The sequence below is a fragment of the Podarcis muralis genome, chromosome 2 (assembly GCF_964188315.1).
Source record: "Podarcis muralis chromosome 2, rPodMur119.hap1.1, whole genome shotgun sequence".
NCBI classification, from domain to species: Eukaryota; Metazoa; Chordata; class Lepidosauria; order Squamata; family Lacertidae; genus Podarcis; species Podarcis muralis.
The window spans coordinates 13,612,116-13,753,822 of record NC_135656.1 but is presented as its reverse complement, the minus strand read 5'-3'; the positions used below and the strand labels follow the sequence as shown (position 1 = coordinate 13,753,822).

The window sequence follows — 141,707 nt, the reverse complement described above, 5'->3', positions numbered from 1 at the left end:
GTTGACACCTCAGTGCTTTCCCTGCCTGCTCACAGACACTCACAAAAAAATCCCAGGCTGCATAATGGCATTCAAGGAAGGGCTGAAGGTATCAGCTGCAGCCTCCCATTCAGAGACTCTACTTCAGCCACTCCTGTCTCGTTACCTGTTCTTGCGAGGGGATCTCTCCTGTCACCAGCAACCAGAACAGCCCTTCGGGCAGGGGCTCTGCACCTCCGGGGGCTTTGGGCAGCAGCTTCTGGCATTCGGGGATGCTGTAGCCACGGAAACGGATGCCCTGCAGATGTGGCAAAGGCAGATTAAGAGATATTCATACAACTCCATGGACAGGCTGCACGGCTAGACAGGTATTGTGACTACTACAACCTCAGGCCTCACTTACCTCATCTGGGTCCAGGACTGAGGTCTCGTATATTAGCCCTTTCATGCCTCTCATGCCCCCGTAGATCTAGGGACAAAAGATGCAAGCGGTAAAAAGTTAGGACAGACAAAAGGAAATACTTCTTTGCTAAGTGCATGAGCTATGGAATTTGCTGCTGCAAGGTGTGATAACTTAGGTTCTTCTTTCCCTTAAGCAATTTCACACTTCATATAGGAGGTATCAAGGTTATCAATGCTAAATACAACCCCCCTGTCCCCACTGGTGCTTTGCACATTTTCTTCCTTTGGTGGTGGTAATGGCACTAGTGAAAAATTGAGTTGGGGGGGGCACTGATAGGCCACCAGGGAAGGCTTATGGGCTAGCAGTTCACCACCCCTGGTTTAAGTTAACCCAAAGTTTCAGTACCACCCAAAGTTTGCAGCCAGAATAAATTGATACGTTGCACAAAGTCTGCATAATAGTCTCAGGTGTACCACGTGAGGATTCTGGTGCAGAATTGTTTCCAATGCCCTGTTTTGCCAAAATGATAGCTTTATTTCCCACTCCTTATCACCTCTGTAAGCTCTCGAGAGACCAGGAAGCATAGTGGCAAATCTCCTATAACCTTGGCTCTGGCTTAAATACTTCTTCCCCTTTTGTCAATGGCCTCAAAAACCAGACCGAAGAACAGAGTCCTTTTCAACAACCGTCAAGGCTCAGCTTTCCAGCTGGCACCCAGAAAACCTTGCTATTGTGCACCAAAGCTGGAGGAGGCACCACTTCGCAAACAATTAATTAAATGAACTTCAGATTCAGAAACAAAGCAGGAGATACTAATCAGCACTGCTTAGAGACTAGTATAATCAGGAAGCAGATTTGGCATCTAAACACTAGAGAAAGCCTTGGTACAGCAAACAATGAACTAGTAATGTGACCTCATTGCTTTAACAGCAGTTGGGCTCTCTTTGGCATTTCCTCTTAACGAAATGTTACCTTTATGTCAGCTACCTTGCAAGGGGCTAGGAATGAAGCCCTCCAGACTTGCTCACAAGGGCTGCATCATCTAGGACAGAGCTTTCCAAACTGTGTGTTGCAACAAGTTAGTGTGTTGGCTGAAGTGTGTAGGTGTGTCACACAATAGGTGTCCGTTATCTCTTATAAGGTTTGTTTAACCTCCAGTTTGCTAGTAAAACTAACTGTCGTGAAATGATGCACGTCTAAAAAGTCGGTCACCAACATGCAAAGTTTGAAAAGCTCTGATCTAGGAGATACCACAGCTTTGAGGCAGAGTTGCCAACCCTTCTGCCCAGTGATTTTTTTCTAGAATAGGTGCCGCTACTCACCATGAAGTTGTTACAGTAAGTGCCACCCTTTTTCTGCAGTGAGTATGTATATTCACAATTTGGACCACTGCACTAGAAGGCTCCATGCTCACTATGCCTCACTTCAAACTCAGAAGGTAATTATCACGATACAGACTTCAAACCCGTATTGGATGATATATCAATATATTCTCCAGGTTAGGACTGGGCAATATATTGATATATCATCCAATACTGGTTTGAAGTCTGTATCGTGATAATTCATAATTTTTGACCTGGCAATATATCATGAATCATGGTGTTTGTGAATGCACTATACAAAAATCACGATGCGGGGAAAACCGTGAAGCCAGCCAATGCCTCTACATAGCTCCATCCTTATTCCAGACATTGTGATATATCAGTATATCACAATGTTTAGCTGGTGATATTGAAAACCACATATTGCCCAGCCCCTACTCCAGACATTTTACCAGGGGACAAAATGCCTAAATGTAGCACAGCACAGGGGCTTCTTTGCAACTCACTCCTTTAGACTGGTAGCAGCCTGCAGGTAGAGATGGAATTTCCTGCAGGATACAATGACTCGGGTATTCTACTACAGTGATGACACCGGAAGAACTTACCATATCCACAGTGATCTGACCAATGACTGTGCTGCCATATTGTTGCCTGAAGCTTTTAAGTCTTGATTGCTCCTTAGGTATCATGTTTGCAAGAACATCTTTCAGGTTCTGGAAACAAAAAAGTGCAGCCAGATCTTACACACAAAGTTAAGAAAATGCCAGTAACCTAGTACTGCAAGAGACATGGGGTAGAATAAAGAGTGGGTGAGAATTAAGAAATCCAGCACGGATTGCATTCTCTCAAGTACAAATGACAAAGTGAGTCACTAGACAGGTAGTATGCTTTATGGACATTTTCCTGGGGCAAACACTAGAACAGGGGTCGGCAACCTAAGGCCCATGGGCCACAAGCGGCCCATGGGGGTCATTTAACCGGCCCATGGACCCCTGCCGCCCGCTCAGTTGGCTCCCATGCATCACACTAAACAGGTGTGGAGGAGAGCGGGGACCGCCTTCCGTGATGCTGGCCGGCTTCCCATTGGCTGCAGGAAGCTCCTGCAGCCAATGGGAAGAGGCGCCCGCCTCCTCAGCGCCAGAAGGAGTGCCGGAAATAGCGTTTGCGCATGCATGCACACTCCGGCCCACCGCGATGTCTGCGGGACTGTGAACCACCCCAAGCCACAAAAACTTTGCTGACCCCTGCACTAGAACATAGGAAAAGTCCTGCTGGATCAGGTCAAAGGTCCAACTAGACCAGAATCCTGTTCTCACAATGGCCAGTGAGATAAGGTCAAGGTAAAGGGACCCCTGACCATTAGGTCCAGTCGTGACCGACTCTGGGGTTGCGGCGCTCATCTCACTTTACTGGCAAAGGGAGCCGGCATACAGCTTCCGGGTCATGTGGCCAGCATGACTAAGCCGCTTCTGGCAAACCAGAACAGCGCACGGAAACGCCGTTTACCTTCCCGCTGGAGCGGTACCTATTTATCTACTTGCACTTTGACATGCTTTCGAATTGCTAGGTTGGCAGGAGCAGGGACCGAGCAACAGGAGCTCACCCCGTCGCGGGGATTCAAACCGCCGACCTTCTGATCGGCAAGCCCTAGGCTCTGTGGTTTAACCCACAGTGCCACCCGCGTCCCCGGCCAATGAGATACCAATGGGAAATTTGTAAGCGGGACCTGAGCACAGCAGCACTCTCTTCACCTGAGGTTCCCAGTAGTCCAGGATGTAGCCAAGGTCCAGAGCACCCAAACTCATCTCCCCCGAATAACCCACAAGCAATGAAAAAGAACTGCTTACCGTAGAAGCGCTGGCATGTCTGGCAGCAAAAATAATACATGATGAGTTCTGCAAGGGAGAAAGAGACAGCAACTGAAAACACTTTCTTTACAAGTGGGCAGACCACCAATAACCTCACTTGCATCCCAAGCAGATCCCCCCCCCAATGGCCTTTCACTCCCATTTAACACCTGACTTGCAAATACACCTCAGTCCCTTGGTTATAAAGAGACTCTCTTGACAACATAGGCGCCAACTCTAAGGGGTCCAGGTCCCTTCGGGTCCCCCGATAAAATATTTGAGAACAATCAGGGGATGGAGGAGGCTGAGAGTGGAGTGGCTTCAGTGGCTGGTAGCTCCACCTGCTGTTGCTGCCACGGATGGGAAGGATGAGGGGAAGCAGCTCCTGGCTGGTGGCGGCAGGAGGAGGAGGATGCTGTGTGCCAGAGAGGAGGAGCCATCAATCACTGAAGCCATGCTGCCACCACGTTCAGCTCCACCCCCCTGGCTCCTCCTGGAGTCCCTGCATCACGCCTATGTCATGTGTGTGTCATCGGCTCCCTTCCAATCTTCTGCTCAACTTGGCGCCTCTGCTTGACAACATCACACAAGTGAAGTCTGCCATCATAGGTCAGTATTTTCACTACAGCACATGGGAAGAACATTTTGAAATACTTAGGAGTTTCCTTATACAGTGGTGCCTCGCAAGACGAAATTAATTCGTTCCGCGAGTTTTGTCGCCTTGCGATTTTTTTCGTCTTGCGAAGCACGGTGTCGGGAAAGTTTTGGAAAAGCTTCAAAAATCACCAAAGTCTTTAAAAACCTCAAAAAAGGCTACCACACCGCGTTCTATGAGTTGCTCCTCGAAGTCAAGTCACAACTGTATTAATGGTGTTAAGAAAAAGGAAACAAACTTGCAAGACGTTTCCGTCTTGCGAAGCAAGCCCATAGGGAAAATCGTCTTGCAAAGCAGCTCAAAAAACAAAAAACCCTTTCGTCTAGCGAGTTTTTTGTCTTGCGAGGCATTCGTCTTGCGAAGTACCACTATAGCTCCTACCTCCAATACAGAAGTGCATTCTTTGCCGAGAATCAAACAAATGTGTTTTAGATTCTTTTTCTGTTGTTGTTGTTAGGTTCAGGAACCAAGTTTTTTATACTTCTGCTGAGTGATTATGCTAAAACCAAGGCAGGAGTCTTATCGCGAAGCAATACTGAAATTTCAAACACTAGGCTCTACTTTCTTTGTTGTTTTAATTGTATTCTCCCCACCCCCTCCTCTCCCACACACATTATGTCCCCATTCCTACAGCTTCCACTTTGTGCAATTTCCACTGTTTTTTGTATCCTGCAAACGTAGGATGCCTGGCATCAGCTGCCTAAGAGTTTTGGTCAGGACTCCATTCAGCAAGAGCTCATCATGAGTCATGTACACCAGGGAGGGTAAGCAAAAGTGTGCTACAGTTTCACAGTCCGGCAATCTTGCTGGTTTAGCAGCATTGGATACCTGCAAGTTGCTGAGTTTCCAACCTGTTAATATGTGCTAAGATGAGAATTACAGAGCCCAAAGGGTTGACACAGACAGTGTTAGACACAAGCACTGTCTGCATTTAACAGACCACCACGTGCGTTATAATAATATTGCCCAAAAGGACTTTGGTGAAGTGAAGAATCTAATTTCATCATTCAACAGCAGAACTTCGACTAAAAGTTAAATATTAACGCTTGGAAATGTTCACCAACACCCTTACCCCAAAATTGCTCACAGGTCACATGCCATATCCATAGTTGTGTTTTGTGGCACTATGAAGGCACAGAAACAAAATTATGCATACAAAAGAGACGGGTGAAAGTTGGTTGAATCAGTATCTGTTATACAGGAAACCAAATTCAGCTTCCCACCCCTTGCATAATTTTGGTCATTACAGTGGTACTGAAGGAGTTAAGTACTTAATTCGTTCCGGAGGTCCGTACTTAACCTGAAACTGTTCTTAACCTGAAGCACCACTTTAGCTAATGGGGCCTCCCGCTGCCGTCGCGCCGCCAGAGCACAATTTCTGTTCTCATCCTGAAGCAAAGTTCTTAACCTGAAGCACTATTTCTGGATTAGCGGAGTCTGTAACCTGAAGCGTATGTAACCTGAAGCGTATGTAACCCAAGGTACCACTGTATAGTCCTGTATTCAGATTTTTTTCTAGGGTTTTTTATTTTAAAGTATGCACAGCCCCAATCATAATCTTTCAATTTTTAAGATTAAGGCTCCCTTGCGAACAACCCGTTACAAGCAGTACTGCAGAAGGTTGCATATAATGAGCAACATAAAAAAGGACACCCCCCCCCCCAGCTATAGTCCACGTTTTTGGCCCAACACACTTAAACTTCATAAGCACTTGGATCCCAGGTATGCGTTACCCAAGGGGAGCACCTTCCAATCTCAGCTTCTCAAAAGCTACCAAACACAAACAAGGGTTGATAACTGAAGACAAGGAAGCTGCATGCTGGGGGTGGGGGTGGGCAGAGGAATTCAAGAAGCAGTTCCCTGCACAAGGAGTACCACACTGCGCCTTCCCACTGGTTGAGATCATCTGAGAAAGCATTGCTCTGCAAACCTTTTCCTTTGGAAAGCATGAAGAGCGTGCAGAGTAAGATCTTTTCTCAAATATCTTTTCTGTTTCTGTTGTGGCAACACCCTGTGGAACTCCCTCCCTTGAGTTGACGCTCTTTACGCCAGCAAGCAATGCCTGCTTTTGAAAACGTTCTCCAAGGTGCCTGAGGAACATGTTTGCTTTTCTGTTGTATTGCTGTTGCATTGCTTTTGTCATGTTCACAGTTACTCTCTTTTTTAAGTGCTTTAGAATATTTTGTATGTCGCCAACTTGAAAAGAAGTCCCAAATATCCATACTTTTGCTTGCCGTTTACGTCTAATCTTAGGAGAAAAGCTTTAGATGAGCAAAGGCACCCCTTCCAGTCACAAGCCATTTCCCCCTTCCCATTCTTGCAGCCCCATCTCCCACAATAACAGAAGATGCCGAGAAACAGGCAATGATATAGGAAGCAATGGCTGCAAGTGGCACTCAGGGGTGGAACAGCAAGAGAAACTAATTGCAAGGTAAGCATATGATATAGCTAACAGCTGACTTAACACATCTCAAGTGACAGAACACACACAGGAGCTGTCTCAGTACAGTTTGCCTTTGCAAGAAGGAATGCTTCTACTTACTTGCACTCAAATGCACTCAGCTTTCCCCCAGGTGGCCTGTAAAACTTGGGATAAAGTGTTCCAATACCCAGAACACCAACCTACCTGATGGGGCACCTAAGGGAAAGGTGCATGCTACTACGGACAAAGCCTGGGAAGGAGATTTCCACATGTGCATGGACAGGCACATGTCTGTTTAAAGTGCTAGGGCTAGGTTAAAAAAGGTAAAGGGACCCCTGACCATTAGGTCCAGTCATGGCTGACCCTGGGGTTGCGGCACTCATCTCGCTTTATTGGCCGAGGGAGCCGGGGTACAGCGGGTCATGTGGCCAGCATGACTAAGCCGCTTCTGGAGAACCAGAGCAGTACACAGAAACACCGTTTACCTTCCCGCCGGAGTGGTACCTATTTATCTACTTGCACTCTGACGTGCTTTCGAACTGCTAGGTTGGCAGGAGCAGGGACCGAGCAACAGGAGCTCACCCCATTGCAGGGATCGAACCGCCGACCTTCTGATCAGCAAGTCCTAGGCTCTGTGGTTTAACTCACAGCGCCACCTGCTAGGTTTACAACATGCCAGAAGCTAGAATTTGGCAAAAACCCTCTTTAGAGGGTGGGGAGTAGAATTAGGTTAATTATGCAAACATCCTTTCGACCTAATGCAGGGATAACTAACATGGTCCCTCCAGATGATGCTGGACTACAACTCCCATCAGCCCCAGACAGCATGACCATTGGTCAGGGATGATGGAAGTTACACTCCCATCTGGAGTGTACCATCTCAATGGATCAGATCTGAAGCTCTAGGTTGAGGACTCTTGTCTTCATTGCAAACCAGTCCCCGTAGCAGAGAGGAAGGAGGGGTGGGGGTTCATGGAATATGGCAGACAGGAAGCAGAAGAAAGAGAGCTGGCAAAGAAGGAGACCTTTTTTCCCCTTCTCACAGAAACCTTACACTAAAAAAAGTAATCCCACCATCCTCATATGATTACAGCCGGACTGGAAGCTTTATACTGTATAGTAAAACAAACAGTCCAGACCACTGATGATTCTTTTGTCCCTCTGTCATGAAGTATTTGGAATAAACAAATTCCAGCAAATTTGAGAGGCAGCCAAAAGCCAAGGGACAGGTCCTATCAGACACGGACAGGACACAAGCCAAAGGGATTTCTGAGAGCGCTTTCTGTATCGGAACTCGGGCAACCGATGCCTCAGCTGAGCACATTCTGCTGACAGGAAAAGTGTTTTCAGAGAGAAATCAGGAAGACTCAGCATGACTCTAAGACTACATCGAGATGGAGGTTTCTTAAAACCAATTAGCTTATCAATCAGGTCCGGTGGCATCAGTTCAATGCACATAAGCATGGAACCAGAGCCGCAGCAATACTGAAAGTACATTTAATAACTGGCAGCACTGCCAATTTGACAGAAAGCCTTTGGCCTGGAGAATATTGCATTAAGTGCCTTTTGCGTGTGTGTGTGTATTTCTAGATTTGCTTTTGGGGCAACACAGAACACCAAAAGTCCAAACACACGCATCCTACATCTGTAAAACCGATGGCACCTCCTGACTTTTGAGAGAGGTCAGGACTCTATGGCATAGGACTCTATGGGAAAGGACTATAGCTCAACGGCAGAGCACATGTTCTGCAAGCAGAAGGTCTCAGTTTCAATCCCTGCTATTTCCAGTTAGGGCTGGGAAAAGACTCCTGCCCAAAACCCTGGAGAGCCACTGACAGTCAGCGTGGACAATACTGAACTAGACAAACCAATGGTGTGATTCTATATAAGGAAGCTTTCTATGTTCGGAGCCCACTACTGAGTAGGAAAAATAAAGCAATGTAGTCTAGGAATTTAGCCAAGTTGCAAGCTGCCAGTTTCCAATGAACGGTCCCCTGGGCACTACTGACAAGACTTTCCCAACCCCCAGCTGACTTGCTCGTCACTTGTGAAAGTGTCCTCTGAGCATCCTTTGAACTCCTTTTTTGGCTCCCGGCTTACCTCTTCTATGCTTTTAATGCCTTCTGAGCAGCGCATACCTGCCTGCCTATCTTCCAGGACAGGCCACGCAGCAGCAAGCGAGTTCCTTGGCTCAACATGCGCTCCTTTGCGACGGATGACAGGTACTCCACCGCAGAGGCTGCTGGTGGCCAGGCCCATTGAACACAGTCCTGGCACATAAAGCCTCGTGGAACAGAAGGAGCGCTACCACAGCTCCACCAAGCAGTGTCACCACAGTTCTTCCAAAGTCACCCTACATAATCCAGGATAAACAAAGGCAGCAGCTTCCGGCAACACTATGTTCCTTTGGAGCGACATTCAGGATCCAGGCTACTGCCAAAAATCAGTACACTGAAAGCTTTAACTTGCAACAGCTTTACCCTCCACAGCAAATCAGCAAAAGCTTGGTCACTATTAAAAGTAAACAGCAGGATGCTTTGGGGCGAATGGTGTGGTTCCCAGAGCCGTATCTAAGCAACAAACATCCCTTCTCCACTCTGGACCTAGAGAACTATCTTGGGACAACTCTTGATTAGGAGGAGGCTGAGAAGGAGGGGGAAAAACATTCACATAAGACAAGCTGAAGATGGTAATTTCCTGCAACATTTACAGGGAGGAGGCCAAATCCTGCTATTTCAGGGATTAAGAGGACTGCATACAGTCACAGCTGTTCCTCAACAAGAGAGAAATTCATGTCCTGTGAAGAATGCAAGAGTACTGTAATGGGAGTTCGCAATGGGAATCTTATAAACCTGTATTTTGCTATACAACTCGTGCACTTGGATTCTCTAGTCTGTTGCTTATAATGTTTCAAATTACCGTATTTTTTGCTCTAGAAGTCTCACTTTTTCCCTCCTAAAAAGTAAGGGGAAGTGTGTGTGCGTCTTATGGAGCGAATGCAGGCTGCACAGCTATCCCAGAAGCCAGAACAGCAAGAGGGATTGCTGCTTTCACTGTGTAGCGATCCCTCTTGCTGTTCTGGCTTCTGAGATTCAGAATATTTTTTTCTTGTTTTCCTCCTCCAAAAACTAGGTGTGTCTTGTGGTCTGGTGTGTCTTATAGAGCGAAAAATACGGTAGTTTGTGAAGTTTTTAACCTTAGCTACACCCGCTCCCCTTTAACAGGAGCAGGCTTGCAAATAGCCACCAACATGGGAAAGTAAAAGCTGTGTCTCATATTTTGAAACACATGTGGTTAACGTAGTTACCTAGGCAAGTGGGCTGGCAAGGAAGTGGGTTATTATAATCTGCAGGCAACATTTTGCTTTTGCAAGATAAAGAAACGCTGCTAAATCTGACGGTGCTGATTTTCTGTGTATGTGTGTGAGAGAGAAGAACAGGACACTTTGAGGATATCACAACCCTTTGGAGCTCACTGTGTTCCTGATGAATCAAGAAGCCTGTCTAATAAACTTCTGGGAAAAATAAAGCAGCAACTTTTATTATAACCAACTTAAATCACTGTGGCTTTAGCTGCTTTAAATAAAAACACAAACCTGATATTTAATATGGGTTTTAATTTTTAAAAATCTATTATACCAAAGTCTTCTGAATGTAATGCACATTTGTATGAGTCTAAAACTATAGGCTTAAAAACAACAACAATCCACCAGGTATTTAAATAGCTGACAACGTGGCACATAACAATTGCCACTGCTTTTCTGCCACAACATATACAGTGTCTCCAATGACTGTCAGATTCGGATTTTGCAACAAGTTGTTTCTAGGAGAACTATACAGATCCATTGCACAATAAGGTTGAGAGAAAGGTGAAAATATTTAATAGTACATGCCTGCAGTAGATCAGGGATCACTGGCCCTCCAGATGTTGCTTTGACCACTGGCCGTGCTAGATGGGGCTGATAAGAGCTGGAATCCAACATCTGCAGGCAGGGTTTGAAATTAGCATTTTGTGCCTAAAGATTCTCCATTTGCAAGCACCTCAAAAAGTATGGGTGCAATTTTTTGCGCCTGGCTGACACTCAAGGATTACTGAAATGTATGTGCTTTGAATACTTGAAGTATATGTTAAGAATAGACATTATGTTAAGGAGTTTCATAATAAAAAGCAAAGCATTTTGAAAACTGAAGTATGGTACAGTGGTACCTCGGGTTAAGTACTTAATTCGTTCCGGAGGTCTGTACTTAACCTGAAACTGTTCTTAACCTGAAGCACCACTTTAGCTAATGGGGCCTCCTGCTGCTGCTGCGCCGCCAGAGAACAATTTCTGTTCTTATCCTGAAGCAAAGTTCTTAACCTGAAGCACTATTTCTGGGTTAGCGGAGTCTATAACCTGAAGCGTATGTAACCTGAAGCATATGTAACCTGAGGTACCACTGTACCAATATGTTTATTGTCAACACCAAATTAAACATGTATTAACGATTTCTGCTAAAAATGTGATATTAACAATGTGTCACTTAGGTGAATTGCATATTAATTCATGCTTATCAAAGCAAAAAATAAAGTGTTGCTGACCCCCCCAGCGGTGACTATACATTCTGTTTTCGCGCCCACAACCCAGGTCCCAGAAGCCATTTGGCTCCTAGCTTTTCTATCCCAGTTTCTAACACTGTCTGCAGGAACATGGTTCTATTCAAATCATGAGTGCACTTGCCTGTCAGCCACCAGTTAACAAAATACAGAATACAGTGGTGCCTCACAAGACAAAATTAATTCATTCTGCGAGTTTTTTCATCTTGCGATTTTTTCGTCTTGCGAAGCACGGTTTCGGAAAAGCTTTGGAAAAGCTTCAAAAATCACCAAAGATCTTAGGAGGGAAATCTTAAGTATAAAGGATTAAGGTATAATAAGTTAAAAGCTGATATGTAAATTGAATTAAAAATAATAAATAAATTAAGGTTAAAAAGTTAGGGATAAGAACTTGCTGGATAGATATCTGGATGTGGAATACAAGAAGGGGAGGTGAGGGGAAGTTCTGGAAAAAATGTTATTGAAAATTTGGAATTGTAAAGGGGGAAATTTTCTTTTTTGTTCTTTGTTTTTTTTCCTTTTTATCTTTTGTATTACTTGAAACTTTAATAAATATTATTTTAAAAAAACAACAACACCAAAGTCTTCAAAAACCTCAAAAAAGGCTACCACACCGCCTGCTACGAGTTGCTCCTCGAAGCCAAGTCGCAACTGTATTTAAGAAAAAGGAAACAAACTTGCAAGACGTTTTCGTCTTGTGAAGCAAGCCCATAGGGAAAATCGTCTTGCGAAGCAACTCAAAAAATCAAAAACCCTTTCGTCTTGCGAGTTTTCCGTCTTGCGAGGCATTCGTCTTGCGAGGTACCACTGTACAAAACTAATATAATAAATGTGACATGATCCTGTCAGACTTTAGAGTGAGCCAAGGAGCCTGCCATATTTGTAACCTCTCTCACAAAGTTAATAATAATAATAATTTATTATTTGTACCATACCCATCTGACTGGACTGCCCCAGCCACTAACTGAAGAGTTATAGTCTGTGTTGAGTTGCACCAGGAGAGGCTAGACATACATTGCTGTATGCACTCAGTCAGAAATGCTCTGGTAAACACTGCTGAATTCTGAGGATAAGCAATCCGAGAATAAGGAATGAGTTTCTTTCACGAGCTATTGTTTGCCTAGGAAAGAAACATCTAGTCAAAGTGCAAATGGAGAGCTGGAAAAGCACTCAAGTCTCTGGAGAACTTATAAATCCATGAGAACTCTGGTATTTACACATTTGAAAGGGGTGATGGTGAAAAAGCAGACACTCCACCTATCAGCAGAATAAGACATTTCTGGGGTTCAGGAAAACCACACAATATAGTGATGTGCCCATGTTAGTATCCACCTGACAGCACTGCACAGTCGGGTCTGGTATCACTACATGGAAGGACTGCATATACAGTGGTACCTCGGGTTAAGTACTTAATTCGTTTTGGAAATCCGTACTTAACCTGAAACTGTTCTTAACCTGAAGCGCCACTCTGGCTAATGGGGCCTCCTGCTGCTGCCGTGCCGCCGCCACACGATTTCTGTTCTCATCCTGAAGCAAAGTTCTTAACCCGAGGTACTATTTCTGGGTTAGCGGAGTCTGTAACCTGAAGCGTATGTAACCTGAAGTGTATGTAACCTGAGGTACCACTGTATTACAAGCAGTCCAGCAAAAGGAGAATTGTTTGTACCACAAGGTGTCATCTTAACTGCATTATGATATTTCCTGCATTATGATACTTTCCTTTGTCCAACTTGGGGCTGCAGTCTTTGGCTAGGGATTAATTTTCATGAATCATCTGAAAGCCATTGTGCAAGCCAACTGTATTATGTTAGTAAGGTACTACAGTTGCCATCTGATTATTTTTATCAATAAGACTTATCTTTGTTTTTTTTCCATTGTGTGGTTTCCAGCTCTTGTGCATGTTCTCTCTCTTTTAGTGTGCCAGCAGGAGCTGACATTGCTGAATTCAAGGATAAAGTATGCCAAAAAAAACAAAACCAACCAACCTCAAAAACCCTATCCTATTTTGCTCTCCCCATTTGTTCCCCTTTTCCTTGACTGAGGAAGCCTAAAATTTAAGTTGAAAGAGAAGGCAAAAAGCAGACTCAGGTCCCAGAGGCACTGCCCTGCTGGGGAAGGGCCTTCTCTCTTCAAAGCATGGGGAAGCTTCCTCGCCCCCAACAACCAGTACAGTGGTACCTTGAGTTAAGAACTTACCGTATTTTTTGCACCATAACACTCACTTTTTTCCTCCTAGAAAGTAAAGGGAAATGTCTGTGCGTGTTATGGAGGGAATGCCTACGGGTGGCATGCCTACGGATTTTCCTCTAAAAACTACGTGCGTGTTATGGTTGGGTGCGTGTTATAGAGCGAAAAATACGGTAATTTGTTCTGGAGGTCCGTTCTTAACCTGAAACTGTTCTTAACCTGAGATACCACTTTAACTTATCGGGCCTCCTGCTGCTGCCGCGTGATTTCTATTCTCATCATGAAGCAAAGTTCTTAACCCGAGGTACTATTTCTGGGTTAGTGGAGTCTATAACCTGAAGCGTCTGTAAGCTGAGGTACCACTGTATATCAGACTTTATTCCCACTGTTCTCAGTAGAACCAAGTACTCAGGACAGAATGTTGCCTTTTGATTGATGCAGGAGTCCAAGATCCCATTCCCCACCCTGTACATGTAACTCCTCCACAGGCAAGTCCCTTTCTCAATGTGATATACCTCTCAAAAACGAAAACAAATACTATGCATACCGAAAACCACCACACTCAAGAATTGGGAGGTAAGGTGGCAGATAAAAGACTCCAATTTCTGGGAGTCATCCAAGTGTTTAAATGCTCAATGTGTTTATAGTGCAGGATATGATTTATTTATAGTGCTGGATATTACTATTTGATTTATGGATTGATTACTGTGGAAGTGTGTTGAGCTTCTGAAGTTTGACACCAGTGAATCTTTGCTTAATTTCAGTTGAAGTTCTCCCTTCTAGGTGTTTGCATTATTTGGGTAACACCTGCAGGAAAGGTACAAAAGGAGTAAGCTGTCTCTAGGGAAAACTAAGAAACCAGTGTTATTCACCATGTCTTGGCAAATCAATTTAAGAACAAATGACCATCACAGCTTCCAGAGCAGGAAATTATGCCTAGGGAAATCTAGAGTACTCTTAAAAGCAAGACTGCAGCCATTTTTATTTATTTTTTTGTTCTACAAATGAAAGAAAACAAGAAAGCCTCAAGCAAGATTGCATTGTATTAAAAATAAATAAATAGACCTATTCTTTCCTAAATATCTAAAGCATCTGGTGCTTTAGAAATGAGAGTCATGAAAGCTCTGACTCAGAAGAAGGGAAGTACGTAAACAGAAAGCAAAGGAAGAGCCTTAGGTCCTAAATAATCTCTGCCTTCATAAGAGACCAATGTTTTTTTCAGAAAACTGAAATCTTTCTTATTCCAATTTTGAATGCCTTCACTACCTCTTTTCAAGTACTGTACTGTGGAATATTTATTGCAGTTGTGAGGAAATTTTGCAAAGTCATGGACAAAACCTGCTCACCTTGAACTTTAGAAACTGCAGTCGCTTTCCAGATGTAATATATGAAACGGGTTTATTTTACTTTTTAAAGCATCCTCAGAAAAGAATGAGCAAGAGGGCAGAGAAGCAAAGATAATGAGCCCCATGTGCTTTCACAGGCTGTCTTCTAGAGCAGTGTTCCCCAACCTTGGGCCTCCAGCTGTTTTTGGACTACAACTCCCATCATCCCTCACTAGCAAGACCAGTGGTCAAGGATGATGGGAATTGTAGTCCAAAAACAGCTGGAGGCCCAAGGTTGGGGAACACTGTATCTAGAGCTTCAGCAAACAGGCCACTGGAAGCATATGGAGTTGCTGGGTCAGAGGATTTACTAATAAACTACTCATGTAGAATCATAGAATTATGGAGTTGGAAGGGAGAAAGAGGGTCATCTAGTTCAACCCTATGCAATGCAGGAATCATTTGCCCAACATGGGGCTTAAATCCACAACCCAGAGATTAAGATTCTCATGCTCTACTGACTGAGCTACTCCAGTTAGGCTGAACACACTAGGGTTTGAAAAGGTTACTACTGACAAGTGGTTATGCTTTACTACTGCCAGGACAGCAGCCTTTTTCCTTGGGACATGTTTTTACACCGAGGAAACAGAAACCCTGCACTCAAATGTGTTATTACATAATAATGACAATACTAAACCTAACCATTTCAGGATTATTAATGGACAAGCAAGACATAAATAATGGGACGCGGGTGGCGCTGTGGGTAAAACCTCAGTGCCTAGGACTTGCCGATCGTATGGTCGGCGGTTCGAATCCCCGTGGCGGGGTGAGCTCCCGCCGTTCGGTCCCAGCTCCTGCCCACCTAGCAGTTTGAAAGCACCCCCAGGTGCAAGTAGATAAATAGGTACCGCTTTATAGCGGGAAGGTAACGGAGTTTCCGTGCGCTGCACTGGCTCGCCAGAGCAGCTTCGTCACGCTGGCCACGTGACCTGGAAGTGTCTACGGACAGCGCTGGCTCCCGGCCTCTTAAGCGAGATGAGCACGCAACCCCAGAGTCGGTCACGACTGGCCCGTATGGGCAGGGGTACCTTTACCTTTACCTAAGACATAAATATTATAAATGAAATAACCTGTTTTATTTTAATGGTCTAGTTCAGATTTCCCCTACCTAGTTCCCTCCAGATGTTTTGGACTACAACTCCCATAATCTCTTGGCCATCTGCCATGTTGGCTGGAGTCGATCAGAATTTGTACTCCATAGGGTACTTGTTGAGGAAGGCTGGTCTAATTTGATCAAAATGTTTGCTATACCTTTAGAGAGACCATCGCTTGCCGTTGACTGGTATGCTAAAGCAATAAAAGGAAGAACACTTAAAAGAACAGAATGGGAATGCAGTAAAAACGTCAAGATAGAACTAGAACTCTGGACAAAAAACTGGGTCCCCCCCATAGACCCTGGAAACTGTCCTTTTCCTGTGTCTTGTTTTAGGCTGAGCTTTCTAAAGTTTTGAAAGCGGTCCCTATGAAGCAAGGAGATCGAGGGAGTTTTTGCATACATGTTCTTTAAAACCAAGAAAACAAATTACATATAGATTCCACGACCAATGGACATATCACAGCTGAACGGCCTGAAGTGTATTATGTGCTTTTGCTGTGATATAAAAGCAATTTCCCACCTATAACTGAGAAGGAAAGGTTGCCCAGCCACAAGTTTGGCTCCTCAAAAGCATTTTAGCAGTGGTATGTTAAGTGGAGTGGGAATGCACAGACAGAAGACAGCCGCTAAGGCAGAAGGGTCTTCGGAAAGTCTATGTTCTTTGTTCTGGAAGGGAAGGAATCCTCACAGCTTAGATGCATCCCTACTAGGAAGGTAATGGAAAAGTTCAGAAGCTAAACTGTCACACCCCACCCTTGCAACGGGAATACAGACAGCAGATCAGAAGACCTCACTCCAGATAATGCTGTCTTTCTGCAGAGGGCAGTTTATATCTGCCAGCAGGAGTCCGAGCCAATTAAGGGATTCCTATATAAATCTGTTCAGGCACAGACTAGTGAACAAGCTGTGACCCAGAGAGAGCCGCATCCAACCTCTGCAACAACATTTTCTGTGCTTTCTTCTCTAAGCTAGGGAGGACAGCTATGCTGCTGGCCTGGATTTAGCCTGTTCTCTTGCGTGGATACTGAAGCTACATATAAAGAATATCCTAATAATGTTCCCGCGTTATTTGGAGGCACTGTCAGATGGCTCAGTGAATGCAACCTACTTTAAACAGGCCTGGATGTTTAGCTTGACTGCATGCACCCAACAATAAGGGCAATTAAGGTGGCAAGGCCAGCCAAGCACCTCCATGTCATTTTAACCTGGTTATCAGGATCTGGGTGATGCAATCCAGCCAACGGCCAGCTTGCCAGCAAAGTAGGACGATAACTCACCATGAAAGAAACATGAATCATGCCATCTGACTTGGGAGGTCCAAACCGTGCAAAGGTTTCTCAAAGCAGCACTTGCCTATAGTACTAGAAAAAAAATTTTTTCCTCTTACAGGTGTGCCAAATTAAACTGAGATACACATTCTCCTTCGGCCATCACTCAAGTCGATTTGACAGAAGCAGGAATACTGGCCCCTTCAGGGGACCCAAATTCTAACATAAGGGACTTGGGACGAAACTGTGACTATGGAATAGGAGTTATGAGAGGGACCTGCTGCATGTAGCAGACACACTGCCAATAGGCAGGGAGAGTTTCCTACAAGATACAAAACCCCAACAAGCACCTGTTTGTTTTGGCATCATCTTGTGCTTTTTACACACCTTAACTTGTTTAAAGTTAACATAACATGGCTGTGAATTCATTTACTTACTTATTTATTTACAGTACTAACTATATTTATATACTGTCTTTCTGCCCAAACACTCAAATATATGCAATGGATTTTCATGCACATACTTTCTGAAAGAGATCCTCTCAATTACTGATATGGGGTTGTTTGCTTTTATTATTTTTACCCTGTTTTTCTGTGTTTGGACACACAAAGTAGCTTACAGAATTAAACAGACAAAAACCACCACTAAAACTAATGTGGAAGGCTCTGGAGATCAGGGCTCTATTAGTTCCAGTGACGACAATGCAGGCTTCTTCCTCTTCGAGGGCTCCTTCTTAGGCCCAGTGCGGATATATCCTTAGTCTCCAACCAAGGTTATGTCTGTCATGGTTATCAGTCCTGATGCCCCTGCAGCTAGATTGCAAAAGCAAAGTTGCAGCCTTGGAACTGGTTTCATTTTGAGGCTTACTGTCCCTACTGCAGAGTTTGAGCTATCAAAGAGACCACTCTGAAACACTGCTCCTTGTAGCGACTCCCAAACTTATTTGATCACTCACTGTCCATTATCCAGCCTCAATAACTTTATGCTGCACATTAACCTGTTTGTCCTTCTGAATATCCACATATAGAGTTCCAAGGAACACCCAAAAAGAGAAAATGCTGCATAACACTTAGGAACAAAGAAAGGGGCTTCTTTCAAACAGTCAAGGCTGCCAAGAGTTGCAGTTCCACATTATACTTATTCAGGCATTTGTAATAGGGTCTAACTAAAATGAAAGTGCATGCACAAACACCCTAGCTCTTGCATCCTCCAGGTCTATCATTCTCCGTGTGTCCCAATACATCTGCCTGCAGCAAGGAAGGCTCCTGTACTCATGGAAGCTTCCCTTTGTTCTGGAACCCTGCTTTTCCAGTTTTCCAAAATGCATGGGAACTCAACAAGTACAAGTGGTTTCCCAAGTGCAGGCTGCTGCCCTAGAACACACAAGGGACAACAGGCTTGGGAATGCAGAGCTAGTGTGTTCATGTACACTTTCCCTTCCTAGCATATTTTGGTTAGTCATTTACAAACACCTGAACAGACTACTCTCAACTCAAAACCCCATTCTTTAAAAGAAGAGCAGTGGACTGAGTTGTTGATAGGCAGAGTATTTGGTGAAGAGTTTACAGGAACAGTAGCAGAGCTGAGATTATTACCAGCACACCATCTCTTTCCGAAACAAGAAAGGTGCACTTCTATATGGCACTGACTGAGGCTGGGTGGATCTCTGAATCTTATATACTTCTAATTGCACAAGAACAACCAAATTGCCCAAGCGCACCCAAAGTTTCTCCCACACTCTTAAAATACAAATCAGGACAAGATAAGGAAACCACTCTTAGGTAAACCTTATGCAAACAAGAGCTTACTTCCTCCATTAATGCTTCAGGGAATACAAGCTTACACCCCGCTAAAGCTCTTGCTTTCTTCACCTGTAAACCAGAAGAATCCTTGGGGGAAAACAGGTTCTGCCATCCCCATTACAGAATCCCAGCTCAGAGTACCTATTCAAACCTGAATGTAACATCTTATTGGCAAGTACAGACTTAACATGTGGGTGGAATTCGTTCAATGTACCGTATTTTTCGCCCCATAGGACGCACCTAGATTTGGGGGGGGGGGGGAATAAAGGGGGAAAATTATTTTCCCCCCCAGGCATGCCCCGTGCTTCGGGCTGCTGCCTGCAAGTCTTGGGAGCCCGGTGGGCACTCCCGCCGGGCTCCCAAGGCTTGTGGATAGCTTCCTGAAGCCTGGAGAGCGAGAGGGGTCGGTGCGCACCGACGCCTCTCGCTCTCCAGGCGTCAGCGAAAGCCTGCATTCGCCCCATAGGACGCACACACATTTCCCCTTCATTTTTGGAGGGGAAAAAGTGCGTCCTATAGGGCGAAAAATACGGTACCACTAAGTGGGGTATGTGTTTGAGGAATTAGGCCCACTCATGCAATGGGACTCCCCCCCTCAATGCACTTCTAAACCTGTTCTGGGGTTCCCCCAACAAGTTAGTTGTATCCCACCCAATGTTTTTGAGGCCATGGAATACATATCACTGGGACTAACACTATCAGCATATATGCTGTGACTTGACAATATATTAAGTATGTCCAGCCAAAGAGCACACTCAAGAACTTGGCACTTCCTTTACACAACTCAGATAAAGCAATACAAGAGCAGAAAATACAAAAGACCAGCCTCCCCTCTTTGCAGCTAGCAACTGATGTCACTTAGCTGCAACAGGGATCGCAGATGGAAAACTAAGATAAGGCAGCCCTTCTCCTGCTACTGGCAATTATTGTTTAAGAAGAGGCAGAAAAAGAGAACAACAATTAAAAAGGAAGAGGGGGAAAGGGGTGGGAGAAGAAATGATGGATTGGGAGCATAAAGATGAAGAGCTTATATCGCCAATGCAGGCAAGTGCCCACCTCAATCCCACCACATATTTTGTGCATACCTGCTTTCCCAAAGGTATGAATAGGACCAGAGACCTACAAAGGAAAGTTACCAAGGGAAGGGTGACACCTTTCTACAATGTACTGTGCAGTTGCCCCCAACACACTTTTTTCCACTACTAAAAAAGCACCTGTTTGAATTTTCAGGGAACAGTGATTGGAGCCAAGCTTTTATTACCTTTACCAGCAGAAGGCACAAATTTTGTTTTATTGCAGTGTTTTTTTAGATGAACATTTTATTATGTTAGGTTATTTGTATGCTTGCTCTGGGCTCCTTTGGGAGGAAATGAATGTAACAAAAAATAAATAAAACGTTAATTGCTCCTTTCTACAATGTACTGTGCAGTTGCCCCCCCAACACGTTATTTCCCCACCACTAAAAAAACACACACCTGTTTGAACTTTCAGGGAACAGTGATTGCAGCCAAGCTTTTATTACCTTTACCAGCAGAAGGCACAAATTTTGTTTTATTGCAGTATTTTTTTTAGATGAGCATTTTATTATGTTAGGTTATCTGTATGCTTGCTCTGGGTTCCTTTGGGAGGAAATCAATGTAACAAATAATAAATAAATAAAACATGAATTGCTCCTTTGTAGTTATAAACACTTGTGAAAAACATTCACATACTGTATATGGTTGAAACTGCAACCAGACACATCCCTGGAGACCCTTGCATATCCAGGGTGGTTCTCAACCACACCAGATTTGAGCAGATCCAAATACTACATCCCAATAATTACACTATAAGCAAGACAATACTCCACATGTAGGACTCACAATTTGCCTCCCCCTCCCCCCTGCTCAAATATCTACAATTTCAGCCCAGCATTGTAAGCATCACAGAGAAAGCTGACACCCACACAGACACTCCAGACACCCACATAATACAATTAAGAGTGCTGGAAATGCAATTACTCCCTGAAGAGAAAGAACAGGCAGCACACCAAGAAGCAAAATTTAAAAGAGAAATAAAAAGCCAGCAATCAAAAAAGGAAAAGGGGGATGGTATTTGGGAGAGGATTAGGAGCTGAGAGATGAAGAGCTTACTCGGGTCACTACAAGTCTGGCTCATCTGGCTTTTGTTTCAGACCCAAGTATGTCCTAATTTTAACTTCACTATCTACTTGTCCTGCTGCATATCTGTACTACACAGAAACGGAACAGATTTCCCCAGTCATCAAAATTTAGTCAAAGTACAGCAACAGAGCAGGCAAAAGTCAGGAATGGGGAAAAGGTAAATAAGCCCAAAATAAATGCTCTAGGATTAGCCATTTGCAATCGATTGGTTAGGGAATTTAGTGAGTCTGGAGTTCAAATAAAATTGTCAAGTGGCCCTTTATCCGAGGGAAAAAGCCACAGCCAGACTTTTCAGCAAGACAACAGCAAACAGCATATTGAACTTTCAGTAGAAGGCAGAAAATTAGACTGTAGCAAAGGAGAACACAGATCACGAAGAAAAAATGGGCACTTGGAAAATAGCCCAATAGAAAGAGACTGCTTTCAAGAAATGTCACTTGTTACAGGATGTGTGTGCATGGTGCGTTTGATGCCTCTAATACATCCCACAACTTTATCACTGCAATCTTGCAGCAAAAGAAAATGCTTACTAGGAAGCTGCACTACTTTCCAAATACATTAGACCAGAGGCCTACTTTGCCCTTCCAACATTCCACCATGCTGGGGTGTGAGCCAGGCAGCAAACATTAATTTATAGATTCATGCATTGTTTCCCTTCCATGAAACAATTGCTAGTATTTCTTCCACTTCAGGAAATACTAGCAACCAGCAGCATGACGTTGATTACTCATGTTAAGGGATACTCCATCCCAACTTCACCCTTTTGACAGCTGACCCTTTTGCCCTCTAAGCATCCTAGGAGAAGCTTAAAGGTGATCAAGTTGTTTAATAAGGGCTGGGGATCACACAAGAGGTGGGAAAGGAGGCACAGTTTCCTAGCTTAGCTACATTTCCACCAACATGCACCAGTTTAGCTGCTTCAATCCACCTGCTATAAAAAGGAACCAGAATATGCCTGCTGCACCTTTCCCCTAGATACCAAATTTAAGACTAGGGGAGGGAGCATACAACCGCCCCTGTCAGAGGGAATGAACAGTTTCCCATCCAGAGGTCACGTGAACAGGAAAAAGCCAAGTCTGCAATTGCCAAGGCCTGATATTCCCAAAACATATGATCATGGGAATCTCAAAATGAAGTCAACCCTCTTAATGGGAAGAGAGGAGAAAGGGATATATTACACAGCAACAGTTTCTTCTTTTACCTCTTACCCACCAACCAACCACCGCAGTTCACCATTTCGTTGTCTTTCTCCACCCCTCCCCCCGGGGGACGGACATAATAAGGATCCCTCTCCCTTTAAGATTTCATACGGGAGGAGAAGCAGCAACCTAACGGGGTAATAAAGTAGAGAACATCTTTCAACAAGCCTAGACCTAACGCAATGTCCTCTGAAAGAGAAACGTGGAAGTCGAGCGGTGGATAAGGCACTCCCACCCAAGGACACAGATGTACCCAGCACAGGCCCCACTCCCCACTGGCTTGGCTACAATCGCGTTACGAGACCCCGCGCCCTACGAGTCCCCCTAATCTTAGAGCTGGAAGGGGGTCCCCCCCCCAAGGGTCATCTAGCCCAACCCCCTGCAATGCAGGAATTTATTTTTATTTTTGCCCAGCGTAGGGCTCGAACCCACCACCCTGAGATTTTAAGAGCCCGACGGATCCGATGCGGGAACACCCAAGTTGCACAGAACCAGGGCAAGACGAACCCCCCCCTCCTGCAACGGCAGATCCCAAGGGATCCGGAAGATCCCGAGAAGATCCCAGCTGCTGCTCCTTAGCAAGAGTTGGGACGCAACCCCCCACCACTCCAACACGCGCTACACAGCCTCCCACCCCTCGCGAGGCCTCCGGGCAAGTCTCGTGGAGGGCGCGGCCCCTTTAAGGGCGGCCTGTCACAGGCCCCGGGAAGGGCGAAATGGCCGGCGGGGGGGGTGCGGAGGCGAGAAAGAGAATTTCACCTCACCTTGGCACCCAAGAGGCGCGCGGCCGCCCTGCTGCTGGCAGTCAACAAGGTCATGGCGAGCGAGGAGCGGCGAGAACCTGACGCGGCGGCGGCGGCGAAGGGGCGAAAACCAGCGGCCGCCTCGAGGAGAAGAGGGAAGTCCGGGGGTGGGCGGGGAGGAAAGAAGGGAAGCAGGCGAGACCAAGGTTGAAGAGCGGCAGCAGACGCCTGAGGAAAGGAGCGGCAGCGGCTGCGCCCGGCAGGGTCCTCACAACGCGGCGGCGGCGTCAGCAGCGGAGGGGCGGGGCCTTGCCCCGGCGGAGGACCCCGAGGCTATTAACATAAACGTCGCCGAGGCGCCATTGGGCGGCGCGGCGGGAGGGGCGGGGCTTGTCCGCGCGCGGGCGGGCAAGGGCGTGGTCCTGCCTGGGAGTGAGGCGCCCCAGTCAGGCGCCTGATTTGCGTGGCGACAGCGTCTGAAGTAGCCTCGTCTGCACACACACACATATATATATATATATAAATTAATGCGGCTTCAGCTGAGGGACTGGGAGTACTTGGTGTTGCCAGTCTTGTGGGCTTTCCGTAGGCGGCTTGGCTGGGCTAGATAGGCATTTGTCTGATACTGGAAGGCTCTTCTTTTAGGCTAACTTTATTCCTAACTTCTCCCCCATTGCTTAGTAAAGGGTAAAGGGACCCCTGACCATTAGGTCCAGTCGTGGCCAACTCTGGGGTTGCGGAGCTCATCTCACTTTATTGGCCGAGGGAGCCAGCGTACAGCTTCCGGATTATGTGGCCAGCATGACTAAGCCACTTCTGGCAAACCAGAGCAGCACACAGAAACGCTGTTTGCCTTACCGCCAGAACAGTACCTAGTTATCTATTTGCACTTTGATGTGCTTTCGAACTGCTAGGTTGGCAGGAGCAGGGACCGAGCAACGGGAGCTCACCCCATCAGGGGGATTCGAATCGCTGACCTTCTGATTGGCAAGCCCAAGGCTCAGTGGTTTACACCACAGCGCCACCCGCATCACTTCTTGTTGTTGTTTAGTCGTTTAGTCTTCGTGACCCCATGGATCAGAGCACACCAGGCCCTCCTGTCTTCCACTGCCTCCCGCAGTTTGGTCAAACTCATGCTGGTAGCATCGAGAACACTATCCAACCATCTTGTCCTCTGTCATCCCCTTCTTCTTGTGCCCTCCATCTTTCCCAGCATCAGGGTCTTTTCCAGGGAGTCTCCTCATGAGGTGGCCAAAGTATTGGAGCCTCAGCTTCACGATCTGTCCTTCCAGTGAGCACTCAGGGCTGATTTCCTTAAGAATGGAGAGGTTTGATCTTCTTGCAGTCCATGGGACTCTCAAGAGTCTCCTCCAGCACCATAATTCAAAAGCATCAATTCTTTGGTGATCAGCCTTCTTTATGGTCCAGCTCTCACTTCCATACATCACTACTGGGAAAACCATTGCTTTAACTATACAGACCTTTGTTGGCAAGGTGATGTCTCTGCTTTTTAAGATACCGCATCACTTACCGTGGAACTCATTGGGACTTGATTCAGAGTAGAAATGAGCTGTAAGGTTCGCCCTGCGCCAGGCAAGCAAGCAATTTTGTATACCGCCTTTCATCCGAAGATCCCAAGGCTGTCTAGGGATTCCTAGGAAAACCCTGAGGGGAGTAGCAGCACAAAGCCACTGTACCAGAGGAAAGCAGGGTGGTTTTATTTCTCCACCCAAGCTTTTCTCTGGTTCCTTGTGGACCCATAAAATCGAGACAAAATGAGAGGCAAGTAGGATTATAATGAGAATGTTTTACTGGTTGTTGTTGTTTTTTTAATTAAAAAGACCTGCTCCTCCAACATCATCTTGGCAGCAGACATTAAACGGGAAGGTTTCCTGTTGCATGAGTCCCTTGGGTAAAAATACACACGATTTCTGCCAAAAGCACAACACACCTGTGAATAACTAAACAAATTCGTAAATTTTGGGTTTCCAGTAATTGTTGTATATTCTTGTCCCTGTAGTATTCCACAGGATAGGAAAGTCATTACTGATGGCAGGATTCATTTGGATGACATAGAAGTCATAGTTGGGAATGTGGGGAAAGGAATTGGGTTGATGTCTTTTTTAATGCATTTTCCAGAATTTAATATACACAACTTCTTAGTTATCTCCTACCTTGAGACTTCCTTACCCATGCCACCATGGCTTCCTATTTGTTCCTTATTTTGCTGCATATCCTTTTACATCAACCATTTTCAATCTATACAATAACCGAATAGTTGTTGCTGCTGCTCATGTATCTAACCCTACTTGAAGATTTATTTGACTATACCATATATGTTTGTGTGGAGAAGTGTGTGTTGCTCCCCCTGCAACACACACTTCCCCACACAAACATATATGTTTCCTAGTCAGGCTGAGCCCTCTTAACCTAAACTGGACAAAAGTTGTGAAACTTAAAGCCCAAATTTGCATTCATGTGTTTTTGGCTAATTTTCCACATAATTAAGGGATTTTTATGGCGACTCACTGCACATGGTTAATATGGTTGATAATTTTAGGCTAAGTTACTTCATTTATTCACCCCAGGTGGTAATGATCATCCCATTTTTGACCCCTGCCCCATAGACTAATAGCATAGGGACATCACTCAAGCATCATGCTAGTTCTGACACAATTTTGGATTCTATAGAACCAGAGCGGGTGGTAAAGAGTGACACTGCATTCGATGTTGCAGAACAAAAGCCTAGCATTAGCCAGGCAAGCAACATCAGACCAGTGAACTCTGTCTAGGCCACTTGCTCTATTTGCTTCAAACACCACACTGCCAGAAGCTGCAAAGCCCAAAGCACACATCCTGCTATTATCATGGCCAGTCTGCCCCCTCATGCAGCAGATGTGTGACCAGAGTGCAGAGTCCTCATGCTGAACCAGGGCAAAAAGGTCACAGTAGTATTCTCTTTCCAGATTACAGCAGAGGCTATTTCAATTAGTCCTGCAAGGACTTCCAGTCATTCATGATATGAGTTACGTCCATTTGTCTATGTAGATGAACAATCCCTACATTTCAATTTTTAAATTGAAATTTTTAAATAAGGAAGGGAAGGGGTAGAGGAAGACACCCTATTTCAGTTTTGCTTCTACAAGTTTTTCTTCTTCACCATCTTATCCATGGATGCAACACACACAGGCTGTATTCATGACATAAGTCAGGAGGCTGTATCTCTCAGAAGCATAACAAACAAACTAAACAGCCAATTTAGTTCTCTTGTTGCCATAAAATAATAGGTAATGAAATTTATACTGATAGTTTTGTTTGAAGTACTACTCTGTTCTTTTTGGAGTAAAGCCCTAGTCTGAGGAATAAACGGGGGAGCAGATTTGGGAAGAAAGAGATTTAAGTTATTTGAGAATTGGCTTTCGAGAGAACTTTGGAAAACAGGGTCAAGAATAAAAATGTGAAGAAGAAAGGGGGCTTTCTAGGTGAAAACCTGGCTTTTGAATAAAGCTTTTGGTATTGGCTGATTTGACTCTACTCTTCTGCCTTACACAGTTGTATACTGCTTTTCTTTTTGTAGTTTCACCACTTGTAATTTTGGGCTACTTTGTGCACCTTTCTACATTGTTGGGAAGGTTGGGCATAAACCTGTTAATGAATCAGTTCTTTTTCAGCTGTGACCTCTGAGCAACTTCCCTGCGTGAATTGGAATTGTACGGAAGCGAAACAAGCATTTTATAGTAATACAGACTTTGCAGCAAAAATTAGCATAAGACTAATAGAATAATATTGAGCTTAATGTATAAAGATGAGGCTTAGCTTTCTTACCACTACAGCTTCACTTCACTTCCTTGACTAAATAGCATCTGGTTGGATTTCACTATCCCCTGGGTAAAATTATAGGACAGAATGGACTTAGCTAATAAAGTCATATTCACCCAGAGCCTCTAAAGTCAGCTGGCATGGCAGACCAAAGTTTCCATCACATTCATCTGCCCAAGTCCTAAGACTCTTGACTAGTTACTACAAACATATACAGTGGTACCTCGGGTTAAGTACTTAATTCGTTCCGGAGGTCTGTTCTTAACCTGAAACTGTTCTTAACCTGAAGCACCACTTTAGCTAATGGGGCCTCCTGCTGCCACCGGAGCACAATTTCTGTTCTCATCCTGAAGCAAAGTTCTTAACCTGAGGTACTATTTCTGGGTTAGCGGAGTCTGTAACCTGAAGCGTATGTAACCTGAAGCGTATGTAACCCGAGGTACCACTGTAATCACTCATCTCAGTGTCCAGGGTCCAAACCAATTCATAACCTTTCGGGGACAGCTGCTCATTACATGGTAATAATAATCTGCATCTGAGCGAATTTGTGGCAGAGGTTAAGATTTAGACCAGAGAATAAGTTCACTCCCAAGCTTGGAGGCAATACTGGCTCAAGTTCTATGATTTCCAAATAGTTGCTAGCAGCTGTCAGAAGAAACAGAAACTTCTCCCTCAATTCTTCCCACAGCCTGATTTTTCTTTATGTCTTGACTGAGCACAGAAGGGGAGTACAGTTCCACTGTTGCCCTTTCAACAATGCAGCATGGCAAACTTGCCTCTCCTTCTTGTGCTGATAGATAGCATTACAATACAGTAGGATAATCTCCTCCCTCCATACTTAAGCTCCTTCCTCATTATCTTTAAATCACTAAAATCCACTAATTTTCCTTTAGTTTTGATCCTCCAACCCCTATGCCCAGTGGAAAGAGCCAGCTAGTCTAGGTTAATTATCTGCTAAATAAAAATCTTTCAACCAGCATTTTACATTATCAATACAGTGCTACCTCGGGTTAAGTACTTACCGTATTTTTTGCTCTATAAGACTCATTTTTCCCTCCTAAAAAGTAAGGGGAAATGTGTGTGCGTCTTATGGAGCAAATGCAGGCTGCGCAGCTATCCCAGAAGCCAGAACAGCAAGAGGGATTTCTGCTTTCACTGCGCAGCGATCCCTCTTGCTGTTCTGGCTTCTGAGATTCAGAATATCTTTTTTTCTTGTTTTCCTCCTCCAAAAACTAGGTGCGTCTTGTGGTCTGGTGCGTCTTATAGAGCGAAAAATACGGTAATTCATTCTGGAGGTCCGTCTTAACCTGAAATTGTTCTTAACCTAAAGCACCACTTTAGCTAATGGGGCCTTCTGCTGCCGCTGCCGCCCGATTTCTGTTCTCATCCTGAAGCAAAGTTCTTAACCCAAGGTACTATTTCTGGGTTAGCGGAGTCTGTAACCTGTAGCGTATGTAACCTGAAGTGTATGTAACACGAGGTACCACTGTACACACATGCTACCACGCACAACTAAAGGAAACAAATTGTAAGGAATTCCTTGTTGATCATCTCAGTCACAGCACGATTTATTTTCTTGCCATCACTGGCCCATTTGTTTTTAAACAGGTATTAAAAGCCCTTTGAAGAGTAGAACAACCCCTCCCCCAATTCCAGGTGCTCAATATCAGCACCCTTGTGCATTTTGCAAGCCAGATACTGGCTTTCACCAGGAGCCAGTCTATACATGTGGAGGCTGGTAAAACAGCTGCAAGGCACAGGCAACCGCTCCAGAGGCATAATATATAAATTGGCTTGCTCCTCCCTCTTGGTACAGGTTAGAAGGATGGATGTTCATACTCCCCCACTCTTTGCACTCAAAGCACGGATTGCACAGACAAATTAAATGACTTGCCCGGTGTCATTATAAGGTGGTAGCAGAGCCACAATGGAGCACAACAAGTTCTTCTATTCAAGTTTGGATGAACTCTGCCTCTGAGAGCTGGAAATGAACCCAGGAGCTGTGTTGTTGGTCTCTTGACTCCAACCTACAGATCAATGCACCTGCACATAGCCACTAAGTATTAAAACACACACACACACACACAGAGGAATGGGCTACGCAGTAGAAAAAAACAAGACTTGGATCCACATATGGAAGTGTCTCTTGTTCCCTTTAAAAATAGCAAACAGAAAAGGCCTGATAACGGTGGGTTTCTAAAAAGTCAGGTGAGTGATACTGCATCACTTATTCACTTAAAAAATTTGATAAAGAAGCTTTGTTTGTGTTTTCTTTTAGAGATACAATGTTGTATACAGATTGTAAGGTGTGTGTCCCCCCAAAAGGCTGCTGGGACAATAATTATTGGAGCTAGGAAGAGGGAGGTGGTCTACAAGGACTTTGCCAACTCATCCACCAGACCAGGCAGGCCTTTGCGCTTCATAGTTCATCATGTGGGAGATGCAAGGCGTGGTCACACAGATCTACAACGGAAACACAGACAATTCAATTCATTACAAGAACTGGAACTTCCAGATAGACAACAGAGCTGATTCAAACTTGCCCAATATTATATCATAGCAGCAGTCCCCACAAGAAGGTGCAATGGTTGTACTTCTTCACTCTACACAAAAAACCAATAGTTCTCAGTCTGAATTACTCCCCTACAAAATGAGGCTTTATCCAAAATTATAGTAAATCTAAATGTTGTAATGTAAAAAAAAAAAAAAGAATTTTCATAACACAACCTTTTCTTTTTTAAAATCTCAGCAATTGTTTTCAGATTTATTTTCTGAAGCTGAACTCGAGATTTGGTGCTGATATTTGACTGATGATATGTGGACAAAGTGGAACTCATTTTAACAAAATGTGGTGATCACGGGGCAACATTTTATTGGGAGAGGTCTTCTGCACTCTAGCCTGCTCCTTTTCACTGCTCCAACCCTACCAACTTTCATTTCTGTCATGCATACTAACAGCTCCTGATAAAAAAGCCCGTTTTAAAACACTCCCCTTGTAAAAAGGTATTCCACTGTGCAGAGCTTACTGCAGAGTTTGTTCTCACAGAATTGCTAGTGAATGGACAAAAAAGGATGGACTCCTCATCCAAGGGTTAAAAATTTGTTCCTCAATCCCACATCTGCACAGCACATGGGTCATCAATTCAAATGCTGTCTGCCAGCCATATTATCCACCTGTGAGTTGTTCCACATACACAAATACATTTCTGAAGACCCCAGCAGTTCTGAGCTTTTGATAAAAAGGGTAGCGTTCACCTTGGTGCATCACGAGTTGCAAATATATTAAAGACCTATCCTAAATTGTCATTTGCCGAAATATCTCTGTCAGCCTCTGCTCTTTTTCTCACAGCCAGGTCTTGCCCAAGAAACTTTTCACCACAAACAAAATTCACAGTTCGAATCACCCTTTTCTCTTCGGTAAAGGTAAAGGTAAAGGTACCCCTGCCCGTACGGGCCAGTCTTGACAGACTCTAGGGTTGTGCGCTCATCTCACTCTATAGGCCAGGAGCCAGCGCTGTCCGCAGACACTTCCGGGTCACGTGGCCAGCGTGACGAAGCTGCTCTGGCGAGCCAGAGCCGCACACGGAAACGCCGTTTACCTTCCCGCTAGTGAGCGATCCCTATTTATCTACTTGCACTTTGACGTGCTTTCGAACTGCTAGGTTGGCAGGCGCTGGGACCGAGCAACGGGAGCTCACCTCATCGCAGGGATTCGAACTGCCGACCATGCGATCGGCAAGTCCTAGGTGCTGAGGTTTTACCCACAGCGCCACCCGCGTTCTCTTCTGCAGGGAAGATTAAATCAATAATGACTCAGCAATTGCTTTCGGGCCACAGGATCAAACAGGGTTAGCTTATCTTCCTAATCATCATGAACATCATGAGACTAGCCACGCAATCCCAAGGACTCTGGCGAAGTGGTAGTATGAACAGATCAGGTGAATATGCAATTGATTTGGGTGACAGCCAGTTATTAAGCCACTTCTCCAGGTCTACAGCAGCTGTGATCCTCACCTTGCTGATCTGTAAAAGTAATATGTGGTCATAAAGAATCAACTTTGGCTAAACTTCCTTGTTCAACTTGGCTTTGAGCCTAAAATCAGGTGGATTTGTGTGTTAATTATTTGGCTGGGTACTACAAATAGCCTGTTACGACCTGGTGGTCAGAAATAGGCGCTGCATTTTGGCTGTGCCAACGTGGCATGCCTCCAACCCTCAAACACTGGAGGGTAAAGGTCAGGTGAAAACAACACAGTCAGGTTCGTAGTCCAAAAATAGCTCAGTGCTACAGGAAGAGGCAGTTTCCTAAACGGACCCCTGGCAACAGGCTGCTTGTCATTCCTCTGAGAGCCAGTGAAAATCCAGCAGGAAAGTGAAGGCAAGAAGAGACTTTTCATTTGTCGGTTTTATCGGCTCCAAGGAGTTTCCTAAACTGACCAAGAAATTAACAGGAAAAAAGAAACTACAGAGAATGCAACTCTCAGCATACTTTCACATGCCCAGGTAATTTGAGTTTCTAGGACAGCTAAAACATTCTGTAGATATCTAATAAGGCGTTGCTTAGCCCAAACCCAAGATGCAGGTAAATCTAGGACAAAGACAATTCTGTAGGAGCAATGTATTTTTTTACTTATTTTGCATATCAGTATGCCAACCTTCAATCAGTTTCATTTAGCTACACTGTGCCCAAACAGGCTCAATTCAAGCCATGGAAGGTTACAGTTCAGTGTGAATTGACAAACCATAAAAAGGAAAAGGACCCCTGACAGTCCAGCCCCGAACGACTCTGGGGTTGCAGTGCTCATCTCGCTTTACTGGCCAAGGGAGCTGATGTTTGTCTGCAGAAAGTTTATCCGGGTCATGTGGCCAGCATGACTAAGCCGCTTCTGGCGAAACCAGAGCAGCGCACGGAAATGCTGTTTACCTTCCCACCAGAGTGGTACCTATTTATCTACTTGCACTTTGACGTGCTTTCGAACTGCTAGGTTGGCAGGAGCAGGGACTGAGCAACGGGAGCTCACCCCATCAGGGGGATTCGAATCGCCGACCTTCTGATCGGCAAGCCCAAGGCTCAGTGGTTTACACCACAGCGCCACCCACGTCCACCATAGCCAATGGTCATTCCTTTGCATCCAGATAATTGGGAGTGAACTTCTGACGCCAAGTGCAGAAAAAGTGGAAAACAAATGTGTGCCTCTGTTGGCTTCATCTCACTTATTTGTATCCTACCCTTCCTCCAAGTTTATCCATTAAGTTTAATCAGTGAGCAGAGATTTGAACCTGGGTTTCCCCACTCTAAACCACTATACCACCCTGGTACTCACTGTTTTAAATTTGCAAGCTGAAATCATGGTTTGGTGCAGTGTCTGAACTGAGACACAGAAACAAAGCACATGGAAAAGCTGAAACTGGTCAACAACCTGCGGTTTCCTATCTGCTAGATAACAACGTATTGTTCAATCTTATCCATTCATTTCTTGTGGAAAAGAACCCTATGCAAAACAGTGGTGGCCAAACTTGGCCCTCCAGCTGTTTTGGGACTGCAATTCCCATCATCCCTGACCACTGGTCCTGTTAGCTAGGGATGATAGGAGTTGTAGTCCCAAAACAGCTGGAGGGCCAAGCTTGGCCACCACCGACTAAGGCTTTCTCCAGTTAAAGGAATCTCAGTCTGAACTCCTTGCCCCTGCTGCACCCCTGATCAAATTCACCCTACCCTTCTGGAGTCTTTCCTCCTACTGCAAATAGCAAGCGGTGGGGAGGAAGACCGCATTGACTCCAGGTGAATAAAGGCCTCCCTTCTTCTATATTGCCTGCTCTGCCTCAGAGACACTGAGGTGGGAAAGACAGACCAGGTGAATCACTTGCCATGAGTGACAGCCCTGAAGCAAAAAAAGGCAGGGATACGAGGCAAGGCCACAGAGAACCCTTTAGGTTTACTATTTATAGCACCTGCACTGTTCTCTCGGCATCTGTGAGCTCCAGTTACTGCAGGACGCCATTCTATGGATGTTGTGAGGCACTACAGAACGCTATGGGGTATTGGCAAGCAATGCCAAGGACAGGTCGCGGTGGGAGAGCAGCAACTTTGCCTCGTTGCCAGGAGGTAAGAAAAGATGTTCCGCTCAACAGCACCAGCCTGTTTCAGTTCAGCTGCCTTTACTGTTTCTAAGCGTGGAGAGAGGAAGCCAAGCACAGGAAGCTGTGCCAAGAGAAGAAGGTCATCTGTCTCTTAGGAACATTCTCCAAGGTCAAAGCGCAGCCAAAATCCTACCTGAAGTTTCTCTTCCTAGAAACTTAGTACAGCAACTGTTCAGAAGAGGGCAAAGTCAGAGCTTGTTAATCAGGCAGTATTTAGCTGGGAACTGAACTAAAGCTTCTCCCCTTCTGAGACAAGCTGAAGCTCGATGGAATGAGATGCCTGCTCCCTGAAGTTTGAGGGAGAGAAGTCCCTTTTATTTTTAGAGATATCAAGGTCCTTCAACCAATTTGAATGGTATTCGTCAACTGGAAAATTAATTCAGTGCTCCAAACCCCTGCTGAGCACCAATTTTATCCAGCAGAACGAACTTTGGGTGAAAGAACTTAACACCAGTCAACAAGAGCAGAAATCGAAAGCAGGTTCATAGGAAGGCAAGATGGCCCTGATTACTGTATTTTCTACATTGAAATACCGTGGTACCTCGGGTTACACACGCTTCAAGTTACATACGCTTCAGGTTACAGACTCCGCTAACACAGAAATAGTACCTTGGGTTAAGAACTTTGCTTCAGGATGAGAACAGAAATCGTGCCCTGGTGGCGCGGCAGCAGCAGGAGGCCCCATTAGCTAAAGTGGTGCTTCAGGTTAAGAACAGTTTCAGGTTAAGAACGGACCTCCGGAACGAATTAACATACGTATTCATAAATGGCACCGTTATAGAAAATAACAGCGTAAAACATAAAAACGCAGGCGCAACAGTAAAAACACCAGTTGCTATTTCAGGTTTTCAATAAATAATAGTGTTTGTTTGTTTTTTAAATCATGTCCCAAAAGCTGTCTGAACAATGCTGCTTTTAAAAGATGCTTGAAAGGAAGCCGGGATGACTCCTGCTTAACAATGTCTGCCATTTTGTACTTGTGACTAATTGTCTACTGCCCAAAATGGAAGCTAGTGGCTCCACTGGCATTTTCTCCATGTTGGAAAACTGGCTTCACTGCAAGATAAAGGAAGGTACTTCTTGCCTGGAATGCAGAGCTCTGCCTCCTTGTCAGAAGAATGGCCTACATCCTTGACTACTGGGCTTGCTAGCGAGGCATGATGGGAGTTGTAGTCCAAAAACAGCTGGAGGCCCAAGGTTGGGGAACACTGGCCTATGCCATGGGCTGGTTGGACACTGAGGAAAAGGGGGAGGAGCAAGTTGGGGAACCACCAAGGGAAGAAGGCTCAGAGCCCAGGAAGTAGTGGTGGTGGGGCAACAATGAGTGCTCAGAGGGAGAAGACTGGGAAGAGAAGGGGTCAGAAGTTGAAAGAGTGACAGGGCTCAGTGAGTTGAGAAGAGTCTGTGGCAGAGAGAAGTCGGGTATCAGAGGCTGAAGTTGAAGATGAAGCAGGCGAGTTGGGAGGACGGAGGTCAAAAGGCAGTCAGGTTAATAAAGAGTCAATAGTGTCTCGTCTCCCCATGACTCCCAGAATCGGGAGAGGTATGAAACAGGAGAAGCAAAGGCAGGCTGCCCCCGCAGGTGCAGTCTCTGATTGCTTGCAAGAACCCCAGGAGAGGAGGAGACATAGAAGGGAGATGGGGACTTTTAATCTCAGCAACATACCAGTGGTACCTCGGGTTAAGTACTTAATTCGTTCCGGAGGTCCGTTCTTAACCTGAAACTGTTCTTGACCTGAAGCACCACTTTAGCTAATGTGGCCTCCTGCTGCTGCCGCGCCGCCGGAGCATGATTTCTGTTCTCATCCTGAAGCAAAGTTCTTAACCCGAGGTACTATTTCTGGGCTAGCGGAGTCTGTAACCTGAAGCGTATGTAACCTGAAACGTATGTAACCCGAGTTACCACTGTATTTATATAGCGCCCTCCCCGGCCAAGACTGGGCTCAGGGCGGCTATCATCAAATATGGTATAAAACAATGGTAACAAATATGGTATATTAACAATGGTATAAAATCGAACACATTACCTCCTAAAAACAAGTCAGGATCAAATTGAAATCTAATTACAGTGGTACCTCGGGTTAAGTACTTAATTCGTTCCGGAGGTCCTTTCTTAACCTGAAACTGTTCTTAATCTGAAGCCCCATTTTAGCTAATGGGGCCTCCCGCTGCCACCATGCCCCCGGAGCACGATTTCTGTTCTCATCCTGAAGCAAAGTTCTTAACCCGAGGTACTCTTTCTGGGCTAGCGGAGTCTGTAACCTGAAGCGTATGTAACCTGAAGCATATGTAACCCGAGGTACCACTGTATTTTATGGAGTAGGGCCTACAGGGCAAGAGCTGCTGTGCTTCTAAGGCCTGGAATTCAGCCAAATCTGCAAAGATTACGTTTCGCTAATAAAGAGTTGACTCCAGCTTTCGACGGAGTGAATTACTGACCGGCTTGATCTGCAAACAGCCTAGTCCTTTGCTTACCTGTTCGTTTGCTGCATAGTCGGTCCTTGACATTTTCTGCCTCATGGGAGAAGAATTCTATGAACTCATCTTCATATTCTTCAGCTATACTCTCACACTGCAAAGGGGAACCAAGGAAGTCAGCCGTGCTATACATCGTGACTGCAACGTACGTTCTTTGATGTAGGCACCAGCTACCTGTTCCACTTCCCTAATACGTACTGCAAAGCGTGGAGCTGGTCCAGAGTCGTGGCTGCAATTATATCATCACAACTGCAGCATCGACTGTCTGTCACCATAACCAGCTGAAAGTATTAAGATAGAATTTGGAAGGAAAAGAGGCTACAGGTTGCAGCCAGGAGGTTCCACTGGAGTCTCCTTTTCTCCAGCAGCCAAGTAGTCTCACACCCAGCTTCACTCTCTGCATCACTCACCGCAAACTTCAGGCTCGATGTCATATCGGTATCAAATTTGGTTTGAGAAAGGTCCATCTTGGTCTCATCGCGGGAAATCACCCTCACATAGCTTTTCCGGTGGGTGGAAGGATCTTCCTTTTCGCCATACTCTTTCATCTTGTCACAGATGCGCTCCAACAATTCCGTCAGGTGAGCTTCCGACCTGGCATAGGGCACCTGTGGAGGAATGGCAGCTTGCTAGGAAGGTGGGAAAAGCCTCCCCCACCTTTACCTTTATCAGATCCTATTGTAACCTAATTTTCCTCGGGCACCATGCACGTCTTACAACCTATCACTGAGGAGCAGTCAATCATTTGGCCATTTTACCAAAAGGAGGACACTGTAATGATTGCCTTAGTTTTCATCTTTCTGTGACAACCTAAGTCGCCAAACAGAAGGACCAACGGCAGCCACTAAGATCTGGAACTTGGGATAAAGAAATTATGTGGAACTATTGTTGAGCTCTATATTCCCCCGCTCACGGGCTCCATGTTCCTCACCAGTCCCTTCTTAGCTGCACCTCTAGAATTTGAAATTTCTGTTTTAGGTGTGGAGAACTTTTGGCTCTCCATGAACTACAACTCCCATCGGCGCCAGAAAGCATGGCCCATTGCAAGGGATGATGGGAGCTGTCGTTCAGCAACATCTGGAGGTCCAGAAGTTCCCCACACCTAATATAAATAATTACTGATTTCTGTTTATTGTTGGGGGCTGCTTTGAGAGATGTAAAAGGATAAAAATGCAGGGATGTAGCCAGTGCTCCACGAGCTTAATTCTCTTGGCACAACCAGATTCATGTTTCTTCTCCTTCCCTTGCACAAAGCCAAAATTTGCTCCAGAGGATCCGTCAACCCCCCAGAGCAGTTTTTGAGGGTGCACAGTGTGCTAGAGGGGACAGGAGAGGAACAGGAAGTTCCATTTTGCACACAGAAGTCCACTGTGCCAGAAAAGGTGAAGAATTGGGTGCCGCCCATAAAAAATAAATTCCCTTTCACCAGGAGTTTAAAATCTCAGCACAAGGGTTTTCCCCACACATTTCTTCAGGGTGCTAACCATCTCCCTGACTTCCTATTTGTCAGATCACCACAAAAGTCTCCAGGGATTCAGCCAATCAAGGGCAAGCATGAAACATGTTACCTCCACGACGGACTGGCTTCCATCTGGGTTGATGCGGAAGGAACCTATCTGGATCATTTTCTTGGGATCTACCTGAGATATTTCCCACTCCAGCTCATCCACCAGTGCCCTGCATGCTAAAACCAATGAAAAAAAAAAAGAAAGAAAAACTAGCTCCAAGAAGCAGTACTGATCATAGCACTCAGGAAGACAGCTATATTAACTTCATGATCGACTGCTTGATGCCAGGAACATTCTCAAGATTTGGCAGCTGAACAAATGCATTCTTCAGAACCCAGCATACTGCAAATGAAAATATGCCTTGCCTATGTCTTGTAACAACAATTTATTTGCAGCACTTGATAGAACTTATCATTTACGTTAGGCAAGTCGTGCATGCAGGGGAGTGAGGGCAACAAAACAACTGCACTCTCTATTCCCCTATTCTTCTTTCTCCTCTGGCGTAGCATCAGCAAGCAAGACTACCAAAGCAACAGTTGCTGCTTCTGGGACTTGTGCTTGCAACCCAAGAAAAAGGGAAAATTCAATAGCAGGGGATGGGTAGTTATGCTAACACTCCCATAAGGCTTTTCTGAAGACACAGGTCCAGTGACCTCCTCTCCCATGTGGACACTGCCAAGCAATGCTTCTGTGTGACAGTGTTCCACATGGTGAGGGATGTGTGGGGCTGGAGCCGTCGAATCTCACACATTTGGGCTGACTTGCATGGACACGTAACGGCTCAAAGGGTTATGCCATTTCAACGTCACTTTTCAGCAGCCTCTACGTAGGCCAGACAGTTCTGTTATTGTGAGTGGAAGGATGTTGCTTCAGGCATGCAGGGAAGGCAGGAGAAGGTGGCCTGTAGCCTTCCAGGTGCTGTTTGGCTTCTATCTGCCCCAGCCTGTGTGGCCGTTCATCAGGAATGATGGAAATTGTCCCGCAGCAACATCTGGAGGGCCACAGGCTCCTCACCTCAGTCGGGAACTAATTTAACAGGAGTTTTGAACCAGGGTTTCCCAAACTTGGGTCTCCAGCTGACTACAACTCCCATCATCCCAAGCTAGCGGGATCAGTAGTCAGGGATGATGGGAACTGTAGTTCAAAAACAGCTGGAGACAGAAGTTTGGGAAACCCTGTTTTGAACTGAGAAGGACTGAAGGCCCAGGAATGCTGGGTTCTGGCCAACTGAGTCACTCTACTCAGGCAAGGGTCTCTATAATAGCCTCCTCCTCAGGAAATAGCAGCAAACCGTGGCAAAGTCGTCCCCTTAATATGCATGGCAGCTACTTACTCCCAAGACTCAGGCAAATGATTTTTTAAAGAGTCAAACACCCTTCTTATGCATCTCAGTTGCAGAGTCCCGTTGCACATAGCTGAAGTCTGTAGAGGTCACTTTTGCTGCAAAAAAACTGGTGAGGTGCCTAATAAAGGGAAGGCCCTTGAGATCACAGAGTCGTAGAATTGTGGGACCATGAGGATCATCTAGTCCAACACCTGCAATTCAGGAATCTGCAGCTGTCCCATGCACAGTGACTGAACTGAAACCTTGGTGTTATCAACAGCACACTCTAACCAACTGAGCTGTCCAGGCTGACCAGTTATCTGACCAGATCAGAGGGGCCAGATGAAAAACCCCTTGGAGCCTGTTTGAGCCCATGCCACCAGCTGCCCATCCCTAGGATAAGACCTTGCTGTGGCCAACCTTTCATCTCCAGATAATGATGAAAACAATTAAAGAACAAATAGATGCAGCGTATTCCTACATGCACAGGAATGGAACCATTATGTTTATTTCAAACTAAGTACCTAGGTGCCCTCAGACTACTACTGTGGGGGGTCACTCAATGGGAACTGATCTGTTATGAGATAGGCTACCCTGAAAAAGTTTGCTGCCACCATTGCACATCACACCCTGCAACAGAGTGAGTGGACTGGGCACTCTGGTCCATTTCCTAGAATTCTCAGGTGCCAAATCAATGTGGAAAGGCTCTTTAAAGGCAGAGAGTGGTGTAAGCAGTGCTTTTTTTCTGGGGGTACGCAGGGGTACACTAAACGTTTTCTGAATCTAAGTTTGGCCTCATTGAGGGGCAGTATTTCAATATGAGTAGGAAAATGAGAGTACCCCTAAACATTTTTTTTAGACAAAAAAGCACTGGGTGTAAGCAATGTTATTTTACTGCTCTGTATTTCTCAAGCTCCACCACCCATTTTCCTAATGAGATTGCTATGCGAGAGTCTGCTTTACCTCCACAGCGGAGATCTTGGCTCCTCCGGGCCAAAGCACCACTCAACAGCAGCAAGAGGGCAGCGGACAGGCAAACCGTGCTTGAAATCCAGCCATTCATCTTCAAGGGTGTGGGCAAGCGTCACAAGCTGCACAGAAAGTCAGAAGTTATCCCAGGGCTGCATGGAACCAATTATCTAGCTGGCTCACAAACCCAAAAAAAGCAAACTGCTTCCGTTACCAGGAATCTCATCCTAACCTCCCACAGCCATGGAGACGTGTTCATGAGCCACATGCAAGCAAGCAGTCCAATGGCTGTGCTCAGCCAGGGCTCCGTAGTACAACTTATTATGCTAAGCAACACTCTCAAAGCTAGCATTTATCCCCACATCCCAAGCTCAGCTTTAAAATACAAAGTGCCCTCTGTGTGACAGGCCAACGGCAGCAGCTATTCTGAGGCTGTTTTAAATGTTTGCTAGCTTGCTGTGCTTTCCACAGATGACGAAAAATAACCCCTCTGCAAAACCAAATTCAACACACAAAAGTGTGTGTGTGGGGGGGGGGGGAAATGGGTGAACCGAAAAGGTATGAAAAACTCCTGGACGGCTCCCAAGAGAAGAGGCAATACAATATAGCCTATTGGGCATAGTGTTCACACCTATCAGATCAATCAAGAGTTAACAGAGGATAGGCAGAGATCTCACTGCCAACTAATATTTGTAAGTAGTGCTACATTCCTGGATTTCAAAACAGGCTTCACTCCTAAAAGGACTCTCATTTTACCTCCATATCCTTGTACCTTTTCAGATCCCACTTCTTGCACCTCTAAGCTAAATCCCATGAGAACCTAATATATCCCAGCAAAGTTATGAGACCCAAATATACACAGCAGAGTTATGAAGTAGAAACTTTCTAGGGCCACATCGCTTCTGACTTAGAGGTAGGGGGTTGAATTCTACTGAAGTAGAAGCAGGCCTATGAGGGAGAGGACATTTGGTGGTATCCAACTAGGTTTTACTCAGAATAGGTAAAGGTAAAGGTACCCCTGCCCGTACGGGCCAGTCTTGACAGACTCTAGGGTTGTGCGCCCATCTCACTCGAGGCCGGGGGTCAGCGCTGTCCGGAGACACTTCCGGGTCACGTGGCCAGCATGACATCGCTGCTCTGGCGAGCCAGAGCCGCACATGGAAACGCTGTTTACCTTCCCGCTAGTAAGCGGTCCCTATTTATCTACTTGCACCTGGGGGTGCTTTCGAACTGCTAGGTTGGCAGGCGCTAGGACCGAGCAACGGGAGCGTGACCTTTCGATCGGCAAGCCCTAGGCGCTGAGGCTTTTACCCACAGTGCCACCCGCATCCCCTTTACTCAGAATAGGCTCACTGAAATTAATGGACCTAACTTAGCCGTGTTCATTAATTTCAATGGGCAGGAATTAACCAGTGATTCTGTCTTTGCAACAAAGGTCCCCCCCTCCGCTCCTGCACTTCCCAAAATTGGCTCTGGGGGGTGCATCAGGAGAACACTCGAACAGCACACAAGTGGAAGGGGGGAGGATCGTTTTGTCTGGCAAGCCAAAATCTTGTTGTCCCAGAGTCTACTCTAAGTAAAATGTTGTTGAAGTCCATCCACTGTTTAGGATATATCCATATCTATCTATCTATCTATCTATCTATCTATACACACACACACACACACACACACACACACACAGTGGTGCCTCGCAAGACGAAAAACTCGCTAGACGAAAGGGTTTTCCGTTTTTTGAGTCATTCCGCAAGACGACTTTCCCTATGGGCTTGCGAAACGTCTTGCGAGTTCTTGCAAGTTTGTTTCCTTATTCTTAAAGCTGCTAAGCCGTTAATAGCCACTAAGCCGCTAATAGCCGTGCTTCGCAAGATGAAAAACACGAAGAGACTCGTGGAACAGATTAATTTCGTCTTGCGAGGCACCACTGTATATATATGGAGGTTCTTATAGGTTTTCCCCCCATGTTAGGGAGAACTTAAAAAGCACATTCACTCAACTGCAATTAAAAGTGGTATAGTCCAAAGAGGACTCTGCTATTTTGCTGTACGTGGGACTTGGGTTTTCAATGCCCTCGTGCAAAACACATGTTCAATAGCTTGCAATCTGTGGAATCCAGAGTTTCCCAATGACACATCCAATTGAAATGAGAGTTGGGCTCTAAGCTCAAGCAGAAAAAAACCCTGTCAGTACTAGGGTATTTTTATCCAATAACACACGTAACGATACCAGTGTTCATATCCACTTACGTATAAGCATCTCAACCTCTAAAAACAGAACCACACCATAACACAAGATGTATGGAAACCATAACAGGGAAAGAATGAAGCACCAATTTCAAGAAATGTTGCATACAGTGGTCTCAGGATGGGCTCACATATGCCTTTTATGCACTGAAGACTGGGTTTCATATGCACGATTGTCCCCCACTGCACATATAGATGTCCAAAAATTGTAATGATTTCTGGTCACAGCTCAACATATATCACTCAAGCCAAGAGCCCTGCCAGGTGCTTTTCACGGACATGCATTACTCAAAATAACTGCAGGTAAGCCCTGTGCTCCACCTGCACCTACAAACGTATGGTAAGCAACACCACACCTACGATACGATACAATAATCTTTATTGTCATTGTCCCATACAGAACAACGAAATTGAAAATATACAAAAATATATGGTCTTTAGTACAAAAAATGATGTTGGAAATGCATATAGTGTGTGTGTGTACTGCAAGCATCTTGGAGGAAGTGCACTAATTCTCTAATTTCAAGTACTGGTTTGTTTGCGGAGACTGAATTAATCTTACATCAAATTGGAAAAAGGTGCCGACTGTCAATCCCTCATACTCCATAGGACAGGAGAGGCAAATCTACAGTGTCAAAGTCTTCATAGAGATCTTCTTTTCTTAAATTGTATTTACTGATTTTTTTGTCCATTACCAGTACAGAGGTCTTCTATCTAATCAAGCCACCTGGACTGAAGTTCTTTCCAAGTTCTTTTTAATCACGGATCAAAACATTCATATGGGCAGATTCAAAAAGCAAGGCATTGACGCCTCACAGCCACAATGTGCAGAATCAAGTCGCACTGAGTTGTTTCTAAGATCTCTTAAGAGCATTTAGTGTTGGAGCCTACAGTTGCAACCCTAAACTAGAGCAGCAAAGCCAATGAACATATCGGGCTGCTTTGCAGGCAGTCGAACCACCTTTCGCTAATGTGGGCCTGGATGTCTTTAGACCTTGGAGCATGGCCATGTGCAAGACAAGGGGAGGTCAAGCTAACAATGAGCGCTGGGCAGTGTTTGAGTTATCTGCGCATTCCACATCAAGATCACTGAGTCCATAGGCACTACCAGTCTCATCAATGCCTTGAGAAGATTCGTGGCCATACATGGACCTATCAAATTCATTAGGCCCGATTGTGGCATGAATTTCGTGGGAGCTGGGACTAAAGAGAAAAAAACGACACTGACCCCGCTCTCCGTGACTACCGCAGTGCTCGGGATTGTGCATGGATCTTTAACCCTCTCCATGCCTCCCACATGGGAGGTGCTTGGGAACACATGACTGGTATGGCACGTAGAATTTTGGATTCAGTGTTGACAAGAGCTGCACCTCTTACCCATGAGACCCTGGTCACCCTCATGGCAAAGGTCACTGCTATGATCATCGCCAGACCCACAGTTCCAGTTTCTCAGACAGCCCTAAACAGCCTCGGTCCAGTATACCTGAAAGAGCATCTCCACCTCCATCGTCCTGCCCGGACACCGAGGTCCAGTGCCAAGGGCCTTCTGGCGGCTCCCTCACTGCGAGAAGCCAAGTTACAGGGAACCAGGCAGAGGGCCTTCTCGGTAGTGGCACCCGCCCTGTGGAACGCCCTCCCATCAGATGTCAAAGAGAAAAATAACTACCAGACTTTTAGAAGACATCTAAAGGCAGCCCCGTTAAGGGAAGCTTTTAATGTTTAATAGATTACAGTGGTACCTCGGGTTAAGTACTTAATTCGTTCCGGAATTAGCTAATGGGGCCTCCTGCTGCCGCTGCAGCCCAATTTCTCTTCTTATCCTGAAGCAAAGTTCTTAACCTGAAGCACTATTTCTGGGTTAGCGGAGTGTGAAACCTGAAGCGTATGTAACCTGAAGCATATGTAACCCAAGGTACCACTGTATTGTATTTTAGTGTTTTGTTGGAAGCCGCCCAAAGTGGCTGGGGTATAAATAATAATAAATTATTATTATTATTATTATTATTATTATTATTATTATTATTATTTGAATGTGTGATGTAGATTTTTTCGTTGTTCTGTATGGGACAATGACAATAAAGATTATCGTATGGAAGTGGTACTTCACCTTGGACACGCGAACGACGACCTTGCAAGGTAGGTCGCTCCCTCCCGCGTTCTGTAGGCGGGGGACCGGAGGCGAGGGGACGGTGGCCGGCTTCCCTGAAGCCTCCCAGTGTGTGGTGCGTGGCAGGGAAGAGGTCTGACCCGTTGCCTTCCCGACTCCTGCCAACTACACCGGCGTGGAAATGGTACCCGCCATAGGTACTCCCTCGGCTTCCCTCGCCCGGCTTCGCCTCCTCACACGACGCCACCCGAGCCCGCCCGAACCCCACCACTCGGCGCCGGCTGCAGCAGCGAGCGCCTCCAACTCTTCCTCTAGGGGTGGCCAACGTCCGCCTGATCGGAATCCCACTCCACCGGCCGCGCCACACACACAAAAAGGCGACGCTAAAAAATGATACCTCTCTCCCCGTATCAGCAGCCTTTCATCGCGGCCTCCCTGGAAACCCTGGCCCTGCTCTTCGGAGCAGGCGCTTGCCAAGGACACCTCAGACTCCCGCAAGGACCCTTCGGCGAGGGCCGCGCCCCCGCCTCCCCGCCGCGGGCTCGCGTGGCGAACAGCGCGGCAGGCTGCCGGGCGAGGTGGGAGGGGCTGTCTCGAAACGTCACGTCCCCCAGCAGTGCGAGGGGGCCAGAGTGGGCGTGGCTCTTTCGCTCCCCGGGAAGCGTGGAGCTAGGAACGCCTTCTAAAGCCCCGTCCCATAGAGTTGCGAAAAAGGGTAGAGTGACACAAGCCCCCAGGGAGCCTACCGAGCGTGGGTAAATTTAAAAGTCCAACGTGTCTGCCTTCAACAGGCTAGAGCAAGATTGTGGTGAACTCATTGCGCAGGCTCAGCCTCACAAAGCCGTACTTTCCAACATTTTCCCGATGAAAATTTGTTGTTGTTTAGTCGTGTCCGACTCTTCGTGACCCCATGGACCAGAAAATAGAGATAATAATAATAATAATAATAATAATAATAATAATAATAATAATAATAAATTTTATTTATATCCCGCCCTCCCCAGCCGAAGCCGGGCTCAGGGCGGCTAACAACAATCAAATAATCAAGCAGTCAAATAATCACACATTCTAAAAATATTTCATTATAAAAATTAATTAAAATCAAATTGATGGCAACCGATTAAGCAAAATTCTGTGCAGGTTGCCAGAGGAGGGAGTCAGGCTGCGCCCTGACCAAAGGCCTCGTGGAACAACTCTGTCTTGCAGGTCCTGCGGAAAGATGTCTTATTCCATTATTATTATTATTATTATTATTATTATTATTATTATTATTTCCCACCCATCAGAACGGCTTGCCCCAGCCACTCTGGAAGACTTCCAAAAAATATAAAAACATAATTAAACGTTAAACATTAAAAAAACTTTCCAGTGGTTGTATAGTATATTCATTGTATAGTATTCATTGTATACATACGATTGTGTATCATCTGACCCATCTACTGCAATTATTAAGTTTGCAGATGACACCACCATAATGGGTTTAATAACAGGTTGAGACGAATCAGCGTATAGAGGGGACGTCCAAAAAATATCTACATGGTGCCTAGGGAACAACTTGCACCTTAATATCGCAAGACAAAGGAGATGGTGTTGGACCTTCGGAGGAAGAGAGGAGAACTAGCCCCGCTGTACATCGGGGAGGGCTGTGTGAAGAGAGTCTCTTCCTTTAAATTCCTAGGAGTTTATCTCAGTGAAGACCTTACTTGGAAAATAAATACAACCCAGGTGGTTAAGAAAGCCCAACAGAGACTCCATCTCAGAGTCTTGCGGAAGAACAATGTCAATCAACATTTGATGATCTCCTTCTACCGGCCAACAATAGAAAGTGTCCTTTCATACTGCATCACGGTGTGGTATGCTGGTTTGACATCATCTGATAGGAAGTGTCTACAGAGGGTGGTGAATACAGCACAAGATATTATGGGCTGTCCCGTGAATCCACTGGATGAAATAGCGGAAGAACGTTGCCTCAGGAGAGTAAGGAAAATTTTCAGGGATGATTCTCACCTTGGCCGGAACTTTCTTGATCTCCTGCCCTCAGGCAGAAGATATAGAAGCAGGATTAGTCGCACCAACAAGGTAAAGAACAGCTTCTATCCCTGGGCTGTTAGGCTGCTGAATGAAAAGATAACAACAGGGCAACTGACTTTCGGGTTTGGTGGGTGTGCGTCAGTAAAGGAGGGGAATTAAGACTAAGAGAGCTGAGGGGGGGGGTGCTCGTGTAATCTCACTGTATACAAGTTGTACAAGTGACAATAAAGTATTTCAATATTTCAATAGTTACTTATCTCCTTGGCTCAGGGGTCACATAACTCCATACCCTCCAACATTTCTCCGATGCAAATAGAAACATCCCACCATACCCTCCAACATTTCTCAGATGAAAATAGGGGTGTCCTAGGGATAAGCGGGACATCTCAGGATCAAATCAGAAAACGGGACAGCCTTTGTAAATCTGGGGGACTGTCCCTGGAAAACGGACACTTGGAGGGTCTACCCACACACCCATTGGTAACATGGAGATAAACAATAAGAGTTTACAGTATATGCATTTTAAAGAGGAATTTTAAAGGAACTAATAAACATACAGATCACTCTCCCACCCACAAGACAAACTCAAAGACAGTCACAACTATGCAAAGGCCTGGATTTCTCATTTATTTCCTAAGGTCGTCTGTCCTTTTTATACTCCCGAGGATGGGAATGAGGCAATAAAAGGATCTTCACCTCAAAGGACAAGAATATACTTTTAAAATCAAATAAAAATTATGTTAGGGTGGCAAACTAAATTTTGTGAATATATTGAACTAGCCAAGATGACAGCGTCAATCAGAATGCAATCAAAACAAAAATTAAGAAAGGAATGGAAACGTGTTGAAAAATATATTGTACAAAATCATTCTATCAGAAATTTATGGATAAGTATAGATTGAACCCATTAAGTTAAGAAGCTATGTTTTTAATAGATGAATGATCATTCTAATAAACAAAAATGAACACAATTATTGGGGGGGGGGGTTAAGTAACAAGTTGGATATCACGCATGTGGGTGAAAGAAGTCACATGGGTATTTGGGTAAAAGGGGAGGTGGTTATAGGGTTAGATGTGGGGAATTTGTAGAAATAATGTATGTTACGTACAATGTTGAATGTGTATCACAATTAACATGTAACTTGAATTAATTTAAAATAGAATATTTGTTGAATATGATAAATAAGGCCATGGTATGTACAAGTTTACAATATGCAGAGGATAATATGTGCATAGAAACTGGAGAGAGAGGAGCTGAGGGAGGGAAATGTAAATGGATATATTGATTGATAATTTGGTTGTTACAATTTTTCTATAAATATATACATATAAATAAAATAAAATAAAGGGGGGGGAATTATTTTTTTAAAAAAAGAAGAAAGAATAGGGAAGTGCCAGCATCAGATTTAGGGTGGTGCGGGAGGTTCCCCCACACAAGGCAAGCAAAGAGGGTGTATAATAATAATAATAATAATAATAATAATAATAATAATAATTGTTGTTTTACTAAAACCTATATTTATAAATGTACCTACTCAAAGTTAGGCTATGGTCAGATAGACAACTGAGTTGCTGCAACCATGGCATAGTGCACTTGAGAGCATGCGCAGAACGGGAGGGTGCCAAGTAAATATTTATGGCGGCAAATTTTGTCCTCGCTCCAGCCACCAAAATCTGCCCCTGGAAAGTGCCATAGCTCAATGCTTTGCATGCAGAAGGTCCCAGGTTCAGTCCCTGGCATCTGCAGCCAAGACTGGGAATGTCTCCCTATCTGAAACCCTGGATTGCTGCTGGCTAGTTTTGAGTACTTAGGCAACACAAAGATTGATACACCAATGGTCTGACTTAGTGTAAAAGGTGCTTCCTATGTTCTTAGATGGTCTCTCAGGTCCACATCTGTCACTGCAATGACAAAGTCCAGGATTTCCATGTTGCGAGTGTGACCATGCTTCAAATATAACCAGAGATCAGATAAAGAAGAAATAGGTTTCATTGTGTTCAATGGTACTTATTCCTAGGAAACTGATTAGGACTGCAGCCTTATTCACAAACTGGGTAGTAGGCAGGGAGTTTAGAAAAGGGTACCGTATTTTTCGCACGATTGGACGCACCGGACCATAGGACGCACCTAGTTTTTTTGGGGGGAAATAAAGGGGAAAAAATTCCCCTTTATTTCCCCCCCAAAAGCAGGTCAGGGAAACCGAACCAGGTCGAGGAACAGCGGGATAGTGGCGCTGCGCCTCCCTGCTGTCCCCCGAGCTTGTGGGGCTGGCCGATGTCTGTCCGGCGGGCGGGGCGCTCTGCTTCAGGGCGCCCCACCCGCCGGGCGGCAGGCTGCCAGCCGCAGCGTGGGGAGCCCTGTGGGGAACTCCTGCAAGGCTCCCCACTCTGCGGATGTATGCCTGGCGCGAGGGGCGCCTTGCTTCAGGGCGCCCCACCCGCCAGGCAGCAGGCTGCTATCCGCAGCGTGGGGAGCCCTGTGGGGAACTCCTGCAAGACTCCCCACTCTGCGGATGTATGCCTGGCGCGAGGGGCGCTCTGCTTCAGGGCGCCCCACCCGCCAGGCAGCAGGCTGCTATCCGCAGCGTGGGGAGCCCTGTGGGGAACTCCTGCAAGGCTCCCCACTCTGCGGATGTATGCCTGGCGCGAGGGGCGCTCTGCTTCAGGGCGCCCCACCCGCCAGGCAGCAGGCTGCTATCCGCAGCGTGGGGAGGCCTGTGGGGAACTCCTGCAAGGCTCCCCACTCTGCGGATGTATGCCTGGCGCGAGGGGCGCTCTGCTTCAGGGCGCCCCACCCGCCAGGCAGCAGGCTGCTATCCGCAGCGTGGGGAGCCCTGTGGGGAATTCCTGCAAGGCTCCCCACGCTGCGGATGTGTTCCCGAAGCGCCTGGAGCTCTGCTTTCAGGGCGCCCGACGCTCCGGGAAGCAGGCTGCTATCCGCAGCCTAGACACGGCTAGCGGAGCGCTAATCCCGAAGCTTGGGGCGCGCTGAGCTCCGCATGCCCCAAGCTTCGGGATTAGCGCGGCGCTTCGCTATCCCTGGGAGAGCCCCGCGACGTCGCGGGGCTCTCCCAGGGCTAGCGAGACCCTGCCGGCACCCAGAAGCTTGGGGCGCGCTGAGCTCCGCACGCCCCAAGCTTCGGGATTAGCGCGGCGCTTCGCTATCCCTGGGAGAGCCCCGCGACGTCGCGGGGCTCTCCCAGGGCTAGCGAGACCTTGCCGGCACCCAGAAGCTTGGGGCGCGCTGAGCTCCGCATGCCCCAAGCTTCGGGATTAGCGCGGCGCTTCGCTAGCCCTGGGAGAGCCCCGCGACGTCGCGGGGCTCTCCCAGGGCTAGCGAGACCTTGCCGGCACCCAGAAGCTTGGGGCGCGCTGAGCTCCGCATGCCCCAAGCTTTGGGATTAATGCAGCGCTCCGCTAGCCGTGGGAGAGCTGGGTCTCTCACGGCTAGCGGATAGCTTCCTGAAGCCTGGAGAGCGAGAGGGGTCGGTGGGCACCGACCCCTCTCACTCTCCAGGCTTCAGCGAAAGCCTGCATTCGCTCCATAGGACGCACACACATTTTCCCTTGCTTTTTAGGAGGGAAAAAGTGCGTCCTATGGTGCGAAAAATACGGTAATTCATATTACCTTACTTTGTGTAATCACAATCTCAACAAAGCTGGCAAAGGTCAGTTGGCTAGATTTACTGAGGTATTGTTATCTACACAATTATGTCATTTTGTCCTACGTTTGTAAGCAAACGAGAAGAAAGTTACTTCCAGTTTTGCACTCACATCCATTGTTCCATGGAATGACCCATTTTCTCCGATCAGAGACATTCACATTGTAAAGAGGATTAAAATATTTATTCCCCAAACATTCATGAATAGTACATTCAAACTGTCACATCAGATTTTAGACAACAGTGACGTAGCTTTAAAAAAAACAACCAGTTGAGAAATTCAAGCAATTACTCTAGAGTGGAGAAGAGAAGGAAAGAGAGAAAAGGAGACAAGGACCCAGACTGCTAGATAAAATAGCACTTCAAAAAAGAGAGAGAAAATGTTTCTTCTGAACATTTTATTGGCTTTCGAGAAATTGTTTTAAGTTTGGCAAAACGATTTTGTAGTGTTTAAATGCCACCTTATCTTCCTTTCAAAACTTTTACCGTTCCATTTACAAAGCAGACTATTCTGCGGATTCCTTTTAGCTAACTGAAATCAGGGCAATCAATAGCTTTCTGGGGCCCTTGAACCTAATAGGCCCCTTAAATGTTAGGAGAGAGGAACAAGGACATAGAGAACAGCAATGATTAACCCCAAAAGAGGTTACAGGGGGTAGTCTGAGTAGCTTTCTTACTTCACACAGGGTCTGGACCAGTTTAGGGGCAAACACACCTTACATCTCCGACCCTGGCTGGGCCTTCTACCAAATGAGAACCAAGCTGGCAACACTGGCTTGTGAGCCTGACAGGCCCGAGAAAATATGCCCAACACTGCCAGCCTTTGAAGCCAACCATGCTGAGATACGCAGGAATAAAAACACAAATCTATTTAAAGTTTTCTGCACAATAATAGAAATTAAAATATAACCAAATCTTCATTTTTCATAATTTAGATTTGGGCATGTGTGTTGTTGTTTTTTTGAGGTTTTTGTTGTTGTTGTTTAAAAGCTTCTCAATTTAGCCACACATCTAAATCTAACACCATCATTATATCTACAGAAACCTAGCTACAGGATGCTGTGAGCTACAATATCAATCAAGAATATGTTTGGGGGATACAGCAACAGTGCCATCTCACTGGCCGGTTCTGGATAGTCACTCAGTTTGGCTCGGAAAAAGTGGCATAAATTCTGTTTTGTTTGTCTGGGTACGCCTCCTCCTTACAAAACATCCCATGAACCTCAAGAGCCTTATGGAAACTGAAACACAACCTGTCATTTAGCCCCCAATAATAATTAACAAAGCCACTCGGTCTAGAGTTGTTTCATAGGTTTTGTCACAAGTCCACAATAAATAGTTTTAAACCAGAGATGGGGAACCTGTGGACTTTCAGATGTGGATGGACAACTCCCATCATCCCAACCATTGGCCATACTGGCTGGGACTGATGGGAATTGGACTCCAACAGCCCTTGAAGGGTCACATCTTTCAAACCCCTCTTTTAAGGGTTCTAGACTTCGTTTTTTAGAAGGGAGTTAAAATCAAGGACACATGCACCTCTGGCACAGGAACATGCCCTCTGGGAAGTTAGAAGGGAGCAATGAAACGCAATCAGGTTAAAAGGCGGACAGGCAGACATGTTAATTTCCTGCAAGGAATCCTCAAAAGAACGAGTCTGACCTGGGATTATCAGCATAAACGCACTCCAGACCCTCACCCGGTACTTGGCATCGCATGTTAAAAAGGAGATTTCGGTGGCTAAAATACAAATTGGTTTCGTACAATTCAGAGTCTCTGCATCCACAGCCTGGCCACCCGTCTCTTCTCGGTGTCAGCTGCTCTGCCTCAAAAGCTGATCAGCAGGAGGCAAAGGTTAACACAGCAGGCAGTGGAGGGAAGGGACAGAAAAGCAACCCCAAATCCTGTGCTTGTTATCTCTTGCTGCTTCGCCGTGTCTCTTTGCCATTGCTGACTGGGTTGGAGGACGACCCTGAGGAGCTTCCGCTCTGGTGGTTGGGCTGGCTTCGGGTGATGCGGCCGCTGGTGGGGTGAGAGGGGGCACTAGGTGTGTGGGTGGAGCTGCCAGATCCAGTGGTGATCAACCCGTTGCCATTCTGGTTGTCAGTGACTAAAAGAAAGGGAGGGGAGGGGGGAAAGAAGAAGAAGAAGAAGAAGAAGAGTTTGGATTTGATATCCCGCTTTATCACTACCCGAAGGAGTCTCAAAGCTGCTAACATTCTCCTTTCCCTTCCTCCCCCACAACAAACACTCTGTGAGGTGAGTGAGGCTGAGAGACTTCAGAGAAGTGTGACTAGCCAAAGGTCACCCAGCAGCTGCATGTGGAGGAGCGGGGAATCAAACCCGGTTCACCAGATTACGAGTCCACCGCTCTTAACTACTACACCACGCTGGCTCCCAGGAGGAGAACAGAAAAACCTTACTGGAACCCACAGAGATGGAGCCAACAAATCCATTGGTATTCCTGTTGGGATATAGTAAAAAGAGTCTTCTACTTGTTGTTTTAGGAACTAAAGTAGCTAGCAGATGGGAAATGTGGCGTTTTCAGTTGCATGCCAGATGCATTCAAGTGTGTGGAATACACAACGCTATATAGATCAGCTCTCACTGCTAGCTTTACAGGAGGGAGAGAAAGAGCAAAGTATTTATTTCATTTTAGAGAAGGGAAGCCTTTGTGCAACACTGTGGTAGAATATACGGTCAGGACGTTTCTGCTGACAGATGCTGTTTTTAGAAGCTGTAGGACTGATCCAATAAATAAGTAACAGATTCAATAAACAAATAACGTACCTAGTTTTGGTTTTAATTTAAAATGACCAGTTGCCAATTTAAAAAGAAAAGAGTACTAGCTTCAAAGGAAAGATTTTCCTTAGGGATGCAATAGGAAAGAGTTAAATCAACCCCCCACAGCTTGCTGTAATTCCAGAAATTATTAGCAACTGCTCCCCACTCCATTGATACAATTTGAATTAAAAAAACAACACAAAACTGTACATTAAACACGAAGATTTATTTAATGGGCAGTATTCAACTGCCGAAACCTGTCAGTGCAAGGGTTTTGTCTATGCGGTGTGGCTTCCCCACCCCGGCCACGTTCCATTGTGCGCGTTGTGCACCCTCGTCAAATTTGCCCCAGAGGGTTTGAGGAACCCCTAGGACAGATTTAGGAGGCACAATTTGGGGGCGGGGAGAGAAGGGGATAACATTCCATTGCAGAAGCATAAATCTTTGCGCTGACAGAACATTCATGTAATATCACATTGGGTACAATCCACTGCCATGTCCAATTTGACCCTTAGATAGGCCATGAGTCAGATGTTGGCCATTTCCAGGCTAAATAATACCACGAGGTACAAAATCCTGACACGCACAACTTGTGCTTCTCTCACCTGCAAGGATCTGTTTCGCTCAATGGTACTAGGAAGTGCAAGATCATTCGCTGCCTACCTGCTGATGATGTGGAAGGCCCTGCTGTGGTTTGGGAGGCTGTGGGCGCTGCGCTGTCATTCTGTGTCTGTCGAAGAAAGCAAAAGTCTACTGAATTTTTTTGACATATACAGAAGTTCCACAGATACAACAGCCGTGGGCAGTGCGGGGGGAAGGTTTACAGAAGTATGCTGAAATCAAACCTAACTACAGCTGTGTACACACCATACAGTGGTACCTCAGGTTAAGTACTTAATTCGTTCCGGAGATCCGTACTTAATCTGAAACTGTGCTTAACCTGAAGCACCACTTTAGCTAATGGGGCCTCCTGCTGCCGCCGGAGCACGATTTCTGTTCTCACCCTGAAGCAACGTTCTTAACCCGAGGTACTATTTCTGGGTTAGCGGAGTCTGTAACCTGAAGCGAATGTAACCTGAAGCGTATGCAACCTGAGGTACCACTGTATATTTAAAGTACACGACTTCCCCCAAGGAATCCTGGTAATTGTAGTTTACCTCTCACAGCACCCTTAAACTACAATATTCTTGAGGGTTGGTGCATGTGATTTAAACATATGATATGTACACAGCCTGAGAAGGAAGAGAAAAATGTTTTAAAAGTCAATTGTGCAGAAAACAAGAGGTTATCAGATGAGGGAGCAGGGCTAGAGCGGTTACCGTTTCCCCAAAAGACTTGTAATGTGTCCACACTCATCTAGGCAAATTGGATCTCAGAAGATGTTATTTAGCACCCTGGAGAGAGAGAGGGAGCACATCTATATGCTAAGGAAGTTGATTCCATCCCAGTCATCATAACTCACTCTCGAGTCAGATCCAGTAAGGCAATCCAGAAGGATTGCCAAATCCGTAACTGAGAAGACCTCCCTGTACCATTAAGAGTTACACCAAATGGAAAAACCCTCCTCTTTGCAGCTTCACCCCCCCCACTGTGATGGGTAAAATTTGTGCTTTCCGCTCTTCTCTTAAGATACAGGAATCCTCCCAGGTTCTGCACCTGAGACCTTACAGGCTTGCTTCCTGAAAGATTAAGGTGTATAATCCTTAACACCCACCGTAGCTTCCATTTTCTCAGGGCAAGGAAATGCAACAACTGCCTGTAGCAAAATACAATATAAAAATAAGCATTGGGGTATAGAGGAGAGCTGCACTGAGTGTGGGGTGGTCACGAGAATTTGGCATTTCCCTGCTGTAAAGGGAGGCATAAACACCCCTTCTGATTGGGTCAGGAAGCTCTTCCTTCAAAATTCATTTCACCCCCCAGCGTTAGTTAAGAATCCTGATACTCACATTTTTGTTTTGCGACTGCTGGGCGACATATTCTGGGTTTGGCTCACTGAAATTTGGCACTTCTGAGTAAACCATACAAAACCTGGAACAGGAGGGGCAGCAGATAAAATGCAGCTGTCAGTCCACTGACAAATGTCCGTCCAAAGTGGCTGGGGGAACCCAGCCAGATGGGCTGAGTATAATTATTATAATATTATTATTCTCCCTCTCCCTACATGTATGCAGCTCTACATGGGCAGTGAGGGATGGTAACCACATGCCAATTAGCAGTAATAATTTAGGCCTGGCCCTAGATTAATGCCAGACATCAACAAACCCAAACTTTGACAATATCCTTTGAAGTATATACTTTTATAAGAGCGGGGAAGCCAGGGCTGCAGGAGGGAAGGTAAAATAAAATCTCAAGCTGTCAAAATCAAAACCTGACAGCATGCATGTTTTTTCCCCAGGCTATGGGTAATCTAATGTCCATACTATTGAAAAGAAGAAGAAAAACAATTTCAGAAATGGGTAGCAGCAGCTGTGCAAGTTCACTCAAGAGAGTTTCCGTTAAAGATAGCAGCACGTGGGAACAACCTGAAGACCCCAACTACAAGCCACCATCAACCCCAGCCAATATTACTCATATAATTACTCAAGCATAAAAGCTCAGGAATGGTGGGTCTTTTCATAGAAACATCCTAGGGGGGAAAATGGGAATCATTTGTAAGGGAGGTAGGAAGGCGTTTGCCTTAGATTACAAATTAGTGGATGCCTTTTGAAATGCACAGAGGGGTATTTATCCTACAGAGTTAATTAAAAAATAATGAGCATTTGTAGTACAGTTATGGAGGGCAGACGGGACGCGGGTGGCACTGTGGGTTAAACCACAGAGCCTAGGACTTGCCGATCAGAAGGTCGGCGGTTGGAATCCCCGCAGCGGGGTGAGCTCCCGTTGCTCGGTCCCTGCTCCTGCCAGCCTAGCAGTTCGAAAGCATGTGAAAGTGCAAGTAGATCAATAGGTGCCGCTCTGGTGGGAAGGTAAACAGCATTTCCGTCCGCTGCTCTGGTTCGCCAGAAGCGGCTTAGTCATGCTGGCCACATGACCCGGAAGCTGGACGCCGGCTCCCTCAGCCAATAAAGTGAGATGAGCGCTGCAACCCCAGAGTCGGCCACGACTGGACCTAATGGTCAGGGGTCCCTTTACCTTTATGGAGGGCAGGGGGGAGAGATTCTTATGCAAGCAATGCCTCTCAATGTTCAATACATTTGCTAACTGTAGCCTGAACCGTTTATTACGGTGCGGTCAGCATGCAAAGTAGTCACCAGTCTTTTCTAACTTGGAAGCTGCCTCCTTGACTTATGGTGGTGATAGCCCCTGGAGCAAATACTATCCTTTGGTGGGAATCTGGCTGTGTGTCTGAACTTAAAAAAAAATAATCAACCATGTACCAAACCTCCAGTTCCAAAAAAGCAACATTGGCATAAGCCAATTACAGGCCTTACTCTCCAACTTTCTGCAAGTCTCCTCCACGTCCAGTGTACAAGGTCAGGCAGCCTTTGAAAACAGATGCATACCTAGGAGAGAGAGACCCATGGTTAGGAACAGCACAACATTCCTCTTATAGGTGGAAAATGCACCAGCTCAAAACAAAATACCCAATTTGGGGGTACCTTGAAGCACAGACGCATAAAGTTGTTCTCCAGTTGTATGATGCATATTGTTCTATTTATAAAATTTGTTACCCCACATTTCAGTATAAAATAGTCCACCTGTCTTCTCAGTTAACGCCTTCCCATCAGATGTCAAGGAAATAAATAACTATCTGCCTTTTAGAAGACATCTGAAGGCAGCCCTGTTTAGGGAAGTTTTTAATGTTCTGTTGGGAGCCGCACAGAGTGGCTGGGGAAACCCAACCAGATGGGCAGGGTATAAATAAATTATTATTATTATTATTAATGTTCTTGTTGTTGTTGTTGTTATATTGTGGGATGTGTCTTGTGCAAGGAAGATAAGAGCAGCTAGGATAAGGGCTAAGAATGTGAACAGAAAGATTAAGCAGGTGAGCTGCCTCCATCTGGATTATAAATTATTTATTATTATTATTATTATTATTAGGGACGCGGGTGGCGCTGTGGGTTAAACCACAAAGCCTAGGACTTGCCAATCAGAAGGTTGGCGGTTCGAATCCCCACGACGGAGTGAGCTCCTGCCAACCTAGCAGTTCAAAAGCACGTCAAAGTGCAAGCAGATAAATAGGTACTGCTCTGGTGGGAAGGTAAACGGCATTTCCGTGTGCTGCTTTGGTTTGCCAGAAGCGGCTTAGTCATGCTGGCCACATGACCCGGAAGCTGTATGCTGGCTCCCTCGGCCAGTAAAGCATGATGAGCACCACAACCCCAGAGTCGGTCACGACTGAACCTAATGGTCAGGGGTCCCTTTACCTTTACCTGTTGTTGTTATTATTATTATACTATGTGATCTTAAGTGTTTACCTGAAAAAGCCTAAAATGGGCCCAATCACCTGTTACTTCTGGGGCTGGGGCTAAAGGTCCACTTGGAGAAAGGAACATCCAGTTTTCCCCTATCACACTCCTATTGGAAAGGTGGTCCATACCCTTTGGTGAGTCGGATGATGTCTCCTGGTTGGATGAGGTTGCCAACATCGTCCCACACAGAGATGTTTATGCTGCCAGTTTTGTCGGCTACTTTACATGTCCGCACTTCATGGCCATCCTTGGTCTTGGTAACCCGGCCTGGTGGCAATAATAAGAATAATAATAAATTGTATTTATACACCGCCCTCCCCAGCCAAGGCCGGGCTCAGGGCGGCCAACAACCAATAATAAAAACAAGTTGAATGAATACAACATAAAAACAAGATTAAAATACAACATTAAAACATTAAAATGCAGCCTCATCACAGGAGGAGAAAGGAAAAAGAAAGGGGGGGGGGAATCAAACTGATTCTAAGCCAAAGGCCAGGCGGAACAACTCTGTCTTACAGGCCCTGCGGAAATAAATCAGATCCTGCAGGGCCCTGGTCTCATGAGGCAGAGCGTTCCACCAGGCCGGAGCCAGTGTTGAAAAGGCCCTGGCTCTGGTTGAGGCTAATCTAACTTCCTTAGGGCCCGGGACCACTAGGGTGTTGCTATTTATGGACCTCGAGGCTCTCCGTGGGGCATACCAGGAGAGGCGGTCCCGTAGGTATGGGGGTCCTAGGCCGTGAAGGGCTTTAAAGGTCAAAACCAGCACCTTAAATCTGACCCTGTACTCCACCGGGAGCCAGTGCAGCTGGAAAAGCACAGGGTGAATATGCTTCCATGGCAGAGACCCCGTGAGGAGCCTCGCTGCTGCATTCTGCACCCGCTGGAGTTTCTGGGACATTCCAGTAGGAATAGTTAGCAAAATTCACGGTTACCAAAATTCAAGGCAGCTAAAAGGGTGTTTCTGCTTTCAGGCCAGAAGTACAGGCTGGGAAGCAGCTCCGTGCCAATCCCAACCCATGGAAACATTTGCAGAGCGCAGCTCTTTATCACCAGAAGAAGAAGAAAATGAAACATTCCTGGAAAGGGGAGAGGAAAGGGCACCCTCAACCTGTACGGCATTAACAAGAAAGGAACCTCGGAGTATTATTGACAATGCAAGTGATATGGATTTGCAATGCATGCTATATAAATGAGGTGACAATATTCTGACTTGCATCAGTACGAGATGACAGTCCAAGGAACCCACAACACTCAATATAGCACCACACTTTTCTGAATCCAGATAAAAACACTGTGCTAAAAGCACAAGTTGTGGGGTTTTTTAAAGGCAAGAGTAAAAGATCCTTAGATTCTTCCATAAGCTGCACTCAGCCTGACAGCAGTCTGCTTCTGCATTTCAAAGAATCCTATTCAGAAATCATGCAATGTCACCTTTCATTGGCTATTGATTGAAGGAAGTCCATGTGCAGCCCATAATTAATAAAGTAAAATAATATGATGGTTCTATGTCTTTTAATATGATTCTGTGAAACAAGGAAGCAGACGGACCTCTCAGCTGTACTGCAATAGGTTTTTAAAGCATGTTAGCCATTGTCATCTGCAGAGCACTCACCTGTTTCTAGAACAATGAATATAAGATTGAGGTTTTTCAAGCCTGGTTTAATATCCTTCACCAATGTTTCTGTCGTCATTTTGAATGGCTTTTGATTTCCAGTATCTGAGTAAACATTATTATTATTATTATTATTATTATTATTATGTCTTAATATCCAGCAAACAGAACAAACGAAAAAGGTGCTGACTGCAGTAGATAATAATAAAACCTTGTTATTTTAACCTTGAGCAGAGGCAATGTTATTTTGTGACTTCCTCTAAGGATAAAGGAAGGCATGTTTCAAATGTGTCCAAATTTCAGAAGTTCCACCATGTAGACACAAGCGCAGCTGCTATTCCTAGCTTCCAGAATTAGACTGTCCAAATTTTATCAATTTCAAGATGTTTTGTATTACTCTTTCCCCCCGACATTCTGTGTGAAAAATTCCGCAAATCAACAATTTTGAACAGAATGCCAAGAATGATTTTTTAAGAAATCTGGTATATGTCAGTTGATATGAAAGAACAGGTGGCCAACCTGTGGACTTTCAGATGTTGTTTCCGCCCTAGCCATCATGGCCAGTCATCAGAAAATGCTGGGAGCTGTAGACCAGCAACATTTGGGGGTGGGGGAAGGTACAGATTATCCACATGATATAGAAAGTAAAGGTAAAGATAAAGAGTGACCGACTCTGGGGTTGTGGCTCTCATGTTGCTTTATTGGCCAAGGGAGCCAGCGTACAGCTTCTGGGTCATGTGGCCAGCATGACTAAGCTGCTTCTGGCGAACCAGAGCAGCACACGGAAACGCCGTTTACCTTCCTGCCAGAGCGGTACCTATTTATCTACTTGCACTTTGATGTGCTTTCGAACTGCTAGGTTGGCAGGAGCAGGGACCGAACAACGGGAGCTCACCCCGTTGCGGGGATTCGAACCGCCGTCCTTCTGATCGGCAAGTCCTAGGCTCTGTGGTTTAACCCACAGCACCACCCGCGTCCCTATAGAAAGTAGGCAAGACCAATTTATAAACAGAAAGGCAGTTATGAAAATATCCATCAAATGTGAGAAAAATAGGCTATTTTGCTTAGTTCCAGTCTCTGATTTTGGAATTTTGTGTTCATGGCATTTTGATTTTTGAACTAGATTAATGTCAGATCAATTGCCCTGGTCACATTTTTTAAAAATCTCAACAGACAGAAATGCAAAAAACCCCACAAAACTTTCTGGAGATGTTGTTTTGAGTTTGTAAAAGAACCCCATCCTGACGCCACAATATTTTTAACCCTTAACTTTATAAGAGCTTCAACTGATTACAATCTTTGAACACAAGCAGAAGATCACCCTCTTTTACACACTCCAAGTTTTACAGCTAATAACATGATTTGAAGAGTGCCATTCAATGAACAAGTAAAAGGTCAACAATTCTCTTCCATTTCTGTCTCTGCTCATGCGCAAATTCCAGCAACACTTAAAGCACTACAGCTGCTGTTATTGCTATGGATGTGAATACTCTGTTTTTATGCAAATTATCAACCTGCCCTGGTATCAGTTTAAAGGGTCCACACTGATCTTTATTACCTGTTTTGAGCACCGTACATGAAAGACTTCTTTGGCATGTGTAGAAGACTGGTTTCAAGAAAACTGGTATAGCATCCTTGCTTGTGTTACATTTCACACACGCCTGGAAGGAAAAGACACCTTGCTTTTTTGCAGATCTTCCACCACCGATCTGATCAACACATGCAAAACTGATCTCCTGGCTATTTATTTTTGCTGCCGGTTTCCCTTCTGGGTTACGCAAAGATCAATCGGCTGATACTTAAATTTCTGCACTGTGATTAATATTCAAACGGGAGGAAAATAAGTTAAAAACTCCACGACCCTCAAGGTCCCTTTCAACTCTACAATTCCATGATTATATGATTGTAAGTTAGTAAATATACTGGTGAGCAGTTCCCCAACCGCCTCCCGCCTCCCCCACGAAACATGGATTCAACCAGCCCTGCAACATGCACCGATATTTTTCCCTGCCGTACGCAAAGTACAGGAGAGCTTATTAAACTCCCACATTCTCCTTACCAACCATTCCGAGTCTATTAATTACATTTCGAATAAAAGAAGATCTCGACCACCACTTTTCCAGTGAAACAGACCTGGAGGAACGTTGGGTTGCAGACATTCCAGGAAGTATCCTGCTGCGTCCAGCGCAGCCAATCGCGTGGCGAGGCTTTCCTTCGACATGCAGGAATGTTCCAATCTTTCAACCAATTGGAGGCAAATAAAGTATTAAAGTGACAGTATCACCAACTGATGCGTTTAAAAAATCGATAGCAGAGGGTGCTGTGAAATTCTTCGAGAAGAATTTCCAGCTATTTTGCACTTGATGCTCCGAAGGCTTGACTTTTCAAGTTAGTTGAACGAATCATGAATGAATGAATGCATTAAATAGATATAGATTTCCAACGCAGAAAGATACTCATGTAAGCCATAGCTGTCAACTTTCCCCCTTTCTTGCGAGGAATCCTATCCTATTCCCTTTAAAAAAGGGAAACGTTGACAGCTATGACGTAAGCACTGGATTCTACATAAATATCATGACCACTCATAGTATTTAATTAAAAATAAAGCAAAAGTGATGCTAATATGATACACTTTTGGCCTTGATCTTTATTGGCATGTCTGAAATGATACACTTTTTGCACTGTGGTTGTTTTGTGTTGTCACACTTGTGAGTTGATTCACACAGCATTCATGATATGACAAAATGTGTATACATGACAAATCAGCAGGTGTACAGCCCAATCAGCGCATGCCACAATGTTTTCAAAAGATGGTTGGTTTCTATCACTGTGAATTCCTTCTTCATTCTTGACAGAGGTACTGCATCTGGTTTAGAAACCATCACAAACTCTTCAAATGTCCCTATTTTCCAGGGACACTCTCGGATTTACAGATGCTGTCCTGGTTTCTTATTTGATCCCAGAATGTCCTGCTTTTCCTTAGGTAAAGGTAAAGGGACCCCTGACCATTAGGTCCAGTCGTGGCCGACTCTGGGATTGCAGCGCTCATCTCACTTTATTGGCCAAGGGAGCCAGCGTACAGCTTCCAGGTCATGTGGCCAGCAGGACTAAGCCGCTTCTGGCGAACCAGAGCAGCACATAGAAACGCTGTTTACCTTCCCGCCGGAGCAGTACCTTTGACGTTTTTTGACAGAATTACAAGCCTGGTAGATGAAGGGAACGCAGTGGATGTAGCCTACCTTGATTTCAGCAAGGCATTCGACAAGGTGCCCCATGATATTCTTGTAAAGAAGCTGGTAAAATGCGGTCTTGACTATGCTACCACTCAGTGGATTTGTAACTGGCTGACTGACCGAACCCAAAGGGTGCTCATCAATGGTTCCTCTTCATCCTGGAGAAGAGTGACTAGTGGGGTGCCACAGGGTTCTGTCTTGGGCCCGGTCTTATTCAACATCTTTATCAACGACTTGGATGATGGACTCAAGGGCATCCTGATCAAATTTGCAGATGACACCAAACTGGGAGGGGTGGCTAACACCCCAGAGGACAGGATCACACTTCAAAATGACCTTGACAGATTAGAAATCTGGGCCAAAACAAACAAGATGAACTTTAACAGGGAGAAATGTAAAGTATTGCACTTGGGCAAAAAAAATGAGAGGCACAAATACAAGATGGGTGACACCAGGCTTGAGAGCAGTACATGTGAAAAGGATCTAGGAGTCTTGGTTGACCACAAACTTGACATGAGCCAACAGTGTGATGCGGCAGCTAAAAAAGCCAATGCAATTCTGGCTGCATCAATAGGAGTATAGCATCTAGATCAAGGGAAGTAATAGTGCCACTGTATTCTGCTCTGGTCAGACCTCACCTGGAGTACTGTGTCCAGTTCTGGGCACCACAGTTCAAGAAGGACAGTGACAAACTGGAACGTGTCCAGAGGAGGGCAACCAAAATGGTCAAAGGCCTGGAAACAATGCCTTATGAGGAACGGCTAAGGGAGCTGGGCATGTTTAGCCTGGAGAAGAGGAGGTTAAGGGGTGATATGATAGCCATGTTCAAATATATAAAAGGATGTCATATAGAGGAGGGAGAAAGGTTGTTTTCTGCTGCTCCAGAGAAGCGGACACGGAGCAATGGATCCAAACTACAAGAAAGAAGATTCCACCTAAACATTAGGAAGAACTTCCTGACAGTAAGAGCTGTTCGACAGTGGAATTTGCTGCCAAGGAGTGTGGTGGAGTCTCCTTCTTTGGAGGTCTTTAAGCAGAGGCTTGACAACCATATGTCAGGAATGCTCTGATGGTGTTCCCTGCTTGGCAGGGGGTTGGACTCGATGGCCCTTGTGGTCTATTCCAACTCTATGATTCTATGATTTGACGTGCTTTCGAACTGCTAGGCTGGCAGGAGCAAGGACCGAGCAACGGGAGCTCACCCCATCGCAGGGATTCAAACTGCCAACCTTCTGATCGGCAAATCCTAGGCTCTGTGGTTTAACCCACAGGTTTTTCTTAGGATGTCACTATTTTCATCAGAGAAATATTGGAACACATGGTAAGATGTCGCTATTTTCACTGGAGAAAAGTTGGAGGGCATGGAGTTATTTGACCCCGGAGCCATCTGAAGACAGCCCTTTCTTTTCATTAGGTCAATTTTAAAAGGGTTGTACAATACAGGACTGAGACCAAATCACACACTGTAATTTTGTTCCTACAGATGGGGAAGGGTGAAGTTGTTCAGAAACTTTAAAAGTTACAATGGAGATTATGCAAAGAGCTGGAAAAACCAGTTTCTTCCCCAAAACAAGGAATGTGGATAACGTTTAGTTATTCTGATCTCAGAGACTGCTCTTGTAAGGTCAAATGTAGGGTTCACCCCGATCGTGGAGGATTCGAGCCGCCGGCCTTCTGAACAAGCAATTCCAAGAGGCTCAGTGGTTTAGACCACAGCGCCACCCGCGTCCCGCCCCGGATGTGCAGCCTCCGACGTCTCTCGAGTCAGCGGCATCAAACAGAAACGCGGCAAAGCATCAGCGCCATCTAGGCCCCGCCCCCAGACACGCCCATAGCGGAAAGGACCACGCCCACCCGCTCTTTTTCTCTGGTCTGGAGAAGGCGGAGGCAACCTAAACCACAAAGCCCCGCCATTGGCTAGAGCGGTCGCGGCTCGGGTTACACCGCTGTGTGGGCGGGGTCGCGCATCCGGGTTGAATCTGGCGTGTTTCCGGCGGCGGCGGCGGCGGGTTGGGGGGGAAAAAAAGAGAAGAAAATAGAAGGGAAATTCGGGGTTGCGGAGCGACGGCGGGTTCCGAGCGGGGCCTAGCGGGTGCTTGAAGCGGGTGCAGGTGGCGGAGAGCGAGCCTGGTCTCGCGTATGCGGCGGGGTGACGTTGGAGGGCGGGCGTGTTTTTGTTTCTGAGGTAAGTGGGGGCGCCTGAGAGGAAATGAAGGGAGGAATGGGCGGGGAGGGGAGACCGCCGGAGCTCCCGGTTAGCTGAGGGGGGCCGTCGCGAGGCGGGGAGCCCGCGTCTGAGGGGGCTGTTGGGAGAGTCGGAGACCCCGACTGAGGCTCCTCTTTCTCCCCCCCCCTTTGCACATTTCGCAAATGTTGGGCTGCCCCCACCCCAATTTGGACTCGGTGGGGCTTACCTTCCCAGGCTTGTGCTGCGAAGGGGAAACCTGGAATGGAGGAGAGAAGCTGGCCAGCTGTGGCCGTTTCGTAGAGCCGTGGAGTTGGAAAGGAACCCCCGAGGGTCATCTAGACCAACCCCCTTTTGCCCAGCTCGGGGCTCGAACTCACGGCCTGAGGTTGATCTAACTCTACCGACTTAGTTATCCCAGAGGCTTCGGGTCTGTCTGTGTGTAATACAGTGGTACCTCGGGTTAAGAACTTAATTCGTTCCGGAGGTCCGTTCTTAACCTGAAATTGTTCTTAACCTGAAACTGTTCTTAACCTGAGGTACCACTTTAGCTAATGGGGCCTCCCGCTGCTGCTGCACGATTTCTGTTCTCATCCTGAAGCAAAGTTCTTAACCTGAAGCACTATTTCTGGGTTAGCGGAGTCTGAAACCTGAAGCCTATGTAATCTGAAACGTATGTAACCTGAAGTGCATGTAACCTGAGGTACCACTGTATATCGCTGTTGGGAGTGTCGGATACCCTGACTGAGGCTCCTCTTTCTCCCCCCTCCCTTTGCACATTTCGCAAATGTTGGGCTGCCCCCACCCCAATTTGGACTCGGTGGGGCTTACCTCAGAGCGCACCTTCCCAGGCTTGTGCTGCGAAGGGGAAACCTGGGATGGAGGAGAGAAGCTGGCCAGCTGTGGCCGTTTCGTAGGACCGTGAGTTGGAAAGGAACCCCCGAGGGTCATCTAAACCAACCCCCTTTTGCCCAGCTCGGGGCTCGAACTCACGGCCTGAGGTTAATCTAATTCTACCGACTTAGTTATCCCAGAGGCTTCTGGTCTGTCTGTGTGTAATACAGTGGTACCTCGGGTTAAGTACTTAATTCATTCCGGAGGTCCGTTCGTAACCTGAAATTGTTCTTAACCTGAAGCACCACTTTAGCTAATGGGGCCTCCCGCTGCTGCTGCACAATTTCTGTTCTCATCCTGAAGCAAAGTTCTTAACCTGAAGCACTATTTCTGGGTTAGCGGAGTCTGAAACCTGAAGCGTATGTAACCTGAAGCGTATGTAACCTGAGGTACCACTGTATATCGCTGTTGGGAGTGTCGTATACCCTGACTGAGGCTCCTCTTTCTTCCCCCTCCCTTTGCACATTTCGTAAATGTTGGGCTGCCCCAACCCCAGTTTGGCTCGGTGGGGCTTAACTCTGAGCGCACCTTCCCAGGCTTGTGCTGCGAAGGGGAAACCTGGGATGGAGGAGAGAAGCTGGCCAGCTGTGGCCGTTTCGTAGAACCGTGGAGTTGGAAAGGAACCTGCGAGGGTCATCTAGACCAACCCCCTTTTGCCCAGCTCGGGGCTCAAACTCACGGCCTGAGGTTGATCTAACTCTACCGACTTAGTTATCCCAGAGGCTTCGGGTCTGTCTGTGTGTAATACAGTGGTACCTCGGGTTAAGAACTTAATTCGTTCCGGAACGAAGTGCAAAAAGATGACTTAAAGCTTTCATGAAATATCACATAAAATCACCAGTTTGTTTCATAGGTTATTTTTAGAGTTAAGAGCACTAACCCTCTCTAAAAGCTGTACACAAGCAATGACTTTGGTTTTGATGTTAAACTGGAGGAAGTAGTGCTTAAATAATGAAAGGTGGTTGCTTTCAAGAATGGACTTGTCAATAGTTCATGTGTGTATGAAAAAAGTTGTTCTGCCTAGTTACTACTTATTTGTGTAGAAAGTATTGTTTCTGGAGCTATATTTATGTAAATGCCTCCTCCCTCCTCCTGAAAAAAGGCCTCACATGGCTTCTTTCAACTACAGTGGTACCTCTGGTTAAGAACTTAATTCGTTCCGGAGGTCCGTTCTTAACCTGAAACTGTTCTTAACCTGAAGCACCACTTTAGCTAATGGGGTCTCCCGCTGCTGCTGCCCCGCTGCTGCTGCACGATTTCTGTTCTGAAGTGTATCTAACCTGAAGCATATGTAACCTGAGGTACCACTGTATATCTATATGTAGTCTTGCAAACTGCCTTGAGAACTTGGTTGTGTAGTTGATACACAATTTTGGTGCGTTTTGGTTTTTGTTTTAATAAAAAAAGCAAGTCATCAGTATGTGGTCATCGGGGTAATAGGGCGGGGGGAGACGCCTCGGCAGCCACCGTGTTCAGCGGCAAATGTTTTACTTGGGACAGAGTTGGCTTCAAATCACTTCGTGGGAGTTGATGGGAGCTTTAAAAGATGGGTTGGGTGAGGCAAGTAAGAAGAAGAAAGAAGCCCCGTGCCCTCTGCCCTAAGCACTTTGGAGAAAGGGAGGGTCTATTAATACAGAAATATAAAGCACCAATGTAATGTGCATGACGTACATAGTCTTTAAAAAACAACAACACAGAATGGCCACAAGAAAGACATGTCCCTGCCCAGATCAGTTTACAGTAGATACGCAAATGCATGCGCGTCCACATGTTTAAGTTTTAAAAAACAGTTGGTAGAGAATCCTTCACATAGTGGGATGATTTAGAAAAGCGACTGGCACCGTTTCTGAGGAAAGGATCCGTTGGGAAGAATTCATGTTCTGGTGAAAGAAATTCAGGACCTGGTACAGTGGTACCTCAGGTTACAAACACCTTGGGTTACAGACTCCGTACCTCAGGTTAAGAACTTTACCTCAGGATGAGAACAAAAATCGCACGGCAGTGGCAGCAGGAGGCCCCATTAGCTAAAGTGGTACCTCAGGTTAGGAACGGACCTCCGGAACAAATTAAGTTCATGACCAGAGGTACAACTGTAGTTGAAAGAAGCCGTGAGGCCTTTTTTTCAGGAGGAGGGAGGAGTATCATAGAACAGTAGATAAAACAGAATGATGTATGGTGGTCCAGTATAAATTGTTATGAATACACCATTAGTTCATCAATGACGTTGCAAAATACACATGCAAACACAACAGAAAACCAGTCTGGGACGTCCCTTAGCATGTTGCAGATTTCTGATTGGGCTTGTCCACACCTCCATTTGCCCCCCATTCTCTCCCCCAACCCCCCCCCCCCCACAGGTTACTGTTTTCAACAGATTGCTGTTTGGTCCAGTGGTAAAGAGCATGTTTTCCCAGCAAAACCTATACAGCAAATGCAGAACAACTTGGACTCGTCCCTAAAAACACAATATAAGTGGGAGATTGTAAGACCTGTGCTTTCTAGGCACAGGACAAGTGGAAGTGTGGATGAGCCCTTAGTTAAAGGATAAGGAAAGATGCTGCTGCACTCCCAACTTTCATCAGACCCAGGCATAGTTCAGTTACAGCCCCAACAGCTTCTGAAGAGCCAGTTCCCCACCTCTGGATTACAGACCTTGATGCTAGAGCAGTGTCCTCAAATTAGAATACCCACCTGTGTGGTTCAGCTGTTAGGTGACCTAGTTTTACCTGTTCAACGCAGGGAATCAAAAATGCCCAGCATATACTGCACACAAAAAAGAAATGAGGAGTCCCTCATTTGCTTTCAAATGCTTTCAACCCCAGAAAGCATGACAACAGGGTTGAAGGAAGTTGTAGTCCAGCAATATCTGAAGGGCCCTAGATTTCCTAGTCCTATGTTAGAAGGAACTAGTGGCGTGGGGAGTGCATATTAGAGCCGTGCAAGATACTGTGCTGAAGGATCTTATGGCAAGCCATTGCTTGAGGCTGGGAGAAGAGCCAAGGGCAGAATACCTAATGCTTCAAGGAAGTGTTCTCTCTCTCTAGTTTGAGCATAGATTACAACAGAGAGCTAATCGTTTTATAGGCTGTAAAGCAAACTTTTGCTGCCTAAATTCTGTTGTGCAGTAAGCAAGCAGGGGAATAACCAGGACATTTCAAGGTCTATTCTCTCGCTTGAGCTATTGTATGTGGAAGTGCAACTGCAACATCTTCATAAGTCCTCTGCCCTGTAGATGTGCCCTTGATTTGTGAAATTGTTGCACTTTAATAATTGGAATAGGGACGCGGGTGGCGCTGTGGGTAAAACCTCAGCGCCTAGGACTTGCCGATCGTATGGTCGGCGGTTCGAATCCCCGCGACGGGGTGAGCTCCCGTTGTTTGGTCCCAGCTCCTGCCCACCTAGCAGTTCGAAAGCACCCTTAAGTGCAAGTAGATAAATAGGTACCGCTTTATAGTGGGAAGGTAAACGGCGTTTCCGTGTGCTGCGCTGGTGCAGGCTCGCCAGAGCAGCTTCGTCACGCTGGCCACGTGACCTGGAAGTGTCTTCGGACAGCGCTGGCCCCCAGCCTCTTAAGTGAGATGGGTGCGCAACCCCAGAGTCGGTCACGACTGGCCCGTACGGGCAGGGGTACCTTTACCTTTAATAATTGGAATAATGAGGCTTGGAGGATACAGATAATGTCATCATTAAGCATGTAAGAAAATGGTCTGATTTGTAGCATATTATCTAAAACTTGTGAGATCTCCCTTATTTGTTGCACAAATGTTCACTGGAAAGCACAACATAACAGTAACCCATAAGTAAAACAATGACACATGCGTGGGGGATCTTTAACTCTTCTGAATGAATACATAAGATATTACTATATCTCTTCGCCCCACCCACAAACACTACATCTTAAGGATTTTTGGAGCAGGGTTAATGCTCGGGTTTAACTTAAGTGTGAATGGAAAGTGGTTAAGCAAAATTGGCAGCTGGGTTGCTGTCCTTGACACATTTACTATGGTCTTACAGAGCAACCACCTCCCCCCGCCCCATAATCTGGTTCACCAGTGAGGGGCCATGTCAACTCAGAGACCTGCTCTACTCCCGCAGAAAGCTTTGTGGGCATACATCCACCACTGGTGTATTCTTGGTGCTAGGAGTCAGTTTTGAACTCTGAAGCAGGGAATTCCAGGAGCAGGATGGAGGCTCTTTGGATCTGCTAGATCCAAGGCACCATTTTTCCTTGGATAGACCCCAGGAACATTCCATCTGCATTAGCATGGAGTTGAAGTAACTAATTCTGTGGGGGTTGAAAATGTTGTTTTGCCCTAGCTGGTAGATGTTTGGACGGGGCAGGTGATCTACACACTCATCCTCACTTAGGATTGTATTCTTAAATCTACTGAACAGAATTCTGCTGTTGATGTGTAAAAAGTTATCATTCCCGTTTACTGCAACACTTTTTCACTATCATGGTACGTATGACAGCAGTAGGTGACTACATCATGACTTAAAAGTACAGAATATGATTTCTGTATTACTCTTGAATTAATGTGCCGTATTTAAGGTTGGAATGTAAATACTTCAGCTTGTGTTAGAATATCCTTGTTTTGAATTAAACTTCAGAACAGACAGAACTCTTGTGCTAATCTAAAAAGTTATTTTCATGAAGCATTAGCTATCAACTTTAGGTAAAAGTTATTTAGTAAAGCCTATGTAATATTAAAGCTGTGATTATGTTCTTATTTTCTGTCAAAAGTCCTTTACTAAAGTCCTAGAGATACTTTTTCACACCACTCATTTAGTAACTTTAGTGAGAATTGATGTGCAAATAAGAAAATTGATGTGCAGTTAAGAGATGACCTAATGTGTAATATTAGAGCATTTTTCCTAGATCTGTTTGTTGTATGGCCTGGTGTGTAATGTTTGATCCTTGTTTCCAAAACTGTTTGCTGAGAGAATAAAGTTTTATTTGAAATGGTCTTCAAGATGACTGACTGACTGACTGACTGACGTAATTCCTGGCTGTGACTTTTGTGGCACAAACCTCTGTTTTCACTGCTAGTTCATCATCTTATGTGTAAGGCAAGTGAGGAACAGCTGTCTAGCACAGATTCCTCGTGTCTTTTAAAACCTCTCCTGTTGCCTTGTTACACTTTGTTTTGGTAGAGGTTTTTGCTGGTACAAGGTGACTCGGAATCCTTAAGAAGCCATTAGGATCATAGCAGTGGTGCTTTACAGCTTTGGTTTTTTAGAATTATTTATTTGTTTTGGCCCACTTGTCATCGGAATGGACGAATCTTCAGAATGTTTGAATCTGCGGTTAACAACCCTCAGTCTAGAGTCTTATCTTGTACCCTTCCATGCTCAAAATAAGTTATTTGTATGGTGCAGTAATGCAGCATAGCCAGTTTTGAATAGCTGCAATTCAGTGTTCAAAATCCCCATGCAGCCATGAAGATCACTTGGTGACCTTGGACCAATCACTTTTTCTCAGCCTAACCTACCTCACAGGGTTGTTGTGAGAATAACTTGAGCTGCTTGGAGGAAAGGTGGAATATAAATGCAATAAATAAATTGCTCCTTCCCAGGGGCAGAGAGCATGGCAGGTTGCAAAGGCAAAGGAGTGATCCGCTTGCACCAGTGCCTATGGACCTGCATCCAGTTTTAAGGTCTAATCCAGCTGCCAACCTTATGTTTGGTTATGGCCCAGGAAAACCTGTCTCAAAGGTTAGTGTAGTAGTGTTTCATATAAGGTTACACTTTATTTTTGGGGTGGACAGTGGTTAATGGCTACTTAAAATGTGTTTTTAAATGTCCCCTGATTTAGGATTACAAATCTATTACAGTGGTACCTCGGGTTAAGTACTTAATTCATTCCGGAGGTCTGTTCTTCACCTGAAACTGTTCTTAACCTGAAGCACCACTTTAGCTAATGGGTCCTCCTGCTGCCGCTGCGCTGCCGGAGCACGATTTCTGTTTTCATCCTGAAGCAAAGTTCTTAACCTGAAGCACTATTTCTGGGTTAGCGGAGTCTGTAACCTGAAGCGTATGTAACCCGAGGTACCACTGTATAGAAAGGAACTTTATTGCATGAAAATTGTACCAGCTGATCAACCTTATTGGGCAATATTGCTTCATATCAACCTTTTTGCTCTTGGGAAATTGGTGTTTAAATGCCGAAAACATAGTACAGTACTAGTACATAATGAATCATTTGCCCTGCCCAAGGGCATGGAAATGAACTGCATTTTAATAACATGCCTTGCTGTCTTATAATTTTGTGCATGAAGTAAATTACTAGTGCAAAATTATGTCCACATGGCTTATGTATAGTTGATGAAATATTGTTTGTTGGGTATAAATAGCTTAATGTATGTTCTTGTCGTTGTTAATAGTAGTATAGAGCAACTACAGGTCTTGCCGCAATGCTTGTAATCTGTAATATAATTTCACGTCTGGTGTTGTCTCTCCTTTTGTATGTTCCTGTGGCTACAGATCATGGCTGCAGAGAAGAACGACAACTTAGTCTGAATGAGGAAGAGCAGGAAGAAGATGGGCCACTGTGATATACTCTTTGAAAAGAGCAATCGAAAGTCATCTTTGTCTTATTGCTGTTCAGGAAGGAATTCTTCTACAGAAGGTAAAGCAACTTTGTCAGAGCTCAAAGGGTGTTTGGGGCTAACGCATCTGCATTTCTCTTTGTATTGAAATCTAACAGTGGCTGTGCATTCAACCAAATGGATTGATGGATTCAGTTTGTGACATATCCTGTTCTTATGGGAAAGGCAAAAACCAAAACTAAACCCCAAGCTGGGTGCTGTTGTCCTGTATTTGTTTGCACATTCTATTTTTATTTTGTCATTAGAACCTTTTAGAACTGAAAGCTTTGGAGAGATTTGCCAATCGAAATAAGATATTGAAAGGATCTTCAATTCTACAACTATGGTGCATTCATTTATAATCTATGCTACGCAGCCCAAGCACCAATGGCTTCTCTGCATTTCATTGTTTGACAAATAGTGGTGGATGACAAATGTTGGTACGAGTTGGACTATTTTGGTCACTTTTGGGAAGCTACATAAAATGCAAATTTCAAATTCAGCTCTTTCAGAAGCACCTGAAAACTTACTCTATAGATGCTCAGTTTCTGGAACAGGACATGTTTGAGTCCTATGGGTGTTTTCTGTACCATAATTGGCAATAACAAAGATTCCTAGCTGAAAGTCTTATTGCTTTAAAGCAAACAGCATCTGCTGAAGGCTGTTGCTTCTATGCCAGAAAAACAATATTTCCTGTAGTACTAATTCCTAAGTGATGGCTCAGAGCCTGCCAGGGAGTACAAGAGAACTGCTAGGAGGTTAATCGCTGTGGATGTTGTTGTAAGGAAAGGACACAATGCACTGTCGTGGCAAGATGAGAGAGAAAGAAATTGAGCGCCTGCCTAAAATTCCTTTAAATTGACGTTATAGCAGAGTTGATGGGTATATATTTTAACGTTTAGGAAAGAATAGAATTTTAGGGAGAAAAGGCTAACTTTGAGACTTTGCTGTTCCTTTTCTGTGGAACACTCATTTGCTGTTATTTTTAAAAGAAGTTCTTAAAGGAAACAAAGATAAATGCCACTGAAGAGATTCAAGCAATGGAGAACGAGGAAGCAAAGAAATCTGTCAGGAGCATAACATGAGATAAGAGACAAAAGGTAGGAAGGAACAAGGCAGTGCAGAGCTTTAAGAGCTATTGAACACCATAATAGGGAGTTAGGTAAGAGACACATATTGGAGGGCACATATTCATTGCTAGGCAAGGAAACTCAGGTAGCATTTTGAATAGTGAAATAAAGCAGAATATGGAACACCAATTGAACAAAATACTGCTTTAGCTCACATAATTTTAATACTTGAATTACAACTTGGTGATGAAAAGAGAGTCAGCGATCTTTTTTTCCTTTACAACACTCCCTGTTGCTGTGATCCCATATTACCATTTCCCCCCCTTTTTTGATCTCATTGCTCTTGGGTGAAAGTAAGCAAAGACAGAGGGCCTGGCAGAGCTTATGTTCGAACTATACGTAAGCGGCTTCAAGTAGCTGTTTTGTTGACTTAGGAGGCTTATGTTTGGCTAGATGCTGATCTGCCTCCCTCCTTTAGAAATCTTCAACTTGGGTGTCATGATTGCTTTCAGAAGCATAATGTTCTGGAAGGTAATTAAAGGTTACGCTTTGGGGGGAGTAATCTGCCTGGCACTGTGAAAATAATATGCTTGGGCTGCAGAAACACTAAAATGATCTGTCATTCGTTGCGAAAACAAGCTCCTGGTATCTGTGTTTCGTGCCAGCATTTTTCCTGAGAAAAACACTCTGTATGAACGGAGTGCAAAAAGATGACTTAAAGCTTTCATGAAATATCACATAAAATCACCAGTTTGTTTCATAGGTTATTTTTAGAGTTACAAGCACTAACACACTCTAAAAGCTGTACACAAGCAATGACTTTGGCTTGGATGTTAAACTGGAGGAAGTAGTGCTTAAATAATGAAAGGTGGTTACTTTCAAGAATGGACTTGTCAATAGTTCATGTGTGTATGGAAAATTTGTTCTGCCTAGTTACTACTTACTTGTGTAGAAAGTATTGTTTCTGCATCTATATTTATTTAAATTCCTCTTTGTGTTTCCCTCCTGAAGCAGTTAGTGACAAGATGGCTTTCTTGAACTGACTTCTACTTGTCTTGAATCTAGCTTCTGATTAGTTAAGATGATTTTTATAAATATGGTCCTGTGAGCTAGATCTGAGTAATGAACTTTACACAAGGTTTTATTGTATTTATTTATTTAATTTCTGAACTGTCTTCTGTAAGACATTGGAAAGCAATTTGAGAATAAAACAATATATAAATGTAAAACAGTTTTGAGTCCAATACAAATGTAGATGGGCGTTTTCTTACCGTCTCCCCAACTAAAGAAGATAAATTAAATACAACATTCACAGGACAATAGAAGATATGCAAATTTACTTGTCCTAAGCTGCTGGAAGGGCTTTTAATACTTTTTTTACTGCCATCTCTTTTTAAGTACTAGAATTTACTTACTGGTAGGCCACTATATCATGTTGCTGGTAAATTCATGTCTGCTTACCATGACCAATTACCATTAATTTCTTTAGAAAAAACAGACTCTAAAAACACAAGAACATAGACGATTTAAAGTGTACTGTTGGGAGATTGTGAAGAGAAGTTACAGATATTGTCTGTATATCTGCTTCTTCTGTTTGACAACAGAGTCAAGTCATCTTTGTTCTTCGAGTTGATAACCCTATAAAGCCCCACATTCCCATAAGCAAGAGGTAAAGTCATTGACACTTGTCAACTCTGAGGACTGCTTCATAGCATTAATCTATTTGTAGGTGAAGGTTGTATTGTGTAATGTGTGAAGGGCATTGTGCGTATATTTACCAGGAAGAATAAACTGTTTAGTTTACTCAGTGCAAGACACCTACATTTCAGAATTTTTGCTGTGAGCTGGTGCAGTCATATTATCGTCAAATGATGAATTATTGGAGTCAGAATGACTTTAGTCCTGCACTTGAACATTTCAGAGTGCTCTGTCTTATGTTTCTGTAATTGATAACATGCCTGTGTAATAAGCAAGAGAGACTATCCTCACTTTGAAATCTGGGAGGCAGAGAGAGCACTTTAAGACACTGGAAGCAGGCGCCAGTAGTAGTGTCTGTTACATAATGACTATCTGTGCCAAGCGACATCCAGACTGCAAGGTGTGCTGTGCATAAAAAGGAAATTAGCATGTGGAAGTCTCATTAGAAAGGCCAATAATTATATAGAAGTTCTTTCAGTTTTTTATAACAATGGAAAAAGATTAACATAGAAAAGTATCCCACCTTTCATTTCTTTTAAAGGAGGCTTGGGGTTGTTTCAGAAAATTGTGCCTTTCGTTTGTACCTGCAACAACTTTGCCCTAACCTTGAATTTTTTTCTAGGGTATCACAGCCCATTGGTGTGCACTTGACTGTTACATACATCCCTAAACAACGAGCCACATTGCTTCTAAAAATGTATTTGGAGGTTTTGTGTGCATTTTTTGTTTCACACGTCGGTTAGATTTGCATGTAATGTAAAGCCAAACGATGCTTAGTGCAAATGTACAAGCGCAAGGGCTCTCAAGGGAGAAGATCGTGACCATCCTGCTCCCCCTCTGTACTTGACGCTGCAAGCTAAGCCATGGGTTGACTTAGCAGGTTGTCCAATCCTGAACTTGTGATTTGTCTCTTTCTATACAAACGACAAGCTGCAAACCAAGAACATAGTTTTTTTGCAGCTCATGCTTTACGTTGAGCAAGACAACTCTGGATTTGGAGGACACACTAAACCAGACCATGGCTTGGCTCACAGGACAGGAGGAGCATCCAACAGTTGCGGTCTCCTCTCTGGAAACTCACATGCTCACACATTTTCACTATGCCATAATTTGGCATTATTCTATTTATTTATTGCATTTATATCCCACCTTTCTTCCAAGAAGCACAGGTCTCCCCGTCTCCATTGTATTGCTACAACAACTGTATGAGGTAGGCTAGGCTGAGAGACAATAAAAAGGGGGTGACAGAAAAAAAGGGATATTTTATGTGCAAACTAGGTCATTAATTCTTCTGGTTGACATTCTTAGTATGCCTCTGGATGCTCCAATAGAAACCGCAGTCTCTTAAAAATGACAAAAGCTTTTTCTGTTTAATTTACATTACAATGCCCAGAAAGTCATACATGAAGTTGCATGCTCTTTTCTGAATTAAAATTGGAGGCTTGCATAGCTACACATGGAAAATGTCTGTAAGAGTAAGATTCAGTCATGTCCTATGCTTTTGCTTGAGTCACACTTTGCTTGAGCATGCCTCCTAATTGAAAGAATGGAAAACCAAAGCAATGACGTATGCAGAGACACAGTGAAGAGGCTCATTTGATAACAGGTCCCCCCATTTTCTCCTGTGTTGCTAATGACTGGATCATTTAGTAAGGGGTGGGCATCCTGTGTCCAAAGGCATATGAGCCCACCACCATGCTGAAGGAAGGCAGACCCGAATCTGATTATGTCTGAAATGGTAAAGGTAAAGCTACCCCTGCCCGTACGGGCCAGTCTTGCCAGACTCTAGGGTTGTGCGCTCATCTCACTCTATAGGCCGGGAGCCAGCGCTGTCTGCAGACACTTCCGGGTCACGTGGCCAGCGTGACAAGCTGCATCTGGCGAGCCAGCGCAGCACACGGAACGCCGTTTACCTTCCCGCTAGTAAGTGGTCCCTATTTATCTACTTGCACCCGGAGGTGCTTTCGAACTGCTAGGTTGGCAGGCGCTGGGACCGAGCAACGGGAGCGCACCCCGCCGCGGGGATTCGAACCGCCGACCATGCGATCGGCAAGTCCTAGGCGCTGAGGTTTTACCCACAGCGCCACCCGCGTCCCTGAAATGCCTGAAATGGAGACCTCTTTAAACCACATATACACCAACTTGGGTCACATGATACAAAAAGGGATATAAATGTAAGGGGGGAAATAAAACTGTTTGTGTGTTAAGGGCCATGTTCCTTTAGAAATAATCTGTCAGTGGCCATATGTTGACAGTGAGTGGGGTCACCCCTTCTCTCTGCCCTATAGAGGTAGGGACAGATCTCACTCGAACTGATTGCATGTAGAGGGGTCTTGAAATCAGACCGAAGGCCACAGGTTGCCCATTCCTGATTTAGTCACACCCAGTGCAGATAAGTAGCTAGCTTAAAGCATGGTGTTAGTAATGCCAGAGCCATTGATTTGATCCCCCATGCCGGCCTTTTTGCGCTGAACAAGGGCTTCATGCAAACTTTCTGAGATTACCTGGAGATTCACCCTACATTTTCAAAGTTCTGGGGCTGAGAAATAGTATGCAGCAGTGGCACTTTTCAACCCAGTGCCTTTTAAATTATTTCTGTTAAATAAATAAAATACAATTACCTGCTATTCTCCTTGATGTAGCAAACCAGGGCTCTTGTACCCTAAAACAGCAGGAGAGAACTGAAGGGGAAGGATTCCAGACTAGGATGGGAGAAACCACTGCTATATATATTTTTTTCTATTCAGAGCTCTTAATGTGACAGGCAGTTGGTCTGGCTCTGGCAACCATATTTCTAGAAATGCCTCAGATTTTTAACCAACTGCTAGATTGTTGGCTTTCATATCCTAAATTGCCATCAGCAAACCACAGGTGTAGGCATGTGTTGTCATTCTTTTTGGTTGTTTTTATTATTGTGTGCACACTTACCGTATTCAGGTTTTTAAGGGGCCTTTTGTGTGTATCTCAAAATTTGTATCTCAGAAGTCTCTCAAACTGTGAACTCTACTATTGGTAGCCTAAACTCTTTCTTCTTTTTTGGTGATTAGACAGCTCATCATTTTAGCTTACAAGCTATCTCCTAAAGCAGTAAACGGATAGGCTGCATGGGAATTGTAGGCTTCTAGCACTAAGTTGCAATGAATAACAGAAATGAGTAAGTCAGCTGTCCGTTGCTATTCCTTTAGCAATTGAAGTTACTGACAATGCTGTTATTTGAAGATCAAGCAACAGCAATATTTCAGATAACAATTGCTTCAAAAAGATACCCAAATCCCTGCACTCCACTCACATGAGTAGACTGTGGTTTTTAATTGTGCTGTCTAATCCCTCTCCCTCCTGTCGTTGGCAAGGAAATGGAATTTTAAAAGCCTTACATAGCATAAGGTGCATTAGCTGATTGCAGCCACATGATACAATTTGACTACAGAAAACAGGATAATACTGTGCTATTTGTGAAAATTTGTGTAACAGGCAATATGCCTCCATGTAATACCAAAATAAGTTACAATTAAACCCATGCTTCAAGAAAAGGCAGAAACATGAACAGTTTCTGAGTCCATATGAGACCAGAGATGGGGAAAGCTACCTATGCCTATGTGATAGTTAAAACTTGGCAGCATTTCAAGTATAGGTGTTGTGGTACCACTAAAAGGAAAGCTAAATAAGCCTCTTTCCCATAATAGGTTGAAAGGGTGGTTCTCAACTTTCCACCTTCCTAGCCCGTCAAAGCATTATAATAGCATATAAGGCAGGATTTAATTTCTCCTTAAATTAACTGTCATAGAACTGCTCTTAGCTTTCTGTATGGAATGGGGGAGGGTTGGTCCAAAATAACACTGGAAAATCCATTTGGGCATTAAGCAGATATTCACTGCTCCTTTGCAGATTTTATCTTAATAAAATGTCTGTTTATTTCTAATGCCAAACCCAGTCAGTGTTTTTAAGTATGCTTTCAAATCCAGGGGCTATGGTCCTGGGTAATTTTGCATTTGTTTTTCTAGAGAAAACTTTGCTTTGGATACTACAACATGTGTCACATGTTTCTCCTACTCATCTTTTATTTTATTTTATTCCTGCTCATCTTTTATTTTCTTGTGCCACATATCAACCGGATAAACTCCCATTTCTTTTTAGCATGCACGCAGCATGTATTATGCATTTTAGTTCCCTTCATTGCACAGCTAAAGCTAGACTGTCTAACAGCTGAACCATTCAATTGGGTAATTTGATTAATAATTTGTGAACATCGCATCAGCATCAAAACATGTATGCCAGAGAGCTACAGGTTCCCCACCAGCGATGCAATCTCTCCACAGTTAAATGATGTCTGCATTGTCTACTGAATAGTGCGTACCAGTCTAGGTTTCACAGTTACTGACCACCAATGTTTGAGCTTGTAGTACCAGAGATCCTGCACAAGCATTGTACATTGATAGACTTCCACTGGACTTTCAACTAATTACATTTTTAATTGCTCTGAACACCTTCAGAGCTTCCTAGCATTTGGTAGATCTGAAGGAAGCCTTGCTACCTAAATATTTTGAAGGCTATACAGTCTTAGGAAACTGTTATCCAGGTACCAAATGGTTGTTGCTTTGTTCTGTTCAGTTTTGCTACTATCCTACACGCAGAACAAACTATGCCAGTTCTCATTTATGTGAAGTTGACTCTGCAAGCCGGAGTGAATTACTCCTTACTGTGATTTTTTTCTTCTTGTTGTTGTTTTTTTTCATTTGGAAGTATTAAAGTTCAAAGAACCTCTCACCATGGTTTGGCTAAATATTATACCTGCTTCTAAAGATAGAGCAAATCAAAGTGACATCTTGGGATCACACGAATGAATCATTTGCAAAGCTGGAAATAAGACATGGAAACTCATTTGGAACTAATAAGAGAATTCTTTGTTAGCATATTTTTAACCAAGGGGTCTGGTCCTGGGTAAAGTTAGTGAAGTCTACACGCAATGGCTCTGTAGTTCCAGTAGTAGAAGGGGAAATCCTGGCAACTGCAACTTCCTACTTGTGGCACTGTGACAGAACAAGCTGTAGCCACTACAATTTATTTTCCTGCACAGCTATCAGAGGTACGTGCAGTTTGTATTCTGAATCTGATTGTCCAAATTGACTGTGTCTGAGCCTTGTAGACCACTGTAAAAAGGTAAAGGGACCCCTGACCATTAGGTCCAGTCGTGACCGACTCTGGGGTTGCGGCGCTCATCTCGCTTTATTGGCCGAGGGAGCCGGCGTTTGTCCGCAGACAGCTTCCGGATCATGTGGCCAGCATGACTAAGCCGCTTCTGGTGAACCAGAGCAGCACACGGAAACGCCGTTTACCTTCCCACTGGAGTGGTACCTATTTATCTACTTGCACTTTGACGTACTTTCGAACTGCTAGGTTGGCAGGAGCAGGGACCGAGCAACGGGAGCTCACCCCGTCGTGGGGATTCGAACCACCAACCTTCTAATCGGCAAGTCCTGGGCTCTGTGGTTTAACCCACAGCGCCACCCGCGTCCCTTGTAGACCACTGTAGGATGTGTGCATTCATATGCCTTTCCCTGGGCAGCAGTCTTTTTATTACGGAACTAGGAAACCTCATTAAAAGCAAAACAAAACAAAACAAAACCATAGCTTACAAGAGCAGGGAAGGATGCTTGTACCTGTTATGTGGTAATACTACGTGGTTCTCAGTTTCAAAGTGTATCAGAACTTAGGCAAATTTAGATTTCCTCTGTAGGACTAAATTGTGTTTCTCCTCTCAGAGAAGTAGACAGATATATTTCTTGATACACTTTCGGAATGTCATAACACTGAAAATAGGTTCAAATGGTGGTGGGAATTTATTTACTAGGTTATTTTCTTAGACAGAGATCTCTACGCAATGTAGTAGTGGCTATTGCAGTGATAACAAATCACGACTTCTGAGATTCAAGTCTGTTTGAAGTCTAGATAAAATACTATTTGTGTTAAGATACTTTTTAATGATTGGATTAACAGTCTTGGTAAACAGAATATGTGGGTTTGTGGTTATCATGTTTAGTTCCCAAGCAATAATATTTTTCATTGCATCTTCTGTTGCCATTTGAATCATCAAGATTTTAGGTTGTGTGGAAATCTTTAAAGGTATTTATGGGTTATAAAATTCAGCCAAACTATTGAACAGGTCTCATTTGTGATTCGAATTTGAGTATACTGAAAAACCCTTAGGTGCGCTATGACTTTCAGACATGATTCATTTGCATGCTCCTTTAAAAACTTACGAACACCCTATAATTTGGGCAGCTGCCATCGGCTTTCCAGACAAATTGTTCCAGCCAGGATAGACTGTTTGGCCATGAGCTGTATATTCCTGCCGTTTTGTGTGTGCCTCTTCCCCTCTTGTCCGCTCAGGGTGACCTTTCAAATCTCATCTTTGTGTATCTATGCTATTCAGAGATAAGTAGTGAGAAGTGGCCTAAATATTGAACATGATCACTCAGCAGCAAGCCATGTTGCCATAGCCATCTCATTAGAAATGTTCCTTTTTAATCTGAGCATCTAGTATAAACAATCTCACTGAATGTACAGACTGAACCCTTTATTTCTGATTATCAGCAGTGCATAACTTACTACAAGAGGCAAATTAAACTGGTGATCATGCTGCTAAATTGATAATGTGGACTCCTCATGTCATCTGCTTTCTGGTTTTGGGTGAGTCACTTCTCCCTGTCTTGGGTTTCCCCAACTGCAAAATGGGGTTTAATTGTGTTCTTATTTGTAAAAATGCATTATTTTGATGCCGTTCTGTGTCCATGCTTGAATATAAAAAGGTAAAGGTACCCCTGCCCGTACGGGCCAGTCTTGACAGACTCTAGGGTTGTGCGCCCATCTCACTTAAGAGGCCAGGGGCCAGCGCTGTCCGGAGACACTTCCGGGTCACGTGGCCAGCGTGACATTGCTGCTCTGGCGAGCCAAAGCCGCACACGGAAACGCCGTTTACCTTCCCGCCATTAAGCGGTCCCTATTTATCTACTTGCACCCAGAGGTGCTTTCGAACTGCTAGGTTGGCAGGCGCTGGGACCGAGCAACGGGAGCGCACCCCGCCGCGGGGATTCGAACCGCCGACCTTTCGATCGGCAAGCCCTAGGCGCTGAGGCTTTTACCCACAGCGCCACCCGCGTCCCTTGCTTGAATATAGCTTTTTGTAATAATTTTCTAAAAGAATCTATACAAAAGCATACAAACCATACATACTACTACTACTGCTAATAATAATAATAATAATAATAATAATAATAATAATAATAATAATAACAATTTATTATTTATACCCCGCCCATCTGGCCGAGTTTCTGCAGCCACTCTGGGCGGCTCCCAATCGAGTGTTAAAAACAATACAGCATTAAATATTAAAAACTTCCTTAAATAGGGCTGCCTTCAGATGTCTTTTTAAAATAGGATAGCTGCTTATTTCCTTGACATCTGATGGGAGGTCGTTCCACAGGGCAGGCGCCACTACCGAGAAGGCCCTCTGTCTGGTTCCCTGTAACCTCACTTCTTGCAATGAGGGAACTGCCAGAAGGCCCTCGGAGCTGGACCTCAGTGTCCGGGCTGAATGATAGGGGTGGAGACGCTCCTTCAGGTATACAGGACCGAGGCCGTTTAGGGCTTTAAAAGTCAGCATCAACACTTTGAATTGTGCTTGGAAACATACTGGGAGCCAATGCAGATCTCTCAGGACCGGTGTTATATGGTCCCAGCAGCCACTCCCAGTCACACACCCACACACCTGTTAATATTATGGAACATTTCATTAGTTATTAACAATATATTTGTCAGCACTGCAAACCATGTATATATTATTTCAACATTTGTTACATTTTATCACAGCTATGAAAAAGCATTAAAAGATTGTATCCTGTAATTCTTCTCTCTATATGTCATAAAAAGGAGACATTTTTTTTTTCAAATTGTTCTTGCTTTGGACTCTCTTCTCTCATTCTGAGCAGTTTAGTTAAATTCATCCCTGAACTGTACCATACTTTCATAATTATTTTACTATCAGTGCTCGAGCACTTATGCCATTGGGCAGCTAGCAGTATAAGTTTCTACTTATAAAACTCATTATGTTTAACATATTGGTACCTTTGGGCCTTTTGGAGTTCATTTATTTTGTCAGTTGGCTCTAATGTAATGATTCTTTCATTCTTCGCAATATCTCTTGCTTTTGTAATATTGTGCTGTATTCATAAATTTATATTTCCTGTCAAACGGAACATACTGTTGTACATAAAAGACTAGTTGGGATATTTGAGGAGATAATATTTTCTTTGTTTGCTTTGGACTTGCAATGGTGTATTAATCATATTGGGTTTTACCAGTTATTGAATATGGTTTTTTGTGCTACTTATGTTCCCATGTTTGAATGCTTCCTGACAATAAAATATGCCATATTTGTTTAGAATCTTAAAACTAAGGTCATATTGGCCAATAGGACTACATTTTGCAAATGAAGAAAGTCTCTGTTACTCTTTTGATGTCATAATTCCAGCAGCTAAAGATACAGCCAACAAGCTGGCAACTTATAATGAAGAGTGCAATGTCATCTCTACAGCAACTTTCCCCCTAGAAGCCGGTCTCTGAGTGAGCAGAAATGAGCCGTCTGCTCTTGAAGTATTCCAGGAGCCGTGCAAGTCACTTGAAAGTAGCATTGCGGAAAGGTGTACCATTAATCCTTTCTCGGCCAATGGCTATATGCTTCCCTTGGGGAGGATAAAGATCTTGACAGAGGCTGGCCCTTACTCTGGAAATTTGTCACTTGTCTCTATCAAGGTGCAAGAGTGTTTAAATGAATCGGACAGGGCAGTTTGTAGGACTGCAATAATAGCTCACAGTTCAGCTCAGTGCTTGTGGAGGAACTCAGTGCTTGTTTTAGAAATTGGAAGGTATGTAACTAGACTTAGAGGAGATGGTGTGACAGGATCTGTTCTGTCCCATTCCCCCCAATTTCCAACTTATTCTCTTGACAGTCCTCTGTTTCAGCATTATGGATTACTGATGGAGGACTGTAGCTCAGAGGTAGCACTGAGGTCAGAGGTTCTATCCCACCAGAATCGGGTAAAATAAACTTTCTGAAACGCTGAAGAGCTACTGGAGGTCAGTGTAGCCGATACTGAACTGGCTAGACCGATTGACTTGGCAGCTTTCTGTGTTCCTAATTTGGTGGCGTATGGAACTTGGTGGACAATCTCCCTCTGTTTGCAGGTGGACAGGGTGGGATGGTGTTGAGCGCAGAATTGGGAGGTTACAAGATGGAAGGTGAACATGGCTGGAGAACGCTATATAATTAGCCATGAGAGTTCATGCTCTGATCCGGTTCTTGGAGGAGCTGTCAGTCACTCCCAAACCATGTGTTTCAAGAAATAAATAATTCAGACTCTTGGGAGACTCGGGTGTGCCATCATTCAGTTAGCCTCCTCGGGCCAGGTAATTATGCTGTGTGTCTAACTACATCAGGAGTGATTGATCCAATCTTGCTTGATATAGGGATGCACCCAAATTACCTGCCCTCAGAGGACGTCACACTCAACTCTCTATTGGAAGTAGCCTGTGCAGTTTTGCTTCTCCTCCCCCCCCCCCCCCCCCGCCGGAAGGTTTGCAAGCTCGTTTACAACTCTAGAGAAGGCTGTGAATTAATTACACTGAGCCCCGCATCAGCTGTCTTAACTATGGAACTTTTTTTCTTTTTCACCTCCTGCCATGCCTGCTCTATAATTTGGTGTGAAACTTAGACACACCTTGCCATCGCTCATATAGGCAAGTTGTTCCACAGAAAAAAACAAAAAAAGCAAGGTGTGGAATTAAAAAATGCAAGTGAAGAGATGAGTAATTCTGCATTGTAGAGGGAAGTGTCTAATTTGGTGTTAGTGGGTGGGTCAAACCACCCAAATCTGTGCACACAGATTGGGCTGAGTTGAGTTGTCTCTTTGCTGCACCACACCCTGCTCTTCAGGGATTTGAAGCTTTTCTGTCAATCCCTGACTTAGAATGCAGCCTTATCAGGTTAGCTGGCAGGCAGGCAGGCAGCCTAGCCAAAAGAATGACTTTTAACTGACTCCACAGAAGCAGCAATCTGAATATGCTGTCGTCTCTTGTGGCAAGACTCCAGATCTTCTGTGCTCAACTGTTCTTCGTTTCCCCTCTCCTGCTTTTTCTAGGGTTTTGGCATCGGTGATGAGAAATGGGGTATGATGTAGCTCGTTTTCAAGGGGATGTTGATGAAGATCTTATATGTCCCATCTGCAGCGGGGTCTTGGAGGAGCCAGTGCAGGTAGGTCAGCGTAAAGATTTTGTAGTTTATTGGAAAGCTGAAGGTTTTCTATGTCAAAGCTGTATTAGATCTTTGTTCAGCTGCATGACTGAGGGAGAATACATGTGATAGTACTCTTTGTTTTAATTTTTAAAGCTATAATATAGTCTGATTTGTTAAGCCAAAGAAAAAAGTTTAAAAATGCACACTGTATCTATGCAAATTCCACTGGAATCTGTTAAACATCGTGAGCTTTGTTTGGAGTTCAGGCTCAAATTTAACAGCCCATGTTAATCACTGAATACTAATTGGGTAGGTAGTTTATCCATATAAAAGGCAGTGGACTTCATGATAGGCTATGCACTTCATGGTATTAAAATATAGGCTATCGGAGCACATGATTTCTCTACTATCTGTTGCAATTTCTTCTGGATTTTCCAAAATGATAGACCTAGGGCTGTGAATGTTAACTAGTTAACAATTTGTACACATAAGGAGAGTCCTGCTGAATTTTTGCCAAAGGCTCCTCTGTTTCTCTCGGTGACCAACCAGGTGCCTTTCAGAAACATACAAGCAGGACCTGGCATATGTTCAAGCCAACCCCACATATGATTGTCACATGTGACCACATGCATCTATTTTGCTTTCCCTATAGTAATATGGTAATATGTCAGTCAGCTGTAAGCCTGTCTTGTTCTCTTATCAGTAGTAAACAAATCACTTCTATCTGTAGCTAAAGTGAACTGGATAGGTAAAGGATTGATTTCTTTGCTGGCAAGGTATTCTTGAAAAGATGAATTAAGCTAAACAGCTAGCTGCTGAATTTTAGATTGACTTGTTCGGCTTGCATATGAAAGAAGCACTGGGTGGCCGCAAAAGTGCTTTGGAATATCATTAAAAGGAAAAAAAACAGTTTGAATTCAGCTCTCTGTCTTGCAGGTAGCTGGTAACTAGATGACGATGAACCTTCAGATACTTGTATAACTAGGCATACTGGGAGTTGTCATTCCACATTCAGAACAAAAGCTTCTGTTTCTTGAGAGGCTGGAACTGCTGGAGCATGAGTTTATTTTTGCACAGGGAACTGGCAGAAACTATTCTTATCTTAGTAGGTCTCCTTATGTAACATTTGCACGAAGAAGCATTAACCAAAAATATGGCCTTGCTGCAGGTTACATGGCTGGCTTTGGTGCTTGCTCCATATGCAGGTATGGGACCCTAATCCTGAAGGGCCCTTTGCTTTTCCTTTATTCAGATTTTTATCCCCCCTTTCACTTCAAAATGAAGTCCCCAGGGAGCCTAATATAAACAAACATTAAAAGTAAATATCAAACATTAAAAGTAAATATCAAAACCTGCATTCCTGTACCCGTGAAAATCTACGAAAGCAAATATATATATATATATATATGCAGGTTTTGGTGTCCTCGGGTATCTTCCCGTGTAAAAGTTGGGGTGTCTAGGCGACGTTTCGACGAGGTCTCACTCGTCATCTTCAGGCTGGTGCTTTCGGCTTCTTGTTACTGGAACAGAGCAGGATCTCAGTGTTTGAGTTCCTATAAATACTGTTGAGGAGGTGTGGCCTCCAATGTTCTGGGCAGAGAGGAAGTTCCCAGGCTAGTGTGCCTTTTCTTCTTTTGTTCCTTAATTGCTTGAGGGATATCTTGAGTGATTTCTTGAGTGATATCCTGAGTACCACTTAGGTGGGTCATTAGGTGTGGATTAGTTGCTAAAGCCTTTGTGTCTTGACCTCTTGAACTTTGTGAAGAGTTTTTCTGAGAAGATGGGTGTACTACATTTAGTTGTGCTCTGGCTTGGCTTCGTGTATAGGGGCGAGCTGTGGTTTTGTGGCCTGTGCCAGCCAGATCTGTGTAGGGATTGCAGGGGGGTGCAGCATCCGGAGGTGCCACCATGGTTTGGCTACTGGATGGTGTCTGTAATTTATCTGTGGAGAGGGTCTGGGTTTGGGTCTGGTGTGGTTGATTGGTGATGGCGTTCTGTGTGCCTCTGGATCTGGTGTCAGTTTTTGTGGGGAGGGCTAATTTCCAGATGTCTGGCAAGCGGGATGTGTCGTCACGCTTGTTCATGTTGTGAGGGTGTTTCTCTATCTCGATGGCTTCCATGATTATTCTCTTGTGGTGATGTTCCATGTTAGAGAGCAATTTGGAATCTGCAAAATTAATTTCGTGTCCTGTTTCTTTCATGTGTTGGAAGAGAGAGGAAGTTTTTTCTTCTTTTTTGACGGCATTCTTGTGTTCTGCGATACGTGCATTTATTCGTCTGTTTGTTTGTCCAATGTACGTGGCTGGGCAGACTTTGCAGGGTATTTCATAGACCCCTTGGTTTTCCAACTGGATTTTATCCTTGGGGTTTCTGAGGATATTGGCTATTTTTTGGTTGGCGCAAAAGGCTGTTTTGATATTGTGTTTATGGAGGATTTTGCTAATTTTATCTGTAGTGCCCTTGATATAAGGAAGGAGGGCCATGCCATTGTTTTCTTCTGTGTCTTGGTTTTTGGGGGGTGTTTCTTTTTGGATTAGCTTCGTAACCCTGTTTTGCTGGTATCCATTGGCAATTAACACATTTGAGAGATTCTGTAACTCAGTTGTCAAGTGGTCTTTGTCAGCCAGGCGTTTGGTTCTGGAGATGAGAGTCTTGGCTACGGAGTTTATTTGTGCAGGGTGGTGGTGTGATTGTGCATGTAAGTAGCGGTTGGTGTGTGTTTTTTTCCGGTAGATAGTGTGTCCTAGGGAGCCATCAGGTTTTTTGTAGATTAGGACGTCAAGAAAGGGAAGTTGGTTGTTGGCTTCTATTTCCATAGTGAATTGTATTTTGGGGTGTAGGCTGTTGAGATGTGTGAGGAAGCTGTCCAGTTTTTCCTTCCCGTGTGGCCAAATTACAAAGGTGTCGTCAACATATCTGAGCCAAAGTTTGGGTTTGTGTTCTGACTTGTCTAAAGCATTGGTTTCAAAGTGTTCCATGTACAGGTTTGCGATGACCGGTGAGAGGGGTGATCCCATAGGTGCTCCTTCTATCTGTTTGTATCTTTGTCCATTGTGGATGAAGTACGTGTTGGTTAGGCAGTGGTTGGTCAGGTCCAAGATGTATTCGGGGGGATTGTATTTGTTTTGAATGGCTGTCAAGGCTTCATTAATGGGCACTTGTGTGAAGAGAGATACAACATCGAAGCTCACAAGTAGGTCATTGGGATGTAGGTTTTGCTTCTTTATTGTTTCTATGAACTGGAAGGAGTTTGGAACGTGTGAAGAGATGGATTCTGCATAGGGCTGGAGTTGCTTGGCGAGAAATTTAGCGAGATTTTGTAGAGGTGAGCCTATGGAGCTGACTATTGGTCTGAGTGGTGTTCCTTCTTTGTGTATCTTGGGGAGGCCGTAGAGTTTGGGGCATCTGGATGATTTTTCTCTGGGGATGATTCTTAGCTGGATTTCTTCACTGATAGGAGAGGCTTTTATTTTGGATTTGGTGGTTTTTTCCAGGTAGGTGGTGGGATCTGTTTTTATAGGTTGGTAGGTAGGGTCTTGGAGTAGATTTGATAGTTTTGCTTGGTAGTCCGATGTGTTCATCACAACAGTGGCATTACCTTTGTCTGCTGGGAGAATGATTATGTTGTTGTCTTTCCTCAGGTTGGTGAGTGCTTTCTGTTCTTCTTTGTGTAAATTGCTTCTGGGTGGTTTGCTGGAGCAGAGGATGTTGGTGACTTCAAGTCTGATTTTATTGGCTTCATCTGGGTTGATTTTGGTTAGGCTAGCTTCGACTCCGCATATGATGTTTTCCGTGGGGATGCGTCTCGGGGCGACTGCAAAGTTGAAACCTTTGGAGAGTACTTTGGTTTCAGTTGAGGTGAGGATCCTGTCTGATATGTTATGTACTGTTTGTTTCATGGGTTGTTGTGGAGGGTGGCTGGGCTTCTGGCGTTTCTCTAGTTTGTGGAGTTTGTTGGTATGTGTGTCTGTCTTATGTGAGGTCTCCGTTTCAGCTCTCCAGACGGCTAGTTGTTTGCATTTGTCCCAGAGTGCAGGGTGGATTTTGTTACAGAGTTTGAGGTGAAGAGTGAGCAGATCTTTGTTGGTTTGGTTTAGTAGGTATCTTTTCTTGTGTAGTTCGTTTCTGATTAGGGATAGTTCAGTTCGTTTCAGGATCCTTTCGGTAGCTGGGGTTTTAGAGTGGAATTTAAGTTGGAAGCTTGTGGGAATTAAGTTGTTGTCTCGGCAGTTGCGTAGGAACAAGAGATCACATAAGATGGTGGCTCTTCGGATTTCTAGTTTCTCGTAGGTTCTTGTCAGCTGGAAGGTTTCCTCCCCGTAGAGGTGAGATATTTGCTTTCGTAGATTTTCACGGGTACAGGAATGCAGGTTTTGGTGTCCTCGGGTATCTTCCCGTGTAAAAGTTGGGGTGTCTAGGCGACGTTTCGACGAGGTCTCACTCGTCATCTTCAGGCTGGTGCTTTCGGCTTCTTGTTACTGGAACAGAGCAGGATCTCAGTGTTTGAGTTCCTATAAATACTGTTGAGGAGGTGTGGCCTCCAATGTTCTGGGCAGAGAGGAAGTTCCCAGGCTAGTGTGCCTTTTCTTCTTTTGTTCCTTAATTGCTTGAGGGATATCTTGAGTGATTTCTTGAGTGATATCCTGAGTACCACTTAGGTGGGTCATTAGGTGTGGATTAGTTGCTAAAGCCTTTGTGTCTTGACCTCTTGAACTTTGTGAAGAGTTTTTCTGAGAAGATGGGTGTACTACATTTAGTTGTGCTCTGGCTTGGCTTCGTGTATAGGGGCGAGCTGTGGTTTTGTGGCCTGTGCCAGCCAGATCTGTGTAGGGATTGCAGGGGGGTGCAGCATCCGGAGGTGCCACCATGGTTTGGCTACTGGATGGTGTCTGTAATTTATCTGTGGAGAGGGTCTGGGTTTGGGTCTGGTGTGGTTGATTGGTGATGGCGTTCTGTGTGCCTCTGGATCTGGTGTCAGTTTTTGTGGGGAGGGCTAATTTCCAGATGTCTGGCAAGCGGGATGTGTCGTCACGCTTGTTCATGTTGTGAGGGTGTTTCTCTATCTCGATGGCTTCCATGATTATTCTCTTGTGGTGATGTTCCATGTTAGAGAGCAATTTGGAATCTGCAAAATTAATTTCGTGTCCTGTTTCTTTCATGTGTTGGAAGAGAGAGGAAGTTTTTTCTTCTTTTTTGACGGCATTCTTGTGTTCTGCGATACGTGCATTTATTCGTCTGTTTGTTTGTCCAATGTACGTGGCTGGGCAGACTTTGCAGGGTATTTCATAGACCCCTTGGTTTTCCAACTGGATTTTATCCTTGGGGTTTCTGAGGATATTGGCTATTTTTTGGTTGGCGCAAAAGGCTGTTTTGATATTGTGTTTATGGAGGATTTTGCTAATTTTATCTGTAGTGCCCTTGATATAAGGAAGGAGGGCCATGCCATTGTTTTCTTCTGTGTCTTGGTTTTTGGGGGGTGTTTCTTTTTGGATTAGCTTCGTAACCCTGTTTTGCTGGTATCCATTGGCAATTAACACATTTGAGAGATTCTGTAACTCAGTTGTCAAGTGGTCTTTGTCAGCCAGGCGTTTGGTTCTGGAGATGAGAGTCTTGGCTACGGAGTTTATTTGTGCAGGGTGGTGGTGTGATTGTGCATGTAAGTAGCGGTTGGTGTGTGTTTTTTTCCGGTAGATAGTGTGTCCTAGGGAGCCATCAGGTTTTTTGTAGATTAGGACGTCAAGAAAGGGAAGTTGGTTGTTGGCTTCTATTTCCATAGTGAATTGTATTTTGGGGTGTAGGCTGTTGAGATGTGTGAGGAAGCTGTCCAGTTTTTCCTTCCCGTGTGGCCAAATTACAAAGGTGTCGTCAACATATCTGAGCCAAAGTTTGGGTTTGTGTTCTGACTTGTCTAAAGCATTGGTTTCAAAGTGTTCCATGTACAGGTTTGCGATGACCGGTGAGAGGGGTGATCCCATAGGTGCTCCTTCTATCTGTTTGTATCTTTGTCCATTGTGGATGAAGTACGTGTTGGTTAGGCAGTGGTTGGTCAGGTCCAAGATGTATTCGGGGGGATTGTATTTGTTTTGAATGGCTGTCAAGGCTTCATTAATGGGCACTTGTGTGAAGAGAGATACAACATCGAAGCTCACAAGTAGGTCATTGGGATGTAGGTTTTGCTTCTTTATTGTTTCTATGAACTGGAAGGAGTTTGGAACGTGTGAAGAGATGGATTCTGCATAGGGCTGGAGTTGCTTGGCGAGAAATTTAGCGAGATTTTGTAGAGGTGAGCCTATGGAGCTGACTATTGGTCTGAGTGGTGTTCCTTCTTTGTGTATCTTGGGGAGGCCGTAGAGTTTGGGGCATCTGGATGATTTTTCTCTGGGGATGATTCTTAGCTGGATTTCTTCACTGATAGGAGAGGCTTTTATTTTGGATTTGGTGGTTTTTTCCAGGTAGGTGGTGGGATCTGTTTTTATAGGTTGGTAGGTAGGGTCTTGGAGTAGATTTGATAGTTTTGCTTGGTAGTCCGATGTGTTCATCACAACAGTGGCATTACCTTTGTCTGCTGGGAGAATGATTATGTTGTTGTCTTTCCTCAGGTTGGTGAGTGCTTTCTGTTCTTCTTTGTGTAAATTGCTTCTGGGTGGTTTGCTGGAGCAGAGGATGTTGGTGACTTCAAGTCTGATTTTATTGGCTTCATCTGGGTTGATTTTGGTTAGGCTAGCTTCGACTCCGCATATGATGTTTTCCGTGGGGATGCGTCTCGGGGCGACTGCAAAGTTGAAACCTTTGGAGAGTACTTTGGTTTCAGTTGAGGTGAGGATCCTGTCTGATATGTTATGTACTGTTTGTTTCATGGGTTGTTGTGGAGGGTGGCTGGGCTTCTGGCGTTTCTCTAGTTTGTGGAGTTTGTTGGTATGTGTGTCTGTCTTATGTGAGGTCTCCGTTTCAGCTCTCCAGACGGCTAGTTGTTTGCATTTGTCCCAGAGTGCAGGGTGGATTTTGTTACAGAGTTTGAGGTGAAGAGTGAGCAGATCTTTGTTGGTTTGGTTTAGTAGGTATCTTTTCTTGTGTAGTTCGTTTCTGATTAGGGATAGTTCAGTTCGTTTCAGGATCCTTTCGGTAGCTGGGGTTTTAGAGTGGAATTTAAGTTGGAAGCTTGTGGGAATTAAGTTGTTGTCTCGGCAGTTGCGTAGGAACAAGAGATCACATAAGATGGTGGCTCTTCGGATTTCTAGTTTCTCGTAGGTTCTTGTCAGCTGGAAGGTTTCCTCCCCGTAGAGGTGAGATATTTGCTTTCGTAGATTTTCACGGGTACAGGAATGCAGGTTTTGGTGTCCTCGGGTATCTTCCCGTGTAAAAGTTGGGGTGTCTAGGCGACGTTTCGACGAGGTCTCACTCGTCATCTTCAGGCTGGTGCTTTCGGCTTCTTGTTACTGGAACAGAGCAGGATCTCAGTGTTTGAGTTCCTATAAATACTGTTGAGGAGGTGTGGCCTCCAATGTTCTGGGCAGAGAGGAAGTTCCCAGGCTAGTGTGCCTTTTCTTCTTTTGTTCCTTAATTGCTTGAGGGATATCTTGAGTGATTTCTTGAGTGATATCCTGAGTACCACTTAGGTGGGTCATTAGGTGTGGATTAGTTGCTAAAGCCTTTGTGTCTTGACCTCTTGAACTTTGTGAAGAGTTTTTCTGAGAAGATGGGTGTACTACATTTAGTTGTGCTCTGGCTTGGCTTCGTGTATAGGGGCGAGCTGTGGTTTTGTGGCCTGTGCCAGCCAGATCTGTGTAGGGATTGCAGGGGGGTGCAGCATCCGGAGGTGCCACCATGGTTTGGCTACTGGATGGTGTCTGTAATTTATCTGTGGAGAGGGTCTGGGTTTGGGTCTGGTGTGGTTGATTGGTGATGGCGTTCTGTGTGCCTCTGGATCTGGTGTCAGTTTTTGTGGGGAGGGCTAATTTCCAGATGTCTGGCAAGCGGGATGTGTCGTCACGCTTGTTCATGTTGTGAGGGTGTTTCTCTATCTCGATGGCTTCCATGATTATTCTCTTGTGGTGATGTTCCATGTTAGAGAGCAATTTGGAATCTGCAAAATTAATTTCGTGTCCTGTTTCTTTCATGTGTTGGAAGAGAGAGGAAGTTTTTTCTTCTTTTTTGACGGCATTCTTGTGTTCTGCGATACGTGCATTTATTCGTCTGTTTGTTTGTCCAATGTACGTGGCTGGGCAGACTTTGCAGGGTATTTCATAGACCCCTTGGTTTTCCAACTGGATTTTATCCTTGGGGTTTCTGAGGATATTGGCTATTTTTTGGTTGGCGCAAAAGGCTGTTTTGATATTGTGTTTATGGAGGATTTTGCTAATTTTATCTGTAGTGCCCTTGATATAAGGAAGGAGGGCCATGCCATTGTTTTCTTCTGTGTCTTGGTTTTTGGGGGGTGTTTCTTTTTGGATTAGCTTCGTAACCCTGTTTTGCTGGTATCCATTGGCAATTAACACATTTGAGAGATTCTGTAACTCAGTTGTCAAGTGGTCTTTGTCAGCCAGGCGTTTGGTTCTGGAGATGAGAGTCTTGGCTACGGAGTTTATTTGTGCAGGGTGGTGGTGTGATTGTGCATGTAAGTAGCGGTTGGTGTGTGTTTTTTTCCGGTAGATAGTGTGTCCTAGGGAGCCATCAGGTTTTTTGTAGATTAGGACGTCAAGAAAGGGAAGTTGGTTGTTGGCTTCTATTTCCATAGTGAATTGTATTTTGGGGTGTAGGCTGTTGAGATGTGTGAGGAAGCTGTCCAGTTTTTATAAACATTGCTTAAACTTTTTTTAAAAAAGCAAAATGTGGGGGTGGCAGAAAACCAAAAAGTGAGAAACAAATTTCTGGATGAAGCAAAAATAAATCACACAGTCTGCCCAGAGCCTGCTAAAACAAAGTCTTCAGAAAGCAACGGGAAACGAGCAATCAGGGGGCGAGATGGACCTCGCCAGTCACATCTTGTGCACTGAACAGAGAAGGCATTTTCTCTCGCTAATTAGTGACCCTGTAAAATGCATCAGTCAAGTTAAAATGCTGTTCCAACCTGTCAGAGGAGACAGAAGCTTGTATTCAACGAAATAATTGCTTTCATGGAATGACTTCCACAAGCACAGCAAAGCCCCCCGAATCTGTTCTGGGGGTTCCAGAACAGATTTCGGAGTAGTCTGGTGGGAGGAAGGAGGAGAAGGAAAGGAAGTTCTCTTGCGAATACAATGATTTTGTTGGATACAACCTACCAGAACTAGCTGATTCGCAGTAGCCATGAGAGATCAGTCTACCTAAAATACTCAAGTGTTTTGTTATGGTATGTGTGCAAAATATCTTAGTGTTAAACAGTATTTCTGATCGCACTAGAAACATTATTCTTAGCAAGCTAGTTAGGCATGTTAATAAACTCAAATTGTTTCCCTCTTGCGCAAGAGACAGACTGTTTTGCGTTTAAATTTGAAGCGACACTCTAAAAACTGCCTCAGAATGCACATTGCATCTAATCCATTGTGATACGGTTCATACAATGGAGAGCAACATGTGCTATTCAGCTGCACATCTTGATTTTCTCTGAACAGGAAGTCATTAAGCTTGGGAGAATGGGAGAGGAAATAGACCGAGAGCTTCTGAACTTTCCTAACTCCCTTTTAGATTGAATATGTGTTGTGCATTACCAGTTACCCAGCTGCCTCCGCCACCCGAGTTGTGTTATCTCTCAGCCTCTCTTCATATGGGGTCAGGGTGTAGGCTGGAGGCCTTTGCCTGTATTTCTGTTTATATGGGGATGAGTCAGTGAGCAAATGCAGCATTGTTAGCCTCTAATTGCTTGCTAAAGTTAAAATGTCCCTGTTAATCTTCTGTGTCTCCCATCTGCAATAGAGATTTGCTGGGGGGTTTTCTGGAGGATGCCCTCTGTGTGCATTGCTCACAAAGAATTTTATTTCGTTGGGTGGGGGGTAATTAGTTGTTCTATTGTTACTTGATGTATTGCATTCATTAACCTTTGCAATAACTATTACTGCCTAAAAAACGACAAACATCTGTTCTGCTGAGGACATGCTTATTATTCTGTACCTAGACATCCTTCTTGAAAATAAATAAAAATGTACAAAAAGTCCCTGTTAAAAAATAATTGTAGACTATTAGTAAAAGTACAGAAATCTGTTTTGTTTGCCAAGATTTGAATACACTGTATTACAGCCATCAGTAACTTTACTTCTTAGCAGACTAATTCATGAGTGATGTTTATGGGTCTCCCAAGCCAGTTGTATCACTTCCACAAGTGTTGGTCTTGTGGTCCAAATGCATCAACACAAACACTTGATGAATGACCATTTTGTGATTTCAGCAACAGTGTATTTTAAACCTTCTGTTGGCTTATGGTGCTCAACAGGTTGACCATTCTCAGCTACATCACTGGCTTATTTGGAAGCATATGGCACATGCTGAGTGTAGGAGAGCTTAGTGTAGCAGATGTCCAGGAAAAACCTGAGAGCACACAGGAAGAAACTAAGAAAATTGGCCCGATTCAGCTAATGAATCTTGCTAGCAGAAGCCAACTCAAGGACTTCTGCCAGCACAACAGGGCTTCCCCCCCTTTCTCTACCCCCTGACCCCCCCCCCCAGGTTGGCTCGGGTTGGGGGAAACCCAAGAACAGCAGATAGGCTGGAGGAGGTGAGAAGAGGGGAAATTGCTCCATCAGCACAAGCATTTCGACTTGCCAGATGGAACATTCTCCTTAGCACTACGCTGAATTCCTCCCCATTATCATAAGACAGAAAGCACGGTGAGAACCAAGCAATTGCGAATTAGTTTATAGGAAATTAAACTTCTGCCTTCTGTCAGTTGGCAATGCCTGGGAGGCAGAGCTGTGAGACGAGTAGCTGAGCTGGTGAAGTACATTTGTGCATGAATAAATCTTCTCTGGAAGAAGAGTTATAACTACAACTGTGCCTTATTTGGAGGATTGTCTATGTTACGCCCACAGGCAGTGCAATGAAAACAGCTGGTTAAAGGGAGAGGTCCTGTGCTACTTTACCCTGTGGAGTGAATTTTTCAAATCATCAAGATTTATTTTAACAATTCATTCTTGAGTTGAACGCCTTGGACAGTGGTGAATGTACACCTCCTTCCATTGATCTCTACTTGTACCACACCAGCACTGAAATGGCAAAGTATGATTTGCAATAGGCTTGATATGAGATAGAGAGAGAGATATCTCTGCCTCAAAGGCAGTAGATGATTTTCATATCCTTTGGTTGATGGCAGTTGTCCTGTGTTGCTGCTTCGGTGTCTGGTAAGTTATAGCCAAAGTGAGCTCTCTTCATCTGCTGTTAGTAGCTTAGATTGGCTTAAATTATTGGTCGAAGTTCTGTTCTTCTTCCAACTCTTTCTCTTATTTGTGAAAAACATGGAACACCGATAGAGAGCCCACATGAACACAGGCCACAAACCAGTAGCGTGAACCTGATATGTAACCTGCATTGGCATACCTTGCTCTGTTCTTTGCACAGGCTCCTCATTGCGAACACGCCTTCTGCAATGCCTGCATCACCCAGTGGTTCTCCCAACAACAGACTTGCCCTGTGGACCGAAGTGTGGTGACCGTGGCTCACTTGCGGCCTGTTCCTCGGATCATGCGTAATATGCTATCTAAGCTGCAGATCACATGTGACAACGCTGTTTTTGGTTGTACCGCTGTAGTGCGACTTGACAACCTGATGTCTCACCTCAACGACTGTGAACACAATCCAAAGCGGCCTGTGACTTGTGAGCAGGGATGCGGGTAAGTATTCAGCTAGGTCTGACCCGATGCAATGCAATGTCATAGTTCAGTGCTTTGTCTAAGGCAGACATGTCCAAAGTCTGTTTCGGGGGCCTAATCCGGCCCGCCAGTTGGTTTAATCCGGCCCCTGTGGCAGTTTATCTCCTGGGGTAAAAGCCCAACAACTTCAATCCTTAAAAAAAGCTCAAGAACTTTGGGGTAAAATCATAAAAAAGCAACAGCTTTGGTCGGCCTTCATGCATGTTCACTTCATCAAATCTGGCCCTCTTTGAAAAAAGTTTGGGCACCCCTGGTCTAAGGGTTTTATATAGCCAATGGAGACGGGACGTGGGTGCCGCTGTGGGTTAAACCACAGAGCCTAGGACTTGCCGATCAGAAGGTCGGCGGTTCCAATCCCCGCAACGGGGTGAGCTCCCGTTGCTCGGTCCCTGCTCCTGCCAGCCTAGCAGTTCGAAAGCACGTCAAAGTGCAAGTAGATAAATAGGTACCGCTCTGGCGGGAAGGTAAACGGCGTTTCCATGTGCTGCTCTGGTTTGCCAGAAGCGGCTTAGTCATGCTGGCCACATGACCCGGAAGCTGTACGCCAGCTCCCTTGGCCAATAAAGCGAGATGAGCGCCGCAACCCCAGAGTCGGTCATGACTGGACCTAATGGTCAGGGATCCCTTTACCTTTTACTATAGCCAGTAGGGCTTCATTCCCATGCCAGCGTGAACTGGAAAAATCAGCAGGAGAGACACATTGGTTGTGTGGTCCACCTGGTCAAGCTTAATATGAGACAGCTTTTATGATGCGTGCGGCACAGTTGAGTTGCGCAATACTGGCAGCTGGTAACTTGAGACTACTGACTTCAGTCCCAGTTTGCTTTAAAGTATAGATTTTTGCTTCTGCATTGTTTGCAGGTCAGCTAACCATGAGTTTCTATTAGAAGACACCCATTGCTTAATCACCTTTCTCAATTCCTGCTGTTCCTTCTCCATGCAGCTTGGAAATGCCCAAAGATGAGTTACCGAATCATAACTGCATCAAACACTTGCGGTCAGTGGTGCAGCAGCAACAGACAAGGATAGCTGAGTTGGAAAAGACTTCAGCAGAACATAAGCACCAGCTAGCGGAGCAGGTAACAGCTTCTTTTGCAGCAGTCTTTGTGGCTCCTTTAAGTAGATAAACAATTCCTCTTTCCCCAGGCAAGCTCAAATAACTGATAAGAGTTTGTGTTGCCATGAGAAATGGCTAAAGGACTAAATTACCTCTCTTGTTAGTTCAGAATTTGTCAGAGGATGAAAAATCAATTGGGGGGGGGGGTTGTTAGAAGATAGGGAATATTGAGTTTAAGTATTGTGTAAGTGTTATAGCTGAGTCCTGATGTTAAGGAGGAAGGGAAGCTTTCAAAAGACTCTTGCCCAGATGGATTTCAAATATTTTTTAGACTCTGGATTCTTCTCAAGTTCTGAGTGGCTGTAAAATATCCAAAAGGGGCATTCACTATGTGACAGTTGGTTTTTCTTAAAATACAGAGGCTAAAACCTTTCAGGTACTGAAAGTTCCTTTTGTAGCTTTGAGCAGTAATGCAGTCTAGTACCACAGGACATTATCATTGAATGGTATTTATATAGTGTACAGTGGTACCTTGGTTCTCAAACGTAATCCGTTCCGGAAGTCGGTTCCAAAACCAAAGCGTTCCAAAACCAAGGCATGCTTTCCCATAGAAAGTAATGCAAAATGGATTAATCCGTTCCATACTTTTAAAAACAACCCCTAAAACAGCAATTTAACATGAATTTTACTATCTAATGAGACCACTGATCCATAAAATGAAAGCAATAAACAATGTACTGCAGTCACACAGTCAATCAGTAGCTGAACTGGGTTCCACACAGTCACAAAAACGCAAAATAAACAGCAAAAACAGACAGACCTCAGCATAACACTCAGAAGCGTGGCACTCAAAACGGAGCATGTTCAGCTTCCGAAAAAAGTTCGCAAACCGGAACAAACTCCATGCAGTGCTGGGTTTGCCACTGAGCCTGCCACTGAGTTGTGGCAGGCTTATGATGCCTTCAAAAACTGTTGGCTCATACAAATGGCTAAAGTTTGCCTCTGAATGCAAGTTGCATGTAGCAAGCTACAGGGGAGTACTTTTGCCTCCAAGTCCTGCTGTGTGGGCTTCCCAAAAACATCTGGCTGACTTGTGAGAAGCTAGATGCACCTTTGGTCTGATCCTTGATGGCCATTGGTTGTGGTTTTACGCCTGTCATGAAACTTTTGAAGGCATGAGAGCCCTGCCGGGGAAAAGGGTCTTATTTTCAGGAATTACGGAATGCCTACAGGACATGTTTATTATATCCCACTTTTCCTTTAGAAAGTTCAGGTCATCCTAATGTAGGGTTCCCATGTTCTTCCTATCCTGGAGAAATGGGAGATAGGTCCACATTCACTTAGCTTCAACCACGCTATGCGTTTTATGTTCCCTGACTCTTCACTAGGTCCATACCTAGCATCCCATTACCGTCTCGTAATGGAGAGATCTAAACGTCGGGGACATATTTTTTTTTAACGGGGTCTTTCTCAAAATCTTATTTGAAAAACTGCAGCTTTCATCTTCTCGTTTACTCTGTTTCTTTCAGAAACGTGACATTCAGTTGTTGAAAGCATATATGCGAGCGATACGTAGTGTCAATCCCAACCTGCAGAATTTGGAGGAGACTATTGAATATAATGAAATCCTAGAGTAAGTGCTGGAACTGAGTTTTAAAAGAGGGTGGAATGGTGAGGGTATTTTTTTTGACATGGGCAAGGCCAGCATAGCTAAGATAATGTTGGAAAGTGATTGAAAAAGGGAATGAAGAAGACCTCACTGTCTTGTAATCTCTGTGTGTGTGTGTGTGTGTGTGCGCGCGTGTGTGTGTGTGTTCGCATTGCAAATTTGCACATTTCTAGGGATACGATAAGGGATGCAGGTGGCGCTGTGGGTTAAACCACAGAGCCTAGGACTTGCCGATCAGAAGGTCGCGGTTCGAATCCCCGCAACGGTGTGAGCTCCCGTTGCTCGGTCCCACCTAGCAGTTCGAAAGCACATCAGAAAGTGCAAGTAGATAAATAGGTACCGCTCCAGCGGGAAGGTAAACGGCGTTTCTGTGTGCTGCTCTGGTTCGCCAGAAGCGGCTTAGTCACGCTGGCCACATGACCTGGAAGCTGTACACCGGCTCCCTCCGGCCAGTAAAGCGAGATGAGTGCCGCAACCCCAGAGTCGGTCACGACTGGACCTAACAGTCAGGGGTCCCTTTACCTTTACCTTTAGGGATACAATAATATACAGAGTAGGCAAGGAGATGCTTCCTATTATGGCAACGCAGGTGTTTGTGGGGGTGGCTGCAGGGGCAAGAGAGGAAGGGGTGGAGTTCCACTCACATATCACTCACATATCACCCAAGGTGTTTCAAAACATTGGATTCCTGGAGTGTTACAGGAGCTTGAATCCATGCTGCCTGGCTGATTCGCATACAGGAGCAATAGGTAGAAAAGAAATGTTTACTATTTTGCATTTTTATTTTGAAGGCTTAGGTCAGATACCGTGTTCATAACACAGATGAAAACAATCAAAATTAAAAATGAAATCAGTTCCAGTCTAGTCTTAAACCCTTACACTGTCTCTAGAAAATGTTACAATAGCTTCTCTCTGGCAATTTTTTAGGGAAAGAAAAATCCACTGTTGTGTGTCTGCTTTTTAACATTGTGTTATATGTACACCATCGGTCAATTCCAACTTAACATGATGAAGCAAAAGGAGTGTTTAGAGCAGGGTTGTTTGCAATTAAAAAGGAGAACAAACAATAAAGGTAAAGGTACCCCTGCCCGTACGGGCCAGTCGTGACCGACTCTGGGGTTGCGCGCCCATCTCGCTTAAGAGGCCGGGGGCCAGCGCTGTCCGGAGACACTTCCGGGTCACGTGGCCAGCGTGACGAATCTGCTCTGGCGAGCTTGCACCAGCGCAGCACACGGAAACGCCGTTTACCTTCCCGCTATAAAGCAGTACCTGTTTATCTACTTGCACTTAAGAGTGCTTTCAAACTGCTAGGTGGGCAGGAGCTGGGACCGAACGACGGGAGCTCACCCCACCGCGGGGATTTGAACCGCCAACCATACGATCGGCAAGTCCTAGGTGCTGAGGTTTTACCCACAGCGCCACCCGGTGGCTAACAAACAATGGGCTATAGTAAAATATCTCATTATGTATGATATAATGTAGAAGGGAGAAAAGGATTTAAACACATTTCCTAAATATGGAGTCTTATTCAGTATAACTCTCTTGTCTTCCAAAGTGTTGATTCCCTGAAATCCATACCAGCTGACAGTGCAGGCCCTGGACCACAGATATTATGTGCTGCTTTCAGTCTTAACCATGGGAGACGATAAGCTGCTAACAGTTTAAAGTAGCTGCAATCTCCAGTAGCAGAGTGCATTATAGGGATCAAATCTTGAAGCCTCACATTTCTCACTTCAGGGTAGATTGGAAATGAAATAATGGATTTGGTGGCAGAGCTGAAAATTGAATTCCCCTGTCTTAAGCCTTGAGACTAAACTAATAACCTGTGATTCTCGTGGCCTTTGGAAAACCCTAGCGCTCCTTGGAAGCTTCCGAAAAGTTCAAGAACAGAAGAAGTGCTGCCTATAATACCATTCGCCCATTACTGATCTCCCTGTGTGATCCACAACCATAGAGAAGTGGGGGGTCAGGGGTAGCTGGGTGTGTTTTTGAGGATCACATGGTTTACCTGAGGCAACTGGAGAAACATCAGGTCTGGCCAAGGTTCCGAGTAAACTGAATGAACCTCCTAGAACATGCCCCGGAATTATGTATAATGTGCAAGGGGTTTCTTAGAGGACAGATCAATGAGGAAAGCATTCTCTAAAGATGGAAAGTTGGAAAACCACTGAGCAAGTCTCTTCCCATTCCATTGTCTTTTCCTCGAAGTTGGAAGCAAAATGCCATGCATTCGTTGCATTTATTTTTCACCTTTTACACATACACACATACACACTTTAAAGTGAGTTACAACCCCAGTTAATATCTGCAGAAGTGCTCAAAATAAGCTGGCAGCTTCTGAGTCAAGACTGCTATTGTAGTTTGGCCCATGGCCAGAGGTTAGATCAGCAATGCAATTTAGGATTCCTCACCTTCAGGCTTGTAGGTAACACTCTTGTTTCCCCTGATATTTCTCTTACCTTGACTTGTTTTTCTTCAATTGCTTCTAGGTGGGTGAACTCCTTGCAGCCAGCCCGAGTGACTCGGTGGGGCGGTATGATTTCTACACCAGACGCCGTACTTCAGGCTGTCATCAAGCGCTCATTGGTGGAGAGCGGCTGCCCCACATCCATCATCAACGAGCTGATTGAAAACGCCCACGAACGGAACTGGCCCCAGGGCCTGGCCACACTAGAAACCCGCCAGATGAACCGGCGCTATTATGAAAACTATGTGGCCAAACGCATTCCGGGCAAGCAGGCTGTGGTGGTGATGGCCTGTGAGAATCAGCACATGGGTGAGGAGATGGTGCTAGAGCCAGGCCTGGTTATGATATTTGCACACGGAGTGGAGGAAATCTAAAGACTTAGCAGAGATGATGAACGAATGTGCTTGAGAGAGAAATATACCGTGTCCAAGCTGACTGATCTTGCCCTGCTGTGCCGTGTCAGGGCATTATTTCTCTCTGTTGATTAACACACCACTTCCTAATTATACTGGGCAGGTGCCCAGCAACTTATGCAAGATGCCGTGCTGCATTTCCCCCACCCCACCCCCTTGTGATAATCCCACTCCGGTTTGATGTTGGCGCAGGTTTCCAAATGTCTTCATAAAAGCACAAGAAACTCCTCTGTGCTCCGGTAAGTGGGCTTCTGCCGTAAACGTCTTTAGAGAAGACTACAATCTCCTGACATGAGTGCATTGGCCCAGATGACTTGGTTTCTCTTCAAGCATCTCTGTGCAGGCAGGGCACACGCTTTCCCCATCTTGGCCCCATAGCATCTGACTTTCACACAGTACCTTTAAGTCACAACTTTGCAGCCTTTTTTGGGGTGGGATGGGGTGGATGGACAAGGATGGGGTACATGAGAAGGCAGATGCCAAACTGGGAGTAATGCCAAATAAAATATACATACCAGTAGTGATGTTTTTGGCATACAAAGTGTTATGGAGCCAAAAACCCGACAGGACAATTTCTGCAACTTCCTTGAGATGCGTGGCCTTACGTTGCACAGAAGACAACCCTTCCTTTTCAGATAGGGCCTGGTTTTCAACAGAATTAGCATTTTTAGCAATGTGCTGTTGCTGCTGCTGCTGCTGGTGCAGAATTAAATGCACATCTCCTCGCAGAACCCAGATGTCATCTTCCTCCTCGTACTCTCAAAGTGCCGCTGGTGAGGTCAGGTTCTGTGCTGACTTCAGTCCTTTCTCATAGGATGCAAGCCTTCAAGCAGATGCTCTGCTCAGTTTGAACAGAACCAGACTCCTCTGAATTGTGTGTGTGCCATTTAAGGTTGTCTCAACTTTGTGACCTTGCAAAGAAAATGGGAAAAAAATGAAATTAACCTGGATGAAACTGTCTTGTCATTGTACGTTGGCTGTTTTGATAAATCTGTGTTTTGTTTTGTTTTTGACATCTCGATGATTGTGTCCAGTATTTTTTTTGTACTACTTTTGCCTTTATATGTTTCCCTTATTTTATTTTTTAAATACAGTGGTCAGGAATGTCTTCAGGTCCAAGTTTAGTTTACCTGTTAAATTTAATTTATTTGCAACCGTTTTTTACAGCCGCTTTCTTTTTGTGTGTGTTGCTTTGAATATTTCTTCCTTGCTTTTAAGCATTTGTGCTGGAGTTGGTGGGACAAGGAATAAAAGCATCAATAAAAGAGCAGTTGGACCTTGCTCTGTATCTAAACACTGACAGTACCATTCCTTCTGAACAGCTTTCACTTTGTTAAGACTCCCTGAATATCCTCATCTGAGCAGAAACTTTGAACCAAGGTTTAATTCCCTTTCTTGTGCTATTGCTGCCTGAAATGGTTGCTGTTAATATTTCACATAAGGGATTTGCAACAGTAGATGACCATAGCTGCCGCCTTCAGCATAGAGTTTGGACCACTTTGCAAGCAGTTACCATCTGCAAATGTTTGGAACAGAAAGAACTCCTGGATACTATCAACAGGAATGATGGCTGCTTGAGGAATGTTTCCTCTCCTGCCGCACTGTAAATGGATGCAATGGAATATATCATCTAAGAAGTGTTTGCCCAGTCCTGTATTATAGTAAGTGGCCTGGTTCTTCATGGTGATCCTATGGTGGAGAATCAGCGTATATTGGGAATGTGGTTTTCACAGCAATTGATAGCCTACAACCATTGCTCTTTTTGTGGAAAGTGGGGTGGGGTGGGAGAAAGGATAGAAGAGTATAGGAAGACACGATTCTTAAACCCCTTCAAAAATAATCTCCATCCCTCTTGTGGAACTTCAATCATTCCTATGAATAAAGTGCATGAATAATGCAGCTTAGCTTTTGTTTATGATCTTGAATATTTACCAAGCAGATGCTGTTTCCAGTTTCATTCTGTGGGAAATGCTTGTGCTTTGGAGATACTTAAGTCTGCAGCAATCATTCTGTTCGTGGCCTTTGCTTTTTCACAGACCTGTTCATTAGTTGCTCTCCAGCTCTGCTGTGTCCTCGGTTTTCCTCCTCCTTCCAGTTTTTCTCCTTTGTTGGCACACTGCTTATGCTCTGCTCCCAAGTAGAACTTTGCTTCAGAAACCGAGCCTGTTACCATTTCCTATGGTGTTTCAGCTTTTACAACTGTTAACTGTATGAGCTGCTACTTAAAAGTAACTTTACAGTTCATTTCTTCGTACTTCAATTTTGTAAGAGATGATTTAAAAACACCTGGAATGTGCTTCAAAAGTCAGATCAGTTTTAGGGATGGAATGGGTTGTGCTCGTATACATGTCAGTGATAAATGACATGTTTAGAAAGGGGAATATGCTGGTTGGAAGTAATTTCTAACTCTGTCCCTATTGCTCAGGAATTGAAAAAGCTGCTAAATCCAACCTAATAACTGTATCTTGAGCGAAACTGACTTCACTGTTTTCTCCTAACACATCTTGTTTACCTCCCCTCGATGTCCTGCTGTCACTCTTGTGCTCTGAAACGTACCATAGAGTTTGTTATGTCTCCTGGCAGTACGCAAGTTGCTGATCGCATTTTGTGTTTTGCTGTTCAATTGTGTTGACTGCACTAATAAATTGCCTTTTTCCTGACTCCTTTACAAGCTTCCTTCCGACTCAGGTGTGTTGCACCCTGCATGAAAACTTTGCAAAGCTGCTTGGTTCCTTTTTTGCATTAACCTCTCGGAAAGCTGCTTGGTTCCTTAGTAACGTACTCAGGTACGACATGGGCGTAGAAAAATGCATGACTGCTGCCATGTCACAGCCAGCCAGCTCTTGTTTATCACCACTTCCTTCCGTCACCCACAAGGCACTGTAAGGGATGCAGAGCTATTCTAAATGGGGGTGAGAGGTGGGCAGGCCGGGAGGTACCCCTTTATCACGGCAAATCCAGTTTTAACCCATGCATACTATTTTGTATGCACGGGACACAGGTGGCGCTGGGACACAGGTGGCGCTGTGGGTTAAACCACAGAGCCTAGGACTTGCCGATCAGAAGGTTGGCGGTTCGAATCCCCGCAACGGGGTGAGCTCCCATTGCTCAGTCCCTGCTCCCGCCAACCTAGCAGTTCGAAAGCACACCAAAGTGCAAGTAGATAAATAGGTATAGCTCCGGCGGGAACGTAAACGGCGTTTCCGTGTGCTGTTCTGGTTCGCCAGAAGTGGCTTTGTCATGCTGGCCACATGACCCGGAAGCTGTACGCCGGCTCCCTCAGCCAATAAAGCGAGATGAGCGCCGCAACCCCAGAGTCAGCCGTGATGGTCTTAGTGGTCAGGGGCCCCTTTACCTTAGCATAAACTGACAGCTTGTAGCATAAGCTGACAACTTGGTTTGTGGGGAGAAATGTTACTTGGATTTTAATCGACAATCAACCCCAGGTAATTGCTGTTAAAAGCAAGGAAACCCTTATTTAAAGCAAAGGAACCTATGAAGCTGCCTTAAACTGAGGTTATTTTACCCAGTGTAGTCACCACTGACTGAAAGCATCTCTCCAGGATTGTAGAGTTGGAAGGGATCCCAAGGGTCATCTAGTCCAACCCCCTGCAATGCAGGATATCAGTAGTGTTTGCCAACCGTACCTGGAGATGCTGGAGAACCTGGGTCCTTTTGCACGAACCTTGTCCGGCCATTGAGCCACAGCCCAGAGGAATTATATGGGGAGAGAGCAAAAATAGCTAGTATAGATTTACTCTGTAAGCTAAGCAATTGTAAGAAGAAAAGTCGGGCAAGAAGCAGTGTTCACCCCGATGTTGACAAGACGACAGCTTCCATTTTGAACCCTGTGGAAGCAGAAGGAGGGGGTTGCTGGGAAAGTTGGATCCCCCAAATCGGGTATAAGGGGTTGGGAAGGATTTTTAACCCTTGCCGAGTTTTGACCATTGGGTTATATCGTGTTCACACAGGTGTGCCTGCAAACTCTGGGAAGAAGTGGACAAATGATCTTGTTTTGATATGAGCAGCTATGGGGTTTGTAGCAGGTGCTTGGAATGTGTTAGGTAGGTAGATGGAGAATGGTGAAACTAAGCCATCTGCCGAGGCTTAAAAAACTGGGAGGCCCTGGAAGAGACTTTCTTCCCCAGTAGGTTTGCCAGAACTGACCTCTACGGAAAGGGAACAACAGCTCCTGCCAAACTCAAGCCAACTTCTTCAACACAGTTTTAGTTATTAGCTGCCATGCCTGTTGACATGTTGCCCGGTTTGCGTTACTTTAGCACGTTAATGCCAAATGGATTCTACCTAAACAAAACCATTGCTTTCTGCTATAAGGGTTTGATCTGTTTTTCTGCCACAGCTGCCTTTGGGTTCTGTCAATTAAACTGCTGACAAACACTAGCTGCGGTCAAGGTTAAAAAGAAGAAAGTGTCAGTGGGTACATTGATCATTTGAAACAATGTGTGTGAAACAGGTTTTCTCTCTTCCCTTATGTATATATATTTCCCTTTATATCTGGTACAGCCTGAATGTGTTTTCTGCCATTTCAATGGAAAAGGTAATTGTCAGGGCCGCCTCAGGTCCCAGCTCACAAGAGACCAACGCCAAGTCCACTTTATATACAAAGATCTTTATTGCAGTACATTGTATGCTCCACAGCCGAGGCGCGCAGCCCCACGTCTGTTACGCTTAGACCGCTGAAGTCCCCTCTGAATCAGTCCCGCCTCTACACCAGTTTAAGAGGCTTGTGCTGCTCCACCTCTTCCTTTCCTTCCTTTTCCGCAGGGTCTTCCTGCCCCCTGGGGTTTCGCCCCTCCTGGATTCCCCTGACGCTGAATCCCCAGACGACTCTTCCCCCCTCCTGCGTGCTTTGGGACCTGGCTCCTCCCCCGGGCTCTCTGTATTTCCGCGCACCTCCACATTTGAACTTGGCGCGCGTTCGCTACCTCTGACCTTCCTTTTGACAGTTACACTACTCCCTGTACTACTCTCCGCCCCTTCCGGGAGGACGTCTTGCCCCGATCTCCTTTCCCTCTCTGTTTCCTGCTCTGCTTCTCCTGTCACACTGGAAACTCCACCCCCTTCACTCCGTTCCGGCGGAGAAGCCGGCCCCGATTCCCAACTCCCACTCGGGGTTCCCCTGCTGCTCCCCTGCTCCTGACGTGTCCCCCCTGTGACTCCCCTTGGCCTGACCACGGGCGCCCCCTTTTGGGAATCCTCCGATTCACTTGAAAGACTCATGGAATCCCTCAAGTCATTGTCATCCTCTTCCTCGTCGTCCTGGGATTCTTCCCCCTCGCTCTCAGTCTCCTCCCTCATCTGTGCCTCTCTCCCTGAACCCCTGACAGTAATTTTCATTCTTTCTCTGCTTAGAAACTGGGTCTGTCTCTCCCTGGATGTGTGAAATAATAGTGGGTTAAGATGAATACATTCTTAGAAGATCCTTGCTGTAGCTCCTAACAGCTCTACTTTCCCATCTCTTAGCAAATGGATACCTTATCATGATTTCTCAAATTGAGGCCATATGCAGCCACCTGGGAGCTTAGTACAGGCATAAAAGCATGGAGACAGAATTGAGGACAGAGTAGAAAATAAGGCAGAGGTGAGGCCACAGGACCAATGGATGTAGCCACCCGGTGCCTTTTAGTTTCTCACGAGGAAGCTGGTGTGGAACTTGAGGCTTCTGAACGATGTCTTGGCAGTTCTGCCTTTTAACTTCATGCTTTTGGGTTTTCAGATGATCAGGAATTGGTATGTCGACTCCAGAAGTACGTACAGATGATACCTCTCTTCTTTTGCATCTAGTACCTTCCAGGTGACAGCATGGGAATGGGGGAAGCCCCCCCCCCCCAATAAAAAGGTCCTGCCTTATGACTCCTACAAATATTCAGTTGAAAGCTACAAGCTGCTGTGCCTGAGTTTAGTGTTGCGATCAAGCACTGCAGAGAGACTGTGCCTGTTGCCTTCCTACAACTGCCATCACCCTGACCATTGGCCACGTGGGCTGGGTGGGGTTGGGAACACAGCAACATCTGCGCTGTTAGGTGCTCCCAACTATTTAAAGGGCACCCCTATAAATAAATAAATCGGTTTTTTCCCTCTTGGCCAACACATGAGAAGTGTCGTAGCAACAAGGCTGGAGATGCAGCTGTGTTTGGATTCTCTGATGCTGCTCTCAGTGACGTGGAGTTCACGAAACATTGCCTGGACCACCCAGTCCTCTCCTTGAGCCCTGCCTGATCATTGGAAGCAGCTATCCCAGAACTGGGGAAAAATCAAGTATTTCAATTGGGGGGGGGGGCTGATTGGAGAACACTTGTGATGTATCATGCAACTTAACACATCAGATTAGGCCTAATTCACAGTCTTTCAACCCTCCAGTAAGCATAGCATGAGGAAGGTTCATTGGTGCAATGTACGCTTTTGAAGACAAAAAAAAAAAAAAAAAAAAAAAGCTTTAATAATCAGCGTTTGTGCAATGCTTTCTAAAAGGTTCCAAAATGTTTCAGGTGCGCCCTTGATAGTACCTGAGATTCACTCTTAACTCTTGTTGGCTATGAGTAAATCTTTAGTAGCATATCCATCCTTCTGAAAATGGCTCTACAGTGGTACCTCGGGTTCCATACGCTTCAGGTTACAGACTCTGCTAACCCAGAAATAATACCTCGGGTTAAGAACTTTGCTTCAGGATGAGAACAGAAATCGGCAGCAGCGGAAGGCCCCATTAGTTAAAGTGGTACCTCAGGTTAAGAATAGTTTCAGGTTAAGAACGGACCTCCGGAATGAATTAAGTACTTAACCCGAGGTACCACTGTACTTGTTTGTATATTCTTCATCATAAAAAACTTACATGAATAGGAAGGACTCATGAGGCCAGGGATGTGACAACTTCAGTTGTTATGTACTGCTGCCCTCTACTGGGAATACTGTTAAGTACACCTCAATTTTTATTTAAAACATTTCAAAGGCGCTTGTTGATAAAAAGTCCCAAGGAGCAACTAACAAAATACCATATTTTTCAGTGATCAAATCTAAAGAGTGGATTACACCATAGCCTGAACCATTAGAAAGCATGAGAATCCTCCACAGGGGTGTAAGCAATAAGACATTATACATTAAACAACAACAACCAGAAAATTACACATAAAAATTCTTTTCCTTTCCGTGGAAATAACACACTGTCAAACATATTCCAACATTCCTACATAAATAACACGTAATACACGACAAACTAATTAGACATCAGTTGCATATCTTGAGGCAATTGTGATCTTCTTGTCAATCCTGGAGCACAGTCTTGAGGTTCAAAAGTGACAAAAATGCCCTTACAATTCAACTCCTCCCCCCTTCGTTAGCCCCACTCCATCTCAGTCATTATCCTTTGAAAGGAAAGAGTTGTGGCCAGGCTCCTGTGTCTTTGTTGTTGTTGCTGCTGCTGCTGCAGGTAATAAATAGTCTCGTAGTCAGGAGGAGTTGGGCTTAGGGTTCCCCATCATTGCGTCTGCAACAACATCTATAGAAGTGTTATGCTGTAGGGGGCAGGGCCTTTTAGGGACTTAAAAGACAGAATTAGAAAAGAAGGAAGGGGTAAAAAGCCCCTCCCTAAAAAATCTCCTGGAGTTATCTTGGTTAGCTGCAAATAATAAAATTGTAGCCTGTTAAGCATGCTATTCATTTTAACATTATTATCACATTTCCACATACCGTATTTTTCACCCTATAGGACGCACCTTTTCCCCCTCCAAAAATGAAGGGGAAATGTGTGTGCGTCCTATGGGGCGAATGCAGGCTTTCGCTGAAGCCTGGAGAGCGAGAGGCGTCGGTGCGCACCGACCACTCTCACTCTCCAGGCTTCAGGAGAGCAGCAGCGCCAGCCCCACAAGGTCGGGGGGCAGCGGGGAGGCGGAACGCCGCCATCCCGCTGTCCCCGGACCTGGTCTGCAGGCGGGCGGCGGGGAGGAGAGCGCTTCTCCCCGCTGCCGGCCCCACAAGCGCCTGGGGGGGAAATAATTTTTTTTCTCTTTATTTCCCCCCCAAAAACCTTGGTGCGTCCTATGGGCCGGTGCATCCTATGGGGCGAAAAATACTGTAATTATTGTAATTATCTTCTAATTTTGTTTGATTTCCTTCAGTTAGTTACTCCACATGTACAGGAAGACCAGGGTTATAATATAAACAACAAAAATAAAGAAATTAGATTTCCAGTTAAAAATTACATTTTCAGATGAAAACGGACTTGACACAAAGACATCATATTTTGAAAAGAATTATTATTAAAGAATACAAAAATATTATCAAAGCCACACATATTCCCAAAATGAACGGAACTTGATCTATGAGGAACCAAACATAAATAAATGTTTAAAAACACAGTCTTTAAGTAACCTGAAGCTTCTCTGTTTTGGCATTCTAACAATAAACATCCTAAATGAAAATCAAAGAATGTTTCTTGATGTAATAGCAAAATATGGAAAAACGAATTCATACCAAGAAAAAAATGAAGGACAATTCAAAGTTGTGGTGCAGGTACCTTGAACTAGGCACAATAACAAAATTAATAAGAAGTAAAGTAAAAAAGGTAAACAAATACCACTCCCCAAACAATGTTGGTTGTGCCGCGATCCATTTCATAAACAACATGGAAAAACTGATTAGTAAATGAAAACAGAATATTTATAACTTAGGATAAGTGTAAAAAAACACACAAAAAACCCACCTGTGAAAAGCACTTGGTATGTTAGAAAAGAACTTGGCAATGAGCAAAGGATACATAAAGCTGATCTCCCTCAATGGTTTCGAATTGTACACAATCCCTGCAGTCCACTCTCTCCAAACCTCCTTTCTCCCCCCTTTTCTCTTTTTGTTTTTAAGCTGACATAGCCTCTGTGCATGTGCAGAGTTCACGTTTCTGCAGACATTTTATACCATTGAAAGTGTTGCATATTTTGGCTAAGTTACCATTAGTGAAAGGAAGGGTAAGGAGTAGATTTGAAAAATAAGGTTAGATTCAAAACACAAAGAGAAACTCAGCAATTCAAGTTCTCACCAACGCCACTACACCCCTAATCCGCTGCCTTTCATCCTGGGAACTCTGTCTTCCAATCTCCCCGCCTTCCCCTTCCAAGCTATCCTCCCCTACTCCCAGCCAGCTTTGCCCTCGCTGGTGTGCTTCTGCCTGAAGTTCCCACCTACGGCATTTCCCCATGTCTCCCTTAGCCTCTCCACTCTGTCATCCTGCCAGTCTGGCTCCACAATATCATCCAGACACTTCCCCCTCAGTCTTTGATCCTCATGGTCTTGGAAATCCTCCTTCGTCATCCTGACATTCCAGCCTCGTGCTCTCCATAGCTGCCTCTGCTCATCTTGTGTAACCCTCCCCTTTTGTGACATGTTAGTGATGTAGCAAGGATGTATTGATGATGCTGTGCAAACTATATTCTGACATATGGTGGGAAAGTTTTCAAAGTCAATGTGGCCCCATGCTCTGGGTTCACTGGCTGCTGTTGAACCTGTTGAACAATAAAGGCTCTGAGGCTACTGACTGCTGTTTTGCTCCAAATTGCTTGCTTGCTGGAATTTCCTTCTTTTACTGACCACATGGACCTGCGGGGGGACCTGTACCCCGACAAGCTGGGCTGTTGAGTAGTCTCCCAACCCGGAATTTTCCTTACCAGTGTGGAACCTCTAATGCAGCTATCGCCCCACCCCCCAAATATTGTTCCTTTTAGACTGTCCCTGTGGCTGGCTTTTTGGTTTTTTAAGAAAAGCACATTTTACATCAAATGTAAGCTGCAGATTAAGCTGGAGGAAGGGAGGGGTCACTCTCTCCCCCCTAAACCTCTCCTGTCCACCACCACCCTTTTCTGGGCACAATTATTTTAGACAGCCCACCCCTGTTTCCTTCCTATGCAGAGTTAAGGTCCAATACGCTGTTATGACTGTTATTATTGTGAGCTTTGCAATGGTCATGGGGGATAATTTGCAGGAAATGTGTGGCATACTGTGTTTCTTTTTTTAAAAAGATGTTTGCAAAAGGTATGTATAGAAAATCAATCAATCAATTACTAATAGGTCCTCAAAACACCTGGGCAGGTACTTCTGCTAGAAACTATTCCCCCTCCCTGCCCGTCCCACTTCTAATGCAAACCCCCTTCCTCAGTCAAGATGGGATTTCTGCTAAAAGAGAGTTGGACAACTTGGGGGTTTCAGCAGGAAATTCAAGGCAGCCCCCTGCCTGAATGAGACTGGATTCCCCTGCTAAAACAAAAAAGGGGGACTGTTTAGGAGATAGAGCCAGACAAACCCGCTTCTGAATCAGGAAGGGGTTTGCTTGGAATCCCGCCCAACTGAGCAGAATTTAAGCCCCGCTCATCGGCTGACGTTGAAAACCAGATATCGCCTGGCCCTGGGCAGGATGGTACACCGAGCCTCCTCACATCTGTTCAAAGGAGGCTGCAAAGCGGGGGTCATGTTTGTATCATTTCACGGTCTTCTTTATTTCTATGCTATTTTAGATGTGGCTTCATAGCCGAGTGGGGGGTTTGAGTCCCGGTGCCTCCCAGGTCCTAGTTTGGCAGTCTAACCACTAGGCCGCACTGCCTCTCCACCTTCCTGCTTGAAGCAGCCCTTAATTGGGGACCTATATTCCTGCTTAAACCAGCTTTCTTTTTAGGACTGTGAACTTTGCTTTGCAACACTGGTAGCTGCACTGTACATTTAAGGCGCCCCCACCAAGAATCTGGGAACTGTAGTTTGTTAAAGGTGCTGGGAACCGCAGCTTTCTCAGGGTTCTGGAAACCATATTGAGCTCTTTGGAATTTTCAGAGATTGGGGGGGGGGCTGTTAACAGATGCTGCGGAAATGAATTCTTCTTGTGGTTTTCCGTGTACGAGATCCATCCCAGTATATAAGCACTACGGTTTGGGAGGAGGCCAGTTGTTTGGAAAGCACAAGGACAACAGAAAAAGACACCCAGTCTTTTGTGGACTGTGGCAGATGAGGACAGAGGGAGACTGCGATTTGGGGAGAATGTATATTATTCTAAGGAAAGCTTAATTCCAAAGGAACAGAAAAGATGTTTGACTTTCTAGGAAATGGCACTGCTGTTCAGATCGCAAGTTACCCAACCTCACAATTACTTAGGGTCATGCAAACAGACCGATAGCCCATTCTAGTCCAATGCACTGATGTCCCCAAAAACCGGACGGATGATTCAAGGAAGCTTCCAGGCAGGGCATGAAGGCACTTAGCTCTTCCCCCCTCCCAGAACTGATATTCCAGGACAAACCTTTTTTATATCAGAACTCTAATGCGCTATTAGAATTAAAAGAGGGGAAAACCCAGCTGGATGGGCGGGGTCTAACTAAATTATTATTACGGTGTTTTTCACTCTATAGGGCTCACCTGACCATAGGGCGCACCTAGTTTTCAAAGGGGGAAATCAAGGGAAAAAATATGACACCCCCCCCCCCATCTCTGGGAGTAGCCAAGTTACAGGGAAGCAGGCAGAGGCCTTCTCAGTGGTGGCGCCTTCTTCATGGTGATCCACTACTGCTTTAAGGGAGGTCTTGGAATAAGTAGATTTGTTGCTGATCCAAAACACCCACCCACCCCACTCACACATGAAAACAAAGACCACCACAGCCAACTACAAATGAATAACCACACCCTAGGCCACCCGACCCCACCCATCTTTCCCCCCCTCCACCTCTTTCCCCTTTCCTTCCCAATGTCTCAACAAATGAAAGTGATTTGTAAAAATGTTACATGGGGGGGGGGGGGGGGAAACATGAGAGAGAGACATTGCACACTTTTGTAAATCAACAAAATCTTTAATGAATAAATAAATACAAAAAAAAAATCATAAAAAAGAGGCCTCCTCACCTGAAGTACATCAAAGCCCACCTGAAGTCCCAAATTCCCGAAGTCCTGATCCACGCAGATCTATGCGTGTATGGAGCGATCTGCGTGGATCTGCATCTGATAGTTTACGACTCCCTGTTCTAGGGAATCACATGTATAATCGTATGTTTGAGGACATCAGGTGGCCTTTGATGTCCTTCAGGTAACCTTTGGGTGTAGGGCTTTCCTCCATCTCCACTGCGCAGGATTCCTCGGGAATGACAAGATCACTTGAACAGCTTTCCTCCATCTCAACTATGCAGGATTCCTCGGGAATGACAAGATCACTTGCACAGCTTTCCTCCATCTCAACTGTGCAGGATTCCTCTGGAATGACAAGACCACTTGCACAGCTTTCCTCAATCTCAACTGCGCAGGATTCCTCTGGAATGATAAGATCACTTGCATAGCCTTCCTCCACCTCAACTGCGCAGGATTTGACAAGATCTTCCGCATGGGTTTCCTCCATCTCCACTGCGGAGGATTTCTCTTGAATTACCAGGTCCAGCAGAGAACCACACTTTGAACAAGTAGTAAGACTCTCGCTTTTCACCGCACTTCCTGGGGTAACCACCACCACAGTTTCTATTTGAGATGTATCTGTTGCGGTGGTCCTGATGCAACATCTCTCCATCCCAACAAATGCTGCACTCAGCAGCTGGAAACCTGCAGCGATATAGCCTAGATAAATAGAAGGTCCAATATGCTGCTCGCTGGGAATTTGAGGCAATTCAAAAGTTTCAGGGAAGTCAATTCCCCCATTTTGTAAGACAGCAGACATGTTCCATATCACGGAAATCAGGATGAGTATCCCTGCTGGTAAGTTCAGCAGAGCTCCAAGCCCAAAAAAGGTTGAGAGAAAATCCTTATGTTTTCTGGCCTCCAACACATTGCAGAGGGCAAATAACTGTATTCCAAGGGCCGCTGAATTCATAATGGCAGCTAAGGCCATTAGGTCCTGAGCAATAAAAATTTCCCTCGGGAGGTTTGGATGTTGTTCATGGAGCTCTTCACAATGGTAATAATAGTTTCCGTCGTTCGAAGGGTCTTTCAAAAAACAGACCTTCCAGATTCCGATCCAGATGTTTCCCGATCCAATTCCCTTTATGTTTTCTACACGCCACACTCGCCAGTTGACAATGGCTATTGAGGCAATGCACGTCATCCAGGCCATAATATCCATCAGGAATGCACACAATGGGAAGCAGGGCACTAATCTCAGCCATCTGACTACCAGGGAGCCTTCTTTCACCCGCAGGGGGGGTTTGGAGAGGAGGGGAGCAGGGGAGACCTTGGAAGACATCCTGGAAACAAAAGAGAAGACAAGATGCAGTGAGAGAGGGAATAACAAGCAGGTCTAGTCATTGAAGGACATCCTTCCATGCACAGAAAGAAGCAGCAAAAGAAAGAGTTCCCCTGCTCTCTCTCCCCCCCCCCCCCCCGGTTAGGTATAGACATCTGATCCAGACACACTTTCTTCCAGCAAACTGCTACTGATTTAATATACTCTTGCACTGTTGCTGTGAAAATGGCCAGAACCTCAGCAACCTGTTGTGAATGATGGGAGCCGCTCATGTTTCGCTGTCCTGCTATCTGCTACTGCAGCTATCCTGCTCCACCGAGCATAAACTCAGCTATGGCAGAGTGAGGAATGTTTAATCCATAAACTTACGTGAAATGCCTTCCTCAGCTAGAGTCTAGCGTGCCAGGAACAGAGCAGGTATTTGCTAGGTGTTCCTGAGCCTCAAGAAGACTGAGCTGTTGGCCACTGAGCTGACGTTCGCCTGAGCAGCCGGCCAGCCACAGCAGCAACTGCTCTGCAGAATTCTCAGGTCAGTTACAGGCCAGTTAGAATCCTGACAACACCACAAATCATAACTCCAAGGTACTGGTCATTTGGAACATCAGGAAAGTGGGAAATGGGAGGGAACTCAGTTCCCTTCTTTCCCAATGCAGAGTGTCTATTCCAGGACACTGTGCAGTTAAAACACGTTCTTCCTGAAGTCAGATTCAGAGCAGTTCCAGCAGTAAAAATGGTGATGTGTGTATCTCAGTACAGATTTGTTTGATGGTCCTGAATGCATTTCATAAAGGATCTCCATGTACAAGAAAGGCTAATAGCATGAGGCCCTGAACAATAAGAATTGCCTTGGCAAAATTATTGAAGACTCCTTACAAACCTATCCTTCTTCCCCATCCCATCCTGTTTGGACATTATAGTAAGGGAGAAGATCTTAGCTCTTTTCCTTTGCACTGGGATTACATGAAATTTGTGCCATGGGACCCCATCACTCACACCAATACGGGCAACATCATTTTCAGAACCTAGGTGCCCATGATTTAAAATCGCTTTCCTAAGACACTTCAGTCAAAATATTTGTGTTGCTTCCTTCCTGTTCCTTTCTGTGTTGATGCTCCGAATGTGAGCTGCTCAGCTGCATGCAGTTTCCACTGAAGTGTGTGTGTGTGTGTGTGTGTGTGTGTGTGTGTGTGTGTGTGATTAACATTCGGCCAAGCAATGGGCCTAAATCCATCTATTTCACCTGAAATAACTTTGGGAGCCAGCCTTTAAAAATCTAAAGTAGATATCAAATTCAGAGGAATTAAAAGCTGTCACCTTTTTGACTATTTGAAACATCTTAGAACATACACAAATGTTAATGTTTGAAGGAAGGCAGGAAATGGAGCATTGGAGCCATCCATTCATTTCAGGAGTTGTGACCATTGATAAGATGAAGCACTTTCACATCGCATGGCAGTGTGCAGTGCTTTTAAAAAGGTAAAGGACCCCTGACAGTTAAGTCCAGTCACGGCTCTGGGGTTGCGCCACTCATTGGCTTTACTGGCCAAGGGAGCTGACGTTGGTCCACAGACAATTTTTTCCGGGTCATGTGGCCAGCAAGACTAAGCCGCTTCTGGCGAAACCAGAGCAGCGCACAGAAACGCCGTTTACCGTCCCGCCGGAGTGGTACCTATTTATCTACTTGCACTTTGACGTGGTTTGGAACTGCTAGGTTGGCAGGAGCTGGGACTGAGCAACGGGAGCTCACCCTGTCAAAGACGCAAGTCCAGTTCTGTATCTGCATGACATCCTCCACACCCAAATGCTCTCCCGTTCTGTTTCCCCCACTTAATCCGGATACACCATCTCCATTGAAAACTCTGCTCAGTGACACCCATCCAATAGAGAAGTGCTGACCGTCTTCCTGCAGATACACTTCCGCGCAGGGGTTTGGCCGACAAGTTCTTCCCGAGTGGGGGGATGTTTTCAGGGGCTCTTTGCTTTTCCCTGCCTCCCCTTTCATCCTCACCTGAGGAGATCTTGGCCATTCTCTTGACAGGGACCTCCCTTCTCAGGCCGGATTTCTGTTTTCCTTCATTCCTCCTTCTCCCCGCCTGGTTCACTGAGAAAATAAGAGAGAGGAGGTTTTTTGGGAAAGTGCTACATGGGCCAGTCCACCAATTGGCTACCAACAAGAACCTAGCAAAACACAAAATGGCTGCCATATGGTGTGGTATGAAATAAAATTGCCTGGCTGTGGGGCGTGAAGGCCGCTCCCCACAAGGCCCTTTCCACCTGGCCTAGGAGGGCGAGGCCCACTCTCACCAGCCCCACTGAAGAGGCTCCTCATGAGGCTGGAGGAACACCACCCCACTGTGAGGCGTGAAGGCCGCTCCCTGCATGTAGGTTAATTCACAAGCAAGGGCAGTGAGCTCCTTCAAGGTGTTTTGTTTTTATGTAACAGTTCAGATTTTGCAGCACTTATTCTGATTGCTAATGCTTTTGCTTGGGAAATCTCAGTCATGAAAGAAATAAGAGTGAAGACAAGCTCCTGAAGTCATTGGCGTAAGCCAAAAGCAGGAGGGCAAAAGCGATAAGTTTTCAATCACGATTGGCAGGCCAAGTCTGAGAGGAAGGGACTGTGGTCAGTGTTTTGCAGGAGCGATTCAGTTGCATGTTTGCCCAATTAAAGCAGAATTAAAGCACTCTGGTGCAACAAATCCACTTTTTAAAGGACTTATTTGCAGTTAGGGGAGTGACAGGGCAATGCACTAAAAAGTATAGTGTAAATTACTGATGGTGGAACCCAGAAGCAAATCAGGATGAATGCTAAATAGAATTGGCATCATCTAAACTCCACATAAATTTTGTGCAAGTAAATCAGGTTGAGTGTTTAATTTATTTTATTTTTATTTTTTTAAGGTTCTGCACGAGCCCCTTTACTGACTTGTGAATTCTACCTTCACATACAATGGTCATTACGCTTTCACCCAGTTTCCAGTAGATGGCGCCATCTACTGGAAGATAGCAATAAAAAGCCTTTACAATGTTAACTGTATGAGCTGCTACTTAAAAGTAACTTTACAGTTCATTTCTTCGTACTTCAATTTTGTAAGTGATGATTTAAAAACACCTGGAATGTGCTTCAAAAGTCAGATCAGTTTTAGGGATGGAATGGGTTGTGCTCGTATACATGTCAGTGATAAATGACATGTTTAGAAAGGGGAATATGCTGGTTGGAAGTAATTTCTAACTCTGTCCCTATTGCTCAGGAATTGAAAAAGCTGCTAAATCCAACCTAATAACTGTATCTTGAGCGAAACTGACTTCACTGTTTTCTCCTAACACATCTTGTTTACCTCCCCTCGATGTCCTGCTGTCACTCTTGTGCTCTGAAACGTACCATAGAGTTTGTTATGTCTCCTGGCAGTACGCAAGTTGCTGATCGCATTTTGTGTTTTGCTGTTCAATTGTGTTGACTGCACTAATAAATTGCCTTTTTCCTGACTCCTTTACAAGCTTCCTTCCGACTCAGGTGTGTTGCACCCTGCATGAAAACTTTGCAAAGCTGCTTGGTTCCTTTTTTGCATTAACCTCTCAGAAAGCTGCTTGGTTCCTTAGTAACATACTCAGGTACGACATGGGCGTAGAAAAATGCATGACTGCTGCCATGTCACAGCCAGCCAGCTCTTGTTTATCACCACTTCCTTCCTTAACCCACAAGACACTGTAAGGGATTCAGGGCTATTTTAAACGGGGGTGAGAGGTGGGCAGGCCGGGAGGTACCCCTTTATCACGGCAAATCCAGTTTTAACCCATGCATACTATTTTGTATGCACGGGACACGGGTGGCGCTGGGACACAGGTGGCGCTGTGGGTTAAACCACAGAGCCTGGGACTTGCCGATCAGAAGGTTGGCGGTTCAAATCCCCGCAACGGGGTGAGCTGCCATTGCTCAGTCCCTGCTCCCGCCAACCTAGCTGTTCGAAAGCACATCAAAGTGCAAGTAGATAAATAGGTATACCTCCGGCGGGAAGGTAAACGCGTTTCCGTGCGCTGCTCTGGTTCGCCAGAAGCAGCTTAGTCATGCTGGACACATGACCCGGAAGCTGTACGCTGGCTCCCTCGGTCAATAAAGTGAGATGAGCGCCGCAACCCCAGAGTCGGTCACAACTGGACCTAATGGTCAGGGGCCCCTTTACCTTTACCTTAGCATAAACTGACAGCTTGTAGCATAAGCTGACTACTTGGTTTGTGGGGAGAAATGTTACTTGGATTTTAATCGACAATCAACCCCAGGTAATTGCTGTTAAAAGCAAGGAAGCCCTATTTAAAGCAAAGGAACCTATGAAGCTGCCTTAAACTGAGTAAGACAGTACTGGGTTATTTTACCCAGTGTAGTAGTCACCACTGACTGAAAGCATCTCTCCAGGATCATAGAATTGTAGAGTTGGAAGGGACCCCAAGGGTCACCTAGTCCAACGCCCTGCAATGCAGGATATCAGTAGTGTTTGCCAACCCTACCTGGAGATGCTGGAGAACCTGGGTCCTTTTGCACGAACCTTGTCCGGCCATTGAGCCACAGCCCAGAGGAATTATATGGGGAGAGAGCAAAAATAGCTAGTATAGATTTACTCTGTAAGCTAAGCAATTGTAAGAAGAAAAGTCGGGCAAGAAGCAGTGGTCACCCCTGATGTTGACAAGGCGACAGCTTCCATTTTGAACCCTGTGGATGCAGAAGGAGGGGGTTGCTGGGAAAGTTGGATCCCCCAAATCTGGTATAAGGGGTTGGGAAGGATTTTTAACCCTTGCCGAGTTTTGACCATTGGGTTATATCGTGTTCACACAGGTGTGCCTGCAAACTCTGGGAAGAAGTGGACAAATGATCTTGTTTTGATATGAGCAGCTATGGGGTTTGTAGCAGGTGCTTGGAATGTGTTAGGTAGGTAGATGGAGAATGGTGAAACTAAGCCATCTGCCGAGGCTTAAAACACTGGGAGGCCCTGGAAGAGACTTTCTTCCCCAGTAGGTTTGCCAGAACTGACCTCTACGGAAAGGGAACAACAGCTCCTGCCAAATTCGAGCCAAATTCTTCAACATAGTTTTAGTTATTAGCTGCCATGCCTGTTGACATGTTGCCCGGTTTGCGTTACTTTAGCACGTTAATGCCAAATGGATTCTAGCTAAACAAAACCATTGCTTTCTGCTATAAGGGTTTGATCTGTTTTTCTGCCACAGCTGCCTTTGGGTTCTGTCAATTAAACTGCTGACAAACACTAGCTGCGGTCAAGGTTAAAAAGAAGAAAGTGTCAGTGGGTACCTTGATCATTTGAAACAATGTGTGTGAAACAGGTTTTCTCTCTTCCTTTATGTATATATATTTCCCTTTATATCTGGTACAGCCTAAATTTGTTTTCTGCCATTTCAATGGAAAAGGTAATTTTCATTCTTTCCCTGCTTAGAAACTGGGTCTGTCTCTCCCTGGATGTGTGAAATAATAGTGGGTTAAGATGAATACATTCTTAGAAGATCCTTGCTGTAGCTCCTAACAGCTCTACTTTCCCATCTCTTAGCAAATGGATACCTTATCATGATTTCTCAAATTGAGGCCATATGCAGCCACCTGGGAGCTTAGTACAGGCATAAAAGCATGGAGACAGAATTGAGGACAGAGTAGAAAATAAGGCAGAGGTGAGGCCACAGGACCAATGGATGTAGCCACCCGGTGCCTTTTAGTTTCTCACGAGGAAGCTGGTGTGGAACTTGAGGCTTCTGAACGATGTCTTGGCAGTTCTGCCTTTTAACTTCATGCTTTTGGGTTTTCAGATGATCAGGAATTGGTATCTCGACTCCAGAAGTACATACAAATGATACCTCTCTTCTTTTGCATCCAGTACCTTCCAAGTGACAGCATGGGAATGGAGGAAGGCCTCCCCCAAATAAAAAAGTCCTGCCTTATGACTCCTACAAATATTCAGTTGAAAGCTACAAGCTGCTGTGCCTGAGTTTAGTGTTGCGATCAAGCACTGCAGAGAGACTGTGCCTGTTGCCTTCCTACAACTGCCATCACCCTGACCATTGGCCACGTGGGCTGGGTGGGGTTGGGAACACAGCAACATCTGCGCTGTTAGGTGCTCCCAACTATTTAAAGGGCACCCCTATAAATAAATAAATCGGTTTTTTCCCTCTTGGCCAACACATGAGAAGTGTCGTAGCAACAAGGCTGGAGATGCAGCTGTGTTTGGATTCTCTGATGCTGCTCTCAGTGCCATGGAGTTCACGAAACATTGCCTGGACCACCCAGTCCTGTCCTTGAGCCCTGCCTGATCATTGGAAGCAGCTATCCCAGAACTGGGAAAAAAATCAAGTATTTCAATTGGGGGGGGGGGGCTGATTGGAGAACACTTGTGATGTATCATGCAACTTAACACATCGGATTAGGCCTAATTCACAGTCCTTCAACCCTCCAGTAAGCTTAGCATGAGGAAGGTTCAGTGGTTCAATGCACACTTTCGAAGACCAAAAAAAAAAGCTTTAATAATCAGCGTTTGTGCAATGCTTTCTAAAAGGTTCCAAAATGTTTCAGGTGCACCCTTGATAGTACCTGAGATTCACTCTTAACTCTTGTTGGCTATGAGTAAATCTTTAGTAGCATATCCATCCTTCTGAAAATGGCTCTACAGTGGTACCTCGGGTTCCATACGCTTCAGGTTACAGACTCTGCTAACCCAGAAATAATACCTCGGGTTAAGAACTTTGCTTCAGGATGAGAACAGAAATCGGCAGCAGCGGAAGGCCCCATTAGTTAAAGTGGTACCTCAGGTTAAGAATAGTTTCAGGTTAAGAACGGACCTCCGGAATGAATTAAGTACTTAACCCGAGGTACCACTGTACTTGTTTGTATATTCTTCATCATAAAAAACTTACATGAATAGGAAGGACTCATGAGGCCAGGGATGTGACAACTTCAGTTGTTATGTACTGCTGCCCTCTACTGGGAATACTGTTAAGTACACCTCAATTTTTATTTAAAACATTTCAAAGGCACTTGTTGATAAAAAGTCCCAAGGAGCAACTAACAAAATACCATATTTTTCAGTGATCAAATCTAAAGAGTGGATTACACCATAGCCTGAACCATTAGAAAGCATGAGAATCCTCCACAGGGGTGTAAGCAATAAGACACTATACATTAAACAACAACAACCAGAAAATTACACATAAAAATTCTTTTCCTTTCCGTGGAAATAACACACTGTCAAACATATTCCAACATTCCTACATAAATAACACGTAATACACGACAAACTAATTAGACATCAGTTGCATATCTTGAGGCAATTGTGATCTTCTTGTCAATCCTGGAGCACAGTCTTGAGGTTCAAAAGTGACAAAAATGCCCTTACAATTCAACTCCTCCCCCCTTCGTTAGCCCCACTCCATCTCAGTCATTATCCTTTGAAAGGAAAGAGTTGTGGCCAAGCTCCTGTGTCTTTGTTGTTGTTGTTGCTGCTGCTGTAGGTAATAAATAGTCTCGTAGTCAGGAGGAGTTGGGCTTAGGGTTCCCCATCATTGCGTCTGCAACAACATCTATAGAAGTGTTATGCTGTAGGGGGCAGGGCCTTTTAGGGACTTAAAAGACAGAATTAGAAAAGAAGGAAGGGGTAAAAAGCCCCTCCCTAAAAAATCTCCTGGAGTTATCTTGGTTAGCTGCAAATAATAAAATTGTAGCCTGTTAAGCATGCTAATCATTTTAACATTATTATCACATTTCCACATACCGTATTTTTCACCCTATAGGACGCACCTTTTCCCCCTCCAAAAATGAAGGGGAAATGTGTGTGCGTCCTATGGGGCGAATGCAGGCTTTCGCTGAAGCCTGGAGAGCGAGAGGCGTCGGTGCGCACCGACCCCTCTCGCTCTCCAGGCTTCAGGAGAGCTGCAGCGCCAGCCGCACAAGGTCGGGGGACAGCGGGGAGGCGGAACGCCGCCATCCCGCTGTCCCCGGACCTGGTCTGCAGGCGGGCGGCGGGGAGGAGAGCGCTTCTCCCCGCTGCCGGCCCCACAAGCGCCTGGGGGGGAAATAATTTTTTTTTCTTTATTTCCCCCCCAAAAAACTTGGTGCGTCCTATGGGCCGGTGCGTCCTATGGGGCGAAAAATACGGTAATTATTGTAATTATCTTCTAATTTTGTTTGATTTCCTTCAGTTAGTTACTCCACATGTACAGGAAGACCAGGGTTATAATATAAACAACAAAAATAAAGAAATTAGATTTCCAGTTAAAAATTACATTTTCAGATGAAAACGGACTTGACACAAAGACATCATATTTTGAAAAGAATTATTATTAAAGAATACAAAAATATTATCAAAGCCACACATATTCCCAAAATGAAAGGAACTTGATCTATGAGGAACCAAACATAAATAAATGTTTAAAAACACAGTCTTTAAGTAACCTGAAGCTTCTCTGTTTTGGCATTCTAACAATAAACATCCTAAATGAAAATCAAAGAATGTTTCTTGATGTAATAGCAAAATATGGAAAAACGAATTCATACCAAGAAAAAAATGAATGACAATTCAAAGTTGTGGTGCAGGTACCTTGAACTAGGCACAATAACAAAATTAATAAGAAGTAAAGTAAAAAAGGTAAACAAATACCACTCTCCAAACAATGTTGGTTGTGCCGCGATCCATTTCATAAACAACATGGAAAAACTGATTAGTAAATGAAAACAGAATATTTATAACTTAGGATAAGTGTAAAAAAAACACACAAAAAACCCACCTGTGAAAAGCACTTGGTATGTTAGAAAAGAACTTGGCAATGAGCAAAGGATACATAAAGCTGATCTCCCTCAATGGTTTCGAATTGTACACAATCCCTGCAGTCCTCTCTCTCCAAACCTCCTTTCTCCCCCCTTTTCTCTTTTTGTTTTTAAGCTGACAGCCTCTGTGCATGTGCAGAGTTCATGTTTCTGCAGACATTTTATACCATTGAAAGTGTTGCATATTTTGGCTAAGTTACCATTAGTGAAAGGAAGGGTAAGGAGTAGATTTGAAAAATAAGGTTAGATTCAAAACACAAAGAGAAACTCAGCAATTCAAGTTCTCACCAACGCCACTACACCCCTCATCCGCTGCCTTTCATCCTGGGAACTCTGTCTTCCAATCTCCCCGCCTTCCCCTTCCAAGCTATCCTCCCCTACTCCCAGCCAGCTTTGCCCTCGCTGGTGTGCTTCTGCCTGAAGTTCCCACCTACGGCATTTCCCCACTTCTCCCTTAGCCTCTCCACTCTGTCATCCTGCCAGTCTGGCTCCACAGTATCATCCAGACACTTCCCCCTCAGTCTTTGATCCTCATGGTCTTGGAAATCCTCCTTCGTCATCCTGACATTCCAGCCTCGTGCTCTCCATAGCTGCCTCTGCTCATCTTGTGTAACCCTCCCCTTTTGTGACATGTTAGTGATGTAGCAATGATGTATTGATGATGCTGTGCAAACTATATTCTGACATATGGTGGGAAAGTTTTCAAAGTCAATGTGGCCCCATGCTCTGGGTTCACTGGCTGCTGTTGAACCTGTTGCGCAACAATAAAGGCTCTGAGGCTACTGACTGCTGTTTTGCTCCAAATTGCTTGCTTGCTGGAATTTCCTTCTTTTACTGACCACATGGACCTGCGGGGGGACCTGTACCCCGACAAGCTGGGCTGTTGAGTAGTCTCCCAACCCGGAATTTTCCTTACCAGTGTGGAACCTCTAACGGAGCTACCTCCCCACTCCCCCCCCCCAAATATTGTTCCTTTTAGACTGTCCCTGTGGCTGGCTTTTTGGTTTTTTAAGAAAAGCACATTTCACATCAAATGTAAGCTGCAGATTAAGCAGGAGGAAGGGAGGGGTCACTCTCTCTCTCCTAAACCACTCCTGTCCACCACCACCCTTTTCTGGGCACAAATATTTTAGACAGCCCACCCCTGTTTCCTTCCTATGCAGAGTTAAGGTCCAATACGCTGTTATGACTGTTATTATTGTGAGCTTTGCAATGGTCATGGGGGATAATTTGCAGGAAATGTGTGGCATACTGTGTTTCTTTTTTTAAAAAGATGTTTGCAAAAGGTATTTATAGAAAATCAATCAATCAATTACTAATAGGTCCTCAAAACACCTGGGCAGGTACTTCTGCTAGAAACTATTCCCCCTCCCCTCCCGTCCCCTCCCGTTTGCTTGGAATCCCGCCCAACTGAGCAGAATTTAAGCCCCGCTCATCGGCTGACGTTGAAAACCAGATATCGCCTGGCCCTGGGCAGGATGGTACACCGAGCCTCCTCACATCTGTTCAAAGGAGGCTGCAAAGCGGGGGTCATGTTTGTATCATTTCACGGTCTTCTTTATTTCTATGCTATTTTAGATGTGGCTTCATAGCCAAGTGGGGGGTTTGAGTCCCGGTGCCTCCCAGGTCCTAGTTTGGCAGTCTAACCACTAGGCCGCACTGCCTCTCCACCTTCCTGCTTGAAGCAGCCCTTAATTGGGGACCTATATTCCTGCTTAAACCAGCTTTCTTTTTAGGACTGTGAACTTTGCTTTGCAACACTGGTAGCTGCACTGTACATTTAAGGCGCCCCCACCAAGAATCTGGGAACTGTAGTTTGTTAAAGGTGCTGGGAACTGCAGCTTTCTCAGTGTTCTGGAAACCATATTGAGCTCTTTAGAATTATCAGAGATTGGGGCGGGGGGGGGCTGTTAACAGATGCTGCGGAAATGAATTCTTCTTGTGGTTTTCCGTGTACGAGATCCATCCCAGTATATAAGCACTACGGTTTGGGAGCAGGCCAGTTGTTTGGAAAGCACAAGGTCGACAGAAAAAGACACCCAGACTTTTGTGGACTGTGGCAGATGAGGTCAGAGGGAGACTGCGATTTGGGGAGAATGTATCTTATTCTAAGGAAAGCTTCATTCCACAGAAACAGAAAAGATGTTTGACTTTCTAGGAAATGGCACTGCTGTTCAGATCGCAAGTTACCCAACCTCACAATTACTTAGGGTCATGCAAACAGACCGATAGCCCATTCTAGTCCAATGCACTGATGTCCCCAAAAACCGGACGGGTGATTCAAGGAAGCTTCCAGGCAGGGCATGAAGGCACTTAGCTCTTCCCCCCTCCCAGAACTGATATTCCAGGACAAACCGTTTTTATATCAGAACTTTAATGCGCTATTAGAATTAAAAGAGGGGAAAACCCAGCCGGATGGGCGGGGTCTAACTAAATTACTATTACGGTGTTTTTCGCTCTATAGGGCGCACCTGACCATAGGGCGCACCTAGTTTTCAGAGGGGGAAATCAAGGGAAAAAATATGACACCCCCCCCATCTCTGGGAGCAGCCAAGTTACGGGGAACCAGGCAGAGGCCTTCTCAGTGGTGGCGCCTTCTTCATGGTGATCCACTACTGCTTTAAGGGAGGTCTTGGAATAAGTAGATTTGTTGCTGATCCAAAACACCCACCCACCCCACTCACACATGAAAACAAAGACCACCACAGCCAACTACAAATGAATAACCACACCCTAGGCCACCCGACCCCACCCATCTTTCCCCCCCTCCACCTCTTTCCCCTTTCCTTCCCAATGTCTCAACAAATGAAAGTGATTTGTAAAAATGTTACATGGGGGGGAAACATGAGAGAGAGACATTGCACACTTTTGTAAATCAACAAAATCTTTAATGAATAAATACTAAAAAAAAAAAATCATAAAAAAGAGGCCTCCTCACCTGAAGTACATCAAAGCCCACCTGAAGTCCCAAAATCCCTGAAGTACTGATCCACGCAGATCAATGTGTGTATGGAGAGATCTGCGTGGATCTGCATCTGATAGTTTACGACTCCCTGTTCTAGGGAATCACATGTATAATTGTATGTTTGGGGACATCAGGTGGCCTTTGATGTCCTTCAGGTAACCTTTGGGTGTAGGGCTTTCCTCCATCTCCACTGCGCAGGATTCCTCTGGAATGACAAGATCACTTGAACAGCTTTCCTCAATCTCAACTATGCAGGATTCCTTTCGAATGACAAGATCACTTGCACAGCTTTCCTCAATCTCAACTGTGCAGGATTCCTCTGGAATGACAAGATCACTTGCACAGCCTTCCTCCACCTCAACTGCGCAGGATTTGACAAGATCTTCCGCATGGGTTTCCTCCATCTCCACTGCGGAGGATTTCTCTTGAATTACCAGGTCTAGCAGAGAACCACACTTTGAACAAATAGTTAGACTCTCGCTTTTCACCGCACTTCCTGGGGTAATCACCACTATAGTTTCTATTTGAGATGTATCTGTTGCGGTGGTCCTGGTGCAACATCTCTCCATCCCAACAAATGCTGCACTCAGCAGCTGGAAACCTGCAGCGATATAGCCTAGATAAATAGAAGGCCCAATATGCTGCTCGCTGGGAATTTGAGGCAATTCAAAAGTTTCAGGGAAGTCAATTCCCCCATTTTGTAAGACAGCAGACATGTTCCATATCACGGAAATCAGGATGAGTATCCCTGCTGGTAAGTTCAGCAGAGCTCCAAGCCCAAAAAAGGTTGAGAGAAAATCCTTATGTTTTCTGGCCTCCAACACATTGCAGAGGGCAAATAACTGCAATCCAAGGGCCGCTGAATTCATAATGGCAGCTAAGGCCATTAGGTCCTGAGCAATAAAAATTTCCCTCGGGAGGTTTGGATGTTGTTCATGGAGCTCTTCACAATGGTAATAATAGTTTCCGTCGTTCGAAGGGTCTTTCAAAAAACAGACCTTCCAGATTCCGATCCAGATGTTTCCAGATCCAATTCCCTTTATGTTTTCTACACGCCACACTCGCCAGTTGACAATGGCTATTGAGGCAATGCACGTCATCCAGGCCATAATATCCATCAGGAATGCACACAATGGGAAGCAGGGCACTAATCTCAGCCATCTGACTACCAGGTAGCCTTCTTTCACCCGCAGGGGGGGTTTGGAGAGGAGGGGAGCAGGGGAGACCTTGGAAGACATCCTGGAAACAAAAGAGAAGACAAGATGCAGTGAGAGAGGGAATAACAAGCAGGTCTAGTCATTGAAGGACATCCTTCCATGCGCAGAAAGAAGCAGCAAAAGAAAGAGTTCCCCTGTTCTCTCTCTCCCCCCCCCCCCCCCCGGTTAGGTATAGACATCTGAGCCACACATACTTTCTTCCAGCAAACTGCTACTGATTTAATATACTCTTGCACTGTTGCTGTGAAAATGGCCAGAACCTCAGCAACCTGTTGTGAATGATGGGAGCCGCTCATGTTTCGCTGTCCTGCTATCTGCTACTGCAGCTATCCTGCTCCACCGAGCATAAACTCAGCTATGGCATAGTGAGGAATGTTTAATCCATAAACTTACGTGAAATGCCTTCCTCAGCTAGAGTCTAGCGTGCCAGGAACAGAGCAGGTATTTGCTAGGTGTCCCTGAGCCTCAAGAAGACTGAGCTGTTGGCCACTGAGCTGACGTTCGCCTGAGCAGCCGGCCAGCCACAGCAGCAACTGCTCTGCAGAATTCTTAAGTCAGTTACAGGCCAGTTAGAATCCTGACAACAACACAAATCATAACTCCAAGGTACTGGTCATTTGGAACATCAGGAAAGTGGAAAATGGGAGGGAACTCAGTTCCCTTCTTTCCCAATGCAGACTGTCTATTCCAGGACACTGTGCAGTTAAAACACGTTCTTCCTGAAGTCAGATTCAGAGCAGTTCCAGCAGTAAAAATGGTGATGTGTGTATCTCAGTACAGATTTGTTTGATGGTCCTGAATGCATTTCATAAAGGATCTCCATGTACAAGAAAGGCTAATAGCATGAGGCCCTGAACAATAAGAATTGCCTTGGCAAAATTATTGAAGACTCCTTACAAACCTATCCTTCTTCCCCATCCCATCCTGTTTGGACATTATAGTAAGGGAGAAGATCTTAGCTCTTTTCCTTTGCACTGGGATTACATGAAATTTGTGCCATGGGACCCCATCACTCACACCAATACGGGCAACACCATTTTCAGAACCTAGGTGCCCATGATTTAAAATCGCTTTCCTAAGACACTTCAGTCAAAATATTTGTGTTGCTTCCTTCCTGTTTCTTTCTGTGTTGATGCTCCGAATGTGAGCTGCTCAGCTGCATGCAGTTTCCACTGAAGTGTGTGTGTGTGTGTGTGTGTGTGTGTGTGTGATTAACATTCGGCCAAGCAATGGGCCTAAATCCATCTATTTCACCTGAAATAACTTTGGGAGCCAGCCTTTAAAAATCTAAAGTAGATATCAAATTCAGAGGAATTAAAAGCTGTCATCTTTTTGACTATTTGAAACATCTTAGAACATACACAAATGTTAATGTTTGAAGGAAGGCAGCAAATGGAGCATTGGAGCCATCCATTCATTTCAGGAGTTGTGACCATTGATAAGATGAAGCACTTTCACATCGCATGGCAGTGTGCAGTGCTTTTAAAAAGGTAAAGGTAAAGGACCCCTGACAGTTAAGTCCAGTCACGGCTCTGGGGTTGCGCCACTCATTGGCTTTACTGGCCGAGGGAGCTGACGTTGGGCCACAGACAATTTTTCCGGGTCATGTGGCCAGCAAGACTAAGCCGCTTCTGGCGAAACCAGAGCAGCGCACAGAAACGCCGTTTACCGTCCCGCTGGAGCTGTACCTATTTATCTACTTGCACTTTGACGTGGTTTGGAACTGCTAGGTTGGCAGGAGCAGGGACCGAGCAACGGGAGCTCACCCCGTCAAAGACGCAAGTCCAGTTCTGTATCTGCATGACATCCTCCACACCCAAATGCTCTCCCGTCTGTTTCCCCCACTTAATCCGGATACACCATCTCCACTGAAAACTCTGCTCAGTGACACCCATCCAATAGAAAAGTGCTGACCGTCTTCCTGCAGATACACTTCCGTGCAGGGGTTTGGCCGACAAGTTCTTCCCGAGTGGGGGGGTGTTTTCAGGGGCTCTTTGCTTTTCCCTGCCTCCCCTTTCATCCTCACCTGAGGAGATCTTAGCCATTCTCTTGACAGGGACCTCCCTTCTCAGGCCGGATTTCTGTTTTCCTTCATTCCTCCTTCTCCCCGCCTGGTTCACTGAGCAAATAAGAGAGAGGAGGTTTCATGCAAGTCAAGGTGTGCAATGGATCTTCAGGGCATTGGGAAGGAAGAAAAGGTTCAGGAACAAGCGACGCAGCAGCCCCCCAAGCGGAAAAACACATTTGAACATATCGCTCATGAGATTCGCCCCCCCCCCCCTTTTAGGATATATATGCAGAACATCCTGTGCTCCTATTAATATACAAAGTGGGGTATTTCATATGATAAGAACAGAGGAAGCTGCCTTATATGGAGCCAGACCAATTTTGGGAAAGTGCTACATGGGCCAGTCCACCAATTGGCTACCAATGAGAACATAGCAAAACAGAAGATGGCTGCCATGGTGGATGGCAAAAAATGGCTGCCGTATGGTGTGGTATGAAATAAATTTGCCTGGCTGTGGGCGTGAAGGCCGCACCCTGCTAGACCCTTTCCACGTGGCCTAGGCCCCGACTCGCTAGCCCCACAAAAGAGGCTCCTCCTGAGGCCAGAGGAACATGGCCTGGCTGTGGGGCATGATTCGAAACATCCAGTCCCAGTCCAGTGCTCTAACCACTAAACCACACTGCCCCCCATTGCAGTCTATAACAGCCTGGAGGGCCACAGATGCCCCATATTCTCTGGCTCTGAGATTGGCCAAAGTTTCCTTTCTCTCCCTTGTTGTGCAAAAAGAAAAATGCCCATGAGAAAATGTGACCTTTTTGGTTCTTTGGAGACAGTTCTGCTTCTCTCTCTCTCTCTCTCTCTCTCTCTCTCTCTCTCTCTCTCTCTCTCTCTCTCCATTTAAAGGAGCCTCATCCCTTTTCCCACCCAACTTCCTCCTGCACACAGCTTCAAGATTTCCATGAAGAACTAACTAACCAATCACCCATAATTGGAATTTACGAGATTAAGCAGATAATTTATTTTTATATAATGAAAATAGATGGGAGGATAAGTTAATTGCGCAAGTCAAGAATATATAGGATGGCAAAAATCAAAAGAAACAAAGATTATGAGTTGGGTTCTTAAAATAACATAAACACGTGCCTCCTCAGTGGATTTCAGAACAAATATCTCTCTCTTTTTAAAAAAAGTTTTTCCGCAACTTCAGATGTCGAGGGCTAATTCTGTTTCCGAGGAGAGAAACCCTTCTGCTTCCGCCGAAAAACCTTTCAGGGGAGCATTTGCAACAGTTTGACACCATTTTTTTAGTGAATTGCAGAATGTAAGATTTTTCCTGAAATTGTGACCGCGCGGCTTAGGGATTTTTTTTAAAAAATTGTTTTTCCGCAGGTTCAGACGTCGACGGCTAATTCTGTTTCCGATGATAAAAACCCACCTGTTTCCACCGAAAAAGGTTTCAGGGGAGCAGTTGCAACATTTTGGCACCATTTTTGACTGAATTGCAGAAAGTCAGATTTTTGCTGAAACTGTGACCACGCGGCTTAGGGATTTTTTTCAAAAAAAAGTTGTTCAGACGTCGAGGCTAATTCTGTTTCAATGATAAAAACCCATCTGTTTCCACCAAAAAACCTTTCAGGGGATCCTTTGCAAGAGTTTGGCACCATTTTTGAGTGAATTGCAGAACGTCAGATTTTTGCTGAAATTATGACCGCGCGGCTTAGGAAAATTTTCAAAAAAAAGTTTTTCCGCAAGTTCAGACGTCGACGGCTAATTCTTTTCCCGATGATAGAAACGCTTCTGTTTCCACCGAAAAAGCTTTCAGGGGAGCATTTGCAACATTTTGGCACCATTTTTGAGTGAATTGCAGAACGTCAGATTTTTGCTGAAATTGTGACCGCGCTGCTTAGGGATTTTTTCAAAAAAAAAGTTGTTCAGACCTTGCGGGCTAATTCTGTTTCAATGATAAAAACCCATCTGTTTCCACCGAAAAACCTGTCAGGGGATCGTTTGCAACAGTTTGGCACCATTTTTGAGTGAATTGCAGAAACTCAGATTTTTGCTGAAATTGTGACCGCGCGGCTTAGGGATTTTTTTCCAAAAAAAGTTGTTCAGACCTCAAGGGCTAATTCTGTTTCAATGATAAAAACCCATCTGTTTCCACCGAAAAACCTGTCAGGGCATCGTTTGCAACAGTTTGGCACCATTTTTGAGTGAATTGCAGAACGTCAGATTTTTGCTGAAATTGTGACCGAGCAGCTTAGGGATTTTTACAAAAAAAAGTTGTTCAGACCTCAAGGGCTAATTCTTTTTCAATGATAAAAACCCATCTGTTTCCACCGAAAAACCTGTCAGGGGATCGTTTGCAACAGTTTGGCACCATTTTTGAATGAATTGCAGAAACTCAGATTTTTGCTGAAATTGTGACCGCGCGGCTTAGGGATTTTTTCAAAAAAAAAGTTGTTCAGACCTCAAGGGCTAATTCTGTTTCAATGATAAAAACCCATCTGTTTCCACCGAAAAACCTGTCAGGGGATCGTTTGCAACAGTTTGGCACCATTTTTGAGTGAATTGCAGAACGTCAGATTTTTTTCACCATTTCACCCCACTCTCTCCCTCCTGTCCACCACCACCGTTTTCTGGGCACAATTATTTTAGACAGCCCACCCCTGTTTCCTTCCTATGCAGAGTTAAGGTCCAATACGCTGCTATTACTGTTATTATTGTGAGCTTTGCAATGGTCATGGGGGATAATTTGCAGGAAATGTGTGGCTTACTGTGTTTCTTTTTTTAAAAAGATCTGTTTGCAAAAGGATTATATAGAAAATCAATCAATTACTAATAGGTCCTCAAAACACCTGGGGAGGTACTGCTGCTAGAAACTATTCCCCCTCCCCGCCCGTCCCACTTCTAATGCAAACCCCCTTCCTCAATTAGGATGGGATTTCTGCTAAAAGAGAGTTGGACAACTTGGGGGTTTCAGCAGGAAATTCAAGGCAGCCCCCTGCCTGAATGAGACTGGATTCCCCTGCTAAAACAAAAAAGGGGGACTGTTTAGGAGATAGATCCAGACGAACCCGCTTCTGAATCAGGAAGGGGTTTGCTTGGAATCCTGCCCAACTGAGCAGAATTTAAGCCCCGCTCATCGGCTGACGTTGAAAACCAGATATCGCCCGGCCCTGGGCAGGATGGCACACCGAGCCTCCTCACATCTGTTCAAAGGAGGCTGCAAAGTGGGGGTCATGTTTGTATCATTTCACGGTCTTCTTTATTTCTATGCTCTTTTAGATGTGGCTTCATAGCCGAGTGGCCTCCCAGGTCCTAGTTTGGCAGTCTAACCACTAGGCCACACTGCCTCTCCACCTTCCTGCTTGAAGCAGCCCTTAATTGGGGACCTATATTCCTGCTTAAACCAGCTTTCTTTTTAGGACTGTGAACTTTTAAGGCGCCCCCACCAAGAATCCTGGGAACTGTAGTTTGTTAAAGGTGTTGGGAACTGCAGCTTTCTCAGGGTTCTGGAAACCATATTGAGCTCTTTGGAATTTTCAGAGATTGGGGGGGGGGCTGTTAACAGATGCTGCGGAAATGAATTCTTTTTGTGGTTTTCCGTGTACGAGATCCATCCCAGTATATAAGCACTACGGTTTGGGAGGAGGCCAGTTGTTTGGAAAGCACAAGGTTGACAGAAAAAGACACCCAGACTTTTGTGGACTGTGGCAGATGAGGTCAGAGGGAGACTGCGATTTGGGGAGAATGTATCTTATTATAAGGAAGGCTTAATTCCAAAGAAACAGAAAATATGTTTGACTTTCTAGGATATGGCACTGCTGTTCAGATCGCAAGTTACCCAACCTTACAATTACTTAGGGTCATGCAAACAGACCGATAGCCCATTCTAGTCCAATGCACTGATGTCCACAAAAACCGGACGGATGATTCAAGGAAGCTTCCAGGCAGGGCATGAAGGCACTTAGCTCTTCCCCCCTCCCAGAACTGATATTCCAGGACAAACCATTTTTATATCAGAACTTTAATGCGTTATTAGAATTAAAAGAGGGGAAAACCCAGCCGGATGGGCGGGGTCTAACTAAATTATTATTACGGTATTTTTTGCTCTATAGGGCGCACCTGACCATAGGGCGCACCTAGTTTTCAGAGGGGGAAATCAAGGGGAAAAATATGACCCCCCCATCTCTGGGAGCAGCCAAGTTACGGGGAACCAGGCAGAGGCCTTCTCAGTGGTGGCGCCTTCTTCATGGTGATCCACTACTGCTTTAAGGGAGGTCTTGGAATAAGTAGATTTGTTGCTGATCCAAAACACCCACCCACCCCACTCACACATGAAAACAAAGACCACCACAGCCGACTACAAAGGAATAACCACACCCTAGGCCACCCGACCCCACCCATCTTTCCCCCCCTCCACCTCTTTCCCCTTTACTTCCTAATGTCTCAACAAAGTAAAATGATTTGTAAAAATGTTACATGGGGGGAAAAACATGAGAGAGAGACATTGCACACTTTTGTAAATCAACAAAATCTTTAATAAATAAATAAATAAATACTAAAAAAAAATCATAAGCAAGAGGCCTCCTCACCTGAAGGACATCAAAGCCCACCAGAAGTCCCAAAATCCCTGAAGTCCTGATCCACGCAGATCTAAGCGTGTATGGAGAGATCTGCGTGGATCTGCATCTGATAGTTTACGACTCCCTGTTGTAGGGAATCACATGTATAATCGTATGTTTGGGGACATCAGGTGGCCTTTTATGTCCTTCAGGTAACCTTTGGGTTATGGCTTTCCTCCATCTCCACTGCGCAGGATTCCTCTGGAATGACAAGATCACTCGAACAGCTTTCCTCCATTTCAACTGTGCAGGATTCCACTGGAATGACAAGACCACTTGCATAGCTTTCCTCCATCTCAACTATGCAGGATTCCACTGGAATGACAAGATCACTTGCATAGCTTTCCTCCATCTCAACTGTGCAGGATTCCACTGGAATGACAAGATCACTTGCATAGCTTTCCTCCATCTCAACTGTGCAGGATTCCACTGGAATGACAAGATCACTTGCACAGCTTTCCTCCATCTCAACTATGCGGGATTCCTCTGGAATGACAAGATCACTTGCACAGCCTTCCTCCATCTCAACTGCGCAGGATTTGACAAGATCTTCCGCATGGGTTTCCTCCATCTCCACTGCGGAGGATTTCTCTTGAATTACCAGGTCCAGCAGAGAACCACACTTTGAACAAGTAGTAAGACTCTCGCTTTTCACTGCACTTCCTGGCGTAACCACCACTACAGTTTCTATTTGAGATGTATCTGTTGCGGTGGTGCTGATGCAACATCTCTCCATCCCAACAAATGCTGCACTCAGCAGCTGGAAACCTGCAGCGATATAGCCTAGATAAATAGAAGGTCCAATATGCTGCTCGCTGGGAATTTGAGGCAATTCAAATGTTTCAGGGAAGTCAATTCCCCCATTTTGTAAGACAGCAGACATGTTCCATATCACGGAAATCAGGATGAGTATCCCTGCTGGTAAGTTCAGCAGAGCTCCAAGCCCAAAAAAGGTTGAGAGAAAATCCTTATGTTTTCTGGCCTCCAACACATTGCAGAGGGCAAATGACTGTATTCCAAGGGCCGCTGAATTCATAATGGCAGCTAAGGCCATTAGGTCCTGAGCAATAAAAATTTCCCTCGGGAGGTTTGGATGTTGTTCATGGAGCTCTTCACAATGGTAATAATAGTTTCCGTCGTTCGAAGGGTCTTTCAAAAAACAGACCTTCCAGATTCCGATCCAGATGTTTCCAGATCCAATTCCCTTTATGTTTTCTACACGCCACACTCGCCAGTTGACAATGGCTATTGAGGCAATGCACATCATCCAGGCCATAATATCCATCAGGAATGCACCCAACTGGAGACCGGACACAAATCTCAGCCATCTGACTACCAGGGAGCCTTCTTTCACCCGCAGGGGGGGTTTGGAGAGGAGGGGAGCAGGGGAGACCTTGGAAGACATCCTGGAAACAAAAGAGAAGACAAGATGCAGTGAGAGAGGGAATAACAAGCAGGTCTAGTCATTGAAGGACATCCTTCCATGCACAGAAAGAAGCAGCAAAAGAAAGAGTTCCCCTGCTCTCTCTCCCCCCCCCCCCGGTTAGGTATAGACATCTGATCCACACATACTTTCTTCCAGCAAACTGCTACTGATTTAATATACTCTTGCACTGTTGCTGTGAAAATGGCTGGAAGCTGCTCATGTTTCGCTGTCCTGCTATCTGCTACTGCAGCTATCCTGTTCCACCGAGCATAAACTCAGCTATGGCAGAGTGAGGAATGTTTAATCCATAAACTTACGTGAAATGCCTTCCTCAGCTAGAGTCTAGCGTGCCAGGAACAGAGCAGATATTTGCTAGGTGTCCCTGAGCCTCAAGAAGACTGAGCTGTTGGCCACTGAGCTGACGTTCGCCTGAGCAGCCGGCCAGCCACAGCAGCAACTGCTCTGCAGAATTCTCAGGTCAGTTACAGGCCAGTTAGAATCCTGACAACACCACAAATCATAACTCCAAAGTACTGGTCATTTGGAACATCAGGAAAGTGGAAAATGGGAGGGAACTCAGTTCCCTTCTTTCCCAATGCAGAGTGTCTATTCCAGGACACTGTGCAGTTAAAACACGTTCTTCCTGAAGTCAGATTCAGAGCAGTTCCAGCAGTAAAAATGGTGATGTGTGTATCTCAGTACAGATTTGTTTGATGGTCCTGAATGCATTTCATAAAGGATCTCCATGTACAAGAAAGGCTAATAGCATGAGGCCCTGAACAATAAAAATCTCCTTGGCAAAATTATTGAAGACTCCTTACAAACCTATCCTTCTTCCCCATCCCATCCTGTTTGGACATTATAGTAAGGGAGAAGATCTTAGCTCTTTTCCTTTGCACTGGGATTACATGAAATTTGTGCCATGGGACCCCATCACTCACACCAATACGGGCAACATCATTTTCAGAACCTAGGTGCCCATGATTTAAAATCGCTTTCCTAAGACACTTCAGTCAAAATATTTGTGTTGCTTCCTTCCTGTTCCTTTCTGTGTTGATGCTCCGAATGTGAGCTGCTCAGCTGCATGCAGTTTCCACTGAAGTGTGTGTGTGTGTGTGTGTGTGTGAATAACATTCGGCCAAGCAATGGGCCTAAATCCATCTGTTTCACCTGAAATAACTTTGGGAGCCAGCCTTTAAAAATCTAAAGTAGATATCAAATTCAGAGGAATTAAAAGCTGTCATCTTTTTGACTATTTGAAACATCTTAGAACATACACAAATGTTAATGTTTGAAGGAAGGCAGCAAATGGAGCATTGGAGCCATCCATTCATTTCAGGAGTTGTGACCATTGATAAGATGAAGCACTTTCACATCGCATGGCAGTGTGCAGTGCTTTTAAAAAGGTAAAGGTAAAGGACCCCTGACAGTTAAGTCCAGTCATAGCTCTGGGGTTGCGCCACTCATTAGCTTTACTGGCCAAGGGAGCTGACGTTGGTCCACAGACAATTTTTCCGGGTCATGTGGCCAGCAAGACTAAGCCGCTTCTGGCGAAACCAGAGCAGCGCACAGAAACGCCGTTTACCGTCCCGCCGGAGCGGTACCTATTTATCTACTTGCACTTTGACGTGGTTTGGAACTGCTAGGTTGGCAGGAGCAGGGACCGACCAACCCGAGCTCACCCTGTCAAAGACGCAAGTCCAGTTCTGTATCTGCATGACATCCTCCACACCCAAATGCTCTCCCGTTCTGTTTCCCCCACTTAATCCGGATACACCATCTCCACTGAAAATTCTGCTCAGTGACACCCATCCAATAGAAAAGTGCTGACCGTCTTCCTGCAGATACACTTCCGTGCAGGGGTTTGGCTGACAAGTTCTTCCCGAGTGGGGGGATGTTTTCAGGGGCTCTTTGCTTTTCCCTGCCTCCCCTTTCATCCTCACCTGAGGAGATCTTGGCCATTCTCTTCACAGGGACCACCGTTCTCAGGCCGGATTTCTGTTTTCCTTCATTCCTCCTTCTCCCCGCCTGGTTCACTGAGCAAATAAGAGAGAGGAGGTTTCATGCAAGTCAAGGTGTGCAATGGATCTTCAGGGCATTTGGAAGGAAGAAAAGGTTCAGGAACAAGCGACGCAGCACCCCCCCCCCAAGTTAAAAACACATTTGAACATATCGCTCATGAGATTCGCCCCCCCCCCTTTAGGATATATATGCAGAACATCCTGTGCTCCTATTAATATACAAAGTGGGGTATTTCATATGATAAGAACAGAGGAAGCTGCCTTATATGGAGCCAGACCAGTTTTGGGAAAGTGCTACATGGGCCAGTCCACCAATTGGCTACCAATGAGAACATAGCAAAACAGAAGATGGCTGCCATGGTGGATGGCAAAAAATGGCTGCCGTATGGTGTGGTATGAAATAAATTTGCCTGGCTGTGGGCGTGAAGGCCGCACCCTGCTAGACCCTTTCTACGTGGCCTAGGCCCCGACTCGCTAGCCCCACAAAAGAGGCTCCTCCTGAGGCCAGAGGAACATGGCCTGGCTGTGGGGCATGATTCGAAACATCCAGTCCCAGTCCAGTGCTCTAACCACTAAACCACACTGCCCCCCATTGCAGTCTATAACAGCCTGGAGGGCCACAGATGCCCCATATTCTCTGGCTCTGAGATTGGCCAAAGTTTCCTTTCTCTCCCTTGTTGTGCAAAAAGAAAAATGCCCATGAGAAAATGTGACCTTTTTGGTTCTTTGGAGACAGTTCTGCTTCTCTCTCTCTCTCTCCATTTAAAGGAGCCTCATCCCTTTTCCCACCCAACTTCCTTCTGCACACAGCTTCAAGATTTCCATGAAGAACTAACTAACCAATCACCCATAATTGGAATTTACGAGATTAAGCAGATAATTTATTTTTATATAATGAAAATAGATGGGAGGATAAGTTAATTGCGCAAGTCAAGAATATATAGGATGGCAAAAATCAAAAGAAACAAAGATTATGAGTTGGGTGCTTAAAATAACATAAACACGTGCCTCCTCAGTGGATTTCAGAACAAATATCTCTCTCTTTTTAAAAAAAGTTTTTCCGCAACTTCAGATGTCGAGGGCTAATTCTGTTTCCGAGGAGAGAAACCCTTCTGCTTCCGCCGAAAAACCTTTCAGGGGAGCATTTGCAACAGTTTGACACCATTTTTTAGTGAATTGCAGAATGTAAGATTTTTCCTGAAATTGTGACCGCGCGGCTTAGGGATTTTTTTTAAAAAATTGTTTTTCCGCAGGTTCAGACGTCGACGGCTAATTCTGTTTCCGATGATAAAAACCCACCTGTTTCCACCGAAAAAGGTTTCAGGGGAGCAGTTGCAACATTTTGGCACCATTTTTGACTGAATTGCAGAAAGTCAGATTTTTGCTGAAACTGTGACCACGCGGCTTAGGGATTTTTTCAAAAAAAAGTTGTTCAGACGTCGAGGCTAATTCTGTTTCAATGATAAAAACCCATCTGTTTCCACCAAAAAACCTTTCAGGGGATCCTTTGCAAGAGTTTGGCACCATTTTTGAGTGAATTGCAGAACGTCAGATTTTTGCTGAAATTATGACCGCGCGGCTTAGGAAAATTTTCAAAAAAAAGTTTTTCCGCAAGTTCAGACGTCGACGGCTAATTCTTTTCCCGATGATAGAAACGCTTCTGTTTCCACCGAAAAAGCTTTCAGGGGAGCATTTGCAACATTTTGGCACCATTTTTGAGTGAATTGCAGAACGTCAGATTTTTGCTGAAATTGTGACCGCGCGGCTTAGGGATTTTTTCAAAAAAAAAGTTGTTCAGACCTTGCGGGCTAATTCTGTTTCAATGATAAAAACCCATCTGTTTCCACCGAAAAACCTGTCAGGGGATCGTTTGCAACAGTTTGGCACCATTTTTGAATGAATTGCAGAAACTCAGATTTTTGCTGAAATTGTGACCGCGCGGCTTAGGGATTTTTTCAAAAAAAAAGTTGTTCAGACCTCAAGGGCTAATTCTGTTTCAATGATAAAAACCCATCTGTTTCCACCGAAAAACCTGTCAGGGGATCGTTTGCAACAGTTTGGCACCATTTTTGAGTGAATTGCAGAACGTCAGATTTTTTTCACCATTTCACCCCACTCTCTCCCTCCTGTCCACCACCACCGTTTTCTGGGCACAATTATTTTAGACAGCCCACCCCTGTTTCCTTCCTATGCAGAGTTAAGGTCCAATACGCTGCTATTACTGTTATTATTGTGAGCTTTGCAATGGTCATGGGGGATAATTTGCAGGAAATGTGTGGCTTACTGTGTTTCTTTTTTTAAAAAGATCTGTTTGCAAAAGGATTATATAGAAAATCAATCAATTACTAATAGGTCCTCAAAACACCTGGGGAGGTACTGCTGCTAGAAACTATTCCCCCTCCCCGCCCGTCCCACTTCTAATGCAAACCCCCTTCCTCAATTAGGATGGGATTTCTGCTAAAAGAGAGTTGGACAACTTGGGGGTTTCAGCAGGAAATTCAAGGCAGCCCCCTGCCTGAATGAGACTGGATTCCCCTGCTAAAACAAAAAAGGGGGACTGTTTAGGAGATAGATCCAGACGAACCCGCTTCTGAATCAGGAAGGGGTTTGCTTGGAATCCCGCCCAACTGAGCAGAATTTAAGCCCCGCTCATCGGCTGACGTTGAAAACCAGATATCGCCCGGCCCTGGGCAGGATGGCACACCGAGCCTCCTCACATCTGTTCAAAGGAGGCTGCAAAGTGGGGGTCATGTTTGTATCATTTCACGGTCTTCTTTATTTCTATGCTCTTTTAGATGTGGCTTCATAGCCGAGTGGCCTCCCAGGTCCTAGTTTGGCAGTCTAACCACTAGGCCACACTGCCTCTCCACCTTCCTGCTTGAAGCAGCCCTTAATTGGGGACCTATATTCCTGCTTAAACCAGCTTTCTTTTTAGGACTGTGAACTTTTAAGGCGCCCCCACCAAGAATCCTGGGAACTGTAGTTTGTTAAAGGTGCTGGGAACTGCAGCTTTCTCAGGGTTCTGGAAACCATATTGAGCTCTTTGGAATTTTCAGAGATTGGGGGGGGGGGGCTGTTAACAGATGCTGCGGAAATGAATTCTTCTTGTGGTTTTCCGTGTACGAGATCCATCCCAGTATATAAGCACTACGGTTTGGGAGGAGGCCAGTTGTTTGGAAAGCACAAGGTCGACAGAAAAAGACACCCAGACTTTTGTGGACTGTGGCAGATGAGGTCAGAGGGAGACTGCGATTTGGGGAGAATGTATCTTATTATAAGGAAAGCTTAATTCCAAAGAAACAGAAAATATGTTTGACTTTCTAGGATATGGCACTGCTGTTCAGATCGCAAGTTACCCAACCTTACAATTACTTAGGGTCTTGCAAACAGACCGATAGCCCATTCTAGTCCAATGCACTGATGTCCACAAAAACCGGACGGATGATTCAAGGAAGCTTCCAGGCAGGGCATGAAGACACTTAGCTCTTCCCCCCTCCCAGAACTGATATTCCAGGACAAACCTTTTTTATATCAGAACTTTAATGCGCTATTAGAATTAAAAGAGGGGAAAACCCAGCCGGATGGGCGGGGTCTAACTAAATTATTATTACGGTATTTTTTGCTCTATAGGGCGCACCTGACCATAGGGCGCACCTAGTTTTCAGAGGGGGAAATCAAGGGGAAAAATATGACCCCCCCCCCATCTCTGGGAGCAGCCAAGTTACGGGGAACCAGGCAGAGGCCTTCTCAGTGGTGGCGCCTTCTTCATGGTGATCCACTACTGCTTTAAGGGAGGTCTTGGAATAAGTAGATTTGTTGCTGATCCAAAACACCCACCCACCCCACTCACACATGAAAACAAAGACCACCAC

The 141,707-nt window shown here is 45.0% G+C and overlaps 5 protein-coding genes and 2 long non-coding RNA genes across 18 annotated transcripts in view; 1 reads left to right on the top strand and 6 right to left on the bottom strand.

The window, feature by feature from the left end:
* Positions 1-23,297, bottom strand: part of CS (citrate synthase) — a 34,939-nt gene extending 11,642 nt beyond the window's left edge. The window contains exons 1-5 of one of the 2 annotated variants that reach the window (XM_028710031.2): positions 23,085-23,297; positions 3,552-3,599; positions 2,310-2,417; positions 383-448; positions 146-277 (exon numbers count right to left, since the gene is read on the bottom strand). In XM_028710031.2, the coding sequence (XP_028565864.1) occupies positions 146-277; positions 383-448; positions 2,310-2,417; positions 3,552-3,599; positions 23,085-23,138 (408 nt within the window). In that variant the 5' untranslated portion in view covers positions 23,139-23,297. Of the gene's footprint in view, positions 1-145; positions 278-382; positions 449-2,309; positions 2,418-3,551; positions 3,600-8,728; positions 8,903-23,084 lie in introns of those variants that run through there. The other variant, XM_077923901.1, reaches the window with a different exon arrangement.
* A 5,125-nt stretch (positions 23,298-28,422) lies between these two features.
* CNPY2 (canopy FGF signaling regulator 2) lies at positions 28,423-44,209 on the bottom strand. 3 transcript variants are annotated; one of them, XM_028710010.2, is made up of 6 exons: positions 44,050-44,209; positions 39,297-39,424; positions 37,070-37,185; positions 35,912-36,109; positions 35,499-35,595; positions 28,423-29,345 (listed from the first exon to the last, which is right to left on the bottom strand). In XM_028710010.2, the coding sequence occupies exons 2-6, from the start codon at positions 39,394-39,396 to the stop codon at positions 29,302-29,304; spliced, it is 555 nt and encodes a 184-aa protein (XP_028565843.2). In that variant the 5' UTR covers positions 39,397-39,424; positions 44,050-44,209; the 3' UTR covers positions 28,423-29,301. The 3 variants fall into 3 exon arrangements, with proteins under 3 accessions (XP_028565843.2, XP_028565834.2, XP_028565852.2); XM_028710001.2 differs by lacking the exon at positions 44,050-44,209 and adding an exon at positions 43,653-43,793; XM_028710019.2 differs by lacking the exons at positions 35,499-35,595; positions 44,050-44,209 and adding an exon at positions 43,653-43,793.
* Positions 44,210-49,507: 5,298 nt separating this feature from the next.
* NABP2 (nucleic acid binding protein 2) lies at positions 49,508-60,396 on the bottom strand. Of its 4 annotated transcripts, none has more exons than XM_077923900.1 (8): positions 60,293-60,396; positions 59,718-59,820; positions 58,160-58,264; positions 56,676-56,814; positions 55,564-55,635; positions 54,079-54,160; positions 52,793-52,859; positions 49,508-51,455 (listed from the first exon to the last, which is right to left on the bottom strand). In XM_077923900.1, the coding sequence occupies exons 3-8, from the start codon at positions 58,236-58,238 to the stop codon at positions 51,259-51,261; spliced, it is 636 nt and encodes a 211-aa protein (XP_077780026.1). In that variant the 5' UTR covers positions 58,239-58,264; positions 59,718-59,820; positions 60,293-60,396; the 3' UTR covers positions 49,508-51,258. The 4 variants fall into 4 exon arrangements, with proteins under 4 accessions (XP_077780026.1, XP_077780023.1, XP_077780025.1 ...); XM_077923897.1 differs by having other exon boundaries at positions 60,244-60,342; XM_077923899.1 differs by having other exon boundaries at positions 60,219-60,339.
* Positions 60,397-63,404: 3,008 nt separating this feature from the next.
* RNF41 (ring finger protein 41) lies at positions 63,405-104,217 on the top strand. Of its 6 annotated transcripts, none has more exons than XM_028709915.2 (8): positions 63,405-63,577; positions 70,955-71,099; positions 80,418-80,513; positions 84,020-84,132; positions 95,831-95,912; positions 96,895-97,030; positions 98,538-98,641; positions 101,167-104,217. In XM_028709915.2, exons 4-8 carry the CDS (start codon positions 84,093-84,095, stop codon positions 101,516-101,518), a joined length of 714 nt encoding a protein of 237 aa, XP_028565748.1. In that variant the 5' UTR covers positions 63,405-63,577; positions 70,955-71,099; positions 80,418-80,513; positions 84,020-84,092; the 3' UTR covers positions 101,519-104,217. The 6 variants fall into 6 exon arrangements, with proteins under 6 accessions (XP_028565748.1, XP_028565758.1, XP_028565722.1 ...); XM_028709889.2 differs by having other exon boundaries at positions 63,407-63,577; positions 95,641-95,912; XM_028709899.2 differs by lacking the exon at positions 63,405-63,577 and adding an exon at positions 68,801-68,931 and having other exon boundaries at positions 95,641-95,912.
* A 4,477-nt stretch (positions 104,218-108,694) lies between these two features.
* On the bottom strand, positions 108,695-111,197 carry LOC144326879 (uncharacterized). The gene is made up of 2 exons (XR_013391761.1): positions 110,274-111,197; positions 108,695-109,190 (listed from the first exon to the last, which is right to left on the bottom strand). It is a non-coding gene; the product is annotated as an uncharacterized LOC144326879 (long non-coding RNA).
* A 10,544-nt stretch (positions 111,198-121,741) lies between these two features.
* LOC114589726 (uncharacterized) lies at positions 121,742-123,688 on the bottom strand. The gene is made up of 2 exons (XR_003704765.2): positions 123,534-123,688; positions 121,742-122,450 (listed from the first exon to the last, which is right to left on the bottom strand). It is a non-coding gene; the product is annotated as an uncharacterized LOC114589726 (long non-coding RNA).
* Positions 123,689-127,721: 4,033 nt separating this feature from the next.
* On the bottom strand, positions 127,722-135,923 carry LOC114590288 (claudin-34-like). The gene is made up of 3 exons (XM_077920081.1): positions 134,836-135,923; positions 129,782-129,874; positions 127,722-127,777 (listed from the first exon to the last, which is right to left on the bottom strand). Exons 1-3 carry the CDS (start codon positions 135,791-135,793, stop codon positions 127,722-127,724), a joined length of 1,107 nt encoding a protein of 368 aa, XP_077776207.1. The 5' UTR covers positions 135,794-135,923.
* Between the last annotated feature and the right edge of the window lie 5,784 nt (positions 135,924-141,707).

What these genes read in the sequence shown, in the direction of transcription:
- CNPY2 (XM_028710010.2), bottom strand. Translation starts at nt 39,396, where the DNA reads ATGAATGGCTGGATTTCAAGCACGGTTTGCCTGTCCGCTGCCCTCTTG. An exon ending in CCAAGATCTCCGCTGTGGAG is followed by an intron (nt 37,186 to 39,296) that starts GTAAAGCAGACT and finishes CATTGGTTTTAG; the next exon opens with CATGCAGGGCACTGGTGGAT. An exon ending in GAAGCCAGTCCGTCGTGGAG is followed by an intron (nt 36,110 to 37,069) that starts GTAACATGTTTC and finishes ATTCCTCCACAG; the next exon opens with GTGCCCTATGCCAGGTCGGA.
- NABP2 (XM_077923897.1), bottom strand. Translation starts at nt 60,318, where the DNA reads ATGTCTGCAACCCAACGTTCCTCCAGGTCTGTTTCACTGGAAAAGTGG. An exon ending in ATCATCCGACTCACCAAAGG is followed by an intron (nt 55,636 to 56,675) that starts GTATGGACCACC and finishes TCTCTCTCCTAG; the next exon opens with GTATGCATCTGTTTTCAAAG. An exon ending in AGCAGTCGCAAAACAAAAAT is followed by an intron (nt 52,860 to 54,078) that starts GTGAGTATCAGG and finishes TTTCTTCGACAG; the next exon opens with ACACAGAATGACAGCGCAGC.
- RNF41 (XM_028709907.2), top strand. Translation starts at nt 84,043, where the DNA reads ATGGGGTATGATGTAGCTCGTTTTCAAGGGGATGTTGATGAAGATCTT. An exon ending in TCTTGGAGGAGCCAGTGCAG is followed by an intron (nt 84,133 to 95,640) that starts GTAGGTCAGCGT and finishes TTCTTTGCACAG; the next exon opens with GCTCCTCATTGCGAACACGC. An exon ending in AGCACCAGCTAGCGGAGCAG is followed by an intron (nt 97,031 to 98,537) that starts GTAACAGCTTCT and finishes TGTTTCTTTCAG; the next exon opens with AAACGTGACATTCAGTTGTT.
- LOC114590288 (XM_077920081.1), bottom strand. Translation starts at nt 135,793, where the DNA reads ATGTCTTCCAAGGTCTCCCCTGCTCCCCTCCTCTCCAAACCCCCCCTG. An exon ending in GATGGAGGAAAGCTGTGCAA is followed by an intron (nt 129,875 to 134,835) that starts GTGATCTTGTCA and finishes TTATTTGCTCAG; the next exon opens with TGAACCAGGCGGGGAGAAGG. An exon ending in AATGGCTAAGATCTCCTCAG is followed by an intron (nt 127,778 to 129,781) that starts GTGAGGATGAAA and finishes TTTTGTTTCCAG; the next exon opens with GATGTCTTCCAAGGTCTCCC.